This window comes from Podarcis raffonei, chromosome 2 (genome assembly GCF_027172205.1).
Source record: "Podarcis raffonei isolate rPodRaf1 chromosome 2, rPodRaf1.pri, whole genome shotgun sequence".
In the NCBI taxonomy this organism is placed as follows: domain Eukaryota; kingdom Metazoa; phylum Chordata; class Lepidosauria; order Squamata; family Lacertidae; genus Podarcis; species Podarcis raffonei.
Genome location: NC_070603.1, coordinates 59,121,324 through 59,265,502, shown reverse-complemented (window position 1 = coordinate 59,265,502; position 144,179 = coordinate 59,121,324). Strand labels below are relative to the sequence as shown.

Sequence of the window (144,179 nt, the reverse complement as noted above, 5' to 3'; positions counted from 1 at the left end):
AGCAATGAAATTAACAAGACTGAAGGTTTGGTTTGGTTGGTTTTTTTGCCTTTCTGCCTTCTGCAATGCAATACATTCTTCCCAACACCAACACACACACACACACACACTGATCCATGCCTATACTTTCAGATTTAAAACAACTGCTCTTACTAATTAATAGTAATTTGATAGAATCAGAAGATCCTTTGGCGGTAATCAGCCCAACCCACTGCTTCATGCAGGAATTGTTTGGGGCAATCATTATTGTCTCTGAGATCTTGATCATGCTGTTGTCCTTGTACCATTTCACATTATTACCCTTCTTTGTTCTGGAGCCCATCTTGGTGTGTTTGCACTATATGTGCACAAAGATAAACATTGGGGGGGGGACAATTGATTATGGGGGTAGGGAAGCCACAAAACTGTTCTCAAAGTTTGTCCAGATATTTTGGGGAAAATTAGGTTCATTGGCAAAATACTTATCAGGGATAACGATGGGGATGAGATGCAAACTGCACCCACTCTACAGTCTTCTGAAAAATAGCTGGACTGAATAATAATAATAATAATAATAATAATAATAATAATAATAATAAATTTTATTTATATCCCGCCCTCCCCAGCCGAAGGCGGGCTCAGGGCGGCTAACAACAATCAAATAATCCAACATTCTAAAAACGTTTCATTATAAAAATTAATTAAAATCAAATTGATGGCAACCATTAAGCAAAATTCTGTGCAGATTGCCAGAGGAGGGAGTCAGGCTGCGCCCTAACCAAAGGCCTGGTGGAACAGCTCTGTCTTGCAGGCCCTGCGGAAAGATGTCAGGTCCCGCAGGGCCCTAGTCTCTTGTGACAGAGCATTCCTCCAGATTGGAGCCGCAGCCGAGAAAGCCCTGGCTCTAGTTGAGGCCAGCCTAACCTCTCTGAGGCCTGGGACCTTCAGGATGTTTTTATTTGAAGACCGTAAGTTTCTCTGTGGGGCATACCAGGAGAGGCGGTCCCGTAGGTACGAGGGTCCTAGGCCGTATAGGGCTTTAAAGGTTAAAACCAGCACCTTAAACCTGATCCTGTACTCCACCGGGAGCCAGTGCAGCTGGTATAGTACCGGATGAATGTGATCTCACAGCGAAGACCCCATAAGGAGTCTCGCCGCGGCATTCAGCACCCGCTGGAGTTTCTGGGTCAGTCTCAAGGGCAGCCCCACGTAGAGCGAGTTACAATAATCCAGTCTGGAGGTGACCGTCGCGTGGATCACAGTGGCTAGGTCAGGGCGAGAGAGATAAGGAGCCAACTGCTTAGCTTGGCGGAGATGAAAAAATGCCGCCTTTGTTATAGCTGTAATCTGCACCTCCATAGAGAGGGAGGTATCAAAGATTACACCCAAACTCTTAACGGACAGTACTGGCACTAATTGCACCCCCGCAAGAGATGGGAGTTGCCCCCTCAATCCCATATCAAATCAAATTTATTAAAAAAAACGGTCACAGACCAGATTAACTCGTACAGCTAGTCAGCACAGCATAACACTGGAAAAAACAAAGGACAATTTCAATACAGATTAGGCCATAACAGCAATTTAAAATTAGACAGCGTAAATAAAATTAAGTATTTGCCTTCGCCTGCATATTGGCATTGGAAAGCTCTTGTTTCCTGCGCCTAATAGCGGCTACACAGAATTTGGCAACATTGATCGTAATTTCAGGGACCTTATCTTCTACCAAGGCTCTCATACGTTGGAGTTCTGATTCATTTTTAAGCTTTTGTAGAACTGGGGCAATAAAGGTCAGGCGTAGGTCCTCGTAGTAACTACAGTGCAGCAATACATGCAGATTTGTTTCCACTTCCGATGAGCCACATGGGCAAACACGTGACTCATATGGTTTGCCCTCATATCTGCCTAGCAGCAGGGCAGAGGGCAGAACGTTAAATCTGGCCAGGGTAAAGGAGTGTCTGTACTTAGGTATTTGTAAATCAGCCAGATAATTTGCGGGTGAGAACCCTCTCCCAAAGTCTCTAATTGTGGCATATTTATCCATTTTGCCCATATGACATTGCAGTTCTATGTCCCTAATGCGTTGAAGCACTTGACTTCTGGCTCTCTCATATCCTGCCGCTATCAAGATCTGTGGGGAGAATCCCAAGCTTCTTATCTTTTCAAACAGGGAAGCTTTCCAGGTAGAATGAAAGGTGTCTAAGAGTGTTAAAGGAGCCAAACCGGCCGGGAAAAAAATAAGTTTTAACCAGTAGTGTATCTTTAGAATCCACAACCGCGCGTTAACGGGTGGTTGTCCAACTTCTAAGCGGACAGCTATATTAGATACACAGGGGGGGATCCCCAATAAACACCGATAGAATTTTGTTTGAAATGCCTCCATAGGCGCAAAATTTTTAAAACTGCAAACCTGGGATCCATAAGTGAGTTGTGGGAGTATTTTTGCAGCAAAAACCTGGGAGGCCGCCGGAACGTATTTACCCCCTTTCCCGTGAAAAAATCTTGTAAGGGCTTTATTGGCCCTTCCTGCATTGGCAATGGCGTTTTTCATCTGTTGGTGCCACGAGACCCTTTCCTGAAAAGTTATTCCCAGGTATTTGAAAGTTGCTACCTGGTCAATAGGTTGACCATTAATTCTCCATATGTGTTTCCTTCTTTTCTTTGAAAACACCATAATTTTAGATTTGCTGTAATTTATTGATAGTTGTTCCGCTTGACAATAGTCAGCAAGTGATCTCAAAAGCTTCCTCAAGCCAACGCAGGAAAAGGAGAGTAGGACTGCGTCGTCCGCATACAGAAGCACCGGGAGGGGCATACCTGCCAGATTGGGAGGGTGGGCATTTTCTTTTGCCATATTTACTGCTAGAGAGTTGATATAAAAATTAAATAGCGTTGGTGCGAGGACACATCCTTGTTTAACCCCATAGTGCGTTTGAATTTCTTTAGTTAGATGGCCTGACCGATCGCATCTTACCCTCACCCTGGTGTTTTCATATAGACCACGGATAAGACATAATAAGCGTTTATCTATGTTTGTAGCGCCAAGCTTTTCCCAGAGTCTGTCCCTTGGTATTAGATCAAAAGCCGATTTAAAATCCACAAAAGCTGCATATAAAGACCCCCCTTTTCTAGAGTATTTGTCTGCCAGGTGTTGAAGGATAAGGGCCTGGTCTATAGTTGAACGCTTTGCTCTAAAACCTGCTTGTGCTTCTGATAGAATATGCTCTCTTTCCATCCACTCCACTAATTTATCACATAAATGAGCAGCGTATAGTTTACTAATAATACTTAATAGACTGATTGGTCTGTAGTTAGCTGGCTCAGTTCTGCTTCCTTTCTTGAATATTGGAATGATGATGGCTAAACCCCAGTCCTCGGGGATAATAGCCGTTTGATTTATACTAGTGAACAAGGCGGCTAGCACAGGGGCCCACCATTCAACATTTGCCTTAAGAATTTCTGGTGGGATATTGTCAGCACCCGGGGCTTTCCCTGATTTAAGAGATTGAATAAGGCCAGTAATTTCTTCTGTGGTTACAGGGGGCCATTCCTTGCCAAATTCACTTGAAGCAGGAAGCAGAACTGGGACCAGCTGATTTGATGAATATAATGAGAGGAAATAGGCCTCCCATGCTCCAGCGGGTATAGAGTATTCGACTTCGATCGGGGAGTCTCTCCAGCCCTTTGCGATTGTTTTCCAAAACGTGGCAGAATCTTTCCTTCGGGAGGCCTCCACTAGGCACTGCCATTCCTCCCTTTGTGACTGGAGTTTTTTCCTGTTAATCAAAGCTTTATAACTGCGTTTTAACTCAAACCAGTCTAATGGAAGCGAAGGTAAGTTCGCTGATCTATAGTTCCTGTACTTGTCCAGCAGGAGGCGTTTCATAGCCATGCATTCTTGGTCAAACCAAGGTTTGGATTTATTAGAGTGTAGAGATTGCCATGGCGTTTTTTTGTTGGTCAGATAAGGTTGTAGAGACGAAATCAGTTCCCGGAACATGTCTAATCTAGCCTCAGGAGTTGGGGAATTAACGAGGTTCTCCTTTTTAGCAAGAAAAGTATCTGAGTGAAGTCTTTCCGATATTTCATCACTCAATTTGCTGGACCATTTAGTACGTGAATATCTTAGCTCCATGTTTTCGAAACATGGGGCTACAAGTTTATCAGAGCAGAATAGATCTTTTCTTACATCCAGTATTAAACAGAGCGGTAGATGGTCGCTGTCAACCCTCTCCACCACTTTACATTCCCGTGCTCTGCTCAAAAGGTTAGATGACACCAGGATGTAATCGATAGTGGAGGCTCCCATGTTGGATATAAATGTAAATTCCCCACTGGGTTCTCTGTCGACACGACCATTTAATACAGTCAGATCCAGATTGTTGGAAAAACGTAGGAGGCATAGGCCTGCGTAGTTGCAGCCCTTGTCTTTTGAGAGCCTTGGGGGAATAGAAAGGGCTTCTTCAGAAATGGGAGGTACGTCATGGAAATGAGCATATAACGCTTCGTCTGATTGGCCAATTCTGGCATTTAAATCTCCAGCCAGCAGCACTGCCGCTGCAGGAGTTTGATTCATTAGCTCATCGACATATGATTCTAGTCTATGCCAGATATTTTTGATAAGCTGCTTGCCTCTTTGGGGAGGGGCATATATATTAATCAATAGAAGTGTGCAATATCTGCATTTCATTAATAATGCCATGGCCACACTGCTCAGAGGCTCCAGCTCGACGAAAGATGCTCTCAGCCTTGTGGATATTAGAAAATCCCATATCGTCCCGTCCCAGCCAGAGGACCTCTGTCTTCGAAGGATTTAACTTCAACCGGCTCCCACGTAACCATCCAGCCACAGCTTCCAAACATCTGGTCAGTGTGTCTGGGGCCGAGTCAGGATGGCCATCCATCAACAGATAAAGTTGGGTGTCATCGGCATACTGATGGCAACCCAGCCCAAAACTCCGGACAAGCTGGGCGAGGGGGCGCATAAAGATGTTAAAAAGCATCGGGGAGAGTATCGCACCCTGAGACACTCCACACACCAAGGAGTGGCACGATGACAATTCCCCCCCAAGCGCCACCCTCTGTCCCCGACCAGAGAGAAACGAGCGCAGCCATTGAAGGACTGTGCCCTGGATCCCCACGTCGGCAAGGCAGTGGTCCAGGAGTTCGTGATCGACCATGTCGAAGGCTGCTGACAGGTCTAGAAGAATCAGCAGCCCCGACCCGCCTCAATCCAGCTGCCTGCGGAGATCATCTGTTAGGGCAACCAGAGCCGTCTCGGTCCCATGACCAGCCCAGAAGCTGGACTGGAATGGATCCAGAGCCAATGTTTCATCCAGAAACCTGCCAAGCTGTTCAGCAACCGCTCTCTCAATCACCTTACCCAGGAATGGAAGATTCGAAACAGGGCAGTAATTGGATAGATCTAAGGGATCTAATGATGTTTTCTTTCTTTCCACTGCCTCCTTCAGTTCCCCTGGGAATATCCCGGTGCCAAGGGACAAATTGATGATATCACCCAGGGGGGCCCGCACCTCGTCTGGACACGCTCTAATCAGCCAAGATGGGCACAGGTCGAGAGGACAGGTGGTGGGCTTTCCAGCTCGGAGGAGTCTGTCCACATCGGCTGGGGATATCCGGTCAAAGTGGTCCAATACTGGACCCGAGGACAGTCGAGGGGCCTCCAGTTCCTTTATTGTATCCAAATTGGCAGGGAGGTCATGGTGGAGCAACAGGACCTTCTCCGCAAAAAAGCTCGCAAATGCCTCACAGCTTTGCGTCAAATTGTTATTTAAATTTGGCTGTCCTTCAAGGGACGTTAAAGACCTAATTATATGAAATAATTGCGCCGGGCGAGAGCTAGCGGATGCAATGGAGGCCGAGAAGTAAGACTTCTTAGCGGCCTTCACTGCCATCTCATAGGTTTTCATAAAACCCTATAAGATGTTCTTGAGGCTCCGTCACGGGCACCCCGCCATACTCGCTCTAGCCGTCTGAGGTCCCGCTTCATTTTCCGAAGCTCCTCGCAGAGGGCGCTTAGGTGCGATCTCATCGATGGCTGCCAGGAGCTGGATATTCCAGCCTTCAACAAGCTCAGTCAATGAGTCGCCAGGGGGAGCAAGGTCCCACAAGGCTTGACGGAATCTATCAGGGTCCATCAGCCTCTGCGGGCGAGCCCAAATCGGCTCGCCACCTAAGCAGGGTGGGGGTGGAAAGTCAATCCTGGCTTTCAGAGCGTAGTGATCAGACCATGGCACCTTCATCGAAGGAGACATGATCACATCTATACCGACGCCAAAGATCAAATCCAGCGTGTGGCCTGCTTGATGTGTGGGGCCCGAAACAAACTGGGAGAGCCCTAGTGTCGCCATGGAAGACACCAGGTCCAGAGCCTGTGAGGAGGGAGTGGCATCAGCATGGATGTTGAAGTCCCCCAATACCAATAGGTGAGGGAACTCCAAGGCCCAGCCGGCCACCGCCTCCAGCAGGCCTGACAGGGTGGCTGCTGGTGCGCTAGGTGGCCGGTACACCAGCCAGACAGCCAAGCTCACCTCAGAGCCCCACACTAGGGCCAACACATTCAATGCCGGGGATCGATGGCAATGGTAGAGCCCTGAAAGAACAATCTTCCCGGATTAATAATGCCACCCCTCCCCCCTGGCCCACAGTCCGCGACTGGTGGAGGACGGAGAAACCCGGGGGCGCCATCTCTCGTAAGGTAACAGTTTCCCCTTCACGCACCCAGGTCTCCGTCACACAAGCCAGGTCGACCCCCTGCGAGGTAAAGAAATCTCGCAGGGTGGCGGTTTTGTTGCCTATAGACCTGGCATTGCACAGCACCAGTGACGGAGGTGAGTAATCCTTGCTCACCCTACCCTCGTCCCTCGGGATGGGGCGCAGATTGGAAGGGTTACGAGCATATCCATATCTCTATCCCCTTCGCCTATAACATCTGCCCCCACCGCCATACCTCCCTCGCCCAGGGAGTGTGAAGACACGCTCAAGTGTTCAATAGCACAGTGTGATACCAGCATGTTTTGCTTTATGGGACAAACAGCATCTCTAGGGAGGATTTTTGAATGAGTGAAACAATGGCAAGGGGAAACTTAAACAAGCATCCCCAGAACCATGTTCCTCATCTTAAGTAGACCACTCCCTGAAACTACCTTTGTCCTTAAAATAAGAAAAAACCTTGAAACATAACAGATCTAGACCTAGTTACACCCTGAAATGGTTTCTATTCAAATTGATTTTGCCATTATAGAAAAGCAATGTGGGACAGAGCTGAGAATGGATAATTACCGTCACTAAACTGAAAAGAGTGAAAAAGGCAGCTGCTAGGGTGCCCCAGTTACGTGTGTCTCCGTGGTCGGGGTCTCCATACAAACCTTGACCCAGAATTGCAAAGATAAACATGAGCAGGAACAACAGCACGAGAACATAGATCACATTTTTGGCAGTTTCGACCAGGGCTGCCACCAGGACCTGGGCAGAGTGGGAAGAGAGAGAAAAGAAAAGCAAGTGAATCCAAATTTACATTATGTGAAGAAAAAAGTTTATTAAAAAAAATCAGGTAGGAAGTAGGGTTGGGGATCTTCCTTTCCATTTCAATCAGAGCTTCTGTTTCATGGAGTGACGTCATCAGTGGCAGGGCATGGGTGGATACACTCAAAAAGAACCAGCAGTCCTAAAATTTATTATAGGCCTTTCGTCCCCTTTTGCATTTGATAACTGATTCCAGAGGAACAAAATAGCAGCACACATAGCATCATTTGTGAATGACTTCCACTCATCTAATGGGGTAGCTTTCGCTTGACCCATTTCCAGATATTGATCATGACTTGGATCCTAACTAGGCTTCTACAACAGAAGAGCTCCTTTCAACGGAAGAGCTCATGGATGGGACCAAGATCCAGCAAAGGATCTCACCAATGGGAAGATCCAAAGTCTCACCAGCATTGCCCTTCCCCTGCAACCCTCTGTGCTGTTTCTCCTGCTGCTCTGGAGGTGTCCCCCAGTCCCCCTGAACAGAGCTTTGGGGCCACAAGGGCTGCAGGGGAACGAGAGAAGAGCCCAGCCTTTCTTTATGTGCTAGGCAAAAGTGACAAAATTCATCCATGGGGATCATTCATAAATGACGCCATGTACCTGCGTTTTGTACTGAAGAATGGGTTCCCAGGTACAGCGTTCTGAGTCTGAGACATGGCTGCATCTGGAGTTACTGACACCAGTTACAAGTCCTTCTACTAGGCATGGGAACTGCCAAACTGACTATAGCCTTGATCTAACGGCACAAAGCAAATTCCTTTGCCACGCAGGAGAGGCAGATGAGCATCTTATCCTGGCTTTGCACAAACCCACTAACCAGGAACTGACACCTGAACAGACCAACAAATGGATTTGGGATCTGAAGTATGAGACAGTGTTGGCAGTCACAGATGTTTGTCTTAAAAGGACCAGCAGATTATATAAGAACCCCTTTGGCATTTGTATTTGGCATCGGTATGCTTTCTGTAGTGAAAGGAAGGCAGCCAGCCCATTCTTTAGTCAGTCTCTGGAGTAATATAATACTCAAGCAGTGCGGAGTCTTCTGTAGTTTTGAGTTAATAGAAATGTTTGTGATCTTGGCCAAGATCCATGACCAACAGTCTGACTCAAGCGGTATTCCCAAGTCAGTATTCCCATCCGTTCCTCAGAGAGTCTAGTGTACATTCTGATGTAATTTGTAGCACTTTATATGAGTTCATTCTGTTTAGAGTTCTTACTCAGTGACCCTGTGCTTTTCGGTGCTTCCTCTAGGGGCATATTAAGCAGGAGTTCTCGTAGTGCAAAAGACCAACAAGACCCACATCTGCTTCATAATAAACATTACTGATGCATGCAGTCAACAGTACTGTAGTGGCTTTGTTATGGAAGGAAGGTTCCTTGAGAAGTAACTACTTCCCTTTTGATTGTGACAACTCTATGTGGGATTGAGAAGTTATTACTTCCCTTCTTACTGTGACAAGTCTACACGGGGTTAGTAATTCAGGTTAGGGAAGCATCAGTTACTCCAGCTATACTGCTGGTGCTAAGCATGACATCTTTCTTTCAGAGAACCGCAAGCAGATTTCTGCTTGCATAATGGGCCTTTCCTTTCACACCTCCATTGTGTTGATTGTGCTGAAATCTACTTTTGAGGGTTAGGTGACTTTCAGGAACAGTTCATGAAGTGGTGTAGTGAGAGGGGGGGTTATCAGAAATTGCACAAACAGAAGTGTCTTCCACTCATGCCAGTGTGCCTTTTAAAATATTGGCTACCTCCACACAATGGATTATTTAGACTCTATTCACACTCCTGGTAACTGATGGCAAAGGTGCAGGGAGCTAATGTCTCCCACTTTCAAGCTGTTGTTGGTCTAGCCATTTATTACTCTAGATCAGCGTTTCCCAAACTTGGGTGGCCAGCTGTTTTTTGGTGTGTTTTTTTTTTGAACTACAACTCCCATCATCCCTAGCTAGCAAGACCAGTGGTCAGGGGTGATGAGAACTGTAGTCCAAAAGAATCCATAATGCTGGACTGGTGTAGTGACAAGGGTAGGGCGCAGGAGAAAGGTCTCCCTGCCTGGACACAGGATCAATGCAGGGAAGGATGATGCCTTTAAAAGTGATATGCAAATAAATAAATGCCCCCACAAAAAGGAGGGGGCGCTTAGCACCTTGCACGATCAGGCTCTTAATCATGGCAATAGAACTGGCCTTCAAAATGAGAAGGAACAAACCCATTTACACTCCACAGCATGGGACGTTTTTATAAAGCGATGTAATGGTGCTCCAGTCAATCAGGGATTTGGATACAATCTTTAAAAAGTCAGCCTCCCTTAAGGAGAGCTGTAAAATGCCGGTGGTAGCAACAGGCCAGCAAGCACCCCTTGAATACCGGCATCCAATAACTTTGCTACTCTCACATCCATCTTTACATTCCTCATCTACGCCTTCAAAAATTCACAGCGGTTCCTGTCGTTAAGAAGAGGCTTTGTGCCTCTCAATCTTGTAAACTGCATGGAGATTAATCCTCAGTACATCATCCTAAAAGGTCGTTTTCAGAACTGGGCATTCTAAACGTTTAATTTCAAACCAAAAGGCAGATAAACGGAGCATGCATCCTCATCAGGATTGTTTCTTAACATAACTTCTCTGTGTGGAATACCAATGAGGAAATTATATCCTCAAGGTGGAAATTTATTGCACCAAGGTGGGAGGCAGAAAATTGTAATGAGTTTGGTGGTGGTTGTTTTTTTAATTAATAAAAGGGAACCATACTAAGAAGGTGTTGCGTGCTTTTCATGCCTTAAATTCCATTTCTTTGCTAAGAAGTAATTTACACAGCAGTTAATAAACTATAATGCAACCTCTTACATCTTTCGGGGCAGGAGCAGTTATCAGTAAAACACAAACATATTGGGGGGGGGATGACTGCTTTCCTTAGCAACACAGGGAATTGTCACACTACTTTGGGCCAAAATCCCAAGTCTAATACTGTATTTTACCTGTGTTGTGGTTAAAGGAAAAGGATGCAGAAAACCTTACGAAGAACCTCAAACAATTCCTGAAAAGAGAAATCTTTAAGCACCTGGGGGGTTGCCTGGGCCTAAGGTATGAGTGGTCTGCTGTTGCATTTATAGAGTCACAGGTTACATGTCTACTCAGAGAAGTAAATCCTATTGACTTCAATGGGGCTTACGTCAAGGTAAGTGTACACAGAATTGTAGCCTTAAATGTGTCTGTTCCCCCCAAATACTTGACTTCAAGGTTATACAATTCTGTGTGCTCAGATATGCATCAATGAAGTGGCTATTTACTTCTTTATAAAAGTATTTATATTGTGCCATCTCATGTTAAATATTGAGTTGGTATACAATATATACAAATGTACAGTGTCAATTCAACATTGAAAAAAGAGGCTTCCACCAGTTAATTATACACTGCATTAAATCAGTTTTCTCTCTTTCCAATTTTATATGGGGTATCCCTTTCTTCTAGTATTATTAGCAAAGATAAATGGAAATGCCTGATTTACCTTCTATAAATTGCTGGTAGTTTTATATACCCCCGTCCCAACCTTGTCCCCCAGAAACACTGGATAATTAGCATATAAAAACCTGGTGATAACTGAAGTCCAAGATCAAAAGTAGCGGGATAAAGGCTCAAAAGTGATCATTATAAGAGCCTTGTGCCTATAAATGTCCCACTTCTGGTGAACTTCCCCAGCCAATTAATGACAAGCAGAAACTTGCGGCTGAGCAGCCACTACACACATTAACTCCCCACTGAAAACTAAACCTCCAAGGTTGCCAGAGAAAACCATGAGTCAACAGTATTTAGGCACAGTGTGTTAGAATTTATGTGCCTATATATGTGCACTCCTGCATACATTTATAATGGCTAAATATTGTAGATTTATAAGTAAACAAATTTATGGATTATTTATTTATATCAATACACAAAAAGGGACGGGCAAATTTGATTCGGTTTTTTATTCTGACCTAATTTGCTCCCCCCCAAAACTATACGCAAACCAAAATCCTTCAGTTCACCACTTCTCTGAATTTTGTGATCCAGTTATCTAACCAAGAAATGGGCACATAAATGCATATATTAGGGGAAAATAAACATGCAAATATTTCAGTGAAAATAACTTACAATAATTGCTTGGGGAAATGTGTACATTAGGCTAAATTGCATAAAAATGTATGTATTAGGAAAATGCACACTAAAACTCCCAACAAATTTTCATGATGCAGAAATGTGGTGAGCCAAACCTAATGTTGGAAAAGACGAAACAAGAAGAGAAACCAAATTTGGGGCAATCTTCACTACACATTTTTAAAAGTACATTGGTACCTCAGGTTAAGAACTTAATTCATTCTGGAGGTCCATTCTTAACCTGAAACTGTTCTTAACCTGAAGCACCACTTTAGCCACCGCACCGCTGGAGCACAATTTCTGTTCTCATCCTGAAGCAAAGTTCTTAACCCGAGGTAATATTTCCAGTGGCGTAGCGTGGGGGGTGCAGGGGGGCCGGCCGCACCGGGCGCAACATCTGGGGGTTAGGATTAGGGGGCGCAAATCCACGGGTTAGGGGGCACAAATTACTTGCCTTGCCCCGGGTGCTGACAACCCACGCTACGCCACTGAATATTTCTGGGTTAGCGGAGTCTGTAACCTGAAGTGTCTGTAACCCGAAGCGTATGTAACCCGAGGTACCACTATATCATACTTCTTTAAACAGTCATTGCTTCCACAAAATAATCCTGGGAGTTGTAATTTGTTAAGGGTAATGAGAATTGTTAAAATACCCCTCTTCCCTCATAGAGCTCAGAATTCCCTGAGAAGGGGAGCTGATTGTCAAACCATTCTGAAAAATGTAGCTCTGTGAGGAACATAGAGGCCTCCTAACAACTCTCAACACCATTAACAAACTAGTTTTGCTGATTCTTTTGTGTAAACCATGACTGATTAAAGTGGTGTGATATCACTTTAAATATATAGTGCAGATCATGGGAACTTCATAGATTCATCCAACCCTAGTTGTAATTGATTAACAGATCATTTATCAATTAATTCAGCTGGCTATTCAACTAAACTCAGATGGTTCCCATTTTTAAAAAATCAAGTATCTCCCTAAATTGGTAGCTATTCTTGTGAACACCCCAACTTTTCTAGAGAGCCCCTCTCCAAATGTCTGCTAATTACTGTATTTACATGAATCTAATGGTTGCCTTTTCTGGCCAAAATTAAGGTGCACATTAGATTCAATGGCACATTTACATTCGCCAGCAAATACTTTTTTTGGTTTCAAGGTTCTGAAAAATGAGCTGCACATTAGATTCAACAGCACATTAGACTCGAGTAAATACGGTAGTTGTGTAGAAAACTGCATGATCAGAGGGTTTAAATCCACAGGCGCAACAGTGCGGCAGAAAAAATAGGGCTCACAAAAGACGTATGACTCACTTAGCTTGTAAACATAAAAGGAGAAGTTTTGAAATCTGACTTTAAAACCCCAGACTTCATTTATTAAAAGAAACTATACACACACACAGAATTGCAGGTCTTGGGAAGTTAAAGCCTATTTCACGTTTTTAAGACCTTGGAGGTAAGTGACCTCATAAGACCTCAGCGTGTTAATCAGAAGAAATCAACAAACAGAAGGAAGTTGCCCCTAGTTGCAAACTCTAAGTGAAAATTTATCTGCCAAGCTTAATCTGAGTCCTGACTGCCTTTCACTAGCTTTGCTTCCCGCCCTTCTGTACAATGTTGATTGATCCATGTCAAGAGAGGGTGAGTTGCTGTCATCCTTTCTCTCTTCCCTGACAGCATGAGAACCCACTGGTGATGTAAAGCCATCAAGGTTGTTCAGGAGGGTAGGAGGCAAGGCTTGTGAACAATGCTGATTGATCCACATCCCCAGAGGTTCTCATGCTGTCAGGAATGAATGAATGAATCTTTATTTGCATCAGCCATAGCAATAAAACAACAATACGATATACAAAGAAAAGAAATAAAAAGTCAATTATATAAAATACATTTTAGGGTTTTGAATCAGTAGTCAAATACAGTGGTACCTCTGGATATGAACGGGATCTGTTCCGGAGCCCCGTTCGCATCCTGAAGCGAACGCAACCCACGTCTGCGAGTCGCAATTCGCCGCTTCTGCGCATGCGCGTGACGTCATTTTGAGTGTCTGCGCATGCACAAGCGGCAAAACCCAGAAGTAACGCATTCCGTTACTTCCGGGTTGCCCCAGAGCGCAACCCAAAAACGCTCAACTTGAAGCAACTTCAACCCGAGGTATGACTGTAGTGGATCTTATTCTGATTGCACCAGCTAAAAACCTTGCAACCTTTGCTGTCACCTGCTCATCTTGATCAGCCAAGAGAAAGGACACTGTGGCAGTGGTTGGGCAACCCAGAATGGACAATAAAAGAGGGGTGATAATCTCATTCCTCAAGTCTTTATAAAGAGGGCAAGCCAGAAGGGCATGCGCCACCAATTCGGTACTGCCATCTCTACAGGGGCATAAGCGTTTTTCGTGTGGAAACTGTTGGAATCGCCCCTCAAGTACAGCCGAGGGCAGTACATTCAATCTTGCAAGAGTAAAAGTTCTCATGCTGTCGGGATAGAAAGGATGGCAACAAGCCACCCCCTGGTGACATGGATCAATCAACGTTGTACATAAGGGCAAGAGGACATGCTTGCGAAGAGCCAATCAGAGCTCAGGCTGAGGTTGACAGATCTGCTTTCACTTAAGTGTTTGCAACCTCAAGGCATTTCATTTTGTTCAAGAGCTAATCAAGGGAGGGTTCTGCCAAGTAACATCTCAGTAGCATTTTAAATGCTAAAAACACAAGGCCAGACAAGCAGAATCCACAAAACAGGCTCCCTCTACATGGCAAACACAATTCAGGCAGGAGAAGGGAACACACAGTTCATACCATCTCCTAGAATCCTTCGCCAATGGATTTTAACATATTTTGTAAAATGAAAGCTGGCCATGTGCTATTAATAACAGCTATTACAGGTTCTGTGTCTTGACATCATTAAACTACAGATAAATGTTATGCTATTATTGAAAATTTGCATTACCTTTGCGAAAATAATGAAACCAAAAGAATGCAACACTTCATGATTTAATTCCTTTTCCAAATCTTCTTTGCATATTTTTAGAGTTTCAGCTGTAAAAAGGGCAATCCCTGTTCGTTGAATTTACGTGCACAGCTTAACCATGTTAATAACTAGGAATATTGCCTGATCCTGACAACAGATGTCAGCAGTGAGTACAGCACACAGTCCAGAACAATTTGAGCTCCATGGGGCTTACTTCCAAGTTGAGATGTATACGACTGTGCTGTTACTCTGAAACAGAGACTATTTGTTTCCTTCCCTGCTGATGAAACTTGGGGCCAGTTTAAATGTATGGGAATTAACATAAGCTTCCCCGCATTTAAAATAAGTGAATAAATCCCTGTAATGGAAAACTGGCATTTAATAGGGCAAATAAAATAAAATTCATGGTAATATTCTCAGTGTGTGGGGAGGTGTTCAAAAGCAAAAACACTGGGCAGCATTCAGAAATGCAGCCTGAGATGGTCCAATTCAGGAAGAACTCCTTCCTGTGTGCTTTTCACACATTTGAATCACCCTCTGAGCAAAAGAGAATGGAATTAATCCTCAGCGGGGGAAGGAGATGGCAGTTTGGAAGAGGAAAAGTCAAGCTGTATTTACAGCTGACATCTTTTTCACCGCTCATAAAACCACATCCATTTACCATCATCCCTGGGCTGTAGAAGAGGAGTTTGAGAACCCGGAGTGACTGGAATCCTTTGAGCATCATTGCAGTATGGTGCATTTGCGGGTTGCTTCTATTAATGGTGTATGGGAGGTAAGCAATGAAAAGGACAGTCGCATCAAATCGCTTATAACCATCCTTCCAGTAATTAATGGGATCCAGGTAAAGGTTCATCAGAAACTCTGCTGTATACATGGCCACAATAATCAGATCTGCTACCTGAAAAGGGAACAAAGGTGCATTGTTAGGAGGAGTTATTCTGGTGATTGAACCACAAGGGAAGTTACTGCTGAAATGGCTTTTGCTAGGTAGACCACAGGCTCATTCTTACAGAAATAAAAAACTTCAGATACATGGCCAACATCAGGCTTAATCTTATGTAGGGCCATGCTGAATATTTCCCAACAAGCATTTTCAGTATGAAATATTATTTTGAGGGGAAATGAATTGCTGCCTCTCCCCCAAAGGCACAGTACAGAGGCCTAGGATGTCAGAAAGATAAGGGACAGGGAAATCACATTTGCCCTAAAAGATTACCCGTGGGGTGTGGTCTATTTCCCGCATGGGAAAAGTACATGTTTGAAATTTATTTTGGGATGATGCATAAGTAATAGTAGTAGTAGTAGTAATAGTAATAATAATTTATTTATACTCCACCCATCTAGCTGGGCTTCCCCAGCCAACAGGCAAAAGGATCAGCCGAAAGGGGAACATAATAGCAAAGACACATTAACATTGGTTTTAAGGCTGCTGTTTCATATATGGCGTAAACAATGTCTTTCTTTTGGGAATGTAGCACAAGTAGGATAATTAAAGTGCAAAATGCATGCCCATCTCCCACAATGCCCAAGGTGCAGGTAGGGCATGCAAACTTATTGACTTCCATTCTCAAAACCTTGACATTAGAAGAGGAAAAAATGTTTTCAAGTGCTGAATGGACTTCTTGACAGTAGCCAGACTTCTCTTTCTGCTACCACATCACAGGGATATATAATTAAAGAATTTGTGTACAGTAGCTGACTTGACTTCATGTAAGTTAAGACATCCAAGGTGTGTGAAAAATAAGTGTTTCTCAAGAGGACATCTAAATCATGAGAGAGCAATTATTAACCGTGTGCTCACTTCAAGTTCAAAATGTTATTCAGGCTCGATTGTAAAAGAAGGCAATCAAAACATCAGCAGGTGAGCAGATCACTAACAATACTGAAAACCAGTGTGGGCAAAAATAGTTGTCAGATAAAAGGTGTTTCCATCCTACTAAATGTGCAGTATATTCTACCAGCAGCTTTAGGGCTATCTGAGATTTGTGGTGTCAATGAAGAGGAAAGAGGGTATGACAGAGAGACATACAGCACATGGTTAAGTTATGGAATTTTCCACCAGAATATATAGTGATAACTACCAACATGGACAGTTTTAAAGGGGATTAGAGAGATTAATGGAGGATAAGGCTATCAATGGTACTAGTCATGATGGTGTGGGTGTGTGTGGGTGTGTGGGTGTGGGTGTAGCTTCTAGTGTTAGCTAGATGCAGTATGGCTCTGATTACCAGTTGCTGGGATCATGAGTGTTAGTGTGGTTATGTCCTGTTTGTGGGTTTCCCATAGTCACCTGGTTGGCCACTGTGAGAACAGAATGGTGGACTAGATAGGTCTTTGTTTTGATCCAGATGTTCTTATGACACAATGAACATGTGAGGATTGGATAGTATCAGGTGACTTGGCAAGACAGTATCATTGGCAAGAACCCAGCTATTCCAATTGTACACCCAGTCCTGTCGTTGAACTATGATGCCCTTTGATGGTCTATCTAGAAATCTCAGGTCTTGCAAAGGTATACATACTGCATGTGCATGGTTGCATTTATAGCTAATCGTAGATTTCCTCTGTCAGTGCTGATAGTAAATTCAAATATTTGGTAAAGACAATAAGTTACACATAAATTTGGCAATCAGATGCATTTCATAAGATCATATAAACCTTCTGACAAATGTCCCTAGCTATTTTACAGACAGGAGATAGCTTGAACCACATGTGCAAAATGTTTAAACTTTCAATGTAATAGAATGGGTGCAGGATAGTTTTATCAATAGTTATAGTATAGGCTCAGACTTGCTCCATTACATCACCATTAAGTTTTGAAACCATGTTGATAGGGCATTTGTAACTATTCTAAGCCAGATTCTTCTCCCAACGTAAACAAGATTTTTCAGTAATGTAAAATATTAAAGCAGCCAAAGCCAGCACAGGAATATTTTGGAATTCACAAACAAGGACAGCAATAATAATAATAATAATAATAATAATAATAATAATAATAATATATTATTTCTATGCCACCTATCTGGCTGGGTTGCCCCAGCCACTCTGGACGGCTTTCAACAAAACATTAAAAACAGAATAAAACTTCAAACATTAAAAACTTCCCTAAACAGGGCTGCCTTCAGACATCTTCTAAAAGTCGGATAGTTGTTTATTTCCTTGACATCTGATGGGAGGGCGTTCCAAAGGGCGGGTGCCACTACCAAGAAGGCCCTCTGCAGCGTGAAAGGCCAGGCTGGAAATATTATAGTGTAATAAACTCATTGTTATTTTTTAATATTTTGCACTCTTTTGCTAATCATTTGTTATTCCTTATTCTCTGTTTTGTCCTCTCCCTTCAACCTCTTCTCGAATTACCAGTAAGCTCTCTGAGCAGTGAATGTGTCACTTCTGTGTTCAATGCTAGGGTCAAATAGTTGCAGCAGAAATGATGGTAATGAGAGTAAAAAAGCTGACATAATATAGTGGTTAAGTGCATGAATGGAAAATCTATGACTCAGATCGATCTGAGGAGCATTAGAGAAACTATTATCTGACAACTATTATCTGAAACTATATTATCTGAGAACCATCAGTGTTTAGGGATAATAATATTGGCCTACCATATAGGGTATTGTAAATATTGTTGAGATTACGTATGTGAAATGTTTTGAGTACTGAGACCCTGATTCAGCTGGTCATGACTAACTGTGAAATTCTGTAGGGTTCAATGGGACCTACTCATAGGTATAGAGTTGTTTCAACATTTGAAACTGTTAGTCACAGTTCACTTGAGGCTTTCATTTGAGATCTAACACAACAAACATAAGCTAAATTTTGGCCTTAGTATTTATACTACACTTTCTCCAATTCATACTTTATGGAGCAATATTAATAGTGGACCTATTCCTAAATTCAAGCTGGTGTCAGGTATAGTGAATTAGGTATTCCATCCATTTAATGCTTTTGCTTGACAAGAGTATAATATAAGGCATTACTCATATTTTGACTTGAAGTCAAGAAGGAATGAAAGAGCCAGGTAAACTCTGTACTTGACTCTCCCCCTGCCCCCGCCCCAGTTTATTCCCTTCTTCTTCTGAAAGAGAGAAAGTGGCTTTAGAACAATAGAGAAAAATGAAAAGTTCAGGCAATCAAGAGTCTTGTTACCTCCAGGAAAAAATGTGACTCATAGCGAACTTTGTAATCTGTTTCTATAGCCAAAAATATTGCATTGATTGTGATGGTGCTGATCATAACTGATTTGAACAGAGGATGGTAGAATAATGTTTCAACGAACTCATATAGCTCAGTGTCTTTTCTCCTGGAAAGAGAAAAATAATGACAAATTTGTAAAACAGAGCATTCTAAGTTATCCAAACTAAAGACGAGCCTGCTGGATCAGGCCAGTGGCCCATCTACTCCAGCATCATGTTCTCACAATGGTCCCCCGGATGCTTCTGATAAAATCTCAAGCAGGACCCAAATAGAAGAGCACTCTCCCCTCCTGCGGTTTTCCAGCAATTGGTATTCAGAAGCATTACTGGCTGTCACAGCATAGCAACCATAGCTAGTAGCCACTGACAGCTTTATCCTCCATAACTTTTTCTATTTGTCTTTCAAAGCCATCCATGTTGATGGCCATCCTTGCCTCCTGAGAGGAGTCCCTTAGTTTAACTAGGCACTAAATGAATAAATACTTTCATCTGTCCTGAATCTTCCTACATTCAGCTTCATTAGATACCTACAAGTTCTGGTGTTATGAGGGAGAAAAACTTTTCTCGATCTGCTTTCTCCATGCCATGAATAATTTTATAAGCTTTTATCATGTCGCCTCTTATTCACTTTTTCTTTAAACTGAAAAGTCCCAAACGCTACGCTACTCTAGCCCCATGATCATTTTGGTTGTCCTTTTCCAATCCTTTCCCAACTCTTCAATATCCTTTCTGAGGGGAGGTGACCAGAACTGCACACAGTATCCCAAATGCAGTTGCACCATTGATTAGCGTAACAGCATTATGACATCAAGAGTTTTGATTTTCTATTCATTTCCAAATAGCACTGAATTTGCCTTTTCTTTTTACAGCTGCACACTAGGTTGACATCTTCATTGAGCCATCCGCTATGACCCCAAGGTGTGAGCAGTCCAAGAGATGTCAAAACCACTTGCTCATTTCAACAAGTAATATCTAAACCAGTTGTTCATACCATGCACCAGTAGTACCTATGAGAAATCCGTTGGATTTAGACAGGATTGCTGGAACCATTAAACAGGGGTTTGGTCATTGGATAGGGAGAGCTATCAAAGGAAAGCTATGCCCTGAGCAGGGCAAGATTTGTTGGATTGTTGTTTCACTGGGTTGACCCAACAAGTTTGGAAATAGTATTTCATGTTTGCATTGCTCAGATGAGCATCTGTAACAATAGTTTTATAGATCATCTCTGTCCCTTCTTTCCAAAGTAAAGCCACTTCAGAGAACTCAGAAGTGGCAAAGGGGATTTGAATCCCATGTAGCAGAGAAGGGGTGAGGAGTGTTAAGCACCCCCATACACTTCTCCGCCCTTTTTTTTCTCTAAAAAGGGGGGTGATCACTGCATACATTTAACAAGTAATTTCGCCTTTAAGAGCTCATGCAGATAAAATGCATGTTTCCTCGTAGCAGCCCCACCCCACACTTGGCAACAGACCCCCACCCCCCATCACTGGCCTTAACCTCTCAACACAGCTTACACCTCCAGTGTTCATCCATGAACACTGGCCTGGCTGACAGCAGCTGGTGGGAACTGTATTCCACCACAGGTTTCTCCACCCTTGAATTAAATCCTCCTGCGAGCCCAAAGTACCCCCACACAGAAGAGGCTGCCTTTCGTGTCCCAGTATGATTTACTGTTCTGGCCTTGTCTCCTTTCAGTAAGTCTTCTTCGAGGCATGTGATTCAATGTCTCTTTCTACTGGGTGCGATTGGGTCATTCAATGTTCCAAATTGCAAGTACAACAGAACAACCTGGCCCCAGAAGAGCTGTCCTGCTATGCTTGGGGGAGAAGCCACGCAGCTCAGTGGTTGAGAACATGCCTCCAAGTTCAATCCCTGCCATCTCCGCTTCAAAGGATCCCGTAAGTAAGAGATGGTGCCCAAGACTCTGGAAAGCCACTGCCAGCCAGAGGAGGCAGTATTTGGCCAGATTACATGCTTCAACATTTGTGGAACCGCTTCTGAAGAAAAAGCAGCATGTGAACCTTGGGTTACTGACGCTTCAGGTTACAGACTCCGCTAACCGAGAAATAGTACCTCGGGTTAAGAACTTTGCTTCAGGATGAGAACAGAAATAGTGCAGCAGCGGTGCAGCAGCAGCAGGAATCCCCATTAGCTAAAGTGGTGCTTCAGGTTAAGAACAGTTTCATGTTAAGAACGGACCTCTGGAACGAATTAAGTACTTAACCCGAGGTACCACTGTATAGCTAAAAGGAACCAACTGAAATCTTACCTGAATCCCCACACATAGTGTTTCACATCAACGTCAGATTTGGACTTAAAATACTCGTAAGATAGCTGGTCAATAAGCTGATGTTCTTCAGGCAACTCTACAGCCATCTTTTCAGCCATCTTTGTAGGTGCTGTTAATCCCCCTGCCCCTTAAGGAGCACTGGAGATTTGAACAAGAAAGTCTAGTGGAAAAAGAATGAAATGTTCTGTGTGGACTCACTCCCTTTATGAGATCACATACAGTATACAGTTCTAGAATGGCATGTGCAAGATCTGGAATATGCGGTCCCATTTGAAACAGACGTAGGGAACAAATTTATGAACTAGGAGAAAACTACCACTTGAAAGAGGTGAGGAACAATAAGATGAATCCAAACATTTTGGATCCAAACAATTCAGAAATCCTAAGCACTGTTACCTAAAAGTCCCAGCTTGCTCAGAGTCAGGGCAAATACTTCCCTGCATTTCAGGGAATGATTGGAGGAAATTTAGCTCAAGTGTACTAGAACTGTTTCCTACTGAGAGCCTGGCTCTATTCTGCTAGAGGACAGGAAGTTGTCCACCTAGTTGAACTGCGCCAGAAATTGGCATATTTACTGAAATACATAGGAGCATAGTGTCACATTAGATCATTTTAAGGTAGTGGAGTGCCCTAATAAGGTACTCAGGGGGCAACAGAGACTGGCAAGAGGGTTGCCCTGCTCACCAGGTGTACCCTCTTGAAAGTTTGACTCCCTGCCAGTGGAGAGGTGTTGTTGTTGTTTAGTCGTTTAGTCGTGTCTGACTCTTCGTGACCCCATGGACCCCCTTCCTCCATACAGAGAAGTAAGTTATCGTGAAATGGGCCAACATTTGCTTTTCTTCCCAATCTCTCACCTTCTACCGAACACCAGTGTGGTTTGCAACAATGTCCTCATAACATATGCAACAATGACACCTGAGATGCAACTATTTACTTCGCACCCAATTCTTGTGACTGTAATTGGTTCTAAACTGATTTTAATATTGTATTTTATTGTGAAGGGGCAGGTAAACAACTGAAATGATGATGATGATACCCACTGAGCACAATTGGGCTTCCACAGTGACTTAATAGTTTTGAAGATCAGAGACAAAGCCTTAATTCAGGTGCATTAGGTGTTTGCATACTTTCATCTCCTATTAGTTTTCATAGTAAGTAAATGGCCTACTTTATCATGGGAGGCAATAACATCTCAGTTATGTATTCTTTCTGGGCAATCTAGTTTGTCTTCCTATATCTTCAAAAACTAAGGAGTGGCAATCCCGAATGTGCATATTCACTTTGTACTCCCCACATACCCGCCTATTATATATTAAGCCATATTATCAATGTAGTTATTGCTGCTTATTTCTCACTGGATGAAACATAAAACAGTCTCATGCTAAAAGCAAATAGCCCCAAGGCTGTAAAATATGGGACATCTGGCAACAATACCATAGGAATTTGTTTTAGGCGGACATATATAAAGATGAACATTATATATCCAAGAATTTCCAATAAGAATATACGGTTTATGCTAAAGCACTTTGTCACTATCACAATGATACAGAATAAAAATTACACAGAAACAAATTACAGAAGAACTCCATTTACTCATTCCAAATGTTCACATGATTTTTGCCTCTCATAACACAAGTTTTTTTTTCCCCCACTGAAAAATATTTTACTACAATGCCCTGCTTAAAAATCACACAAATGCCTTAAATACCTAACAGGTCTTTTAAGAAAGTCATCTCAGACTGCAGTCCCATCCAGGGAGTAAACCCCAATGAACAAGGTGGGACACACTTCCAAACTCTGCCAGCATAGCATGAGACTCTTAATCTCAGGGTGGTGGGTTCAAGTCCCACATTGGGCAAAAAGATGCAATCAACGTGACTTAAAGGAACTTAACCCTAAGTGGATTGTGGCCACAATTCTTTAAGTCATTATGATTTTCAAGAATGCAACGTGACCTTTAAGCACAGAATTAGGTCATGTGTAATGGCTGGTATCCAACAGTCCCATGCATGAGGATGGTGAGTCTTCTTTTTGGTGGGGTGAGGGGAGTGTCATGAGGACCTACAGTGTGAAATGGGAGAGCCTGAAAAGCATCAGGATGTCCATAGAAATTGCAAAGGGCCTTTTAATCTCTCAGCCTTTGATGCGCAAGTTACTACAGGTCAGTTATCAAGCAAAAGCTGCGGTTACAAATAATGCTTATCACCATTCAATGCAGTATCAGAAATTTGGGCTGCAATTCTTAGGTTGATCTGTGTCTTCTCCATTACAGGATATGAGGATATGCCTAAGGAATCTCTCTTTCCTTACTCTTCAGCCCCGGAAGCAATGGAGAAATTTGAAATCAATTTTCAAAAAGAGAGAGAGAGAGAGAGAGGACTGAACAAGCGTCTCATAACAATGCAAAGAAAAATATTTTGAAGGAAATGCTATTTTGTGATGATTTCGGCATTCATTTGTTAGACAGATGCAGCAGCTTTGTCAATAAACTGAGCCAGCTTGACATCTCGCTTCGTCAGTCCACCGCAGTCATGGGAAATGAGAGTTATCTGGACCTGTTTTAACAAGAGAAGAGGAAAATATATATAATTCGCCAGCCCATGTGGTCTAATGCAGACTGACCAGATCCGGATTCAGCCTGAAACTCTTTTGCACACATCTTGATTTGTATATTTACAAACAGTTGGTTTAAATAAATAAAAAAAGACCTGTCTGATTGTAAATTGGAATGGCACGGCTTTTTCAAATAAAAAGGCATCACATAACACAGCTGTCAGGTGAGCAGCCTTGAGAGAACTTGGAGACTAACCAAAGAGAGCTCCAGCGCAGAGCACAGAGAACACTTTAGGGTTAGGATTCTTGGGCTTCTTCCAGAAAGAGGTGTCCAATTAAGTTACTCAGTTTGGGGGGGGGGGGGGAGTTGCACAGATTGATTTCAGAAGTCATTGACTCAACTGCAAATGCTAAGTTGTGCGACTCAAACCAGAATCCTAACGGTGAAGTGCTGGCAATACTTTGCAGATCAGCCCTGAAAGGGAAAACAAACAAGATCGCTCCTTTAATGGTAAAATACAGCTGCCTGCAAGGAATTATTGACACCTCCAGAATGGAATGCTACATGCTACTTTGCTAAATTTCTGTTAGCCAAAAAAAAAAAAAAGGTGGAGGGAGGTAAGTGATAGAGCCTTTAAGTCTATATGTTTTTGTCTAACTCCCAGATATGAAAATTGTGCCGGAAACATGTTTAACTCAGACTTCTTGCTTTCCAGTACTACTGATTATCAATTTTCAATACAGATATAGGAGTCTGTTATTATCAGAAATGATGCTGTGCATACTGCACTCATACAAGTCACCCTTAGATTTGGTTTAAAATGGGTTATATTTATCTGCAAGCAAACCTTTCTCACAGTGCAATGTGAACACTTAGCAAACAGCTTTTATAATGCCCAAATCATAAGCACATAAGTTTAAGATCCTTCTCTGAGACTTTCATTTCAAGTTGCTTTCTCACAGATTCCTGCCCCCTTCACAAGTTTCCTATCCCTCATTTCAGAGCTAAGAGGCATGTTTTGGTTGTAAGTTGCTTTGGGTTGCCCTGGGCAAATTTAATAAATAATACTAATTGTGATTCTACATTTCCTAAGAGTCTGAATTTCTGATTTCTTAATTTGTCATTAGATTTGGAAAATTTTAAAGCAAAGAGGTCTTAATTTTCTTTTACTTTTAAGAGGTCTAAAGAGAAACCAATTTTAGAGATCTACTTTGGAAGATAGATTGCAGCTCATGGTGTGTTGTAGGGTCATCCTAAACTCATGTATGGCAAAACAGGTTTTGAGTTGCTTTCTTCAGTTTTTAAGAAAGCTGCACAACCTGTCTGACCCAAAGTAACAGTGAGACAAAGGAAATAGGTCTGTACAACTTGGGTGAGGAATCTCTGGCACTCTAGATGTGGTTGGTCTTCAGTTCTTAGCAGCCCCAGCAACACAGCCAATGGTCAGGGACAATGGGAAGCACCATCCAACATCAGGAAACTCACAGGCTCCTCACTCCTGATGTATGTTATGGGGGAAAAGGCGTCTCTCAAACGTCCAGCTCTTAAAACCACCATCTGTTTCCAACATTAGATACTTAATGTTGTTGTTTAGTCGTATAGTCGTGTCCGACTCTTCGTGACCCCATGGACCAGAGCACACCAGGCACTTCTGTCTTCAGATACTTAATACATTTACACAAATGTCTTCCTCAGTGTGCCATACATGATTTTTATAAACATGGAGTTAATATCTCTCAAGCAGCCCTAGAAGTACTGGCACCTTAAAATCAGCAAAATATAGTCTTGCTGCTGGGAGGTTAACAGAAGCAAGCAAGACTCTGAAATACTCTGTTGTGAATGGAGGAAGGACCTTTCAGGAAGGTGAGAGCAAGCGTAGGATAGCAGAAACAACAAATAAGGCCAAGATTCTGTACTCACATTTCCAGGCTGTTTTTCAAGGATGACTAGCCAATGAAAATAAGTACATCAAGGTGCAGTTCATTACCTTATTGTATACATTAAACCACTCAGGGTGGTGATTCATCTTCTCGGCCTGAAGAGCAACACGAGTCATAAAGCCAAAAGCCTGTGTTAAGAAGAAGAAAAATATTTAAAGGTATTATATGCTTTGTTGATGTTTCCCTCCTTATGGGAAAACTTAAAAACAAAAAAAACCCTGCATTAAAAAAACAGTTGTAAAAATAGCCTTGCTGGATCAGGCCAGTGGTCCATCTTGTCCAGGATCCTGTTCTCACAGTGGCCAACCAGATGCCAGTGGGAAACCCAAAGTTATGACCTGAGTGCAACAACATTCTTCTGTCCTGCGGCTTCCAGCATACTGCCTCCGACTGTGGAGCCACTGTGGATGATAGGCACGGATAGCCTTATTCTCCATAAGTGTGTCTAATCTTCTTTTCAAGCCGTCCAAGTTGGTGACCATCACTGTCTCCTGCGGCAATGGGCCTGCATAGTTTAAATGTGCACTGAATGAAGAAATCTTTTATTTTACCTGTCCTGAATCTTCACTGGATCTCCACAAGTTCTAGTCTTACAAGAGAGGGAGAAAATATTTTCACAATCTACTTTTCCCCATGCCGTGCATAATTTTATACACTCCTATCATGTCTCCTCCTTTTTTTTTTTACATACATATGCCACTTTTAATTTGTGCAAGAATAGTGGAAGGGAAGGGCAACTACAAAACAAGGAAGATGCTGAGAAAAGGCCTGCAATAGTTCCAATGCAAACAAAGCCCAGCATAACTTCACTTGAGGAATAGAAGCGTTAGCTGAGAATTCTCAACAGCCATTCAATATTTGACGGTGAGGTGGAAAAACATAGAAGAAGAAGAAGAAGAAGAAGAAGAAGAAGAAGAAGAAGAAGAAGAGGAGGAGGAGGAGTTTGGATTTGATATCCCGCCTTTCACTCCCTTTAAGGAGTCTCAAAGCGGCTAACATTCTCCTTTCCCTTCCTCCCCCACAACAAACACTCTGTGAGGTGAGTGGGGCTGAGAGACTTCAAAGAAGTGTGACTGGCCCAAGGTCACCCAGCAGCTGCAGGTGGAGGAGCAGAGATGCGAACCTGGTTCCCCAGATTACGAGACCACCGCTCTTAACCACTACACCACACTGGCTCTCCCATTCGTATAATAATCAAATTTCTCAAGTTACATCCAACATGAGTTATACTTAGAGTAAACCCATTGAAACGAATGGACATGATTAGCTTAAGACCATTAATTTCAGTGAGTTTACACTGAGTATGACTAACACTAACACTGAACATAGGAAATATACTTTAGGCATTCAAAGTGCTTCAAATGGATTGTGTTGTAGATAATGAAATTCTTTTGCACATAGAACAACTTCTGCAAAAGCAATGGAACTTCGCCATCCAATCTGCTCTGGGGGATCCGCCCAACCCTCTGGAGAATATTTGAGAATGGTTGGAGGGGGGCATGCAGGGGGAGGGAGGGGAAATTTCGTTTTATGTGTGCAATGATTTGGTTTGATACATTACCTCAGCGATTCTTACAAAAGCTCTATATTACTACGACGACGACGACGACGACGACTACTGTTGTTGGTGGTGGCAGGGAAACTAAGACAATATTATTTGGCTTACTGACCACCTAGTGAGTTTGTGGCTGTTGTGAGATTTGAGTCAGATGCTTCCGCACACAAACTCTTATCTGCTAGGCTACACCAGCTTGGCTTTGTGTGAATCTAACTCTGTAACTTGACTTCCAATACTGAAGTCAAAAGTACTACTAATAACCTAGTGTAAAGATTATTTTAAAATAAATTTATCTATGATGTATTAAATATGTTCTTTAAAAATATATCTTTATAAATTTACTATCTAACCATAAATCTAACTGAAATCTCATTACAAAAGGGCCTGCATAGAAATATGTTCAATCCTACAGCAGCAATTTTGAATGCGCATATAATCAAGAAACAGCATAATGGTCGGTAATAGTTCCAGTATTTTTTTTCCTCCGCCACTGGTGACTGAATGAAGTATGGCTTTGCAAACCATTTTGTCAGCAAGATGAATGCAGTCATTACAATCAGGGCAAATTATTCCAATGAAGTTTTTCATTTACAAATCACCAAACTGTCAGCAATTGAAACGGTCAGGAGCGTTCCAATACGGGTTTCCTTGACAGTCTTGTTTCGTCGCAGCCTCAACCTATCCATGTTTACCCGAATTTAAGCGCCACTCAGTTCTACAGGACGTGTTTTCCAGTAAACGTGAACAGAAGTGCAGCCTTTATTTCACTTGAACTAAATGGTAATGTTTTCAAAACTTTGTAAAAAGCAGTTTAGAAACCTTTGTGAATAATGTAAGCGCTCAGCAGTAATTTATGCAAAAGGCTTCCATAACTATGTTTAAATACCAACTGTACAAGTATTTTAATTTAATATTTGCTTTCTTCAACATATGGCTGGCTGTTGTATATGGTCAACTTCCTATGTTTTTATAAGCAGGCCAGGGCAAGCAAATCAGAGGGTAAATGTTAGTTGGTAGCCATCCCGTAGGGAATAATTCAACCATTAGAATGCAGGCTAAACTTCACCGGACATAATCTAAGGAAAGTTAAGCACAGGCAAGTCTCATTCAAATAAAAATAATAATATTAATCAACTTGAAGTGCATTTGTAAGACCTCTTGGGCTTCAAAGGTTACATGGCACATTTTAAGTAAATAAATGATTTGTTCCTCTTGTAAGGACTGTTGATTTGCACATATGTAGTGTGGAATATTGGAGTCTTCTGATCAGGTTTACATGGACGTGCAAGAGGCACAAATCTTGGTTACAGTCCATTTTAAACACGTACAGCCATCCCCCTATTGCATACATTTTGTACCATGAAAATGAGAAGCAGGTCTGTTGAAGTAATTTCAGCAGAGCAATCTCCATTAAGCCCCCTAAATACTTCCCTTGCTAATTAAATGAAATTAGAACTTTATTGTTTATGGATCACCTTTTGTATCTGTAGGCCTGTAACCTTCCTTTTATAAAATACAATTGGCAGTGGAGGGAGAAGCTATTTAGGATTGATTATATATGAAAACATTATTACATAATCAGTTTGGACATTTCTTCACGTCTTGAAACATAATCAGTAATTGGGTGTAATTGGTGATCAAGGAAACTATCTGGTGATCAATTAAAGTAATTACCAGATTCCGGCATCACGGCCAATCTTAATTTGAGCTGGAGTCTGCACTTCTTCAACTTTAATTTAAAAGAATGAATATTATTAAGCAGTCTGCGAGCCAAGATCATGGTCAAGCATACGTGATATGGCAGTAGTGTCAGATTCGTTTTGGTGAGTTTTGTTTGCCAGCAAGCCGCTTCATGTTGGAAAGTGTTTTGTTTATTCTGAAAAATACCACCATGGCCTTGACCTTCATTTCAGCACCATAAGTATTCTAGTTTACCACAATGGGAGTATTTTCATATCCGGATTTTTAAATCATTCATCAGTTTGAAAAAGCAACTCAGTGGAAAACAAAAATTAGCACTGTGATTCTTTTAATAATGAGAGCCCTTTTAAGACCAAGGTGTCTCCTTATCCCACTGATCGAAAGTGAAAAATAAACCCTGAAAAGGTTTGTTAGGGATGAAAGGCAATATAAAAATAGTTTAAAAAAAAATAAGGAAGGAAGGAAGGAACCAAGCTAAAACTTCCTTAAAAATAGGTAAAATGAAGCCAAGGTAGAAACATTTGAGCAAACTACTCATACACATCCCAAGCCTTGGGCCAGGAAGACTAGAAGTGTGCAGAATCATGCAGACTCATGTCATCCATGAGGTAAGTGGAAAAGCCATGAAAGGTCATTGGCTTCTACTGTGATCTGGCACTTGCTAGGACGAAGAAGAGGTTGTGTGTGTGTGTGTGTGTGTGTGTGTGTGTGTGTGTGTTTAATTTATGAATTGTTTCCCAAAGCAATATACAATAGTCCAGGATTTCAACTCCACACCTTATCAACAAAACTGACCCAAAGGATAAAGACGAGAGGGAGAAAGGTTCTGTCTCTCTGAGTAAATGCACTCAATGTCTTTCTAAGGAAGCCAATACGAGATATGTTCAGATAAAAATGTCTGATATGTCTGATTTTTCACAGAGAATTTCTCATCATCCTCAACATGCTCCAACTAGGTTTTTTTAGTTGCAACACCAGGAAACTATGACACAAAACCATATTTTTTTATATAGCCTATGCAGTGCACAAGCCCTAAACATCAGTAGACCTGATACCTGAATGGGGTTAGCATATTCATTCATTCATTCATTTATATTTAGGAAATTGATGTGCACTGCTTACTACTGTAATTAAGTGGTGTACCAAACATTGCAGCCTACATTACAATTCCCCCCTCCTTCCCATATCACAATTGGGTGCCACTTCTTGATTCCTGAAGAGGGTTAGATACTTGTTTATCAGAAAGCAGCTTTGAGAAGGCTTTGTGCCTTGAAAAGTCAGATAAATAAATAGCCAGTTCCAAAGGTTTCATCACACTCCAACATCATACTTCTGGTCATGATAACGACAGCGATTTGGCTAGAATTATTCTAAAGTGTTTTGTTTTTAAAGCACAAGCACAAAAATACAGACATTAAAATGCTCTATCACATCTTTAAGAAGCAAAAAAAAAAAAAAATTTAAGTAACCAGTTAGAAATGCATCCTTAAAAACAATAAGCAATGGTCTGCATTTACATAAAGGTGGCCTTGATAATCTAGTATTCCCAATAAAACTGAGCTGAAACTTCTCTGAAATGACAGCAAATTCCTCTGTTATGGGCAAATACGGGTAGTTCCATAAATGTGGGATCCTAAACATGTTGTGTTGAACTCCACAGGACTTGCTTTCTCATAATGAACATACTCTAAGAAAAACAATCAGGGGATGCCAGAAAACTGTTTTTATATGGGCCAGATATATGAAACATACAACATCCATATGCTGTGGCAATGTTTTTATGCAATCTGCATTTGATGACATCATTGTGATAAATCTGTCCAAACAGAAAGAAATGAATGGACATTTTGTGCTACCTTCTTTGCACTCAAAATCACCATCAGAGGAGGACACTGTGTCTGGGGTAATTTGTTATTACTCACACTTAGATCAGGAAATAAAATTATTTCAATACTTAAAAAAACTCAATGGCTCCAAAGATGCTAGCAGAAAAACCTCTTCCAACGTAACAGAAGACAAGTCATTCTGGACAAAATTGTCACAAGGTTTTTCTCAAGGCCTTCTATAGCTCACTATATTTTATATACTACAGCCTACACCTCCCCTATTCACCATGTTTCTCACACTGTAATGCAATTCACCAGGACATTGTGGTAGTATCTACAAGTCATACTCCTCTAGCTTGCAGAACAACTCTTATGCATTTTCTCCATTCACCTGGTTCTTGGGATCCAAGCCAATGATTTTGGAAAATGTTTATAAAACTTATTAAGCAATTTATCCAAGCAATGTAAAGTGCTATGGGTTGTTTGGATTAGTTTTACATGCAAACTCAGTTTGTTTCACTCCAAACAATGAGATAAAGCCAAGGTTTGTTATTGGCTTAACACTCATGGTTTATTGGGAGAAGGCAAATCATGAGCCCTGAATTACCATTACTTTGCTCCAGGTAAGAGAAATGAAGTGGATGTGATTTTCTATCTATGCACCAGCACACTTCCTCATTCATCTTTAGCCCGAGTTTGGGTGCAAGCAAGGGCAATATTGACACATAAGTCCACCACAGCTTTTCGTATTGCTCAGATACATTACCAAGCTTGATAAGCATTTCTTAACATGTAGGTAGACTACCCTTACAACTCTACAACTCTACGATTCTATGTTTGCTTTTATGTTGTAAAACGATTTCTGCAGCACACATCCTATAACATTACTGCAGCAAACCATTATTCTGGTCCCATTTTGCAACACATATGCATACTATTCACTTCTAAGGATTCATACAATTTCTTTGGGAAATGGAACAAAATTACTGAAGGCCATGCTATGTTTAGAAAGCTACACACTTCCTAATTATCTTTTACTTAGCTTTGACTAGCTTCATAATATTCTCTTCTTGCGCCAGTGACAATTACTATGTCCAACACACACAGCCAAAATCAATACGACAGTTTTCTAAGTAACCGGGTATAAAATGGACCGGGAATAGATGTGTTATATAGGTCTCCATTCTACTTTCTACAAATAATTTACCAGCAAATCCAAGTTACGTGCTTCAATACCACTCATCAACATTGTACACCACTTCCCACATATAGGAACTTCTTGCTGGATCAGAACAAATGACCAGCTAAACCAGCATTTTGTTCTGAACAGTGGTCAACCAAATATTTATCACAATCAGGGCATGAAGGCAACAGGCACCCCTAGAGTTGTCTATCCACAAACAGAGGATGTGAGCGGATTTCATGCAAACTGTACACTGTTTAATCCTTGGGTTTCCTTTTTCTGATATCAGATCCATCATACCAAGAAAGTTCCATCACAATGAAGATGGATCCGAAATTTGTTTAAATGAATCGTGATATACTGACACTTCCTAAAAATTACACTCAGTTATGATTAATTCCTCTTTTCTCCGCAAATGAACCTACTGGGTTACCTTGGTTTACATTTATATACACAGAGTTGATTCTGTATATAACATCATATTTGGAGAGACATGCTGCCTGCTTGCCCTAGTAACACTGAAGAAAGAGGGAAACTGCAAGAGTCTGGACAACCAGCCTCCTCTAGGAGCCTACCATATCCTAGAAGGGGATGGGGGGGTCAGGGCATTCATGAAGATAAAAATCAGAATGTTTGCACTTCTGAAAAATACAAAAGTACAGTTATAGCTGTATGGCATCAACATGCAACTTTCACTTCATTTGCACACTAATTCATGTTGGGCTCCAAATTTAGATTCTTCCAGTAGGGCAAAAAACAAGGCATGCCACATTGGAACCTACATAACTTCTGGTATCTGCCTCATCACAACTTATTCATATAAAACAGAGACTTTGTTCTTTTTATGCTCAAGGGCAGGTTAGAGACCAGTGTTCAGAGACTGAGCTCTACACCTCAACTCTGTATTTTTCTAAGAAAATTAGAAGAACGTTAAAGAAAATATATGGGGCTTTGCCCTTTTTACTAGGATTGTAGACTGCTCCATAGCTTCCACACTTGTTTACAATTATGCTGGTGAAGAAACTAGCTAGCCAGCTCTATATCAAACATTTTGACAGCAAAAGCACAAACACTGATCTATTTTAAGTAGTTTGCCACTCTGTGTAATCTTGTAAAAGCCATTCTTGCCTTTGATATTTAGACTGTTTACACTAAGTATGTTATTCAAACAATGTTTTACATATTAACAAATAATATGAACAAAACTTCACGTTATAGCAAATTCTTTAACAACTGTCCTGCCAAAATGCTGTGATTTTCCTATAAAATTATTCCTATTTGTTGATCTTACATTGGATGAAACATACTGTAACAATCTTCATAATTTATGTCCTGTTGGGACACCATGATTTAAAGTAACATAATACAGACCAGCACCACTGCTAATCTAAACCACCTGACCAGATAAACAACAGCTTCCCCCGCTCTCTTCACTGAGGGCATTTCTGTTTATTGTCATATGATTTGCTAATTTTCAGGACATGAAGAATAAATGCAGCCAAATCGAACTGTGGGTAAAAGTAATGGCCAGTTACACAGTATTTTCACATGCAGGTATTAGCACAACGTCAAGAGCTGCAAGAGTGGGTAGGAGATATATAGAGAAAAGATTAGTTTAAATCAGTACGCTTTAATTCTTAAGTAGTTTTAGAAGCTATCTGTTTCCCAAATAAATAGAGGTAAAGACTAGGTCTAGCAGCAAGCAAAGGAGTGGGAGAAAATGGTTGGAAAACAGGTGGAAATGTATTATTTACACACCATTGATATTAAGTAGGTGTGCAAATGAGCGGCCCTTATACTCCGTTACAGTAGTGAGGAACTAAGAGTTAAACAATATTTTACCATTATGTTTTTTATTACTGTGTCCTATCTTGGAGGTCTTTTCATGTCAAAAGGGAGGTTTTTGATTCTCTTATTGATAAAGAAATAACCAGCAACAATTAAGCCCACACTCTCCTTTAGTGACCTATTTTTGCGTGGTCAAATTCCACAAGTGAACCTTGATTTCCACTGACTCAAGATGCATCCACTTCTTACATAACTATGCAAATGCCCAGCTTTGAGGTGTTTTACACAATCAAGCGGTGTATTAAATTTTGTGAAATAAATGAAGTAAGTAACAATAAATAAAATAAGTAACAATAAATTTACATTCAAAAGCAACTTGCAATTATAAAGCATGAACAAAATTCAGCTAAGAGGCAAACTTGGATTCTATAGCCAGGATCCAATGAACCATGCAACAGAGCCCAGAGGGTCTCAAATTTGTTTCTCTCAAACAACATTCCTTCCCCACACCCTGTCCAATGCCAAATGACAAACTGCCTTTGATCTGAAGGGAATTTTTAAAAAACCATTTTGATATAGCATGAAGGTCAGCTGTTTGGGAGGGTGGGATTGAAAGTTCCATGCACAAGCTTTTAAGTGAGCAGAAAGTAGCTATTTGGACCCTCGCCCACATTTCTGGCAAAGAGACTCAGAAATCATGCTAAACAGGTAGGAGCCTTGATCGTTAAACATACTGCACAGATGCTGCTTTATAAAGCCATACTTTGGGGGGGGGTTATATTTCTTCATAACATAACACAAGTTTTTACAGCATTCTCCAGCTTCACAAAAAGGTTTGAAAGTGATGTTTTTCTTTTTATTGCTTTTTATTTGTAGTATTGTCAAAAAAAAAAGTGTGTTGAAGGAAACAGCAAAGAAGAAAGGTTGTAAGATGTTCCATGTGTTACCACAGGGTAAATATCACTTACCAGCTGACATCCCACTACCATCTCCTTTCCCCAGGTTAGTTATCATGCTTTGTGCTCAACAAGCAGCGGGGTGGGAGAAAAGATGTCACTTGTATTAGGAAATATGCCTGTGTGGTCATGGAGTGTTTTGTTCTTTGTTTTAAGTAAATGGACTTCCAGCACTCAGCCAAAATATTCTGTTATTCTATAAGCTCTAGCAGCAAAACACCTGCTAAAGCAATCATTGGCTTTAAATAATAAAGTCTCTGTGTACAATTCAAAAGGACAGAAAGTTCATTTGTTCAAACACACTCAAAGTACTACCTTATTGCACCTCTCAAAGAAAACCAGACATTTCGGGCCCTTCTTAAAGTCGTTCTGATTAGAATATGTACTTTTAAACTGTCAGCTCACATGATTTTTATTCACCTGCAATTTCTGAATATTACACAGCAAACTTCACAGCTGTGTCAAGCAGAGCATGTCTGAAATTGTAAACTCAAGGAAAAGTGCAGTAAGATTATAAACCCAAGCATCTTGCTCACAGAAATGCCCCTTCCCCACAAAGGAGGGCATGAAAGCACAATGGTGTATGGCAACGAAGATCCTAAAACAAGAAAGAAGTATCCACACAGAAATCCATGCATTTACGAGCAAAGAAATCCAAAGAGGGTGGGAGAAGTACAGGATGTGTATGTTCCCCTTTTCCTTTTCTCTGCCAGAATTAGGGCAGTAACACAGGAACCTTACACCGAGCCAACCAATTGGTCCATCTAGCTCAATATTGTCTACAGCGACTGGCAGTGGCTGCAGGGTTTCAACAGGGGACATTCACAGTCCTACCTGGAGACTTTCTCCATGCAAAATAGATTATTTGCCTCTGAGTTACGGCCCTTCCCCAGAAGAGTGGGAGATGTGTAGGGTACAATTCTCCTCTTTCTTTTTTGTCCTGTTCAAGCTTAAAAGAAAAATGGGAGGGGGATTTTCCTAACCTTTATTGTAAAGTGAGGGCTGGCGCAGCTCCTACTCTATTCAGGGGTCAACCAGTTTCTCCCAACACACTGGCAGGCCTCCTTTTGGCCCACACTGATGGAGGAGCACCAACTGCAGAACTTTCTCCATCCTCACAGAGCAGGCACAGGGAGTCAGATCCTCCTCTACAAGGCCTCTGTCCCTGCCCTTGGAGAAGAGAGATCCAAAAAACCCCTCCGAGGTTAAACATATTTCCTTACATAGAAGCCTCCTGTCCCGCTGCCACTGCTGCCAGACAATTTTGGGAGAGTAGAAGGGAGTGTTAGGGCAGGGCTCTGGAGCCCACAGTGGGAGGTTCCAAGCAGCTCACAGGTGGCCTCACTGAGCTCCTAATGGCAATTCTGGGTCTCTGAAAGAAACAAAGCAAGGCCAATTTCAAATCGAAAGGAGTTCTCCCATTACTAAATAAATGGTTTTTTGAAAAATTAGTAGCACTGACAGCATATGCAAAACATGCCTTCTTGAAGGTAAGAGCCCAATGGCTGGTCTCCCACTGGTTTACAGCTCACAAATATCACAAAGTAATATTTTCTTTTTACTTAAAATCAAGGACAAACAAAAAAAGGAATATGCATGGCTAAAAATTGCCTTGGAAACCATTACTCTAAACACTAATAAATAACTGACCATTATCCGACCAATTTATTCATCTGCTTTCCAACATAAATCAACTTCAATGAAACAGCATTATCATTTATACTTTAAAACTAATTTGAAATTGACAGTAATATTATATAAAGCAACAGTTAGTGTCAGACTTGAAGCCTACCTCAACTTTCGATCTGGTTCAGAGGCAGCCTGAGGAGTACAAGACTACAAGGGAGAACTGTAGGACACCTGCCGGTATGGACCCCCCTCACACATAAGCCCACTCTGGCCCAGATCCTCCAGACAATCCATTCAGAATTACATAGAAGAACCAGCCTAGATGGCAGCAACCCCTGTTGAGAAGTATGGAGGTGTGTCACTCCTGTACCAGAGACAGCATAAATCTGACACACTGGCCCTTGGGAGCTGCATGTAGGTGTTCATGGCAATTAGCACTAGATTCATTTGAGAGTGTAGAATCCTCCAGACTCTCTGTGCCAAATGCAAATCCCAGAGACTGGTTTGTGAACAATGTCTGTGCACAAATGACAATTTTCATATTTTATGTCTTAATATAAAGGAGACTTTGGATCCAAGCTAAAATAAGGAAGAAGGAAATGTGAAAATGATACCTAGCCAGCTTTCATTATGCAGTTTCCTTTTTACGAGAGAAAGGTTTAAATTGTTTAATGGAAATTTTTTATACACTGAACATACCGAGGCCTATCTTCTGCTTTTAGCACTTAAAACAATATGTTATGTGTGTGTGTAAGAAAAGGCATGCTGGATTATAAAACTGTTATTAAGGGTTAGGTAAAATGTCTGAATTATACCGGAAGAACGGCAATGAAGAAGCCTGCTTTGATTTTATTGGTTGCAAATTTCAACGGGTTTGATTAGTCAACTAAATCATTAGACTATAATCCTATACTCACTTATCTTGAAGTAAGCTCAATGGGATTTACTTCTGTGTAGACATGGCTAGAATTGCACTGCTAATCAAGTTCCCGGCCCCTGAATTGTGACCCTTAAAAAGTACCATGTATTCCACCATGTTGCAGCATTTCTTCTTCTTTGTCCTTTCTGATGAAAAGGAAAGTAAAGATGACAGTCTCTATCTAAGCCACCAGTTAGTTCGAACTTGCTTGTAAACACTTAAGAGAAACTGCTTTTTTTTCTTTTTAGGAATCTCAAAAAGACATCTTCATTGAGATTCTGCAACATACATGCTTACTGAAATGCAATAAATTGATAGATAAATCCTTTATACACACACACAAAATGGTGTATGCAATATAAATCCAGAAGATGGTCCTTTGCATGAAGAATCTACTCTAATTCACATCTAGTTCTTCTACTGCCAACTTCATCAAGAAAATAAAACCAAATCACAAGAAAATAATCCCTACCTTCCCTTTTACAATTCAAAATACTGTATTACAAGAAACTTTCGTCAATCAACAATGTCAGAGTTTGCTAAACACAAAAATGAAGTTAATGTAGGTTCACCAACACCTTATAAGATGCAACAATGAAACTCTGAATTGAAATTCTCAGTTTCTAAAGGGGGGGGATCACCTGTACATCTAGAATTTTCGACACATTCATGCTACTTTAATGCACTGACCAGTTAACTTTCTTGGCCCAGCCAGAACAAAAATTCCAAAACAGCGCAAGCAGAGGAAAAAACTAAAAATAGAGCCCCAGCAAGTAAGGCTGATTTACAGCTTTATGAAAAGACAAAATGAAAAACTGTACTTGATCCCAACTGATAAACTGTGGAGCTGCCAGTGGTTTTTCAGAGCAGATGTAACATTTTAGCAAATGTGATTGTTTGTGAAAGAAATAATTCTGATCAAAAACGAAATTGCAGCCAGCACAAGCTCTGCACTTTGTCATTGTAATCCACTCTGACAGGAAGCAGTAAGTGGAGATTCCTACTGTGAAAGGAGCAGATGTGAAAGGTCAGCCTTGGCCTGGAACTTCAAAACCGTTAACGTGTAAAACAGTGTGCATTAAAGCCTGAAACAGCTAACCACTGGATTAACGGATGTCCGCTAAGTGGGTTTGATGTTCTTTTGGCAAGTAATGGTTAATTTTTAAAATAGGTATAATTGTAGTTTTTCTCTCCCACCCCCTTTATACCTTTTTACCAGCCAGAGTCGATTTTAATTACAGAGTATAATTTTTTTTAATGCTTTTAGAAAGAACGAAAAGAACACACAATTTTTATGAACTTGTTCACGGCCGCAATTTCAAAGTAGGTGAAGGCTGTTAAAGAGATTTGGATAGATGTAACCTCTGCACTAAATATTACATCCAAGACACCAAATATTTATCCAAAAGTGTTCATGAAATCTACAAGACAAAATGTTTATTAACATTTTAAAAATGAATGTCCAGCTGAGATCTTGTTGGAAGACGGAGGCGAGGCAGAGCTAAAGATTTGCACAACTGAAACAAAGCAGCTGAGAACAATACATGGTACAGATTGAATGAATAGTGATGGGTTTTTCAGACATGGCAGAACTCCAAATTTTAGTTAATCAAGCCATCTTACAAGTATTCAGCAGCTCAAATTAAGAATAAATAGCTGCCTTCCTTCTGCAGTTGACCCAACCATATGTTCCTCTCCTTTTGAACGTAATGAGGAATCACGAATTCACAAAGCTAGTAACTATGTGAAACTTCTGGATTTGGTTCAGCTAAACTTGTGGCCCTGTTATACACTGAAAGATGGGCTATAAAATAAATGTCTATGTTAAAACCAGAACATTTAATTCATTATCTATAAATACATCTCTTTTCATCCTTTCAAATTAGCTGACAAAGACAATTGCCACCATGCCTTGAGATATCTAGTGGTGTTTTTATCCTCTTTCCTTCAAACAACCATAAAGTTTCAAAATCAGCAGGAGACACGAGGTGAGGGCTGCTATTCAGTTAATTTTTGTTTTTTACATTTACAACAGATCTTTTATCCAAGAAGGTAAATGCAATATATAGAGTTGTCCTCTCCATTTTATCCTCACACCAAACCTATCAGGCTATGAGAGAATTACCGGCACAAATTAACCCAATAAGCTTCATGGTAGAGTCAGGATTTAAAACTGGGACTCCCCAATCCTAGTGCAACACTGCAACAAAACTACACCGCTTCTTAAAAGTGCCAGAATTTTTTTTAAAAAAGTTTTAAAAAGTGTAAAGTCTCTCTGAGAAGCTAAGACACAGTTGTTTGGATTACGGCCAGTGTTTTCACACATACTTAAGATTCACTGTAGAATAATTATTATAGCATATAATAGTTAATAAATCTATACTACTTTCAAAAGATTTGTTTTCATAAGAGCCAAACTGTATGGAACTTCCTGGCTCTATTTATTTTGGATAGGCCAGGATTAACATACCTAAACCTGTATTGCAATAATCACAGTAAATTCTAGAAGAGCATCTCCATTCAAGAGAAAGAGAGAGAATACACACACACACACACACACACACACACACACACACGTGTGGTGCAAACTGTTGGGCTTGGACATGAAAACCACAGGTTCAAATCCCTACGCAGGCTTGAAGCTTTGGGGCAAGTCACTATCTCTCAACGTAATCTAACATACAGGTCTTTTATGAGTGAAAGCATCACTCTGAGGTTCTTGGAGGAAGTGATGGGTAAATTATTTCACAGAAGAATAACAGAATCATAGTGTTGATTATTCACTTGTAACAAGTTAAATAACCTCACAACACCACTTAAAGAAAAGCCGCAGCTAAATCTTACCGATAATAATATGCACCACACCAGAACTGCGGGGAAGGGCAACCGCATCTACCTTAGTGGCAGAAAGTTCCAGGTTCAGTTCCTGACATCTCCAGGTAGGACTGGGAATACCTCCTACCTGACGTTCTGGGAAAGTCACTGCCAGACAGTGTAGGCAATATTGAACTAGATTGGCCAGTGGTTTGACTTAGCATAAGGCAGCTTCCTATATTCCTATGTGCAGCTAGAATCCCATTTTTATCAGCACAGCACACTAGCTCTTTTGGGCAGTTCATAGAAGGCAGACTATAATAGCCCCAGCCACCGTTTCTCAATTTCTATCCTTCATAGTTCAACATGGCATTTTCTGTGCCCAATCAAACTGCCATTCTCATTCTAAAAACACAGTCAAATGGTCCCCAAACACATCTGCAATGGTTTAATTATTAGCAATAGCTGTGCCTCCTGATACTGACAATTTATTATTTGGGCATTAAAGCTCACAGTAGCTAAACATGAACAAAATAATACTTGGCATTTGTGCAGAATTCCGCCCCGCAACCAAGCACTCATAGGACTAACAACTGCTCCCTACCAAAACAGAGGTGAGCTCTGATTCCTGTGTGAGCCATCACTGCTTTTATGACACAATGGAATACAAAGGCAACAACCTAATTGGATGCCTTCTGATAAATTGTACCCCAAAAAATTGGTTTACCAAAGGACCAACCCCATAGTAAGAAGGCAGAATGAATGAAGATAGTTAAGAGAGCCCAACTTCCTAAAGTTGATAAACGTGGTGAAAAATAATATATGGCAACAGTGCTAATTTCTCTTCCATAAGCATGTTGCCGTTTACAATGGCACTGTATTTTGAAATGAAATCTTGAGAAAGTATGCAACTTTGGAATCTGTCACTGGTGGAACAACTACAGACAGAAAGAACGGGACTCACACGGGGTAGTTTCACACCTGCCCTCTCACTCAGAAGTGGTTTGCTGCAATAGCTGCATTAGTGCTAAAGCTCTTCTCTTCTGTACTAGCTGCACTGCCAACATCAACTCAGTTCATTCCACTGCATTCAGACCAACTGAGAGGAAGTAGGTTTCTGCTGGTGCAAGCACACCCTTTTGAAAATGTAGCGTGAAAGTTCTATTGTTTAAATTGGGGGGGGGGGGAGCTGATATTGTTTTTAAACTAACTGCACATAGGGATGAATGTTGCCTTGACCTTAGGTCTTTTAACAGACTCAAGCATTTTTAGTGATGCTTTTGACTACCACTGACACTCTGAACGCTGTGAAGTTAAGCATTTGAATGCAGACAACTGCAACAACCTGCGGAACTTCATAAATTATCCTATTACAAGGAAAAACAATGTCAAATTTCATAATAAAATTATTATTTTTTAAAAACAACCATGTTGATCAGGTTTACCAGTTTCCTAGTCTTTCTCTCAAGACAGAAGAAATGATAAATGGTTAATTTTAAAGTTCACTTAATCATCACCCAGAAAATTAGCTTTTGGCACTAGCAGCATGTTAAAATTACGAATGGATGGAAAGCTTCCAGGTCTCACAGCTAAACCTTTGCCCTGCAATCTTTTGAGTCCAATACAAGAGTGTTATTTACTCACCCAATGCAAAGTTATAAACCAAAAGAGAATCTGGTCACGTCAGAACTACTTGTTTTTCATATATATATATATATATATATATATATATATATATATGCTTAGAATTGTATTACCAGTCTACTCTTGCACCAAGGTTTTGATACTTTTGCACCTGTGAATTGATATCTTTGAGTCCTGGAAATTTTACCACCAGCTTTTCATAAAAGAAATAACCTCAAACAGGTACAGAAACCAGAAGTTCAATATTCAACCACCATTTTCAAATACAGAGGTTTTTCTCCGCTTTCAAACACTGCTCGTAAATAACCTTGATTTATAGCAAATCGGCTATTTTATCCCTGTATACAGGGAGGCTACCCATCAACCTAACTACCCAAAGAATTACTGTTATAAACTTTGCAGGTGTGCAAATCACAGCATATGGCAGAGGACTCAGGATAATGGGAAATGAGGCGGCTCAGGAAAAAACATATGAAAAACACAGGCCCAACATAGGTGGATATAAAACTCATTCAAAAGGTAATCAAGTGCAACAGTATAAAATGGGAGCAACTAAGACAATGAATCTACTGAAAGCCATGAAAATGAACTTGGCTTTTGAATGGTCAACCTATCAGATCTTCAGTGCTCTTCTTTAGAAAAGAAGCACATCCGACACAAGCTACACCCAAAAGGAATCACTGGTGTGACTCCAAGAAGATTCACGCAAAAGGGCTAAATTTGTCACAAATGCTTTTGTTTCCGATCCTAATACAGCCAAGTTGCATTACTCTGACCTCCATTTAACAAATCAACTTAATGGGTGCTGGGAGTGCCGTAAAAACCTTAACAGTGGAGTGATTTTTAAAACTTTAAAAAATATAGTTATGAAGCAAAATGTTAGGAGAACCCTTTCAATACTGGAAATCAAATTAAATCTAGACATTTCTAACAGTCTTGACAGATATAATCCTGGTTACCATGTAAATTTATGGTAAGCTGCTGTGATATTAGCCACAGGTGCTACTTTTAATATATGGGCCGCATCTGGCTGGGAATAAAGTTTCTCAGAGGACTAGAAATGACCTCACTATCAGACAATGGAGGGGAGGGAAACACAAGGCCACTGTGGCATATAAAAAGCAAGAGATGTGGCCCACAACTGAATATTTGACATAAAATTCATTTTAAGTTTGCAGGTTGTAGGCTAAAAGATATTATGTTTTCAGTACATAAAAAGGCGTAGACATTTTTCAGTCAAAGAGCCAAAGGATTAAGTATTGCAAGACAGCTATGAAATATTCGGACTATGCCTATAAAAACAACTTGACTCGACTTTGATCAACAGAGAAGACAAAGGGATGTGATGAGAAAGTTACAGAGTGGCGGGGTAGGGGAAGAATGTATCCAAAATCAAGTAAGTTCCCAAGGACTTAATTGTTTTATACAGCAAGCTGACCTACATTTAAGGAATAGCTGACTCCAGGAAGCTGCCAATTAATTAAAAACCTATGCCAAAGAATTCTAGTACCACAGACTAAGAGAAGTATTCCCTTCATGGTACTTAATTAAGTAGAGATAAAAATAAATAAAACCAACCCAGCACCTTATGCCAAGAAGCCATCACCACACATGAAGAATACTATGAGTAGAGACCAGTCCATCTAGGTCACCCCTAATGCTCCGCTTATAAACAGAGCTGGTTGTCCCTCAGCCGAAAAGTTCTAAGTTCCACGTGGGGAGAATTAAATTCTTCAACTTGCGCTCTGTGCTCCGAAGTATTCACATTCTATAAAGCGTGCATAACTGCAATAGCTGTGGTTTTGCAGAATTCAAAGGCCAAGATCAAAAGAGCCCCAAGAACATAAAGAGAGGTTGCCAACTTGTGGCTGTGTTGACACTGAATGTCGTCATGGTGGGGAGCTGTCTCCTGACTTTCAGAAGCAGATTTGGCAAGAGAGGTTCCAAGGGTGGGGATAAGGGGGCCTAAAAAGCTCTGGTGCACACACAGAATGCCATGCGCAGTCTGCCAAAGCAATTCTATTTTGGTGGTAGTTAGCAAGGGAACAGGTGCTAGCAGCTATTAACAAGGCAATGTTACAAAGAAGTAAGTCCCACTGTGTTCAATGGAGCTTATTTCCAGCTAAGTACGAATGGCATTGTAGACTATGTGTAGCAATGAGGCTATCTATTATTACTAATATGTAATGACCTACCCTTCACCAGCACAACTCACAGGCTGCCACAAAGAATGCCTTCCCCTGAGTCAACACCACTCAAAACTTAAAAGCGTGTTGGAACTATTAAGAGGGTCCCCTCTGCTGATCCTAACACCCAAGAGGGTCTGTAGGACAGGAGATGGTCTCTAACATTTGGGCCCTAAGTAATTTAGAGCTTTAAACACTAGTGTGAGCACCATAAATTGGAACCAGAAATGAACTGGCAGCCACTGTAGAACAAGGCTTTTATGGGTTCTAAAGGCAACCCCTGCCAATAATCTGGATACTGCATTTCAAAACGGCTGAAGTTTCTGAGTTGTCTTCGAAGGCAGCCTAATGTGGAGCACATTGCAATAATCCAGTTCAGAAGTTACCAGAGCATGGGGCAATGTGGCCAAGTCATCTCTATCCAAAAGGAGCCAGGTCTGGTGAACTAACCGTTACTGCAAATAGGTACTCCTAGCTACCAAGGCCACCTGGATCTCAAGTGACAATATGGGATCCAGGAGTATGGACCTGATCCTTCCAGGAGAATGCAACTCTGCCTGAAACAAGCAGTCTACCCACTTCCTTGAGAACTTGGAACACACAATACCTGTGTCTTTTCAGGGATCAGCTTCAATTTATTGGCCCATATCAAGTCCATTACTGTCTCCAAATACCTGTCTAGCACCTCAGCCACCTGACCACTGGTTTTCAATTAGTGGGCTGGGAGGGACCCATTATTGGGTTGTGGTATAATCCAAGAGGGGTCTGCAACAGCAGCACTACCACCATACAACTGTTTTAAGAAAATTTAAGAAATAGGCCCCCAAGTGCATGTTGGAGTTAAACATGAGCCCCAGGTCTGAACAGATTGGAGACAACTAATCTAGAGCCCTGAATCTCCCCCCCCCAAAAAAAAAAAAAACCTCAGCCGAAAGCCCTGTTGGGTTTTTGAGCCACCAGCAGCATAAGTACCCCCCAAAACACAGAGCTACTATCAGGACTCAACTCTTGCAAATATTGCTAGATGGGATGGGGATGGGTAGAAAAAGATCCAAACCACGAACTCTGCCTTAGTGTCAATTAACAAACAAATCAACACATATCAGCCATCTTATACAGCTTATTAAATTCTACTTTTTGAGTGTGAGACTGTGGCTTTCCCCTTTGCATTCTTTGGTTCAGTGGTGCAAACCAAGATAAATCCCTATCCAACATCCTTCAGGTCCCAAACTGAGAGACATGCTGGGAGCTTGACAACCACAACAAGTGTCTATACAATCTGCTGCTGTGTCCCAAGGCAACTGCCTTCTGCATGGAATCTCTCCTAACAACATTCAGTTGCTAGCCTGGAAAGGGTCCTCATGCTTTCCTTTTTCCTTACTCCACCCACTCAACAGCTAATGGAAGCTACTGTGTGGGGTGAAGCTTTTCAGTGATACATTATTGAGAGGATTTGGAGGCAATTCCCTCTCCTTCAATTGTTGCACTGCACACAAATAGCAGGACTCTTCCCCGCACCCCATGTGTGATGTGTCTCTACAGCAAATCCATGCATGGAAACCTATTTCTACGTGCAGATTGCTGTTGCTGTACTGAAACATTCACCTGCATTATCTCAAACATTTCTCCAAAACTATAAGAATTAGATACTATCAATCCATGCTAAATAAGAAAATATTAATTATAAATCTCAGTTAGAGAAGAGTATCATTTAATGGGCCCAAGGACACTTACAAATGTGCAAAAAAATACCCTAATAGGATACAGGCAACTGAGAGAAACCTGTATGCTTTCAGAAATTACTAAACTTACTGGAGTTAAGGAACTGACAGTTAATAAAACTTCAGTACCAAAACTACTATTTAGTTTGCTCTGCATACTGTGCAAGCCTTTATACAAATATATGACAAGAAACGTTATAAAGGGATATCCGCTATGAGTCTTACGGTTCAGGATTGTGAAATACAGTCACTGCAGATGAAGTCAAGAACCCTGAAAAATCTTCTCCATGAAACCCAATTCAGCTCAGCGAGATTCCTGAAACATATTTCTTTGTACAACTGAATTGGCGTCCTGCCTGCAGCCTACTTCCATTAGATTATTCATGTATCTAACAAGACTGAAATAGAACCTAGTCATGCATCTTAAAAATCAGACTAGAAGTCTTCAAACAGGAATACCACCCTGTTAAAACATATTAACTACAGTCCTGACACTCACAGGGTTTACTTTCTCACATCAGTTATAGGACGCAAAAAAGTGGTACCAAAAGCTAAATGAAGTCTTTAACTTGAAGCCTTTATTTAATAAACATAGTAGTTTTTTGTAAACTGCCTTCAAGTATCCCAGCCAGTCCTGCGTATCTTCAACATGTGCCCCTTTTTCTAAATATCCTTCTCTCTTCTATTGCCGTTTGGCCAAAATAAACAGGAAACTTGGCTGACAATACGGGAGAAAGGAAGAAACTCCGTAACTACTTCCAAACTCAAGGAACGCCGTTTCCTCTACCCTTTCAACTGTAATCATATCCTATGCTACCTACAAAACACACACCCACACCCACACACCCAGAGAAGAATCTTTCCAGTCAAACACATGATTTTGAAGGGTATTCCTTTTGTGATGAAATCCAGCCTTGTGATGATGGCCCTTTTCAAGAGACAGACTGGGATGCAATCAGAAACAAACAAGAGGTGATGCAAAGCAGAGATGTCTCATCTCCAAACATCTGGTAAACTGACCTTCTCTGCTCTAGATGTTTGCAAGACCTTTGTTATGCACGCTGAGAGGAAATAGGGTTAATGAATGCTGCACTGCAGAATTCTGATACATAATGAATTAGGTTTTAATTGATAACTGCATGTGTTTTGTACTTTTAAAAAAATCCACAAGAGATGACAAATTCAAGTTATAGCTGTAATTTTCAGCGAAGCTTACTGAACTGCCTACATATTAAACAGGAAAGTAACAGATAGCCGTTTCTCCCAAATCCCCAATTTTTCTGTTCCTTTTTTAAAAAAAGAAAAAATATAGACCAAAAAAGGAAGTGTAAAGATCTTCTTTCTGTTTGGATGTATATAATCAGCTCTTCAACAGCCATATTTCCTGGCTCAAATAAAGAGCTAGCTTTCCTCTAGAGCAGGGTTCACAACCTTTTTTTTTTTTTTTTGCCATCCCCACCTAAGCATCTCTAAAATCCTGATGCCACCCCCTTATTATTCAAAAAGTGAACTCCTATTCACATGGAAGAAGCCTAAAAGGCCATTAACTGTTAATAACTCATTCTCGAATTGCCCCCTTTAAAAATCAAATTGCCCCCCTGTGGGGGGGGGTGCCCCACGTTGGGAACCACAGCTCTAGAGACTGGTTTTTCACTGTGGGCTGTGCATAAATACAGAACTCTTTTGGGTAGTAGTTGGAGACCAAGTTATGAATCAAGAACCTGGTTTGAATCTTATGTCACCCATGAACTTAAGCAAGCTACTCTCTCACAGCCTCAGTCCTGGGTTGTATGGATTAAAAATGGACAACTAAGAGTGCTATATAAATATTAAGAAACATATATTATTATGGTAAGATTTTACTATCAGATTTATATGCACCTGCAAGAATCGTTGATCATTCCTCTCCCCACAGATGAAAAGGATATGGTCACATGAGCAAGTTTAAGATAAAAGACCATGTCTGCATTGTTCAGACACAACATCAAAGGCAATATAATGGTAAGTATAATCTAAAAGCAATGAAAGGAAAGGGAAAAATGGAGTTCCTATTCCACCTTTTTATTCTTCACCTATGGTCCGAGCATAAGCCAATAGGTCTTACGTATTTAAAAGCATTTTTATGTCTTCTTCCTTCAGCCCAAAAGGCTCCCTGAATAGCTTTCGTAAGATAAAGAAAAAACAGATAGTCCCTGCCTATAGGCTGACTTTCTAAAAGACATGACACAAAGGAAAAAAGGAGGGGGAGGGAAGATGTTATACCATATTTACAACTTGGTAGAAGATATAGAGATTGTCAGAATTCTAAAGCATGGTATTTTAGAACAATTCCGTAAATCCATAACTTGACAGCTTGTCGGTGAAAACTTTTACCAAGTAAACTACCTCTGACCCATATTTACCCTGATTTGCAAAGAATCTGTCCATTCTTCCTCTGCTGGATGTAATACACAAAATAATAGATATTCCTATGGGCTTACAAAACTTTGGCAATAAGGTATGTTAACATCTGTTGATATACGGTCTTCAAAACCTGGAATGAATAAAGAGTTTTCTAAGCATCATATGTCATTTGTGTTATCTGTGAAAGCAATAAAAATTCAATGAACAGATCAATCAACTCAATATCATGTGCAACAAATAAATCTGAAATGCCTTTTATGTCATTTCAACTTGTCAGCTTTTTACACACCTGATTTTATGCCATCTGCAAAGGGCAAAGTGAAGCTCACTGAGGAAATTATACTTCTTGGCTGTCTGACTTTTGTTAAATAGTTGTATTATGTTCTGTAAACTGAAGATTTACTGACTTGAGGAAGAATATGGTAGTTTACATCCTGACCTTAAACTATACTGACTGATACATAGCTGAGTTTTAGGCATAGGTTGTGTTAGATCTATTAGATCTGCTCTCTCTGTGTGTGTGCACAAACCCAAGCTTTGGGAAGTTTCTATAAATTAAAAGCATTGGGGTACTAGTAAATATTATCAACAGCATGGAACTGAAATTGTAAAGATTTATATCTATCTCCAAAAGCAAAAAAAAAAAAAATTGATCATTTTAACCCACATTAAGTCAAAAGAATTATATGTCACAAGTTGCTTCCTAGTACCATTTCAGTGCCTAACTAAACATGATGGTGTGCTAGAATATGGGTCATACTAAATGGGTACACAGCAGTGAGAGTAATTTAAATCAGAGAACTGGTGGGCAGAATGGGGTTACTTAATCTTCCCTTGTTCAAACTAATCCTTCTGAAACCTCCTCACCAAGCATGCTTTTCTGCTGGCGAAACTTACTTTCCAGAATCCTACTAGCACAGGAAAAAAGCAGCAGGAAGTATGCAAATTCTTTCTGAAAATCAGACAACATGAATTGAAGTAAAGCTAAGTTTAATTAGCTTCAAATCAGGTGTGGCATCAATAAATATCCAGCGCTACAAATGGCCTGCCCCAGTCATTCAAGTATAGACTGGCTCATCATTGTAACAGGGATTTAACACTAAAGAACTGAAATTATATATATGGAACCCAGATCAGGATTTCGCCAATACTTTTAAAGTGATAATATTTGTGTGAATATGTTGGCCTTTGAAGAACAGGTAGCTAAGAAGTAAAAATATAAGCTAAATGCATTTCCTTAAAATAGCAATAATGAAGTATTTACCTGGTTGAAAGTTTTGAAGATGAATTCTTTGTATATGGCATCCCTTTCAGTCAGCTCGGACCATCCTGAAGCTTTGAGCTCGTGTAAAACTTGGTTCCTTTCTTCCGTAGTCAACCAGTGAAGCTGTGAAGACTATCAAGGTAGACAAAGGGGGGGGGGGGAATGGATTTCAAAACCATGGTTTCCAAGTTCTGCTCTTCAAAAGCTGTAATGTGTTTTTTGTCATACTGGTTTGCGTAGTCACAGTGAAAATACTGCAGGACATTAACAGAAAATGTATTATATGAGGTCATTATTTTTGTATCAGGCAAACCACTTCCATCCACTTACATACAGCACCTAGGTCAGTGATGGCCAAACTTGGCCCTCCAGCTGTTTTGAGACTACAACTCCCATCATCCATAGCTAACGGGACCAGTGGTGAGGGATGATGGGAACTGTAGTCCCAAAACAGCTGGAGGGCCAAGTTTGGCCATCACTGACCTAGGCCAAGGCCACGATGGCTCTGTGCTACCTCCAAGTTTGGATGCAGTATGCCTTTGACTACCAGCTGTTGAGGAACAAGTGAGGAAAGTGCTTTTGCACTCATGTGCTGCTAACAGGCTTCCCACGAGCACCTAGTTGGCCACTGTAAGAACGGGATGTTGGACTATGGCAGCTCCTTTGTCTGCCCATGTGTTGCTTTTAAATTAACATGTATCTTAGGTGGAATCCTAACCACTCTCAACTAGGTAGTAAGTGCCATTAAATATAGCTTCCAAATAAACATATGCTATTAGTGTTCTAAAGCTGTGTGCATGATCCTGCCAAAGTTAAACACTTTTTAAATCCCACTTGTTTGAATGGAATATATAAGCATATGCTTAACTCTCTCACTCTAAAAACAATACAACTCAACAGAGGTGTTTTAAATTATACAGAATTAAGTATGTAGTCAAAAGTGTTTTTGTCTTACAGTATTATTATAATTGTCTCTGAGTGATCTGAAAACTATCCAACATCAAAAGTCCTGAAGTAACAGAAGAATCCTGTGAGTTCAACTATTTTCATTCATTCTGAAATAGCCATCTTTGAAAAGTTAGTAACCATGTACTTCAATGACATATGGCAAAGATGGTTACACATATTGACTTATAGCAGGCATAGGCAAACTCGGCCCTCCAGATGTTTTGGGACTACAACTCCCATCATCCCTAGCTAACGGGACCAGTGGTCAGGGATGATGGGAGTTGTAGTCCCAAAACATCTGGAGGGCAGAGTTTGCCTATGCCTAACTTATAGTCAACTAAATTCTGCTCAGAGTACACCCACTGAAATTAATACATTTTAGTCATACCCATTCAAGTCAGTGGGTGTATTCTGAGAATGACCGGCACTGAATACAAACCAATGAGCTATTTTTAAATGTTCCGAGAGATGCAAGTGACAGCTGCCCATAGAACTTAATAGATATATGCTAGATTTTAATATATCTGGTGCTGGGCATTGGTGTGTTCACTCCACACAAACATCAAAACCACCCAATGAGCATGTTCTGTGCCCACAGAAGGCTGAGTGAATGGAAAACTGAGTGGAAATGGAATGGAACAGTGAAGATCTTGAACAGAAGCATCCCACACTGTTAAACTGGGGCTGAAAAATGTTCTGATATCCAAATTCAGAATTTTCTCAGAATATGCATTACTTCTGAGTAGACACAGTTGGGGTTGCACTGTAAGCCTCCAGTTTTATACCCATGTACCTGTAAGTCCCGATGAAGTAAATGAGACTTACGTCTGAGAAGACATGTATGAGATCACACTGTAAACTTCAAAATTCAACCTCATACTCATATATATTTCAACCATGGACAATTTTTAAAAATGAATCCTTTATCTGAGCAGCTACATTTGCTGCGTGAAAATTTAAGCTTACCCACTAGATGGCACTGTATTATTTCAAGTCTCAATAGTGATGCACGATAATATAAAACAAAACAGGCTGTTAAAATTTTCCTTTATTACAAAACATTTTGTAGACACCAAAATAAATGTAAACAAATAAGTACGAAACAAATAAGTATGAAACATTACTTAACATGAAAGAGGAAAAAAAATCCTCACAAAACAAATAACCTATAGTATTGTATTTCTCATGTCCTTAAAATATTCAGAGTCCAATATGCATGCATGTATGTGTTTGTTTATTTATTGCAGTTAGGATTACTTTTGAAGTTTTAGAAATCTCTTACTAAACCTTTAAAAATTAATCAAATTAACTGCATATTTTAATCAAATTAACTACATATTTTAATCAAATTAACTGCATATTAAATGGTTGGTAGTAATTACAAATTTTGGAAGCCTAATGACCAGTGACAAATTTTATATCTAGCCTGTTAATAATTACTATTCAAATTTAAGGTGAAAGGATTTGTTGATGAGATAGTTATTCTCAAAATATAAATTATCTTTAGGGGGAAGAATGCTTCTTTTTTATTTTGGAATCTTAATTGATATTTAATATAGTTAGGCTACAATCCACTTACATTAAAGTAAGCCCCATTTAACTTAATGGGGCTTACATCTATGTAGACATGCATAAGATTGCAGTGATAGTATATTTCTCAAGCTTGCGTTTTGTCTGTGTGTGTATATTTTTGGTATAAAAATAATAAAAAAATTCTCACTTCCAATTACACAGGTTTTTTTAAAAAAAACACCTGAACAATACTTTAATATAACAAGGACATGTGAAGAATATGAGGATAAACAGGGCAAGGGGATCATGATTTTAAGCCTCAGACAGAGGTTTCAAATGCTTTCATGGAATCTGAACCAAAGGGCACTGTTATCAAATAACTGGTCATCCTTCCTTCTTTTCTGACATCACTCTGATACCTGAATTACTGATATAGGAGGTCTGGTGGATGTCATTAGCTTTCCCAGATTATTTAAAATTGATCACTTTTATTTGCTGACCATCTTTAAAGCAGTTATGAGGTAGGATGCAATGACAAGATCACGGGGTCAAGTATGGCTGTTTCAGTTGCTTGTCCAATATTGACAATTCAATGTCCACATACTGTTTGCTTTTGATGTTGCAAAATTCCATGTCCTTCTTCAGCAGTTTTGCACAGGAAAACCATATCTGGGTAGTTTGTCTATTTGAAAGTGTGTCCTATGTATTTGTGGAAGCCAGCAGTTAATTTAGATCTCTAACTCGTCTGTGACATAGGAAGGCAGTATTTTTTTCTTTGTACAAAGAAGGAACCTGAGGTACCAGTCTGTCACATGACTCACTAAAGCACACAGGGCACATTTCTGGCAGTCGAGGCTAAATCCCAGGTCTTCAATTTGTACACCTATGAGTATTTTACTACAAAGTGTAACCCAAACCAACACTGGGTAGTAGCTGAATACGCTCTACTCAGAGGAGACCCAATGAAATTAATGAATCTAACCTTTTCATGCTCATTATTTTCAAGGGGTTGAATCTAAGTAGGACTATCATTGTAAAGTTAAAAAAGACCACAAGGATACAACCTATTGCAATTTTTACTCAGACCCAACTTTCTTCTAACCAATTCCAAATCTGAGTTTACTAATTAAAACATTCAAATGACTCCTACAATAAAATGATTTTTTAAGAAAATTAAAAGTGGTCATTTTTGACAGTGGCGCCCTTCCTGTGGAACTCCTTCCCATCAGATCTCAAGGAGATAAAGAACTACACAACTTTTAGAAGACATCTGAAGGCAGTCTTGCATCAGGAAGTTTTATTATGTTTTTATTATTTCATTATATTAACATTTTATTATGTTTTTATATGTGCTTGAAGCTGCCCAAAGTGGCAGGGGAAACCCAGCCAGATGCACAGAATGTTGTGAGCCACTTTGGGTACAATTTTGTGGATTGTGGTATGGAAAGAAATTGATGATGATCACAAGTACTTGCTAACAGAAATCTACTTTGATCATAAAGAAAGCTGAGGAGGGATTAAAACCACTGGAATGCTCAGGCTTCTTAGGGCTGCATGGCTCCCTCATATAAACCCAGAGGTCCATTGCCTACCCCCCAAACTGGCAATATTTAATTGTAGTGGATTTACTCATTCTGAATTTACATTCTCAAAATTAGCTTCCAAGACTCTGTGGAAGATCTACATAGACAAAAATCAGCTGAAACTGGAGAGGCTGATCCCAAACCCACATCTCTCAGGTCCTGTTTGTAGGCTGCATATATCCTGAACTACATATTTTTATTAGCTAATAAAATTCTCTGTCTTGTTGTTACATTATGTACTCAGTATATATTTAAGGCATGTTACGCAAAATAACAATACACAAATTTGTGTTTACCAACAATTGCCCCCACATTTTCAAGTGCCACTTGCCAAAAATTATGGCCAGAAACATATTTGGTGTCCCCTCACTGCCATTTAAACAAATGCTGAAGTTTTCAGACTGCTGAATTTTGCACCATATATAATTGTACTGAACTAACATCCCCATAAATTACTCCGTCAAGGAGGGAAATTTGTACCAAAGAGAACTGGCAGAAAAAATATGCAATTGATTTTTCTGCTTCTTATGCAACTACAAGTCAATATTATTCAGACACAAATCCTTAATTATATGCCTGATTTCATCTATTCTATTCTTCTGTTTCAATTACTACTGCAAATGGTAAGCTCTCTGTATTTTGAGGCACCAGGCATTTCCCTAGAGCAAAATAAATGTTAAAAAGTGCTTCTACAGTCACAGGTGTCTCTGCTCACCCATGAAGCACTCTGGGTGAATTTAAGTCAGTCACTTACTCGGCCTAAGTACATAAGGCTATAATAATAAAATGGGGAAATATTTTTTCCCCATTCTGAGCTCAGTGGAGGAAAGGCGAGATACAAACGAGTTCAATTTTGAGGAATTCTTACCTTTAAACATAATCTACCATGCATTGTGTAATAGCAATCGGTTCCTAGTGTTTCTTATTTCATTATACTGCATCTCTGCATTGCTCAAAGTGTGCCTTATCTTCATCCCTTAATATTATTCAGTACTGATGAGCCTGCAACTAACATACAGGCTCCCTGCCAATTTAAGTAAGTTTGCCATTTGTACCTCTGAATTCAAGGCTGTGAGTTTTACCTCTGAGTAAACAAACATGCACCAGGCCACTATTATGTTGCATTGGTGAAAATACCCTGCTTCTTCCTACAGAAGGGGTGACTGCAGGGCTGACTGATACATGTATGTTCACTGCTTACTGTGTTCACACTAATGTGTGGAAAGAACTCGTTACAAAAAAAATAATATTTTCAGTTATATTGGCTATTTTCTAAGCACCTGCATTTATTCTGATTTGTTTCAAGAGAGATGATATGAAGTTGAATTGAGCAACTATTATTCTATATTTTTCCAGTGTCAAATTATTCGTGGGGGGGGGGGTTGTTGAGCAGGTTCGTTGCACAAGATCAATGTTAACTGTGCAACATGAATTTACAGATGCAGTATGTGTCTGTATCCTACCCAAAAGTAGTGACAGTCTGGAAGTGTCCCATGCAGTGCAGCCTAGTTGTCATTAAGGTGGTTATGGTAAACCTGTGTCTGAGCTGCACGAATTCAGGCAGGAGGTGGACTTGAACACAGAAAAGGAAACTTCAGTGTGTCAAGACTTCTAAGCCGCCTGTTCTCCCTGACCTGCTAGCTTGCGGTGCACAGAAATGCGTCGCCATCCCCCAAAAACAGAGGCGCATTCCTTCGCGTGAATCCCCCTCCCAAATCTTAAATGGCACAATCCAGACGCTGGTCTGTGACCGTATTAATAAATTCATTCATTCAATCCAGACATTGGGTTTTGCACCTCAGTGCGCATCTGGTAGGAAACGTTACCAAACACAGGAGACCTATTTGAATGCACTTTCTCTCCAAAGGAAGGCTCGTGCTTTCCGAATCCCAAACGTGAGAAGAGCAAAAGTTGGTGTAAGCCTCCCTCGCTGGGTCAGAAAGTGGGGTGCGGGAAAGCCCAAGGAATCACTCTCGATGCTTGTCGGAGGAATCCCACTATGAATGAATGCACGGGCGGATATAAACCAAAAGGTCACCGGGACCCAGAGGCCAAGAAGTCGGGGGGGGGGGAGAAACGAAACCCAACGCCGCCCAAGTGACGCTGCTGCCGGGGTGGGGAGAGTCCCTCCGAGTTCCCCTTCCCTTCTTCGCCGCCCAGCCTCTCACCATAGCGGAGAACTCGCTTCTGCCGCTGCCTCGTCCTGCCACGGACGTCAGCCCCGCTCGCAGCCACCTCAGGCCGGCCCAGGCGCCGCCTCGCATGGCTCCGGCGTGGCTTCTCCGCCCGCCCACCTGGCGCCTCCCACGGGGAAGCGCATGCGCCGCCCACTCCCCCCCCCACTCCCCGGCTGAGGGAGAGGCGGGGTGGAACGGCAAGCCTCCTGCGCGAGAAGAAGAAGAAGAAGAAGAGTTTGGATTTGATATCCCGCCTTTCACTCCCCTTCAGGAGTCTCAAAGCGGCTAACAATCTCCTTTCCCTTCCGTCGCTGTCCCCGCCCACTTTACTTTTATTATGTCCTGCAGCCTTTCTCAACCTGTGCGTCCTCAGATGTTGTTGAACTACAACTCCCATCACCCCTAGCTAGCAAGGTCAGAGCTGAGAGATGATGGGAGTTGTAGTCCAACAACATCTGGGGACCCACAGGTTGAGAACCGCTGCAAGCGCATCTAGCCCCTTGGCCTTCTTCTGCGCTTCTGCTACCCCAGCCTGAGTCAGCCTCCATGGGGGTAGGGGGGGTCACTTGGAGACCCCCTGGCATGCGCTCTCACAGCATAACAATTTTTAGAAGAGCAAAAGTGTTGGGGGGAAATCTCCTGCCAGAGGTTTGAGCCACTGGCCGTGTCCTTTGTGAAGCACAGAAAACAGCTGCCTGAGAAAGATACCACCTTTCTCAGCACCTGGCTCTGTCCCGACTGCCTAGGGCTTCTTGAAAGAAAAACAGACTTGCCTATTGTACTTGCCCATCTGCATTACCCTCGGCAGACAACTCACAAGTTTACCTGACCACAGAGAAGTCTGCTGCCACTGCAGAAGGATTGCAGGGCAATAGCTGCGCCACAAATGCACGGCTAACTCTCCCACCTGCACATTTGAAGGATGCAAAGGATCTAGCAACTTGTACACCCAACTCCCAGCTTGATGAATGCACCTGAACTTCAGCCAATGTGGACAGAAGACAGCGACCACAGCCATCTCCAGAGCTGAATGTAACCTATAGTTGCTTCGTTAGATATTTCTTGGTTTCTGGTGCCTTGTGTGATTAAAGCATTTTAGTATTCTACACTGAAAACCATGCCAAGACCACCACTGAAGATGCCCAAAAGGATATTTGGATGTTAATGGATTTATTATGATACAGAAATCTCTAAAATGCAATAGAACTTTGGTGCTGCTGTAGTACAGAATGTGGAATGCAGCTAGCTTCATTGGATTGGATTGGCTTCCCTTAAAAAGTCATACTATTTTATATAACACATCAAAATAAGAACAGTAATATGAACAAGTAGAGATACATCCTTTCAAGGTTAACGAAGTTCACAATAGTGCTTAAATTACATTAACATTGCAAAACATGGAATATGGGGTAAAAAGTGTGTTTATTATCATGTATGTGTTTTCCTCCCATTCGTGTTTTCTGACGCTTTAGAATGCTGAAACATATATTCCCAGTTCAGCCATAAATAAATGTCAAGTTTGTGTATCAGTAGTCAGTGCAACCTTACTAAAAGCTCTGACATGTTAGCAGCAGAACTGTCATCCAAATACTGTGATCATAGCACCACATGTGTGACAGCATCAAATTGACAAGAGAGCCAATTCTTACAAATTCCCTACTTATATTTTTTTTAATGCCTGTAGGGAAAACATGGGGGTCAATTGTTGCAGCTCCAAATCTAGCATAGTTAAAATGACCATCTGGGGTGGCTCAGGAAACTTTCTAAAAGCTGCATCTACACCTATACCTGATCTTTTCCTATTAGAACTGTCTGCATCTGCAACAGTTTTCACAGATGCATAGCATCCTTGTTTTTTAAATAGAAAGCAGCAATCCATTTGCATTACTAGAGACCATCAGATGTCCCCCAAAAGAAACCACACAGTTCCTAAAACTTAAGCATATCAGATAGGTATAGATATTTTTGTCATTCCCTCATAACAACTTTATGAACAATTTCCAGCTATGCATGTTCATATTTGTATCACAAGGAATTTCTGCTGAGTGATGTATGATTAACAATACAGGGTCCTGCCTAACAAGAAATCACAAAGAGTCGATCCACCATTTAATTTAATGTTGTTTAGCTTGTTCTGAAAACAAAGTTCTCAGTTCACATATCATTCCTGATGTTCCTGATCTTGACCAGGTATTAACCACCGGATGCTCTCTGTCCGGACAGTGGCATACATGATAAAGCTGATGAGGAACAGTAAAGAAAATAAGAGAAGCCAGTCTATGCCTCTAGTCAGTGTGCTAGGCAGGGGACCGTCCTGATCTTCCTCAGTTACCACCACATCAGACTTGGGCTCTATTCCTGAAAAAAAGTATTCATTATTAGTGTGGTGCAAGATTGAACAGAATCAACATTACGTATAGATATTTGCACAAAGAACCTACAATTTTAAATTTAGGACTAAGCAATTTAAACTACCAGCTGCTAGAACATCATCAGAGCTCTGTAATTTTTGAATTATAGCCTCCTGGTGCATTAAATAAATAGGTATTTCTAACTGTAACGTAAAATATGACTCTCTTAAATTTAAGTATTTTAGTGTTATTTGGAAACAGCTCTAATTCCACCTCTCCCTGAAAATGTACCAGTACGAAAGCTTACGACTCCTATTTTAATAACAGCTTCTTAATTAGCCAACTACAATTTCAGTTGTATGTTCTTCAGCTTCCCAGGGGAAAAGCAACAGAAACTCAACTGACAAGTTCCCTTTTATGCCCGGATAAAGATCTGTAAACACACCGGTAGAGGGAAAGGTTTGTTGCTTTCTCTCAAGAGTCAGTGGTGACCAGAGCTTGCTTATGTAAGTCTATTTCTATCTTCATTTTCTTTATTATTTGCTGCAGCATGTAAGGAAGAAATCAAAGTGGATCCCAACTTACTATCCCATCTTCTGTAGAACACATAAGACATTGGGTTTCCTCCACTGCTAACATAGGTAGGAAGAGATATGTTGAAACAGTTACCCTTCTCCTCTTGCATTCTCCCCATGTATCACCTACATTCTCCAGGCGATACCTATTACATTCCCAACTCTTGCTACCACACAAGAGCTGAAGGATTCTTAACCCACCTTACCAAATAGGACAGGATTTGGCTGTAATAGCATACTCAGGTGTTGAGTTGATGGCTACTCAGAGCTACTGAGAAAGAAAAGGGAGAGATTGGAATGCTTGGGGGTGCTCCAATAATTGGAAAAAAGAGTGGAAAATGGGAGAGGGCTGGAGAGAGAGAACAGAACAGAATGTCCCCTGAAACAAGGTATGGCTGGCTTGCTGTAACACCAAACAGAAGCACTCCAGATCACATTTTATTGCAGGTCCCACATGCACATTTTTACTCATAAGCATCCCTACTGTGCTCAATAGTCCTTAGTCCCAAATCAATGTACCTGGGACATGGAGCCTTATTCTGTATTGCCCCAAAATCTCACATCTTGATTAAGGCTCAAATGTTTCCCAAAACTTTAACTCAATGTTCCTGGAGATCATACAATAAACATCTTAAAACTAGCTGTAGGTGGGAGTTGGAATCACAAACAGGGAGAGTACTGTTGGACTTGGGTCCTCCCTGCAGGCTTCCAATAGGCATCTGGTTGACCACTGTAAAACAAGGATGCTGGACTAGATGGGCCTTTGGACTTATCCAGCAAGGCATGTGGCTATCAGACTATGAAATCTGTTAAATGTCTTGGTTACATCCTATTTGGACTACTGTAACAACCGCCATATGGGTCTGCCTTTGAAAAGTGTTCAGAAGCTTCATCTGGCCCAGAATGCTGCAACCAGACTGCTGACTGGTGCTGGTTCCAGGGAGCATGTTACCCCACTGTTAAAACAACTTTACTAGCTACTAGTTTGTTCCCAGTCACAATTCAAAGTGATGGCTATAAAGCCCTATATGGCTTGGGCTCAGGCTACCCGAAATATGCCTGTATGAACCTGCCCGGGTTCTAAGACCCTTGGGTCAGTACCTCCTCTTGGTCCCATCAACATCAAAAGCATGACTGGTGGTAAAATGAAAAAGTGTTTCTGCAACTCCTCCCAAATTGTGGAATCCACTCCTAAGAGAGATTAGATTGGCTTCCTGTTCAGATCTTCCTGATCAGACAAACCTTTGGAAACTAAGGTACAGATGATGCTGATCACTGGGCTGCTGTCAGGACAAATTGTATTTTAATTGTTGGTTTTAAATACGCTGAAGTGCATTTTAATTATTGTTGTCAACGAGTTTCTTTTTATTATTCTGTATTATATAACTGATGTTTTAAAATGTTGTAAGCTGCCTTGAATCCCAACTTGGGAGGAAGGTGGAATATAAATATATTAAATAAATGAGTAAATAAATCCTACCTGTCTGATTAAAAATGAAAGATTTCAGTGTTTCCAGGGTTCTATCTGTATGGTTAAATCTTGCCATTGGCTTAGCTCCTTGAAAAAGAAGGATGTTGGGAACAGCTACAGTTCCAAACCTGGTTGATAAACTGTGAAGACATAAGATAACAAAGAGTTAGCTTTGCTAAATATGTCTTGCATTTAACCCCATGATAAAATAACTGAGTGTTTTTCAGTACAAAATTGGAACCATAGCTAATTTCAGCAAAAGAAATATATTCATTTGGTCACAACACACTTTAGACTCAAACAGGTGCTCTAGAAAATCAATACTATTGTTAATCAATTGCCTTCCACATATGGCCAAAGGCAATGTACAAAGTATAATAAAAACAGCTAAAAATAGTTGAAAACAGAAGTTGAGTTTAAAAACAAGACAAAGCAGACAGCCTTAGCAGAGACATATTCATCCAGCTGGGAAACTTTGTGGGAACAAAAATGTCTTCAGTTGTTTCTGCTAAGTGCTGATAATGGGTACGTGGATTAGTGTGAACTGGGCAAAATGTATGCAATTAAAACAGCCTAAATTTTGGAAAATAAATTTATGGACAAATTATTATTCAATTAAAATGCACATTTGCTTAACCCTGATTTAAAATACATGAAGATGTTACAGTAGTCCTGAAAGGAGAGGGATATAAAGGTTACCTGCTGTGCTGAGAGGCATCCAATGCCAAGAAATGAAGAGTTGGGAATGCTCGGGGCAAAGAATTAAAATGAGGAGCCAGATTGGCAGAGAAACGGCACCAAGGAGTATAAAACAGGACTAAGGTACAGTCACTGCCATTTGGATTTAAGAACTCCATTAAATCCTGCAAAAGAAGGAGAAAAGTGACTTTTTAAAGGCATAATGGGAAATTATTTAACTTAGTATTGCTCATGTTAATTATCCTGATCTCAACAAGGCAGTAAAGTACTTCTACATGCAAGGTGAACTTGGTCAATTCAGGTTAAAAAAACTTATTACCTGCACAACAGTTTTTAAATGTCTTAGGGAGCTTTTAACTTTCATTGCAACCATGAAGTTCAGGAGATATTTTGACATTCACCTACTTACCACCATCAGCAGAGACATGACCCACAACCTCATCCCAGGCATAGAAGAAGAAGAAGAAGAGTTTGGATTTGATATCCCGCCTTTCACTCCCTTTAAGGAGTCTCAAAGCGGCTAACATTCTCCTTTCCCTTCCTCCCCCACAACAAACACTCTGTGAGATGAGTGGGGCTGAGAGACTTCAAAGAAGTGTGACTAGCCCAAGGTCACCCAGCAGCTGCATGTGGAGGAGCGGAGACGCAAACCCGGTTCCCCAGATTACGAGACTACCGCTCTTAACCACTACACCACACTGGCTCTCACTTGGCCGGCAAGGTTATTTTGGAGGACCCACACCTGCTCACCCATACACCCACCCTACACCCAATGTCATACTGGTAAGAGTGGGGCTTTCAGAGGAGCAGCCAACAGCTTTAAGCAACCTCCTGGTTATTTCTTTACTGGAGCAAGGCATGTTTCTTTGCTGGAGTAAGACATCAGCTGATAAGCAGTAGGAACGTACCTTGCTCAAGGAGGCAGAAGCAGTTTCCGTGAAATAGAAATTGCCTCTCCCTCCTAGGACTGCTCTTTGAAGCAGCCCCCATAGTCCCTTTCAACTTCCAAAATCAGAAGTTGAAAGGAGCGGTGTGTGGCAGTTTGCAGAGAGTTCAGTTTGGCTATGCACAACTGTTCCCACACCCACCTGCCAAATTTGGCCCACCAGAGGGTAGGGAGATAACTATCTGTCCTGCCAGCCAGAAAAAGTGAGGTGGTCTAAAGTGAGATGTAAGGGAAGTAGTATCAGATGCAGCCTTCAGGCTTGAGGAAAACAAATACAGAATATACACAGAATTCATCCTTTTTCTTCCTGAATAATTTTATTCCAGCAAGTTATGCCTTCTACATTTATACAAAGAATTCTGATAATAAGACAAATGAAAAAAACCCTCTTAAAATAATTTAAATATATATAAAAATCAGTTAGAGTGCTTTCTACTTACTTGTGAAATATTCAAGATTTGTAATGTGAAGTTTGTTATCCCTGTAATGTTTCTTTCCTCACAATTCACTTTTGGGGTTTTCATACCATCTGTGCTATTAGAGTCCTCTCCTGATGAAGGATGCACTGCTTCCAGAACTACAGGTGAATCTATTACTTGTTCTTGTATAGGAGACCCAGGTTGAGATAAAAATGAAACAATACCCTGCGTACTGCATTCACCATCAACGGCTGCATCACAGGTGCCGGTGTCATGCTCCAAGACCTGTCTCTCCTTGGACTCACCTGGAACAACTGACAGAACTACAGGCTCAGCTGCAGGTATGCTGCTACCCATCATAGCATCAGCTATTTCTGCAGTCCTGTACTGTACCGATTCTTTAGGCCCATCGCTGTTTGCAGGTACAGAACTGCTTTTCACAGCGAATGGTACAGCAGTTTCACTTAACTTTTCAGATGGCGAGTCAGTGGTTTCTTCCATTTCAGCTACTGCTACAAAAAAATGCAAGAACATATAACATCTTTAGTGCCGAACAATAGGAGTACATCTATCTTTATTCAACGCACCAAAGCAGCAGTGGGTGGAATTTACAATCCAATGTGTGAATTGAGGGGGCCCAAAGAAAGCAAACCATTCAGTGAGGCTCACACACTGCAGCAAGCACTGTCACCCTCACCTCACCATAAATACCAGCATGGCATGAAATATTCAGTATTACTGACCAAAGCTCAGTGTCATTTTTTTATGAAGTCTTTCTTTGTACTGTAGAAAATAGACCCCATCCAAGATATGTACAGAAAAGAAACATACCACAAAAAAATAGAATCTTGCCACCCAAGAATGCAAGTTCAACTTTGGCTACCACTCTACATATTCTACTACAGCAGGGGTGGGCAATTTCTGAATTGTGTGGTCTGCTTCCCCCCACCCCCAAATCCCCTAGGACCCGCAAGCACACTTCAAGCTTATAAAACAAGAGTACACAACACTAGATCTTTCACTTAGGCATCTGTTCTGGAGCATGCATGCAGCCTCGCTAAAGCAGCGCTTGGTTTGCTGGATCAAACAAAGCCGCACGTAGGCCTGCAAGTCTCCCAAGCGCAAGACTACATTTTACCTTCTGCCCTATCTTGTTTGTTCTCCAGAGAAAGAAACAGGAGAAAGAGGAGTTGCTTCCTACTTCTCCAAAGCATTTAAAAAAAGAAGCAGCAGCAGCAAGGGGTGGCGACGCGAGCCTAGCCGGCTCGCACCCCATTCCCCACAGGTGCACGAAGGAGGCGCGCCGCCTGTCCTCAGCATCTCCGCTCAGCTGCCCCTTCCCCCGGCGGTGCTACCATAGCAACCGAGCCCGCCTTACCTGAAAGGAGACTTGCGAGCACCCAGGCCAGCCAGAGGCCCCGCCCCCGCCCGCGCGAGGACAAGACCATCATCCTCGCAAGGGAGGGGGGAGCTGGGAGAGGGGGGCACGAAAAAAAACCCGGCGGATCAACCGGAAAACAAGGTCAAGTCCAACAACAGCCGCTTCCGCTCTCCACTCTCTTCCGTTTCCGGGGCACCACGAAAACAAACAAACTCTATGGAGCTTGAACAATCCTTTTGTCCGCTGGCGGACCGGGTGTCCTGACTGTTTCTCTCGAGGACCCGACTGTGCCTCGTTCGGCGGCAGGCGGCAGTGCAGAAACCCGAGACCTTGCCCTTGTCATGATTTGCCAGCACTGTATCTGTGTACCCCGTCTTCTAACTGTTGCGCAAGAAGAAATAAAGTGCCTGTTATTATTATCGCCGTATTGCAGATTGGGATGGCTGAGGAAACCCAGCCGGATGGGCGGAGTAAAATTATTATTGTTATTGTTGTTGTTGTTGTTGTTGTTGTTGTTAGTTCAGTTTATCTGCCACCAACTTACGAGGGTGGGAAGAGAGCTCGACTGAGGCAGAGTGCTCTGTGACAATCCTGGCCTTGGTACTTTTGTCTCCCCGGCACAGATCTAAACTAAGAAGAGCTCAGATAAAAGTCGGGATTTTCCTTCCCTGTGGCAATCCCCATAGAGATCCCCGATGCGGCTGCCATCTTTACCGTGGGAGGAGCCTTTGTCATTATCGATTTGCCTGTGGCTGCCACCTTGGGTCTGTCCGGAAACGGAATCCAAACCAGACGAGGGGCCGTCTAAAAGGGACGGCTCGAAACCGGGCGTCTCCCCGATACATGAGGCAGCCTGAAAGGAAAAGGAGGCGTAGAACTGCGCAGCTTTGGGTGCATGGGAAATGCAGCCTGTAGCGGTCGCTATAGGGCTGCTAAATGCATAGGAAGGAAAAAGAACAATACCCACTGCCGACGCCAAGCAATAACAATGAATTTACGATAGTTGGCGCAAATTGAAAGTATTTAAAGCATTAAACCAAAATCGATTCCGCAGCACTCTGCATCCCGAGGCGGCAACATTGTTTACAACCCGCAGAATACTTTGCCCAGCCTCCAGGCGAGTATTCTGCTGCAGAGGCAATTATTTATTTACGGTAATATAGTCCTGCCTTCGACTGATTCGACGGAAGCTGATGTTAGTTTGATCTAGCTCGAACGCCTCCCCCTAATTAAGACACAGCAATAACAGCTTCATACAGTTTGGGGCTCTGTAAATGGGTTGCAGTAGCAGTGTCGTAGAAGAGTAGAAGTTCCTAAAGTTGGGTTCATTACAGCAGCAGCAGCAAAACAAACAAAACACCTATTGTAAGGAGATTCAATTTCTGCACCCAGACAACAGCAGTAAACATTTCGGATATTGAGTGTGCTGACTGGCAAAGCTAACGTGGTCTACTTCTAAAACATACCACTGCAATAATGAAGATGTTTCGGAAAGTGATAAAGCAGAAGAAATTATGACCAGTGGTTACCTAACACAGCTTATGCCTTTAGGTAGGCAAGTAGAGCTCTTTAGTAGAGATGTTAAAAATGAACTTTTTACACGCAAAATATGTTCCCTTTCAGTGAACTAGGAGCTTTGTCTCTTAGAAGGGACACTAAGCATACACACCTTACATTTAAATCACATTTAGCACACACTGCCTCCCCCCAAAAAAATCCCTGGGAACTATAGTTTACCCCTCAAAGAGCTAGCATTCCCAGCACTCTTAACAAACTAAAGTTCCCAGAATTCTTTGAGTGAAATAATCTGCTTTAAATGTATGGCTATTTTGGTGCTTTGACATTATTTCCTGTCCTCAGTATTATTATGAAAGAAAAATAACTTCTAAGAAATACTGTTGTGATAATATTAAGGAACCCAATTTATTTGGTTATTTCTACCACACATTATACTGGCTAGGATCTGACCAACAGTGGCCACACTTAACCTGTAAAATGCTCAGTTATTCCAACATGGAGCTAGCAGAACCAATTTGATTCTAATATTTGAAGCTGCTGTAGTCCTCACGTGTAAGCAATGTTCTAGAGTGACATGACTAAAGGACTCCTAGATTATCCCAAAGATTCACCCACTGTGTTGTGCTGATATCTATGCTAATTAGCCTTTATTCTAATTATATTACTGTATTGGCCCAAATATAAGCTGCATCTTTAAAATTCAAGGGGGGGGGGAGAGAAAAAAAGACAATACCTGAATATAAGCCGCTTCCTTAAAATTCTGCTGGCACTCACACCCGTTCCATTTTACCATATATGTTTCAGCAGTGATATTGTAAAAGCCAGTTTTTGTAAGGTCACGAATTTAAGCCACACTTTAACTTTTCACGGTCGGAATTTGGGAAAGAAGTGAGGCTTATATTCAGGCCAATACGGTACATAGAAATAACTTCCAATGGAAGCCAGTGAGGCACAATATAGGAACTTATTTTACAGACATTTGAAGATCATAACTTTGTGGTACAGGCTTACAGCATCTACATTACATGCAGAAGATCCCAGGTTCAGTCCTCAGCATCTCTGGGTAGAGTTGGGGAAGAACCCTGCCTGAAATCCAATTAGTGTAAACAATACTGAGCTACATAGACCCATGGTCTGACTCAGCATAAGATAGTTTTCCATATGCCTATGATAATTCCAAAGCCTGCATACAAAAATGATTATCATAGAATCATAGAGTTGGAAGTGACCCTGAGGGTCATGCAGGAATCCTGCCCCCAGCTGTCCTTGTGTAGGCTCAAACCACCAACCTTCTGTTTAACAGCCAGACACACTAAAGGTAAACCATTTGTGCCACCTCAAGTGGTTTGTCTGGTCTATGTGCTCATGTGTGGGCATGCTGCTGCATATTGCTCTGCAGTTGGAATAGGGAAACTTTGGCTCTCCAGTTGTTACTGAACTAGCATGCATGGCCAATTATCATGTTTGCATGTGCTATCTTCCTGAGTCTTGCATGTGTGCTTGCTCATGTTTGCATGTGATGCTCTCATGATTATTGGGTGGGTAGGTAGGAGACAGACAGACAGACAGACAGATAGAATGAAGGGCTGCCATGACCATGCATTGCAGGGGGTTAAACCAGATGATCCTTTGGGTTCCTTCCAACTCTACAGTTCTCCGATTCTATTATTTGATTTCATGTCACTGGTTTGGCTCACTTCAAGTATGTTGTTCTATATCTCATCTCTTTTGATATCTCTGTGTTAACTTAATTTTCAGTCTCAGATAATAAGGGACTGAATTCCAAGGCTATTGTCTCAGCTTTACTTCCTCCTCTCCAGACAGCTAATCAAATGGGACTACAGGACAAACTAAGATCATACCAAAAAAATCAACAATATGAAGATATTGCAGGGGCAATATCTAATTACTGAGATACTTTCAATATTTTATATCACTGCAGAGTTATGTATTATAGACAAGTCATCACAATCATTGGCCTTAGGTTAATTCAATTCCATTTTCAAAAAAATCCATTAAAAACAAAAAGCTGTTTTAGGATCAAAATGCTTTTCTAAGTAAGTACAACGTAAGAGCCTATAGAATGCATTTTTCTGCAAGCATGATTCGTTAGTTAGGGTAGAGTGGCTTAACTTGCAATTGCCTTGCTTTTTGGCACTTGAATTAAATTCCTAAGCATGTAAAATTTTCTCTTAAACCAAAGTTTGTTTGATTGTTTTATCCAAGAACAAATATAATGGGAGAGATGCAGCAAAGGAACATGAATAGTCCATAGATTATTGTTTATGCTTATCTAGGGAAGCATATGAAACAACCTACTTTGGCACTGTTGGATAACCAGACTCTCATACATCATCTCTTTCTTTTCATCGCTACCCAGCAGACTTGAAATGGCCCAAATTCAGTGCACTTTAATGTAAAATTTATGAGAATTCCGAAACAGAATAGAGTTGCCTGCACACTGTTTGCAATTGTATGTTCCAAATAAACTAGGTTTTGTATTTATTTCTACCATGACAAAAAGTATTAACTTGTTCATTAGATGGATATTATGCCAAGGAAGCCAGAAAGTGGTACAGAAAAATACCCATCTGCCTTTAGACCCTGTTAACAATCTAAAGTGCTCTCACTTGCAAGTTATATTTTGCTTTTAATCTTTGGAAGATTTTACAATGACGTAACTTACAACAAACTTAGAAAATAGGTTACTGTAGATTTTTTTAAAAAACCTTGCTGAGTCTAAAGAATATCCTTTTGGTATTACTTAAACAAAGAACAACCCTGGAAAAATGCAAAACAAAACATGCTTTTTGGACACGAAGCACGCATAATTATCTTTTATCTGCTGTGTGTCTCTGTGCCACCATGAAATGCAGTGCTTGGGCCCAAAAAAGATGTTCAGTTTTCATCTACACTCTTACATGTCCATGCATAAATGATATACTTTGTGAATGCCTTCCCATATTACATTGGAGATGGGACCCATATGGGATTGGATCTTCTGTTGAAGTAAGTTCATTTGGATTCAATTCATGGTGTTTATGGAATATTAAGTAACTTATCCTGAAACAGTTATCTAACAGCTGTGATATGCATAAAAAAGGTGGGGTCTGCTTTCTGCTATTTAAAAAAAATATCATAGAATGGTTTCTGCCCCCACCCTATGTACCTGAATGATAACTTAAGGTGCAGTTTTTGACATTTTTTCTGTCTTGTTATCAGTAAATACTCAGCGGTGTGTAGACCACCAAGGTGGTCAATTGTTTAAATATAGCTGTTTGGATAAAAGCCTCTTACTGAACCATAATTACCATAGCCAACAGGAACAATGCTAAATTTTGATAGTTCAGATTTCCCCCTAATTATTATTGATATTGGAACTTTGCCACATCACAGCGATACATAGAAATGTCGAGATCTTTAAAGAGGACTACTCATAACAACATATCTAGCAATACATCAGATATAACCCTACATATTCTAAATTTTAAGCAAAATTGTATCAAGTGCCTTACATAACTGGCATGAGCAGCACTATAGTATAGCACCATTGTTAGCTGGATGTCTCTTAAATTTTGAATGCAAGAGGAGTAAGAATCTAGAATAAGAAGAGGATTAAGAATCTGGTATTAACTCACAAGTATCTACACCGGGTGACATGCAACATAATAAAATATTCTAAATTGCTTTGGGATTCATAGATGAAATAAATAATAGCCGCTGTAGGTCCTCCTCCCTTCTGCAGCCCCCCCCCCCAAATTTCCTCTGTAGGGTGGGGTGGGGAAGAAGTCCATTCACATGGCATTATATATCACCTATTGACTAACAGCAGCTCTCCAGGATTGCAGACACAAGTCTTTCCCAATCCAACTTGGAGATGCTAAGGTAGAAACTTGGACATTCTGCATGCAAAGCACCGAACTACATCCCCTTTCTCTTTATCAGGATGGGAAACATCCAACACACAAGGCAAATTAGGCCCACCAGGGTCCCCTATTTTAACCTATAAGGCTGTATTCTCCAAGCCACACCCACCTGCCTCACACCTGACAGCTTATGGTAACAGGTGTGGGGCAGGTAAAGTCACAACTGCAAAGAAACCACCAGGAGTCTTAAAGTGTGCTCTGAATTGTTCCTTGGCAAGCAAGACTTGCATTTAGTGCTTTTAAAAGCAAAGACCACTGGGGTCAGCTCCACTCAGGAGCTCCCAATCAGAGCACCCAAGTGGAGCTGATCCCTGCCAAAACAGGGTGTACAATTAGCACTGCTTTCTGCAAGAGTCTTTGCGGCAGCAGTAGCAGCTTCAATTCAAGCCAAGGCTCCAAAGGAAGAAGGGAAGTCTCAGGAACGCACTTAAGAGTGTGCTGCTGATTCTTCCTTTTGGAGTTTGAATAAATGGCTGTCACATGACACCTGCCAGTCAAAAGTGGTCAGCAGAGAGTGGCTCAGATCTGGATCCAGCCGGCTGATCTGATCCAGTTCCCCACCCCTCCTCTATATGCAATACCACTGTAAAAATGTTTTCCTTGTCGAATTACAGAGCAAGTCTATTGATGTAAGTTGAAAACATACATATAATAAATTCAGATAAATAAAAAACCTGAAGTCACTCAAACCAAGGTTTGAACTGTCACTAAAATTAATGCAAGGTGGTCTTATAACATTTCTGAAAGTCTTTCAAGAAATAGTGGGGCTGCAATATTGCTGTTTATGGCCACTAAGACTATCTGCATTGCCCAGCATCCTAATTATGATGGGTAAGCTAGCCTGAAGATAACAACAAGCAGGAAGGGAGTAAGCAATCCCTATATGGTGGGCCCAATCCCTAATACTTTCAGAAAATAAAGTGGGGGAGAGAAGGGAGTTGGGAATTATTTTTGTTTGGAAAATATAGCCATCTAATAGAGAACAAGCGAGGGAAAGTATATAAAAAAGTAGTTCAAAACCTTCCATTTCTTTTTATGGGTAACAATTGAAGAGTTGCTTCATTCATCTGCAAAGCTGGTTAATTTAACAGGTGTTTGCTGGGTTTCAACTTATACTGTATGGGGGTGGGGGTGGCAAGAATAGAAAACATACAGTAATAAAGTTATTTGGTGTTTAAAGCAATTACTTTATTAATAAATATACATCCATATGATGACGTAAATACAGATCATGAACACTACTCCATTCCCATACAGACAATTGCACACGAGTAGCTGAAGTTCATGGACATAAGAACATACACAGTATCTAATCAGACTTTTTACAGCAGAAGACAGGGTGATAATTAATGAGCAACTGTTTCCACCAAAATAACCCATCCCATCAGAAAAGCAAACAGTGAAAGATGAGAATCTTAAAATGGCCCATTTAAGCAGATTTCTGAAAAATTTCATAAAATTACTATAACTTTCAAGATGAAATAGATTACACATCGCAGAACCTAGATTTATGTATCTGGAAAAAAATCAGAAAGAAAGGCCGCTCTAGTATTTTCTTACATGTATAATAATGTTTGAACTATGTTAAATGTATGTATAATAATAAAACATAATGTGAATATAAGTGGAATCCAAGAACCTTGATTACAATAAACTGTTTTGTATTTAATAAATTGATTGATGCTGCTCTATACATACAGTAATAAAAACCAGAATGACAACTTAGGAAAAAGCTGTAAAGTTATCTCTACTACTCTGTCTTTCAAAAGAAGGCAAAAGTTAATGCTCTGATATTAACTGCCTTCTGCATTGTAGATCAGGGAATATCTCATCCCATATGCATTATCCTGACTTGCTGGGTTTGTCCCAAGACCAAAAGCAACTTCAAAACATAATTGAAATGGACCACTGCAAAACAGAAATGCCAGATGAGTCCTGACCAGGAAGTTCTATTCTCAAAACTTGCAAAACATGAATGCATTTAAGAAAATTACCTGTCTTTTTTAAAAATGCCACCTTCACAATAGTTAGCCCCTAATTAAACTTACAGCAGTGTGTGTGTATGTGTGTGTGTGTAAAGATTTTGAAAATATCCAGTGCAAGACTTCAAAAATAGAAGTAAAATTATTTGGTTCTACGGTTTAAGTAAATTTCACCAGAAAGTGAACAGCAATTTCTGTAAGTGTTTAAAATAGCGGCTGTAGTATAGATCTCTCTTAATGCTTAATTATGCTAATTGCTTTATCAAAAGGTGAAAAAGGTTATTTTTAAATCAAAAGAAAAGTGAACACAAGTTTGACATGTAGATTTTCTGAACAGTGCCAATACACATCAACAATCCTAGCTTATGAAGAGCAGAATTAAGGTATATAATATAAAATTATCAATTTGCTTTACAAATCATGTATTAATACTACAAGGAGAAAGGGACATTCCTCCTCCCCCTCTCCAATAATATCAAAGTATAGGAATTAACATGCTGTTTCAGTGTTTGTCATGACAAGAGACAGTGTTACAAAAAAAGAAAAGAAAAAGAAAAACACAATGTATTCTGGAGATTATATACAGGAGTAGCAAAAATATTTGAATATACCATTCAAACATCTCAAGTTCTTGACTTCTGTTTTCCCCCACAGCATGGCACTTGTAAACCGCAGTAGAGGATAAAATGAACTGGAATCAAGAAATGCCCAACAGTGTTTTTCTGGCCTCATTAACAAATCCAGGCGTTAAACTGCCCTTTAGAGAAATGAAAGAGGATTTTTCTGGGCCCCCCTCCCAACTTACAATATTAAGTTATTTTAATGGGTAAGTTTTCCATATGATATAATTAATAAGCACTATAAATGAACATAAATTGCTTAGATGAGTTCATTATTTTCTCAGCATATGTGAATACAAAATTCATTATACTAGAGCAATAATGCATCTGCGTCGTCTCCCAACACACTGCACGACACCATTGAGGAGATGCACACGTGAGAAATAAAAGGGTAGCTTTAAAAAACAGGAGGAGGTAAGTAGAGTTACTCAAAGGTACATTGGTGACATGCAACTTGCTCCTTGCCAGTAAGGTGTGCCGTTCTTGTAGTTTTTACATTCAGCTGCTTTCCTAGAGAGAGTTCAGAAAGGGTCTGAAGCAGCCTCTGGGTTGGAAAAAAAAGAACCATCTAACAAAACAGCCAATATGTCCTGAGGGTGAACTAGCTCACATTAGCACTGTGTGTGTCAGAAGTTGCACCACTGTGGGGGAAATTAATAAGAGTTTCATATTCCGAAGTTTCTTGAGGAAATATATAATGGACTTCATAGCTTCAGCAGAAAATTATTTTACCAGCATTTAGCTGCCATTAGTTTACATGACTAAAGAGCCTTCCAGTACTGTTGAGGTTCAAGGTTGCCAGTGCATACAAAGTCCCCCCAAAACAATTCAACACACCTATTATAAAATACAGGATAAAGTCCAGCTCATTATGAGTTAGGCATCACTGGAACACCTGAAGGCTTGCTGCTTTTTTCCTGATAAAAAAGGCATGAAATGACATCCATTTCTTAAGTTGTCATTACTAAAATCAGAGTTGTCATCAAAATGTCAGCAGGCCACAATATTTATCTTACAAAGGAAAAGAATCAATACTGTTCATTTTCATCTCTCTAATTAACCTGAAAGAAGTCTGTCCCCATGAATTTGCAAATATTTATCTATAACCTCTCTCTTGCGTATTTGAAGATACAAATTTAAATTTTTAATCTATAACTATATGTAAACTTATTTTCAGAATAGCTTTAGTTCTAAAGAAATATTTGGAATATATTCAATATTGAGAGTTTATTCAGTTACAACGTAATGTGTGTATTATACATTGTCTCTCTCTCACACATACACATTTTAAAAAATAACAACGCATACCCAATTCAATGCAGAACATTTATTTTAGGTGCACAAAATGTCAAAATGTATGTATAGTTCTGCACCTCCATGCATAGATGTATTCCAATAGTTTGTTATATATCTGGGGTCTATAAACACATCAAATTGCAACTTGCTTGTGCATCAACTGTATCATTTCCAATTATGATCCATGAAATGTCATCCTTTGGTAGATATACGCTCTCTTAGCTACAGTATGTGTGATAAATAAGACTTCCACTGGCAAAATTATTAAACATGACAAGATTATCTATCTGAAAGGTATAATTTTCAACCACACCAAATATTTGAAATCCTAAAAAACTGCTGCCATCTATGCAGATATTGCAGTCACTTAAAATGTGTATATTTATTGACAGATCTGAGAACAAAGGGCAAATCTCACATATATCTGTGTATGCCAAATGTCACTGAAATGGACTGGATTTAGGAGCACACAAATGTGCAGAATCTCAGCCACAACTTTTACTACACCTGTACATTATTTGCATATTTGATAGCACTTTTTAGAAGTTAAGTTATAAAATATTTCAAATATTTAATTCTTTTTGATTTGGTATGTGTAGTCTTAGGCTTTTATAAATTGTAAGTCAGTGTCCAACAGTTAGCATATGCAGGAGAGCTACCATACTTTAATGGAAAAATAGCACTTTGGATATATATCAGGTGCTACATAGGATTTTTTTAAAATGTTTGGATTACTTGAAACTGATAGCACTTTAATGCAATGACTGCCTGGAATGACCACTTTTTTAAAAATATAGTTTTGAAATTTTGAAGTATCTACAAATATTGAGGTCCGTGTTAAGTTCCAGCCATTGTGGAAAATTTAGTTCTTTTTCTACTTCCTCCTATTAACAAAAAGAAAAAGAAAAAAGAGACACGTACACTGCAAATTTTACAGAACTATTCCTGGTAAAGCTGTCCTGAATAATTGGTTTCTATTAGTTTCTTCTGGTTACTTGTTGAACAAGTCTTTATTTTGACTATAAATAACCTAGGATGCAGAATTCTGCTAGTTGAATTGCTAACCACATAACTAAAATGGCCAGACAATAACTTTGACACTTAGAATATTAGTAATTATTTTCTGGAAATAGACAAGGGCACCACTGAGGAGTCCGCTTGTGAACGTAAGAAACATTAAGTGATTATGATATGACATCTTAAAAAAAATAAAATGTAGGAAAGTAAGTTATGGAAATGTTACAAAAGAAGTGAAAAAAACATGCCACAACTCAGATAATTTAAAAATAATTACTGAGGAAATGTTACTTAATTCCTCGTTTTTCACTCAGCGGGTTGCTTGATTTTGCTACTTGTTTCACCAGCAGCATGCACTCCTCTGTTATGTACCACAGCATAGGGAAATGCTGCGCTGCTACAAGTATAACTTAGATTTGCAAGCCGTGATAGAGCTTTAATGCTACCTGGAGGTCTCCCTGGGCTGACTTTGTATCCTGCAGCTTTAGTTGTACCCAAGGGTCTACCTGGACTTGTCTTAAATCCAGCTGCTTTGGTGGTCCCCAGCGGTCTACCTGTGCTCGTTCTGTAGCCCGCTGATTTTGTGGTCCCCGAAGGTCTTCCACGTTTACCAGATCTGTTGAGGTTTTTCTTTTTCTTTATATCATCTTTCGTCTCTATACTCCTGCCACTTGTGGTCTGCAAATGTGGTTCATTTAACGCATCTTGTCTCTGGCATGGTATTGGCTTGTGGCTGACTGTGTGGCTATACTTGGTTTGTTGTGTGGAATACAAATCAAACTGATCAGTGGGGGTCACGTTGTCATCATTAAGGCAAGAACTCTTCCCAGGCCCACAGAAAGGGGAGTTACCGCTGGCAACAGGATGCATCATTTTCTACCAAAAGAGAGAGAGAAAGAGGGAGAGATGTAAAAAAAAAAAATAAGGTAGCATTCAGCAGGGAAATATTTGCAATGCCCTCCAAAATTAGACAAATCAGCACAGGGCACAAACCAACACCTAAACAAGACATCTTGAATATCAACAGACTCATTAATCAAATACTACTCCAAAACACTATCAATATATTACAGCATAGGTTTCTGCTAATTTTACATTTTTGCATTAATCTTTGATTTAGCACAAATAAATCTTACACAGAGTTTCAGCATTGCAATGATAGGTGCTTTAAAAAAAAATCACAGTGAACCAAAAGTTTCTTTTTAAATTAATTTTTATTGGTTTCATAATCATAAAACTTACAGGAACATAAAAAATAATGTTTCAGGGGCTATTATGTATAGATAGGATTCTACTGACTGTATTTTTTCATATTTTTCTTCTTAGTTCTTTTCAGGTATATCTGACATGACCAAGAATTGAAAAAGCCATTCCAGTAAGTGTATACTGACATTTCATTTTATTTCTATTTCTTAAATTTTTATACTGCCCTTCATCTGAAGATCATGAGCAGTTCACAACATAAAGATACAAAATGAGAACACAAAATACATAATAAAAACAAGAACAAGAACAAACCAATAACCTCCTGTCAGGGAACTGCCATCTGAGACTGAGGAGGTGAAAGGGCTCATGGAGGGTGAGAGAGACCATTCAGCGGAGGAGGGGACCAGCAGGGGGAGAAGTGGAGTTCCAAGGGAAAGTGAGTCGGAGGGAGGGCTCAGAGACACTTCAAGCGGGAGCAGCGGGGAGATTTCAGGACCTCCTGTAGGGACACCCACTCCTCGGCGGAAACTGTCACGCCGAGAGTCCAGAAGACGCGTTTCCGTTAAGGAGCTTTTATGCTGGAAGAAGTTCCGTAAACGCCCACTGTCCGATTCAACGAGCGATTGATGGAGTCATGTTTAAGGAGCTCCATCACAGACAGAGGTTTGGGGACTTAGCCAAACTCTGAGGGATTAGGATTTTACGCACAAGCAGCTCATCATCCCATCACACCTCCCTTCCAACAAACACATTTAAAAGGACATAGATATTTTATGGTGGTACTCCACTGTTTATATTGTGTATGTGAATAGAAATAATAAAATCAAACCATTCCAAAAATAATTTGGCCCCCCCATGCTCAGCTTATGTTAGCTTCTCTGACATAATACTTCACATTTTGCATACTCTCTTTTGGCTCTTTTTATAGTCTTTTTTTCAAAACCAGACTGTCAATAGTAGATACAAAATCAGAGCTTTACTTTTAATATCTGTCATTTTAGAAGCACTATTCAGAAGTGCTAACTGGGAGTCAATGTTTATTTGTTGCTTTGTGATTAGTTCCTGGAAAAATAAAGACCAGAAAGTGTTTGCACAAATGGCAGCACATTACTTTGGCCACACAGCCCTGCCATAAATTGAGGGTAATGGTTTTAATACAGTTTATATTGTGCATCTGGAAACTGGTTTTAAGAGTGGATAGTCTACAGTGAATTCTGGACTGCTGCGATTTCTCTGCCACAATCAGTTTCCATGTTTTCCTATATACTAAAGACCAGTCCTCTCTCAACTGTATTCATATTCTCTATTCTAAGATAGTTAAGGATGCAGGGTCAGCTCTCATATTTTAACTTTCATTAAGAAAGTGTTTCTGCATCCATAGGAAATTAAACTATCTTCCCCATTCCAAGGCATATATCATTATAGAATAATAAATAATAATAATAATAATAATAATAATAATAATAATAATAATAATAAATTTATTATTTATACCCTGCCCATCTGGCTGAGTTTCCCCAGCCACTCTGGGCAGCTTCCAATCAAGTGTTAAAAACAATACAGCATTAAATATTAAAAACTTCCTTAAACAGGGCTGCCTTCAGATGTCTTTTAAAAAGAGGATAGCTGCTTATTTCCTTCACATCTGGTGGGAGGGCATTCCACAGGGCGGGCGCCACTACTGAGAAGGCCCTCTGTCTGGTTCCCTGTAACCTCACTTCTCGCAATGAGGGAACCGCCAGAAGGCCCTCAGTGCTGGATCTCAGTGTCTTCTAATATTGTTTTCTCTTTAATGCCCCAAATTTACAGTGCCTGCCTATATTCGCAAACTCAGGATGGGAGGCCAGTAGAATCAATTATGAAGTACCAGACATTGTTTTTTCTTTCCTGCTTTTCAGCATAGGTATGATGAATTTGTTATGAAGCAGCTCTCCTGTTCATTCATAGATAGAGAGATATGACATCTCCCATGTAAATCCTTCTGGTTTTGATGAGGATTCAATCAAACCAAAGGTTTGATGTGACCCATTGTTTATCAGTCTCTTAAAAGCCTCTTAACTGGTTGGTCTCATAATATGGCCTCAGTAGTGGTGTAATTCTTTCTCTCTTTACTGATTGTTTGTATAGCTGCTTCTTGTTTCTTTCCTTCTTGTCTCTTTCCTTCAAAGATGATGCTCTAGTCTACATTTCCAAAATACTAACTGTGGTCTTGGTACCCAGGTTGAAAACAAAATGGAAGTTTCTAAATGAATGTAAGCTTCGAAATATTTATCTATTTTAGAGAATATTTGAATATATACCAAAAGTAAATCAGTATGATGTCATCTCCGATCTTAAGAAAAGCTAATTCATTAAACAGGTGCATTATTATGAAAGGACTATTCTTTTCCCAGATTGTTTCAAAAGCAATGGCATCAATGGAATTTTTATGGAAATGTTGTTATTAAACTTGGCCTAGAAAGAATTAGGTAATATGACACACAAATCTACTTATGTTGTAATTGTTCGGCAATCTGTGAAAACCAAATTGTTGCTTAGAAAGATGACACTGAACTATTTAATTCAATAATTTCTCCATCAAAGGGGCTTAACTTTTCCCCCAAAAAACTCACATTAATTTTCAACACCTGACCTGTCTGCTGAAGAAGATTTTAGAAAGGTGGATAAACTAGAGGTGTTAATGGTATACCAGTCAACATGTAATCTGGCCTTCGAAGTGGTGTTGAAATACAGTGTCTTAACATTAGGAAACAATGATCAACCATTTGAAGCACAAGCCCTTTTATTATCAATGACCTTGTCAATGTGACAATTTAGGATCATCTATCCTCAAAGTAGGGACGCGGGTGGCGCTGTGGGTAAAAGCCTCAGTGCCTAGGACTTGCCGATCGAAAGGTCGGCGGTTCGAATCCCCGCGGCGGGGTGCGCTCCCGTTGCTCGGTCCCAGCGCCTGCCAACCTAGCAGTTCGAAAGCACCCCCAGGTGCAAGTAGATAAATAGGGACCGCTTACTGGCGGGAAGGTAAACGGCATTTCCGTGTGCTGCGCTGGCTCGCCAGATGCAGCTTTGTCACGCTGGCCACGTGACCCGGAAGTGTCTCTGGACAGCGCTGGCCCCTGGCCTCTTAAGTGAGATGGGCGCACAACCCTAGAGTCGGACACGACTGGCCCGTACGGGCAGGGGTACCTTTACCTTTACCTTTTATCCTCAAAGTGTCATGGTGCTCACTGGAGACCCCACTGTCTGTGGAGGATTTCTCCACTAACCTCAGCAGGAGCTATGCCAGTGGCTTTGTTGTCATGTAGATTGATCAAGGCTACGTATACACTGGCTTCCAGATAGCTTTTCATGCAGTGCTGCTTCATGTACAACAAGCTTCCTATGCTGAAGTGAATTCAAAGTAAGGAGTTGCATGAATCCCACATGCACCTGGTCATTCAGCATACCTGAAGTAGTGTCTCTACCCCCATAGTTCAGCCCGGACACTGAGGTCCAGCGCCAAGGGCCTTCTGACAGTTCTCTCCCTACAAGAAGTGAGGTTACAGGGAATGAGGCAGAGGGCCTTCTCGGTAGTGGCACCCGCCCTGTGGAACGCCCTCCCATCAGATGTCAAGGAAATAAACAACTATCTGACTTTTAGAAGACATCTGAAGGCAGCCCTGTTTAGGGAAGTTTTTAATGTTTGAAGTTTTATTTTGTTTTTAGTGTTTTGTTGGGAGCCGCCCAGAAACCCAGCCAGATGGGCGAGGTATGTATAAATAAATAAATCAAAACATGTTGTGTAATGCACACCGTAGGAAGCTGGCATCTATCAATGCTTCCCGCCAAGTATATACATGACAATGCAGAATGTGTGTATTATAAATACATATTATATATAACTTCCAAGTAGGGCATTTGTCTTGCATGCAGTCATGGTGTGCAGCGGGCACACTTCCAATGTTTTACTTTTAGCCAGAAGCATGTGAGGACACCATGTATATTCCATCATCATCATCATTTACTTTAGTAATTTAATTCCACTTAAAAACATTGAATTATGGGCGGTTCACAAAAATGATAAAATAAAATGTAACAAAAATATATAACAACTTGCTATTAAATATCCAAATATATAACAACTTGCTATTAAATAAAAAATATATAACAACTTGCTATTAAATATCTAAAAATAATGAAACCAAGTTACAGTGGTAACATGGGTTAAGTATTTAATTCGTTCCGGAGGTCCGTTCCTAACCTGAAACTGTTCTTAACGTGAAGCACCATTTTGGCTAATGGGGCCTCCTGCTGCTGCTGCGCCGCCGGAGCAAGATTTCTGTTCTTATCCTGAAGCAAAGTTTTTAACGTGAAGCACTATTTCTAGGTTAGCAGAGTCTGTAACCTGAAGCGTATGTAACCTGAAGCGTATGTAACCCGAGGTACCACTGTACTGAAAAAATTCACAACACTCAAGGGTGGTTTAGTATAAAACACTTAATTTCACACAGGTTTGTTGTTGTTGTTGCTAAGGGCAACACGTGGTCCTAGAATGGCCATAAAGAAGGTGCCAGTTGATCCTCTCTTGGAAGGGCATTGAACAGTTGAGGAGCTAGCACAAAAAAGACCTGGTAGCCACTGTCTTACTTCACTTGGCAAGGGCAACTGAAGCAGGCCTCTGAAGGGGATCTCAATGTTCAGTTAGGTGTATGTGAGAAAATGTGATCTTTCAGTTATCCTGCTTCAAGCAATTAAAGATTAAAATCAGCACTTTGAACTAGGTCCTCACATAGGACATGAGGCTGATGCAATATTATTCTACTATTCTATGTGGATAAACAATTAATTGTTGCAGGGACAAATGGGGGAAAGAGATGGATACAGGAGAAAGTTATACAGGCTATTAATAGAAGGAAAGCTGTATATGCAACTTCCTCTATTTAAAAATATCCCAAACAATGGAAATGTTAGATTAGCTTTATGCTACTATTTGCTTCATGCTACTGATAAGAAGCAGCAGTGAATCAGGTTCAGTATCTTGAATTGAACATTAATTTAACAAAATGGCAGGCCATACATGATTAAATAAAGATGCTACAATGTTTAATCAGTTTTAACAACTTTTACAGTGCAATCTTATATGTGCCTAAGTCTTATGAATATATCATTTCCCCCACTTAATTCATTTATTTGGAAGGAAACTGCAAATAAGTCAATGAGACTTACTTCCAAGTAGGTAAATATAGAATTGAACTGTTAATTGGCCGAAAAAGTTACCTGGATTAATCAGACAGCATATTTTTAAGCAAAATGTTTTATAAAAGTCATAAAACTGCAAATAGCAAGTATTTTAAAAGGTGTTCCCCCTTTCATGTAACATAGGAATGTCTCTTATAAAGTACACATACAACATATGTGAGTATGCATTAACAACACAGAAATTGCTCATCTTGTTTCCATTCTATTGTTTTTACCATATGGAAGTGTACTCTGTTAACTGACAAAGACTCGTACAATTAATCAATTGATATCTCTTTAATCCGGTAACAACTCTATTATCAACTCTTCCACCTTGTCCCAGTAAGTTTGTATGCTGCTCTTTGCAGTTCCTGTAGCAAAGAGCAGAACAAGCATTATTATAAAACAATTATAACATTTGGTATCCTGCCTTTCTTCCATTACTCAGAGAGGAGGATACAGGTGATTTTCCATCTGGGTACTGACCGGAGCCAGAGGGTGCTACTTCATGTGGCCACAAAACATGCCTTAGGTCAGGAATGGAAAGTCTTTGGCCCTTCAAGAGCATGGACTGCAATTCCCATCATTCCTGTTCATTCAGGAGGGAGATCGATGGAAATGGTTCCCACCAAAGTAGTCTGGTGAATAAGCACTCCAGCCTGCTGTGTCAAAATGCAGGCTGGAATGCTTTCTCACAGGAACTCCTCTAATAGAGAGGGCATTTGTGCAAGCAGAAATCTTCTGGCCTAATCAACTTCACTCCTAAGGGACGTGGGGGGGCAGTTGGCGTGCTGCTTTTCTGGCTTTTACCATTAAACAAAAAACATTGCAACTGGAATTCTCATATTGTAATGGGTATTGGAGATAAAATCAGTCTGATGTACATTCTTAGGCAAATTTAATAGCTTCCACTGGGATCTTGACATATGCTCAAATGTCTAATTCTATCCTCCAAATAAAAATCTGAGGATGCAAATAAAGACACTATCAATAGCAGAAGAACATGCTAGAGAATGTACTTTACCATGCTCTTCACTAGTTTTGCAAAGACTGCTGAAACCTAAGATGTTCAACAAACATTTTCTTATATCTGCATGAGCAGAAAGATTTCTCCTAAACATCTACCATAAAATTAACATCTAAGCTTAAAATATGTACAAACTAAATGCATGACAACAATAATAGTGCAATCAAAAGTGAACCACACAAGAATTTGGGACCTGCTTCCAGATAAGTGTGTATAGGATTGCAGCCTAAGGCAGCAATCCTACCTCTGGATGGGAAACAGCAGGGCAAAATGGAGTGATAGAACCACTGGTGTCTCCAAAGCCCTCATACTTGCATCGGCTAGATTGGAAGATGGGGAGATTGAAATCACAATTTTTGCTGCAGACTGGTGCAGCAGAGGCACCCAATTTGGACCCCTCTCTGGGAAGTGGACCAGCTTAGGATACAGAGGATCCTTGTTACTCCAGTTCTACCCTAAACACCTTGGTATGGGAGTCCCCCAGCAGATCCATCACCAATAATACATTTGCATCTGCCATCCCTCCTGTGCTGCAGTGAGATACTCTGTAGCACCAGAAGTACCAGATACCCTGCAAGTGTAGAGAACAGTGTACGGGAATATGAGTTGGCTCCTACTCGTCTCCAGAAACACGGATTGGGGGTTAGGATTGCATTTTAAATGTTTACAAGCATAAACTTAGATCCCATAAAACAATTCTAAAGCACACATTAATACTATACATGTAATGGTCTAATGAGATGCACTTAAGCAGCAGGTCTTAATAAATGTGGGTAGCACTAATCAATATAATATTTAAGTTAACTAGCAATGCAAATATTTGTCAGTCCCATATATTAAAGGTATGCTTACACATAAGTGCAAAATACAGGGACAGGTGTTGTTTTTCATTAAACATGTAGTTGGTTAGATATAAACAAGAAATCACACACAAAGAGAACAGCTCAAAGTGCCTTTGTTAACTAATAGGACACTTAACAAGACAAATTCTAGAGAGATACTGTTATAAAAACCACAAAATGTATATCTTTCCCTGCTACTGAGTGACCATAGCAGTTCAGGAACAGAAGGCAGACTGACAGCAGCTTATTCCTGCTTTCCCCTCCAACCCCATACTGGAGCATAATTGTCCTTCCTGGGACATTCATAGGGAAGACACAGTCGTTCTGCGTCTATATTAGATTGGTGCCTCATTATCAGCACTGGGGGAAATTAAATTTGTCTTGGGGCATGGGAATGATAACCTTTTCCATCATTCCACTTGGGCCAAAAAGCTGTTAAGACTCTGCATCTGCCTTACTCTGGCTAGTTAAATAAGTTACCCTTTAATACGCTCTCTCACCTACATAGCCCTTTTGTTCACACTTGGATGATAGGCAGAAGTCGGGGAGAGGAGAGGCTTCCCTCCGTTTTCCCTCCTAGGTTTTTTAGCATTCGGTTTTTTTTGTTTCAATTTAGTTATATTTATGTGACGCGGCACAACTAAGGGTGGCTGCGGCGATGTTGCAAATTTAGACTGCTTCAACCACCACAAAAAGTCGTAGTTTTAATTTTGTGAGGGCCTTTGAAGAGAACAAATGAAATAAGGTGGAGGAAGCGCCGTGTGTGTGTGTGTGTGTGTTGCAGACCAAGCCACCCACCCCGTCTCGCCTACACGGAGGGGAGGAAAAAGAGAAAAAAAGGCTGTCCAAATCTAGTTCAACCTATTGCTGCCCTGTCTGGGTGTCTATTCTCCGGGCACCCAGTGAAAGAAGGGTCCGTCAATTCCACCCACCTAATTGTACAATTTGATATACAGAAAACGGGGGGGGGGGTAAGAGGAAGCGGCGGAAATGGTGCCACCCCGCTATACCCCACGGGCACCCCGGGGTGCAAGAAGGAGGGAGGCGCAGGGGGTGCTGCCTTCCGCCGACTGCGCCCGAAAGGCGCCAGGAGAGAGAAAGGCGCTCTCCTTCCTTCCTGCCTTCCTTTCTTTGGAGCCAGCTGGGTGAGGCTCCATCTTGCGCGGCGGAGAACAGGAGAGAAGCGGGCGGCACTCGCAGGCCCGGGGCGGCTCCTACCTGAGGGATTCTTGGCAGGGCGGAGGGGGAGGGGAGGGGACAAGGCGGCGGCGGTTGGTGGCTCGGTCCGCGAGGCGCGAGCTCGACGAGGGTTGTCGTCGTCGTCGTCGTCGGGACGCGTCGCGGGGCGCTGGGGCCCCTCCCCGGCGCCGCCGCCGGATTCCTTCGTCGCAGGCGGCCGGGCGAGAGAGAGCGAGACCGGCGGGGGAGAAGTGGAGACAGCGGAGCGGGCCGCGAGAGCCGGGCCGGAGCAGCTGCAGGGAGCCGTGGCGGCGACGTGCGCGCTCCTGGTCTGGGCCAACGCGCCGCGGGAGCGAGCAGGAGAGGCAGAGGCCGACGGGAGGGGAGGGGGAGGGGAGGCGGCTGGTCTGTGAGGAGGAGGAGGAGGAGGAGGAGGAAGGGAGCGGCAGGCAGACGCCTGAGAGGAAGGGGCCGCTCGCCGGGGGAGCCGCTCAGGGCCTGGCTCGGCCGCGGCGGAGGTGCCGCCTGCTCTGAGGCGGAAGAGGAGGAATGAGGGAGAGACGTGGGCCCACAAAGAGCCCCGCAGCGCTGCGAAGGCGAGCCGGTGCGGTATTGTTGTGGCATAAGCTCATCACCCCGCCCCCCATGAAATGTTAGCCCCCATTTGGCAGACGTATAAAACGCACACACACACACGGGTGTGGATAGGGAAAATGTAAACAGTGGAGTCGAATTGCAATGAAAGAAGGAAAAGTGCAGCCCGCGAGCATTCAGCTGAAAGCTTAAATGACTGCAAAATATAAGCAAGAGGAGCGCCGGTAAGAGGGCTCTCCTAAACCCAATTGCCAGGGAGAAGGAACACATCAAACTTGATGGGACTTGCTCCTGCCTAGCCGTGCATGCATACAGGAATATCGCCTCAACTTTCTCTTAAGAAAGTGCTTAGTGCTCTTTACTGTAAGAATAGTAGTTCTAGTAGCCTTTCCATATTAAGCAGCTGCCTTAATGTTGAGTGATATTAGAATTCATGATTAATGTAGGTTTGGGTAGAACGCATGCCAAGTTTGGAAACATTTTGGTCACTTGGACTGGACTTTTTTCATTTTAAAAAACGGAATGTGCTGGAGGAATAATTTAAGGCAGCTATGCTATTATCCTCAGGCGGTGAAAGCTCGCCGCAAGAGCGCGTGTTAGAGAGGAGGGGTGGGAAGAGGATGCTCACAGATGTGAGAGGTGGATTGGGGAGAAAGAGAAGTGTGAGACCGAAGGTAGAGAAGATGTGGTGGGGGGAGACACATGGCCAAGAGGGAAGAGATGAGGGACTGAAGAGAGAACAAGAGGCTAGAATTTACCAGCCAAAGCATCTTAATCAGTTTTGGCAACAATGAGTCATGAGCTGTGGAACTTTAAATGCATTTTTTTTAATTGCAGCTGGATCCTCTCAACTTGGGTTTAAGCTGTCATAATGGCAAAAGTTGCATGAGCATCCATTGCAAGGCAAGCAAAATGGAGTTATAGCTCTCTGCCCCACATTTCTCAAGCCTCTTCCGATGCTCTTGACATAGTTATGTGCAAGCTCCGACACTGGCTCACTGTTGTCAACAATGACAGGCAGTAGTTAAGGATTTTAGACAGGGATGTGGACCAGCCTTACCTGGTGATCGGACCTGGGATCTTGTGCATGTAAAGCAGATGCTCTACCACTGAGTTACAGCCCTTCCTTGTAGCTTTTATGTCATAACAGAAGGATCATGGAAAGTTTTTTATCTATCTATCCTTGTAGAAAGATCTAGGATGAGTGTTACCATGATCCTTCTGTTATGACATCAAAGCTGCAATCCTAAACACACTTACCTAGGAGTAAATGCCTTTCAATGCAGTGACTTTTATTTCTCAATAAATACTGATAGGATTGTACTGTAAGTGATACAGGAGATCTTAGCTTCATTCTGTGGGTGATTTCTATACCTACACATGCTACACAATATTAGAAATATTAAATTGAATTAATATTTGCATATTCTTAGTTTTATAAAATGCTATTCTACTTGGCCTTTATAGTATTCCATAGCAATTTCAAGACTGTTGTGTCATCTGTGTTTTAAACAGATTATCAGATCAAATGTATTGTGACAAAAGCTTTCATAAGTTACATCTGATAAAGTGGGCTCTCGCCCAAAGCAGCTTATGCCACAATACATTTGCTAATCTTTAGGGTGTCACCACCAGGACTCTGATGTTTTTAAATTATCTTCTGATGTGGGCATGTGAAGGGTTAGTATCAATAGCATATCTGCCTCAAAACTAAATTTATTTTACAGCATTCCCTTCAAAAGGGCCACCTTACTTCCTTTACACACACACACACACACACACACACACACACACACACACAGTATAAATAAGCATTAGATTTAAAGACTATTTTTAAGGAAGACATTGTGTGGATTAAAAAAACCAAAACCTTGTGTTATTTTGAACAGGGAAGACAGCTGCTATCCTGCTGCCACACATTATCCATAAGTAGCTGGGTACATGCAGCATGAGGCAGCAGAGTCTTTGCAGCAGCAAATAAACAATTAAATATTAATCTACTGCACTCTTCATAACGCTTGCAAGCGGAATGGAGCCAGAGTGCAGTTCCCTTGCTGGCTCTTTCCTTAGAAAGGCTTGCTATAAAATGGACTCCTTTTGGAATATGAGCTGAAGCGCAGAATCCGTGAATGCTGGACCCCTCATCCCAATATCAAAACCAAGGATTAGGGAAACATAAACCTTCATAATTTATCTGCACATATTCATGGTGGCACAAACATCAGTTATTCTTGTTGACAACATATTCATTCTTCCTTCAGTTAAAACAGGTCCTACTTTTGTGTGACAATAGTGTAAACTCCTCTGCCACCACATTGATGTACAAATGTATCCACATAAATGCATGTTTACATTAATGGAATTTCATTCTGATTTATAAACTCATAGGATGGCCATAGTTGGTTGCAGGCAAACCCCACTGAAAACTATTAGCTTGTATAGTAACTAGATTCTGTGAGCACATAATTTTGTCTAGTCTAAGGACCAAACAATTGTAAAAGACAAAACTGATGCCCCACCCCCATGAGAGTGCTATTTCCTTGTAACATCTAAAAAAACATGTGAACCCTTAAACAACCTGGGATCAGACTACCTAAGGGAGTGCTTTGTTATGTGTTGGCCTGAGCTGTCATTAAGGTCTGCTGACGAGACCTTCCTGGTTGTGCAGCAGCCTAGAGAGATGACAAGCAGAGTGAGAGCCTTTTCTGTTGTGGCACCATCTCTGTAGAATCGTCTCCTCTCAGAATTAAGGCAAGCACCAACCCTGCCACTTCATATTTTCTCCCTCTTAACCACGTCTAGTTCCTTGCCCCTCTCAGCAGCAGAATTGTTACACCACGTCTGCTACCTTCCTCCTAGGACTAAGGGACTCTGCTTCACATTTCACATAACAGCCCACAGCATTACTACACTGGGGAATACTAGGGTTGAATTACCACTCATTGTTCAGTGCTAGTTAGAACATATTCTTAGGAATGAGTTGCCTGTATTTCTATTTAAACTGGATTATATTTTCACCTGGAATTACTGGGATTGGCAAGAAGGCATCTATCATGTCAGATTATTACTTAATGAATTTCCAAAGAGGTAATAAACTGTTGCCATGCGTTTCCAAAGAGGTAATAAACTGTTGCAGCAAAAACAGCAGTGTTGCTGCAACTTTAAAGACTAAGCAATTAATTATAGTCGCTTTCATGGACTAGAGCCCACTTCAGCAGATGAATGGAAAATTATCCCAAGTTGGCAGGTTTAAAAATATATACATTATAAATATATATACAATGTTAGCTGTGTGGTCAGATCACCATCTTCTGTACTGCTGCCACAGTGGTAGACCAACTAGGTTGGGTGTCCTTCTGAATTTTGGGAAACGAATGAATTCCAGTATACTTAAGAACTGTTCCATTGATGGGCTGGTGGATCTCAAACATTGACATAGTGGAAAGCAAACATGATGTCCTCCTGCTGCTCTGGCTCAGGTTTCTGATACAAGGGGAAGCTAAGGATATTGAATGATAAACAAACTACTGTGGAAAGTTCATGTAATATCAGGTTGATATGCTTAAAAAAACCAAGTACCACAGCACTCTATCAACACATGAAAATGCACATTCTGTACTTTAAATCACTTCCTTACATCTCCATAATGTATTCATTACAGTAGTTGGTGAAAGCCAAAGTAGCTGGGTGACATCAAATTGTGGCAGCCTACTAGCACATATATTCTGCTATCAGGAGCACCATTCTTCATATAGCACAACAGCCAAATTCAGAGAGGGGGCTTAGGCCTGTAGGAGAGTTGTGCTTAGTTTTTTAGGTGCTGTTACATTGCATCTGCTTGCAGACTACCACTAACTCTCCCACTCCTTGCATGAACATGTTGGAAAATAAAATACCCTGTAAAGAGCAAGGTTGGTAAATGTGCTAGAATAATATGCCAGGGCAAACAGAATGAGGTAGCCTGAGAAACAAGGTGCCCTTTAAATCTTGGGTTCAGCAGATGCTGCCTACACGCACGTGTAATATTTTCACCACAAGAGGTCTGTATTATTATAGACACACCACAGAATTTCCTCAGGAAACCCATATTTTCTACCAGACTAAATAGGCTGTTTGGCTGTGCTTTTCAACAAGAATGTGGCTTAAAAAAAATGGACATGACCTTCCCCTCTTGGGTTATGCGATGGCTTTTGTTCTCTAGCTCAGATAGGATTGTTAAAAATATTTCAGACCTTTGGAATAAAAGCAGCTGCAGAAATGAGTAATTTATCTTACCTCAAACCAAAGCCTTGATCTCGGGAAGAATTAGAAAGGGCTGAAGTAACAGTAGTATGAGTTTTTGCATGTTTACGGAACACTAAGTAGCAGGAAGAAGTAGCACAGAAACCTTTTCAGTCAAACCAGCTTTTGTGCTCCATAATGATTTTGTTAATTATGTATGAGACTTATTTCTGCCTCACTGATTTTAATCTTATCTGTGGCCTCCCTAGAAGTCTGCAGCAAAAAAGCAGACATCGCATCAAGTCATATTTGTAAGACATAGAAGACATCCCTTAAAGAATGGCTTTTTCTCCATATACAGCTTTACATAGCTTGAATAGTTTTTCTGACTGAACCTCTTCTTCCTTTTACTTCTCCACCAATGTAGAGGTGGAGGGGGTTAATCTTTTTTCAGTCAGTGGTAGGAAAAGTAGATATTTTATTTATATATCACTGAATTACAGTCCTCTCTAACCTGTGTAAAGAAACTCAACATAACAAAAAATGAGTAGTGTGTGCATATGCAGAAGACACCATCAATCCTTAGCCTTGCAAATTGCTAACTATTTTTTCTGATTCCCAGGGCAGTCAGTCATGTCCTTTCCCTGCACCCCTATAATTTCCTCTATATTGATCAATAGCTACCTTCACAGTAGTAATTTATTTTAAAGCATGCTTTCTAAACAAAGAAGTTACTAAACCCTAAAATTAAGGCTGCAATCCTGCACTCACTTCCCCGGGAATAAGTCCCATTGGGACTTACTTCTGATTAGATAAATACAGGACTGCACAGTAAGTTATCTTTAAACAGTTTAAAAAATAATAATTTTAAGGTTGATCTATGGATTTTACATTTTTCAGTCAAGAGTGCTGAGCAAAAATGCATTTTTCCTGTCCTAAACCAGGGTTAAGTAGAAGGCAGAATTTCTTCTATTCTAGCCTTTAAGAACACAAACTTGTTTAAGCAGATACCATATTTGGAAGAGATCTTGGTCAAGAAAAATAATCATAGGAGCAGCACATTCCTTTTCAGTCATGTGACTGGAAAAGCAAGCAAATAAACGTGCCCTAAAAGGCGGGGTAGAAATATATTAAATAAACGTGCATGCACATGCAGGAACACTCTCCCCATTATGTTAACATAAAATGTTACCAACAGATGATAGCAAGTTGCAAGTGGTATAAGATTTGCAAAGCATCTTTCAAGACTAAATACATTACATAAGAAGACAAAAGGTTTTGCCACCAGAGCTTAAATCATAGCCAAGACACAGCAGGGGAGGGAAGTGAAAGGAAAAGGGTAGATGTTTGAGAACAGTTAGAAGATGCTAGTATAAAGAGGCACATTTTTAAAATCAGGAACTGTTATTTTTAAATGCTTGTACCCCACCCTTCTCATACATCTGTATCAGTTAAGCTTACAATAAAAAACACTGATATATAAAAATAAAAAAGCTTAAAACCGGAAACAGGCTCAGCAGATAAAAATATTATAAACAAATAAAAGGAAGGAGCTAGCCAGATGTCAGGTGGTAAAGAATTCCAATGACAGGGAGCAGCAAGCAAGAAGAGGCAAGCTCAGGATATGGAGGATATAATCCTGTGGACGTTACAGGAGCGAAGAGTGTGTGGAGTAGCAGATAAATAAGTGGAGCTGTAAGAATGAAGGCATTTAAAAGTTAACAGAATAAATGTAAGTAGAATATGAAAAGAATTAGCCAATATAAAAAGCAGAAACAAGCAGGAAACATAGCTATAGGGACAAGTTGAACAGATTATGAAGAATCCAAGGAAGAAGAAAGAGAGAACATATGGGGAGCAAAGCAAAAGCAAGTTTACAAGTTGATGGCTCATCAATACCTAAAACTCAAGTTGTCAAAAAGTATTTCATTTTTATGCATAGCTTCATTATTATTAATTTCAATTCTATAACACTACACATTTTAAAGAATAAAATATCAAAGCAGTTAACAGCCTACAAACTTTGTACAAATTATACACGTAAAAGGAAGTGTTACATAAAGTAGTTTAGTAAGCAGATGATATGGTATTATTCAGGATGCTAAAAGTCAAAGCAGACTTCAAAGATTTCCAGTGGGAAACAGGATGGACTTTTTGTCTGATCCAGCGTATCACTTTCTATGTCAATTTCCACAGAGGTAGCAAATGTTTTTAGTGTATGTACTGACAAAAACACCTCCTATATTTGACATAGCACCCACTATGTCTACAAATATGCACATACTTTTCTTTTAGCAGAAGCTGGCTGAGTCAAGAAAACATCCACGTCTCAAACCAAAATAAGCTCAGATCCAGATGAGGAAAAAATCAACCTTGGTTTTAAAGCATTTCAATGTTTCTAGATTTGAAACTGTATTTCTTGTGACCTGTTGCTTATCACAGAGAGCTCCTGGCATTTAACCTTCCTTTTAAAAATGTAGCTGAACTGCTGGAGTGAAATACCAAGTCTGAGCCAAGTAAGGAAAAAACCTTAGCTATTCAGTATTTTCAGAAAAGGAATACACAATGGCGTTTTATTTTATTTTATGAGGAAGTTAGAAAACACACATATAATGAAATTGTTCTTTACAAAGACCTTGTATTCATTCTAAAACTGAAAATTACAGGTAAAGAAAGAATTAAGTATCTTCTCAAATGAAATGTTTCCAATATCATGGCTTCTCAAAGTAGTTCCCATCGCAAAGTATTTAACAGCACAATCATGCTCCTGCTAATCTCCTCACCTTCCCATGAATTCTTACAGCCCAGTGAAAGTGTTTTAGATTTTCTTTTAAAAACAAAACAGCTACAGTCCTACCACATGGCAAGTCAAAGCTGTTGAAAAGTGAAACATAAAATCAGCACAACACATGTCATTAATCTGGCAAAATATTTTGGGAAGTCCAACACAGTTAAAGGCAATTCATGCTTTGAAAAACACATGAGCTTGTTTTGGTGTTCCAGTTTATTAAATTTAGAGCCTGATTTATTTAGATCAATGTACATTTTACATATTAAAATTAGATTTTGCCCCATAGCATCACACCCTTCTACAAGACAGACATTTCAAAACTGGACAAATTTAGCTCCAATTATTACTGCCATTGTTTACACAGATACCACCAGTGATGCAATAATAAAGGCAAAATTACAAGAATTTGAGAAAAGTTCTCTCATAAATGTTAATGTGATAAGAAGTGGAAAACAGAACAGCTTTGGAACCAGGGAGGGTTAGACTAAGTTCTCAGTTAAGTGTCTACAGGTCAGAGACTGTCTCAAGTAGGCTACCATATTCTGATACAATAGCCACCAACATTGGAGGTGACTGACAAACTATTTTCTCATATGCCGACACAGAAAAATGGGGGGAAATAATTAAAGAATATATATACACACACATTCACAATAAGCTTGACTAATTCTGTACTTCCCTTATGGAAAAAGATTTCTCATGTAATGGAAGTACAATTTCTCTCATTAAATAATAAGTTCAATTTAAAAAAAACAAAACTTTTTTTGCTAATTCCTAAAACCAGACATGTATAGAAAACTTATTTAAATCTTCCAAATTTCTCATTTTGCAGGAAAATATACAGACACTACTTTTGTTATCTTTATGCATCAAAGTCCATTAGGAGTTTAAGTACTCATGATTTCCAGGCCATTTATATGGTTCTAGAAGTTCATATGCCTCTCACTGATCTAACTCGGAATGGGAGGAAGATGGGCAAGGGAGGCTTTTTCTATGCAAAGTGGGAAACTTCAACCTTTGTTGAAGTACAACTACCACCCCCTGTTTAAGATTTTTCAAGCTGAGCTTATACTAGTTGTTCAGAAAAGTTGTAACTGATTTTATTCCGTATACTTAGAAGCACACAATTTTTTTAAAAAAAACCTTTAATTATGCTCTCCTGAAACTGTTGTAATCTGCGCAGAAAAGGACCCCCTGACAAAAGTAATTTTGATCTTTAAAAAAATCCAGCATGACTACATTAAAAAATGTAATTTACAATAAGCAGTGTAAATAGCAAAGATAAACAGAAATGACAAGTTTCACAAATGAAAACTGGCAGACATATTTACTCCAAATATTTATAAAACTTTGTATCTTCCTTTGTTGGTTGGTTGGTATGAATTTTGCTGTAAGAGAAGAAATCAGGATATGATTAATCAGACATATAGTTAGCATACTTTCTAAGCCAACTCAACTATAAAAACAGTAACAAAAGTGTAGCAAAACAAGAGTGTCTAAGGGCAAGGAAACATATAATGGAAAGCTCAATAAAGCATTTGATTGTGAGCTTAAGTGTCTGACGTCAGCTCACCATGGAATAAACAAAGAATCCCAAATCCAAATCCAAAAGAAACACGATACAGAGCAGAAAATTATTAACATTGGTTTTGAAAAAAAGAAAGCTTCAATTTACAAAAGGAAATAAATCAGTTGTCTTCTATGGAAAGGTAAGAGATGTTTCCAAAGAAGCACATATGCAACCCTCTTAATTTTTTTAATGTACAAGGATATGTTTATTAACCCCTTGGAGAGATGTCTCTAATAGCAAAATCCTCACAGTATTCTGTCTCTTTCTGTTGCTACTGGTCCAGTATTTCTGGATTTGAGGTATTAAGTATAAATAGCTCAGGGGAGCAATCCTTTGCTTCTGTGGAGGGCGCCTGGGAGGCTGCTGAATAACTTGAACCTTCCTCTCCATGACCAGAAAGGGAGGACCATGATCAGAGGCCTCACTGGTTCGGCAGCACAAAGCCCTGCTGCCACAGCTTATTTGTCCTCTGCTCAGAAAGCAGTAAAACAAAGCAAGTCATTACAGGAGCATGTCAGGGCAGATTGGGGGAGGCACTGGCTTTCCTGGATCCAAAGCTCCTCCATTTCCCAGAAATGCCTCGAGAACGCAAGAGTAACTATTCCAGTTCTGGAGCTGGTCTAGGTTATTTCTCCTCCCACTGGAAACAATGGGAGGGTTTTTCAAACAAAGGAATTGGTGAGGAAAAAAGAGGGAGGAGCAGGTAAGAAACCACCCACACAACTATATTTTGCCCTGTCTGGCATAAACCTGGTAGGGCTTTGGAAATGGAGGCTACTTCACCCCTGAGTCTCCCCCGTCCTCCATGAACTTCGTAGGATTAATCTGTCCAGATAGTATTGCGGAATTATAGCACAAGTGGCAAACTGCATCTGGCTAATCCAGAATTCCTTCATGCTCCTTGAGCAGTTTCTACACATGGGTGGGGCTGCCCACCTGTCATATGACATGAGGTGACTTTCCTTTGAATCTCTAAGCGTGCTCCTGATTTTTCCTTTGCAACTCTAGCTTAATACCCTTCTAAGATCAAAAGGAAAACCCCAGAATTCAAGTTGTTGCTGCAAAAGAAGAAATGCATTCTTCCTTTAATCTGGTCCTTTTTTTAATTTGGCAGGGCAACAGAAAAAGATATCAAAGTGCCAAATTCTATCAGTGGCTGGAAAGGATGAATTGGCTGCTCTCCTATTTATTCCTTTACATTTTAGCCACGTGGATTTACCTGCCCCTCACCTGCTGTCGCACGGTGTCAGGTGTTGGACAGGTGGGCGTGGTTTAGACCAAACTCATGCCACATGTCAAAAGGAGAAGCCTGAAAGGCCTAATTAAGCCCGTGGGTGAGCTGCTCCCAACCGCTGATAACTGCTATGAAATACCTGGAATTTCAGACAAAAATTATGACTATTTCACCTACCAGTCTGATAAGCTCTTCTTTGATAAGCCTGGTGATTTCTGCCTTTGCTTTCTGCACAGCCAATTCATTGGCACCTGAAAGCAGAAAGTAAACAAAAATTAAATCATCAAGGACGAAGCAAGCAAACAAAAGAATCACATTGTGTTGGTAGCCATGAAGGTGCTTCAGTAATCCAATAATTCGTACATTATGACATTAAACCTACACTGTTTCATAATGTTATACACATACATATTCACATTACCAAGAAATTCAGCAAAAACAGAAAGAAGAAATTAGTGAACAATGGAACAAGCACCCTCATGTCGCCTTAAATCCATGGGGTTTGCATGGAGTTCCCACCAAAATTAATAACAAGGATATACGTATGGGAACGTGCTTGCCAGGGTTACATATTTAGTGAGTTTTGTATGTCTGAATAGCTATGCAGGAGTGATACACTCCTCTCTTTCTATAACATTACACCAAATTTTAAAGCCATTAAAATAGTTTAGGTCTAAAACTGGCTTCCCATATGAAACTGCCTGCACACTTTGATTAAATAAAGGAAACCCTGCTCCAGTCTCTGCTCCCAGCAGAGACACTGTGGGTGGTGATCTGAAAGGAGGCCTACTCGATGATGGGCTGCAAATGCGCCCAAAGAAAAGAGTGAGATGTGCCTGTAACTAAGAATTCAACATCCTGAAGTTACACTGGCAGCGTTTTATGGCTATGGCTGATGGTGGTTAGATAAGAGGTAGGAAAAGAGGCTTGTAGAATCTTTTTTACTATCCTCCTAAAAAAACCAAAAAGGTAAAGGACCCCTGACAGTTAAGTCCAGGTGCGAACGACTCTGGGGTTGCAGCACTCATCTCGCTTTACTGGCTGAGGGAGCCTACGTTTGTCCACAGACAGTTTTTCCGGGTCATGTGGCCAGCATGACTAAGCCACTTCTGGCGAAACCAGAGCAGTGCACGGAAATGCCGTTTACCTTCCCACCGGAGCGGTACCTATTTATCTACTTGCACTTTGACGTGCTTTTGAACTGCTAGGTTGGCAGGAGCTGGGGCCGAGCAACGGGAGCTCACTCCATTGCGGGGATTCAAACTGCCAACCTTCTGATCGGCAAGCCCAAGGCTCAGTGGTTTAAACCACAGCGCCACCTGCGTCCCTTACCATCCTCCTAGCTGGAGCCAAAAGTAAAATGGCAGCTGATGTGCAGAGGCAATTACCTGCTGCATCCCAAGAGCCGCATTTGCTGAGATGACCTGTACATGCAAGATGTGATACAAATTTGTATATGCCTTAGAGCTTGTAAGTTCTTGGAGCTGGCCCTAATGTGGCTCCCCTCCCCATCACATGGAAACATCTAACAATATGGAAGATTCCTGCTCCAATAACTGAGGCTGCCAGGAGTGTCTGGTGTTGGTCTTTGAACTAGAACAATGCAGTGGAGTGTGCTCACCCCCTTCAGTTGAGAGAAAGACAAGGAACAGGCCCTGTCTACTACTGACATATCATCCTGCTACTGTATGGGCATTTCCGGTTGGAGAGGACAAACCTGAATCTACTCTGGTGTGTTACCCTGGTCAAGACTGGGTACTTGTTATTCTGGCCTCAACTAGAGCCAGGGCTTTCTCACCTGTGGCTCCAATCTGGTGGAACACTCTGTCACAAGAGACTAGGGCCCTGCGGGACCTGACATCTTTCCGCAGGGCCTGCAAGACAGAGCTGTTCCACCAGGCCTTTGGTCAGGGCGCAGCCTGACTCCCTCCTCTGGCAATCTGCACAGAATTTTGCTTAACAGTTGCCATCAATTTGATTTTAATTAATTTTTATAATGAAATGTTTTTAGAATGTTGGATTATTTGATTGTTGTTAGCCGCCCTGAGCCCGGCTTCGGCTGGGGAGGGCGGGATATAAATAAATTTTGTTGTTGTTGTTGTTGTTGTTGTTGTTGTTGTTGTTGTTGTTGTTGTTGTTGTTTTGCTCCAGCTTAAAAATGCCACCACCAGAAGCCCTGCACTTCTCCTTGCTTTTGACAAATCATTGCAAATATCTTTAGAAGGTCAACTTGCTGGCTGGTTGATGGGAAAGGTGTCTTGTAATGAGCTGACAGCTTGTTTGAACTCCATGCACTTTCACAGTAAGCACTGTAACCAGAACACACATCCATTGTCCTTCATCTCCAGGTGAACCAATGGGAAGTCCAGATGGCAGTATTTAAAAATGTAAAAGCTACTATTGTTCAACTTGCTCCTTTAATTTCTTCTTGTCAGCAATTTTGGACACTCTAGTCAACAGTGATCCCTCTGCTGGTGTGGGCACACAGGGAAATGTCAGACCATGTTGACTCCTGAAACTGCTCAGTATTGCAGGTTTTCCACACCTCATTGCAGATGTACCCTCCTGAATACTGGCTTGTGTCAAATCGACTATGTGGTTAATCACTACAGCCAATATTTGTGTCAAGCACTTCTCCCACCTCACTGAGAACAGCAGCACATATCAGCTGCTGTGCCAACTTTTCTAGAACAAGGCAGAATTCCTTTTTTTGCCCTTTAAGAAAGCAACAATAGATGTGTCTGGGTATCTTTTCACAGGAACACAAGTCACTTAACTTTCAATAATAATAATAATAATAATAATAATAATAATAATAATAATAATAATAATATATTTATACCCCGCCCATCTGGCTGGGTTTCCCCAACCACTCTGGGCGGCTTCCAACAAAATATTAAATACAGTAGTCTATGAAACATTAAAAGCTTCCCTAAACAGGGCTGCCTTTAGATGTCTTCTAAAAGTCTGGTAGTCGTTTTTCTCTTTGACATCTGGTGGGAGGGCGTTCCACAGGGTGGGTGCCACTACTGAGAAGGCCCTCTGCCTGGTTCCCTGTAACTTGGCTTCTCACAGTGAGGGAACCGCCAGAAGGCCCTTGGTGCTGGACCTCAGTGTCCGGGTAGAACGATGAGGGTGGAGACGCTCCTTCAGATATACTGGACCGAGGCCATTTACGGCTTTAAAGGTCAGCACCAACACTTTGAATTGTGCTGGAAGCCAATGTAGGTCTTTCAAGACCGGCGTTATGTGGTCTCGGTGGCCGCTTCCAGTCTTGCTGCCGCATTCTGGATTAGTTGTAGTTTCCGGGTCACCTTCAAAGGTAGCCCCACATAGAGCGCATTGCAGTAGTCCAAGCGAGAGATAACTAGAGCATGCACCATTCTGGCGAGACAGTCTGCGGGCAGATAGTGTCTCAGCCTGTGTACCAGATGGAGCTGGTAAACAGCTGCCCTGGACACAGAACTGTTAGACTAGTTAGCTGCAATGCTTGCTAAAACCACGTCCTATGTGGCATTCAGTTTACATTCACCAGGCGGCTGTAATAGGAGTTTTCCCATAACAATTGTTAGACTGTACTAAATATATTGTTCTAGTGGAAATGATTAGCAATACTCACTCTCAATGGCCAAGTAAATTTTTCGTTCTCCCTCCTTGGGCTCTTTGCCTGGAGGAAAGTATGTTCCTCTGATTGTAATGGCAGCTTCAGAATATTCACTTATTCTGTGCAGGGCTTCCTTTGATGTTACTTTCCACCTGGCAGTCTGTAAAACAAAAGAAGCAAAGAAAAGGAAAGATGCTAAGTATTAAATCTAAAAAGGCTAAGTGGAATTCTAAACAAAGGGACTTCACAGTAAATAGCATAACAGAATGACCGGAAACCAGAAATGGGGAGACAGCGTAAGTGATTAATGCTTTGATATTTAGAATTGTTAAAAAATTATAAGTAACATTTTATAAAAAGTATAATAAGCGCCATTTAATAGTTCTTTTCTTTCATTACTATGTAGGACAATTTTAAAAAGCTAAACACTTCTTAATGTATCAGAAATAGTCTATATAAAACATTATCAGAAGACAGATATATATATATGCGCAAACTGTCCTCAGATAATCATTATATATTATTATAAAACGGCCCTGGTGGAAGTGTAGTTTTGTTTTCTCTGCAGTGAGTTTCTGAAGTGCCTGTATGAGTTGGAAAGAAAAAATATTTGGCAGAATGTCAATGGATTATTAAGTGTGAATATAGTTTATATATTTTTAAAGTAGTTTTCAAGACAACAAAAAATATATTAGTCAGAAAACAAAAAGTAAGGAAATCTTATTCAGTGGAAGAATATCTTTTTCAGTGTGAAAGTTTCAATCCTTCACTAAACCACAAATGCTGCTGACTAGTGAGAAAGTCCATAGTTGCACAGCAGCAGTTAAACAGTTGATAATATTAAGGATGGATATGGCAATTAAGAACCTATGCTAGCAAGAAACTGTCTACTAGATTCCCAGCTAGAGCCCTGAGCTATCCAACCACCATTGCAATATGAAGAATCCACCACCACAAAATCTTGCCTGTGGGAAATCATTGATCTCCAGTTCTTCCTCATATCTTTTAAAAGATTCATTTTGTCCGCCTTCCTGTTTTTCCTCCTCTTGTTTCTCTATGGGCACGTAATTCAGCTTGGCATTGATCTTCTCAGCCAGTTGTTCTGCAATGGTCTTTGCAGATACGGTTGGAGCCTGAATGGTGCCACCCCTCAGGATAGCATTTGTAGCTTGCTGCATCACATCCTGTAATAAGGTATTTTTTTAATAAAACAAAACAAAACAAATTTCAGAAACATACCACACCACAAGGTAGTACAAGAATTTTATCAGCATATGAATGTTGTTTCATAACCATCTGTGCATATATATTCTAAACCTGCACAAATGAGACGTCCCTATCACTGACTAATCCCAAACGCCCTTGGATGTACAAACAAAACAAATGTTGAATTGAAACAAAGACAATATTATCCCAGGATAACTAATCTCATAAATTCCCAGATGGGTAGCCATGCGAGCCTGTTGCAGCAAAAGCAGTTAAAAAGACTGGAAACAAAAATGCTTGTGGTACCTTAAAGGCTAACCAGTTTATTATTGAATAAGCTTTCATGGATGATGAACCATAAAAGTTTATGCCATAATAAATTTCTTAATTTTTAAAGTGCCATAAACTGCTATTTTTAATCATAAAAACGGGCCTTCAGAAAGTCTTTGCATTCTAGTAGCAACTATATATATAAGCACAGCACACCTCACATAAAAAATTGATACAATTATGAGCAGAACCATGCAGTCTTGGTGTTCAAAGTTAAGCCTGAAATCAAACACAGTGTAGTCAGAAATGCACTAGCTATAATCCAGGTTACAGATGTGACATGCCCAGGTTTTGGAAGGAACTGCCAGAATAAATAATGCAGGCTAGGGCCACTGCTGTGACAATCTACAGATCTGCAATACTGGATATATCTTTTATTTAGATAATAAACAACACAGTGTATTTTCCAAGAGTGATCTTGTTCATATATCGTTAGACCCTGAAATTTTAACAGTGGAGCTGCTCTCATTATAGACTTAAACTCATCAATACATTATCAACTGGGCAGGTCAGCTATGGGCCAAATTATAAGTGACTGGAGCAGCTACATGCATTCAAGTATGAAGCAGAACATCTGTCCTTTTTGAATTTTTATTTTATTTTTTGCACCTAGGAGTATATGCCAGTGAGGAGAGCTATTCTTTCCTTTGCCCGACACGGCTGGCTTCCTCTGCTGCAATTATTTTTCTCCCCACTTCAGATATTAGAGTTGGCTGGGAGTGTTCTGAAGCAATGGAGCACAAGGCAAAGTAAGGGATGGCCTAGCTTCCCTCATCCATGTACTATTTTTTATGTCTGCCCAATTAAGGCATGAAAGTGAGACATATTCCTAAATAAACATGGCTGCCCCATCACATCAAGTTTGGCCTAACAAAACTAAAACAGCATTTTGCTACCAATTATGCTTTTAAATGAAAATGCTGAAAAGCGTTAGCAGGCTCTTGTCCAATTTTGCACGGGTTTACATACAGGTATGTCTATAAACATGGCCTAAACTGTATTGTGTTGGCTTGTTTGCAGAATGAGCTTGGACTAACAGCTTTATAATAAGAGGAAAAGAATCTGGAACAGGATTAAGCACTTTCTCAAAACAGCTGCCCCCAAGTTATGACTCCCTTTCCTAGGTTGCAACTCTGTATATGCAACCAAGTGGTGGAGATCCAAAAAGCCCAAGGGTTTCAGGATGCTTTTGTTATACAAAAGAAAACAATGCTAGGCAAAAAACTGTATTTGTAACTCCTCTGTTCCAAACACTGCTGTTCCAGAAATCCACACCTGCATTTTCTGCATGCAATTAGTTGCATGCATCTTTGGATTCTGGCCTAAGTTTGGAATGGGGTTTTACCCTAGTAAAGTGGTACCTTTGGTTAAGAACTTAATTCGTTCTGGAGGTCCATTCTTAACCTGAAACTGTTCTTAACCTGAAGTACAACTTTAGCTAATGGGGCCTCCTGCTGCTGCCGCCGCACAATTTCTGTTCTCATCCTGAAGCAAAGTTTTTAACCCAAGGTACTATTTCTGGGTTAGTGGAGTCTGTAACCTGAAGCGTCTGTAACCCGAGGTACCACTGTACCATGAAATACCTTCTATGAGAAAAACCCTCCGCTTCTTAGCAAAATGAACTCACCCCAAACATAAAATCCTAGGACCAATAGAATTGAAGAGATTACACCCAAAAGTAATATAAAATTAGTATGGTGATGTCTTTTACCAGCTAGTGATTATCTGACTGGCATGCTATTTATTCTCTGAATGATCCCAACCAGTCACTGATCATTCAACTAGCTGTTATAACTGGTTGCTCTTTTTTTTTTGCTGTGACAGGAGGCTTTTCATATGGTTTTATTGCTCTGCTGCATTTATTTATTTATGATTGTAACTAAATTTTTACTGTTTAGTTTTATGTTATGACTGTTAGTTGCTCTGAGAGTCTGTGCTGAAAGAGCAGCAAATAAATTCTGTAGCATTTTAATGCCTCTGGTTACCAAGACAACTGAGGCAACACACTCTCTTTCAGAGCAGTGAAATTACCTCAGCATGCCAAGATAGGAAAAAGTGACTGAGGTGCTTCAGCAATGGGAATGCTCCCGATTTTACTGCACTGTGGCAGTTTCACTGCCACACAGCAAGGCAGGGAGCGTCCACACAGCTGCCTCAGCAACCAGGGCATGTGTCGTACTCCCCTCCCTGATAGTACTGTGGCAGCATGGCCAACACTGGCCATTATAGTATGATTCCCTCTATGTTCCTAGACCGGTTAGAGTAAGTCAGAGAAGATAGCTCAGACCAAAAAAATAAGTGCCAAAATATTGTTGCAGAGAAAAGAGATCCTGTTTAAGGTTTTCCGGAAACTTTGCATTAACTCATGATTCTGGCATGTTCTCCACATTGCACACAAATAGTGGGCAAAATACTGCTCACCTAGGAAGTGGCTCATGCAGAGCAAAAAGTATATGAACAGTAACCCATTTTCAGATTAAAAAATTCCTTCCAGTAGCACCTTAAGAGACCAACTAAGTTTGTTATTGGTATGAGCTTTCGTGTGCATGCACACTTCTTCAGATACACTGAAGCAAAAGTCACCAGACCCTTATATTTTCAGATATTAACTTTATGGCTGAAATAAGTTGGGCCTGTTTAGCATTAGTACATACATATTTATAGTACTGGTGCCCTTTTTTCTTATCTTTTCTTTTCCCTTGTTTTTTGGTCAACAAACATATTACTTAATTTTATTTAATGTCCTCTGGGACTAAATCGGCACCTATTTTTTTGCTATCTATCCCAAACTGGGACTGAAGCGTTCATAAAAAAAATGAGAATTAATGACAAAAATGAGAAAATTCTTATTCGGTAATCACTGTTACTGAGCATGCTAACAGCCAACCACAAAAAAACTGTTCATGCAGAAATACCATTCTACAAAGAACTTTTGTTTAAAAAGGCATTTTTGCATATCAAATATGGTTAATGACTTTTTTTAGGGACCTTGAAAAATTATTAAGGTATTTATAACTTTCATAGTTGGCCCAGTTATTGGCATTAATACTTTGAATTTCTGCATCAACAGTCACATCAAAAACACTTCAAATATTGCCAACATATATGCAGTGGAACTTTTGGTTATCTGGACCTCCCATATATGAATTCCTTTTCATGCCCTGTGCCCCTCTGTTCTGCTAACCAAGTCATCAAATTCCTAGACTGCCCAGCAACATCTGGTTCTTCATCCCTGCTGTAGTGGCTATTCAAAATAAATACTTCACTCCTCACTTCTGGGATAGTTACATATATAGAACCACAGAAAGGCATTAAAAGGGAATGTGAATTTTTTTACTCCTTACTTAACTTAGACTGTATGGTTTTGTTTCTGCACAAATGTAAATCAAAACTGAGCATTTATTAACACAGAACTCTGTAAACAATGTCTACACAATTTTTTACCCCAGTGTAAATGTGTGTGTCTCTTAAGGTTGTCCAGATAATGAGAATTCTGCTGTATGCAGTCGGCAACATATAACATATTCAATAAAAGTTTAGAAATGTTTGCTTTGTAAAGGAGGGTGACCTTAAATTGAAAAGAGACCAATACTTGTGCCTCGGCTCCAAGATTCTTCTGTGCATTGATTCTCAATGCCAATCTCTTAGCAATTTCTAACTTTTCTGCATTTCCTGCTGTTGGGGCAGGAACGTTAGATGTCCCGCCAGATGATGCCATGTCCTTTACTCTTTTCTTTGAATTGAACATACTTTCAATCTGCTCGTCAATCTATTGAAAAAGAAAAAACAATGTAATTTCAAGTTTTTGGAAATCATGGTCAATTCCGTCAGTGGAAGCCCAGTGCAAGGACTTTTCCTTTTGTAATGGGGCTTCTCCCATCTCCTCTCCCTGTGTGACCCCCACAATTGACTCTGGGGGAGGTCAGAACCCCCCAGAAAAGCACACAGTCGAGGCAGGATTGTTCCATCTGATGTGTGCAACTCTGAATTCCACCTATTATATGAATAAAAGCAAAAATCAGTCTCTGAAATAATTCGGCCTGGGGTGTTGACCGTCTCATTTTGAGTGAAAGGCAATAGAAAAATCATCAAAACTTGAAAACCCTGCCTGACCTTCATTATAAACAGTTTCAAGAAAGGCAGATAAATTAGTTCATTGCAGAAAAAAACAATGAGGAGCCTTGTGACTCCTTGAAGTGTAACAAACTTCTTATGACATACAGCTGTCATGGACCAAAATCTACTCCATCAAATGCATCTGATGAAGTGGACTGGACTTTAGTCCCAAAAGTTTATGTATAATAAATCTGTTTGTCTTCAAGGTCTCACAAGGTTCTTTGTTATAAACAGCAGGTAACATCCAGTGATGTCTGCCCAACTGTGCAAGGGACTTCACTTGTGTAACATGACTTCCCTTCCTTTCCTCAACCCTGAAGCACCCCACATGTCCCCAAATCTGATCCTGCGGATCTGTCAATCTTCTGGAGTGAAGCCTGAGAGCTCCCAGGGGCCTACAAAAGGTGAAGACAGGAAAATCCTGCTGCATGAAGGGATGTCCACTTGTGCAAGGTTGGATGCCATCCAGTATTCAGTTTCCATACTTCCATAAATATGAAGCATCTGAATGCCAAAAATCCTTTTAATTGTATGTAAAAAGGAAATTCAGCTAACAAGCAACCATGTTTTTGTGAAATCAATCAGAACAGAAGCAGAAAAAGTGAGTCACAATTCTGTAGTTACTATGTATATATATGAAGTGAATGCTATACTAAAAAGTAAATTTAAATACTTACTGAAACTGCCGTATCTTCATCATCTGAATCTTGCAAGCCAAGTGCAGCTTTCTGTAATTTCTTCCGCTCATTAGCCAAAGCCTCCTCAGTTTCATCAAACTTGAATCCTTTCCCAGAAAACCCGCTGCTCTTCTTAATTGTTTTCCCCTCCTAAAAGGCAAATCTCCTTGTTCAGAAGTCACTCCCACAATATAAAAATTCCAACTTAGCTTTTAATATGTCTATTGCAAATATTTCAGTACTTGTTTATGTTAATGAATGGGGGAGCTGATCCTGCTAAAGTGCTGCTAAGCACTCACAACACATAATGCAGGCAGAAAAATTTCATATGCAGACTTCAACTCCAAATGTAGAAACAAAAAAGCAGATTTAACAGGTATCACACATAAAGTAGAAATATATTTCACCTTTAAAAATAACTACATGGCACCTGTGGAACAAAAAGAACAAATCCACTGAACCCTTATTCTTTTTTAGATATTTCCATGCACACCCAAGCAGCATTTTAACGAAAAACTAAAAAATGAAACTGCAATGCTTTTCAGCTTATAAATCGAGTTATGATGTACATATGCAGCAAAATGGAAGGGACAATAGATAACACCACTTCAAGCTGCAGGTGCTATTTTTTATTGCTCCTTATGTATAAAACTTCCTAGATGTAAAAACAAAAACACAAGGCAGAAAGGTCAAACAAAGGCCACTCCCTTTTCTAGGTTTCTACTAGTGGGAAGTTGTTGCACACAATAGCACTCAAAAATGCCATCACCAAACCAACAGTCTGAAGTAAACTACATTCTTTTACCTCCTTCTCATTATATTATTACCAGGGCTAACGCTACAGCATGGCCTCCAAACTTTAAAAGTACAGCTTGGGTTCAAGAAGCAAAAGGAACAAAGCTCCTGCAAACAAGTACACACAGTGCTCAAATAGGCAGGCTCTATGGCAGACCTCAAGCTACTGTTTGCTTTCTCAGAAAAACATATTTGGATTAGTTTCACTTTTCTCTCCCAACACTCAAAGTGGGAGGTGTTCTTGAGCAGAAGACACTTTGGCTCCAACCCCATAAAAGCTACGTTAAAACTGTGTCCCAACAAGTGCCCATCTGAAGCCTATTTAACAACTGTTTTGTCTTTGCACAAACATTATCAGACAACGGAAAGGTGGATTACTTACAGCCTTCTGCTGATCTTTGAAGTCAGTCCAAAGCTTCTCCAGCTCAGGAGGAACTGGATTACTTGACAACTCCAAAGCTTTAATTATATCACCAGCATACCGTGCTTGATCTTCAGTAATGAAGGTATATGCATAACCCTGTTAATAAAATATTATGTATAAACTTTGGGGGCAGTTATATTTTAGGACACAGCAATCCACCAAGCTAATGTGAAGAACTTAATTCACTGTTTGGGGGCAACCAAATATATAACAAACAGGGTGACAGGTAAGAAGAGCAATCACAAGACACCAGTCTGTTTTAATCTTGTGGTGACTTCTTGACCCACAGGTGAACCAATGGGAATGTAGTCACTGACTTCCGTGGTATCACAGTTCTTTTGCTAAGGTTTCCACAGGACCTGATAGCATTCCAGGATTGACTTTAGCTTTTTTTAAAAGTAAGAGACAGGGGGCAGCATCCAACAAGTCAACTACACTGATGCAAGAAACCTTTGTGTGTGCAACAGCCCACTCATCAAGTCCAGACAGTTGGGGGACTCTGGAGAAGATTTTTTTTTGGGGGGGGAAGGGAACAGAAGATCTGTTGCACCAGCAGAATCCCACTGGCATAGCACTGGAAGCAACCCAGAATTTACATTTTTAAGACTTAATTTTATCTTTCTACATTTCTTTTATAAAAAGGTCTTCTTTAAAAAATAACCTCATTTAAAAAGAAACTGGAACAATGCAAACATATGCTGTACATAGACATTATCCATAGTTCAGTGCAACATGAATTAGCATGCTAATTTGTTCCAGGACTGCAGTGATCTTACTGTACCTGCATATGAATATGGTTGCCTTGAAGCCAACATAATTCTACAGTACAAAACTGGTGTGGGATGCATGGCCAATAGAATCTGAATTATGCCTTGAGGTTACACAATGGCTTTATATAGTTACAAACCAATATAAGATTATTATCATTATCATCTTCTGATCTAACTGAGTGATCAGTTAGAACACATGCTTGTTCAGAAAACATGTATGTCAAAATGAACTTCCTGCTGATTTAAATTATGACTTAGATCAGATTTAATATAGGTAAAGGGACCCCGACCGTTAGGTCCAATCGTGACCGACTCTGGGATTGCGGCGCTCATCTCGCTTTACTGGCCGAGGGATCCGGCATACAGCTTCCGGGTCATGTGGCCGCATGACTAAGCCACTTCTGGTGAACCAGAGCAGCGCACGGAAACACCATTTACCTTCCTGCCGGAGCGGTACCTATTTATCTACTTGCACTTGCAAGTATTTATCTACTTGCAGGAGCAGGGACCAAGCAACGGGAGCTCACCCCGTCGCGGGGATTCAAACCGCTGACCTTCTGATTGGCAAGTCCCAGGCTCTGTGGTTTAACCCACAGCGCCACCCGCGTCCCTAGATTTAAAATAGCCTTTATTTAAAACTGATCCACCTGCAGTGTTCTACAAATTCTCTACCTCCAGCAAACAAAATCATCTTTATGAGAGTACTGTTTTTAGCAGTTTATTCATAAAACATATTGCATACATACTTTGTTGCCTGCTCGTCCGGTTCTGCCTGCTCTGTGCACATAATCCTCATAATGATTGGGGCAGCTGTAGTTGACTACAAGCATAAGATGTTTTACATCAAGACCTCGGGCTGCCACAGATGTGGCCACAAGAAGCTTGCACACTCCACTCTTAAAATCATTGATTATGCTATCTCTGTCATATTGGTCAATACCTGTGGAGGACACATAATACAGATGTTGAGAAATGACATTATTCAGGTTTCCTTACTCTAGTTATATAGATGTAATGACTGAATAATATCCATTACCTCCATGAAGAGAGAGGCAGGGATAAGAGGCTCTCATTAAGTCTTTCAGCAATCCATCAGCATGTTCTTGTTTATCTACAAATATAATGACAGCTCCTTGTTCCTGATAATGTCCCAATAATTCAAGTAACTTCAAAAACTTGTTCTCCTCCTCTATGACAATCTGAAAGAACAACATAGTTTAAGGAGACAGCATCTCGTGGGTAATTGCTTAAATTGGCTTCCAGTGATACTGGAAGTAAAAATCAAGTATGTCAATATACAGTTCTCTTCCATCTCAACTCTATGATTCTTGCTTTAATTTTGATAGTGCAAATTGCTAAATTTTGCAAGAAAAACTACAGCTGCATCTAAGGAAGTGGGTCAAGGCTCTGCTCTTCTTCTCTTGCTTTTGGGAGTTGGGGAGTCACCCTGCTATGAAAGAAGTACAAGAAAGAGCTGTGCTGCTAGGAAGCTCCCATTATATATAAGCTTCCTGGCACAACAGTTCATAGACTGTGGATACAAATAGTAACACTGGTCGAAGGAAAAATAAATAATATCCTTGGTATAAGGAAAAATAAATCTCACTACTGTAAGATATTTTTGTCACTAGCCAAAGCCATGTAAGACAAGGATAAACATAATCACTATTCCCTACTTTGTAAAGTGAATGTATTTTAGAGGTCTATTTTTTCAAAACAATCCAGAGCTGAAGCCTTCTTGGATGTATAGTTTTGTATGTACAACTGAGTTTTGAGCAGTTTGTTGCAAATGCAGCAGATGTATTCCTGAAACTTACCACTTTTTGTTCCACATCAGAGCAGACGACACTTCTACCACCAACTTGGACTTCTATTGGCTTGCTTAATATTCGACGAGCTAAAGCCTCCATGGCTCTAGGGAAGGTAGCAGAGAACATAACAGTCTGGCGATCAGGTCTCACATTGTCTACAATGCGCATAACCTAAAGCAAGTTCAAAGGGAAGGTTAACACCACAATTCTCCAAATCAAATTACTTGCACCTTAGCTCATGCAATACAATGCAAAACCTTACATAGACAGTTCTGGGAAACATTTTAGTAACCAAACATTTTTGCAAAAGCCTATGGAAGATAGCAGGCATAGGCAAACTCAGCCCTCCAGATGTTTTGGAACTACAACTCCCATGATCACTAGCTAACAAGATCAGTGGTCAGGGATGATGGGAATTGTAGTCCCAAAACATCTGGAGGGCTGAGATTACCTATGCCTGGTTTACCCCAACACTTTACATTGGTTGTACAAATACTCAAATAGCAATATGCTCTCAGTGCTTTTTCATTTACTGAAAGAAAATTGTAATTGGAAAGCAAGTGAATATTGGGGACATTGTTTACTGTTGGGCATGGGACAATCTCCTATAAGGATTATTTTTGCAGGTCTAGTTCTGTACAAATTCTGCAACAAAAAGTGCAGAACAACCCTCCTGCATTCTACAGGAAAGAAACTTCAGTGTCTACATTAGTGGTGGCTAATCTTTCTGATAAGTTTGCCACAAGCATAAGCCTTCTAGAGTTTCTTAAATACATCCCTTTTGTTGTTGCCTGATGCTATTTTGTATATAGTCTACTGAACTGGGGAGCAGGCAGCACTATAGGGCTAAGTATGTGCCAGCCAAGCCTGTGAACTTTCCAGGCACCCATTTCAGATTAATCAAGTATGTTCTAAACAATGGATGGAAGAACTATTTTTGTCTTGGGAGCTGAAATCACTTTTAGGCATCTTTCAGAGGCCACATGGGCAAGGGCAGAGGTAACGATGGGCAGAACAAATATTAATTTTGCTTTGTACAGCAAACTAGTTTCTACACCTGTTTACACATCCTTCTCTATCTTCCATCCAGCCAAGCAAGTAGCATTATTAGTGTTCAAGGACAAACTGACACTAGGCAAAACACTCAAGGATGGTGCAAAGCAGGGCCAGGATGTGGTTTAGGGAGAGTCCCAAGGACCAGATAGAAAGACCTGGAGGGTTGCAATATGGCCCAAGGTCTGAACTAAAACGACACACATAACTTCTTCCAACTCTACAATACAATTATTCTAAGTCTAGTAGTTTCCCATTCTCACCTGAGGCTCAAAGCCCATATCAAACATTCTATCAGCTTCATCAAGGACAACATATGTCACTCTCCGAAGATTTGTCACTCGACCTATGAAAAGGCGAGAGAAAAATAAAGAGAAACAAGAATAAATCTAAAGGCCATTTTTCTTCAACAGCAAATGTAAATAAAATGGTACATATTCTGACTACTGGCTAAACAAACATTAAATGTTATATTTATTTTAGAAAAGCAATTTGCTAAATGCCTTATCTCTTGCTCCATTGACATTTTGGCAATTGTGTACTGATGCACAAGGCCCATTATTTTGTCAAACTCCTCTCTTGCATACCAGTACAGGGCCAGAAGAACCTGTAAAATTCAGAAAACAGCCCTCACCAAAACACATCATAAAACTAAGACTGAGGTGAAGCAACGAGCCACATCAGCCACTATCTGTGAGCGCCACCTAGAAAAAAACATATTAGAGATTACAGCGCATGTGTGGAAGGCAAAGTTCAAGAGCTAACTGAAGAAGCCCCACAAAAGCCTCTACATAGATTATTATTTGAAATATTTATGATGGGTGAAAGCAACCACAAAGAAGACAAGAGTTTTGTCACTGTTTTCGTCAGAAGCAGCACCTCTCACACTGATTTGAAGATAAGGAGAATCATCTAGACAGCAGCTAACAACAGGAATTGTATAAGCCACATTTCCCATACCTTCAGACACACCTTAACACTTATACTTCAGTCTTTAAAAGGCTACCCCAATTGTAGTGGCAAATGGGCCTATGCATAGTATGTCTTTTGTCTTATTTTAAGGTCTAAACTCAAAGAATTTGTTTTTAAAAATAAATCACAACCGATTCTTTCAGAAGTGCCAATACAAAATGCACTTGAAGCTAAACTTAAATGTTGTACACAGTAGCAATTCTACATTATATGATTGAACTGAAGAACCCCCATATGTAAGTAGAACACACTTCCCTACACACATTGCATATGCAATTTGTGGGTCCCCCCGCCATTAGCAGCAACATCTAAAGCCCTCCCCCCACCACACTAGGGGGTCATGAATCAGTGTGAAGCACAGGGTGTGGATGAAAAAATAAGGGGTGGGGTCAGAAGAACACATACACACCCTGCATTTGTGGTAGTGCTGTCCACTTGGGATTTTAGGATCCAATCTCATGTGATTCGGAATTACATGAGAGCAGATTGAGTTTTAACAACAAAACCCTTAGACACTTAAAACTAGGGAAGAATTGAAATGTCTAAAACCCGCAGGTATTGCTGCTTCTATATGCTGTAAAGGGAATGGGTAAGGCAGGAAAAACCCTACCCAACCTCCTCTGAACATGGGAAGAGCAGAACCCTGACATGAAGTTTGGGGTACATTACAATCTAAGAAAGCATGGAACTTTCTCCACAGCTTAGGGGTTATGCACTCCACCACAAGCTCCCTTCCAGGTGATTCTTTAATTCTGCAGATCCCTAGGTTACTTCCACCCCAATCATCAATTATGATCTGAATTTCTCAACTACTTATTTGGATGCCGGACTGAGTTACACACAAGGGGACACACAATTTAGCTATTCTGAAGCAAGGATATTGCTTTAAAGAAAAGGAAGAGGAAAAGCTGTTTTAATGTGGCTTTTAGGGTAGCTAATTTAAAGCGGATAAAAGGTAAATCTCCTTCTTCAGGACTAAATACATATGTTATTATCCCATTTTAATTGGCAGAATTTTCATTATTTATTCAGCTCCTAAAAGTATACATTGCTTGGGAACTGCAATGATGTACCTACCTTTGATGGCTTAAGTCTTGGAAGCCCAGTTCTATAATTCTTGAAGGAACTTTTCCCACAGAAGTCAAATGTCAACAGTTTAGTAGAGGTTTTGAAGTACAATATTTAAGCAAATCAAACATTATTTGACAAGCATGCAATACGGAAATAAAAAGCATTTTAAAGCTGCAATATCTCTGTTTAGTATATTGTTTGGTACTAAGAAGGAAAACTTACGATATATGAGAGAAATTTCATGTTTTAGTTGAAAAAGAATTGTGGATTTACTTCAATTTAGAAATGTGCAGCTATATTTCCTTCAACTAAAGTTAATGTTGCATTAATGTCAACAACCATCAGACAGGCAGCATAACTTCAAACTAAGAAACAGTAATCCTAAGTAAGCCAATTTTGAAGTTGAGATATAAATCTAAAATGCATGTACTTGTTCTAAGAAATTCTTAAGAGTTACTGTCCTTCACTTATAAGACCTACATCTAAAAGTTATTGGAAAGAACCATTTTTATGACTATATTCACGATATCTGATATCACAGCTTCAAGAAATACATAACTTCCAGAATTCCATTTATGAATATGAATAAAATGTTCCATTTATTTATCATTAAAGAAAATCATTAAATGAAAGTTTCTTCTTACCATTGTTAGCTGCTAACATGTCAATCATGCGGCCAGGTGTGCAAACGATTATTTCAGCACCCCTTTTCAGTTCAGCAATCTGGTTATAAAATAAGTTGAGGAAAATTAAAATATTTAACACTTATGGTATTATCAGCAACCCTTAAGCAATTTATTCTACTCATCAGTGATTTACTACCAATTCCCTCAGCTGTAAACATTAAAGGTTGGGGGTACTATTCCCCTGCAACATCTGATTGGCTCATTTTTTGTCAGTTAAAACAATCAAAACATAGTAAGATGCTTGCAAACACCTTACTATGGTGTCCTACAAAGATTAATCTGCAGTTGGCTAGCTCAGGGCGGCCTTTTGTTTGTAGAAGGCAAAGTCTGCATTCAACCTATTGTAATTTAAATTGCCTTGGGTGGTATCCAGCTTTTACTGCAGACCCAGTGAAATTAATGGAGCTAACGTAGCCATGTTGATTAATTTCAATGGGTCTATTCCAAATAAAACTTAGTTGAATACTGCGCTCTTGTTTTGTGGCAGAGTTTAGACTCAATACATTCCATTTCTTGTGAATTATTAAGTGTGGAATGTCCCAAATATACAACTGGGAAACTCCCAAATACTATCTAAATTGTGAAAGCAACTCTGCAGTCAAAACAACAGCTGTGGGTTCAACAACAAAACTGAAAGTTCATAAAAATTTTACCAGAATAGGAACACATTCATTTTCATAGATCTGTAGAGTTGGCAGAGACCACAAAGGTAATCTAGTCCAACCCCCTGCAAGCAATGTAAGAATCTTTTGCCCAATCTTTTGCTTGAACCCATGACCCAGAGATTAAGAGTCTCATGTTCTACCTACTGAGCTACTAAGATGGTGATTTTGCTGAATCCTTCAGCAAAAAGCCCCCTTTGCTAATGTATGCATCAGAGAAGAAATAGGAACTCCCCCCCCCCCCCCGATGGGTGTCCTGTCCCTCTTGGGGTGGGTGTAGTGTGGAATAGCCATGGAAGGCTGCTGCAAGAGCAGAGCCCAGCTCATGCCTCTCTGGATCCAAAATAGTAACCTTTGCATTCTCTCTAAATTAAACAACTGTTACAGAGAAGCTACTTGAAACCTAAAAAAAAAAAAAGATTCCAAACATATTCTGCACCGATAGCAACACAAATCAAGACACTATGAATAGAGAGACAAGATTTATATGTACCTGTTCACTTATTCCTGTTCCTCCATATACACATACAACTCTAACCCCAAGTGTCTTTGAGAACTTCTTACACTCCTTTGTAATCTGTAAAGCCAGCTCTCGAGTAGGAGTCATAATAACAGCTGAAAAGAACAAAGCAGTGTCATTACAAAAATCCTGACTCTTTACTCATAAACAAATCTCACCATTTTCAGAACCTTACTTCCAACACATGCTTAGAAGGTAGCGAGATTTCCTTCCACAAAAGAAATCCAATTTCTAGAATGACACTATTTTCTTTTGTGAGAGAAATCTAATATGTCACAGTAATAGGTATTTTATAGATGTATAGGATTTTATGTACAATGTAAAAGTGTGTAAAGAAACAAGGAAAATATGAATTTCATTCAATTTCTTCCCATTAAGCCATGAACTTGCTTTTTTTAGATAACAAATTGGCAAAGCTCTAGCTTGGTGGCTTACAGGCACATTCAGACAACCATCCTTCGCATTTTGTTTCAGTTTTGTTCCTGATTTTGCTGCACATTTCCTGCTGTGCTCCATTCTCCTTTGAACTGCAACCTGGTGCTTTTCCTTAGTAAATCCTGAAGTTGCTTAGTAGCACCCAGTACCTCAATATATATGAGGCAGTGTTTGGGAAGAAAGATTGGGGAGGGAAGGAAACTTGAGGATGGCTCCATAAACTAATCCACACATATTCTGCTAGAAGAAATTAACATTTTAGATACACCTGCAACACAGAAGCAAAGCATATCCTGTATTGTCTTCCCCTTCGCCTGGCAAGGAGAACAGTTACCAAATTTAATAGTGAAATTATAACTATATAGCACAAGCAGGCATTTCCTTTCATAGTTCACTTCCAAGTTCATGGTTGATCCATTAAATTAATTATTAACCTGCACACAAACAGCATGGCATTAAAAAAAATGTCGCTATCATGTACCTATTGGACCCTCTCCTTCTTCTAGTGGTCTCTGATCCATGATGTGCCTGAACATGGGCAACAGAAAAGCAATAGTCTTTCCACTTCCTGTTTTAGCAATGCCAATCAAATCGCGTCCACCCATAATTGCAGGTATAGCCTGGGCTTGGATAGGGGTGGGCTTCTCATAGCCATGCCTTAAAGGAAATCAGAGATTGTATGTTAAGAACCTGCACATTCTATTATGCACATCAAAAAAAAAAATTACAGTCAAATTATTAATTGAAATTAAAATACATCACAACATATATATGATTAGTGAACAAGTGACACTAACTAATTAAGTTACCTGTAGCTACCCTGAAATCTTGAATTTGCATGGCTTTGTTAGATAATTTCTTTTACACAGACCCACATGGTAACTGTGTGCTGCAAACAAATATCTACCAAACTTTTAGAAGACATTTGAAGGCAGCCCTGTTTAGGGAAGCTTTTAATGTTTAATAGGTTATTGTATTTTAGTGTTTTGTTGGAAGCTGCCCAGAGTGGCTGGGAAAATCCAACCAAATGGGCGGGGTATAAATAAATAAATTATTTATTAATTATTATTATTATTATTATTATTAATATTATTATTATTATTAGCACAAGTCAGAAAGCAAAGACACAAGGAGAATTCATATACACTTCAAGACATGCATGCTTCATTTTGCTGTTGTTCACTTACTTTTTCATGGAATTCAGGATTTTCATAGAAATACCACACTGTACCCAGGTTTTAATTGGCTTAGGACATCCTTTACCCTTGACTATAATTCCTTCCATTTCCAGCCTATATGCATTCACCTCTGAAACACAATCCAGATTAGCATACTGATTAACTTATCCACATAAATCAATGCCCTCTTGTAAGATATTCTCTGTACATGTGATATTATTGACCTCTGCATCAATGTTTTTGATAAAGCATATTGAGATTTCCAATAAGCTTTCTATGTTGTAAGCGTGACTACAAAAGACAGTGTTATGCATTAATATAGGCATTAATATATGTTGATGACTCTCTTTTCCTAACACAGTAAGCCCACAACTTATGCGTAATTAACTTGTGTACATTCAGCTTTAAGCACTTGGAGAAAAATAAAAGGGGGGGGGGAGGGTGTGGGTGTTCAGGAGAAAATAATTTGGCAATCCCACCAACATTGTACCCAATGCTTTAGACTATATACGAAATTGGCTTTAGTGCAATCCCGAGAATGTAGCCCCCACATAAGCTTGAAGGCTTACTGTATGCCAGGTGTCTCCCAACGTATTTTTATCCATGGTCATCTGAAATGCAACAGCTCTGAAACTAGAGTTACTACTACTTTGACGGTTGTTATTACCTTCCTGAGTCATCTTAGCCAGCTCTGGGACTTCAACATAGAAGTTTTTCCTGTAGGGCTCATATTCAATTTTCCCATGATCCACTGGTTCCAGCAATTTCCTATGTTTGGTCTGGTACCCTGTCAGTGCAGTCTGGAGATCTACTTCCTCCTCTTCAGAAGAATACTGTTGAGTTATAAAATAAAAAAGCCAAACATTCAGGCAAAGTAATATTCAGGCAAAATCTGCTTTCTGCAGAGCATGTGTACCTTACCTTGCTAACTGAAAGTTATACTAAGAGCAGACTAGGGCTGGGCATGAACTGGTTTCCAATATAGCAATACATCACCAGCTAAACATCATGGTACAGTGGTACCTCTGGTTAAGTACTTAATTCGTTCTGGAGGTCCGTTCTTAACCTGAAACTGTTCTTAACCTGAAGCAACACTTTAGCTAATGGGGCCTCCCGCTGCTGACATGCCACCGCCACACGATTTCTGTTCTCATCCTGAAGCAAAGCTCTTAACCAGAGGTACTATTTCTGGGTTAGTGGAGTCTGTAACCTGAAGCGTCTGTAACCTGAAGTGTATGTAACCCGAGGTACCACTGTATATCACAATATCTGATATGTGAAATAAGGAAGGAAATATGCAGAGGCGAAGAGGACAATGTCCTAGCAACTGCTACTACTTACAGGTCTAAAACTGATAAATCGTGTTATTATCGATCACCTCATGGCCACTTTCAGCAGCAGGATAGCCAAAATTCATCCAAATGAGACTTTTGGTCTGGGACTTGGCAAATGGTGGTACTCAGGACAATCCAAAGTATGGTGATGAGTCATAGTGAGTAGAAATAATCTGGGACTGCTAGACTGCCAGCAGGCCTGCTAGATGGCAGAGGCAGCAGCAGCCTTGCAGTGGCAAAATCAACAACGGGGGGGGGGGCAGTAGCCACGGCAGCCTGGCAGCAGTGGCACAATAATCAGCAGCCTGAGAAGCCTTGTCATGGCAATGGGCAGCAGCAGCGACAGCATCCTGAGAGGCCTTGTCGTGGTGGCGTCAGTAGTAGTGGCCTTCAAGGCCTTGCCACAGTGGCAAAAGTGGCAACGGCCTGCAAGCCTTTCTCAAGGCGGTGGCGGCAGCACCGGCCTGTGAGTCCTTGTAGTGGTGGCAGGAGACGCTAGAAGAAGCAGAGGTGGCCTGCAAGGCCTTGCTGAGGCAGGCTGCCACAGCTTCTACCACCACCTCCCACTACCGCCAGGAGGATTTGCAGGCCGCCACCACTTCTTTCCACCATGGCAAGGCCTCGTAAGCCCCCACTACTATTGCCGCCCTCTTCTGTTGCCACCATAAGGCCTCGCAAGATGCTTATCCTAATCCTTCTTACTTCTAATTATTATCAGTGACTCTGCAGTTCTGAAAGTATAAATCTCAAAAGGAAGGTATTAAGACTTAAGTATAGGCAAATGCCATTATATTTCACAATGCCTATGGCAACTCTTCATTTTTCCTGTGGGAAATATACAGTTTTGCATATAGATTGGTGAACACCACAAAACTGGGTTACATACATGGTTAAAACAAACTGTTTTCTAAAATCTATAAACTTGATAGGGGATTTCATATGGCAAAATAAACAATTTGGCATGTTGTAATTACCTCCATTGCATCTTGGTCATTCACCATAAGTTCTCCTTTCTTCTTTTCTGTTTCTGGAGATGCTTTTTTGGTTTTCACCACTGTTACTACTTTAGTAACTGTTGGCCCAGATTTCTTTAAAAAGAAAAGGTCATAAACATTAGAAATTTTACAAGCCATCCTACTAGCAAACCCTATAGGGTACTAGTTTTGATCTCATATATTTCAGATTTAATGCACATATACTATTTTAAGACCTGAACATGATTTTTTTAAATTTACCTTTTCACTTCCACCTCCACCTCCACCTTTTACACTTCTCATATTGAACTTCTTAACCTCTTCTTTCACTTCTTCCATATATGCATCTAATGGATCAAGTTCTTCATCTTCAATCTCATTACCTTCCTTTTCCCCTTCTGCAGTTTCTTCATCATCATCTAATGCAAAAAGAGATTTTAGCAGTATTTAATACCATTCTGAGATACAAGAAGTTTGCACAATTACAATTCATGCTTTCATAAACAAATGAATCAAATTGTTTCTTCTTGCCAAACAACTTGGAAAACTCTTAACACTTGCATGCATCCATTTATCATCATCATTATAATATTTGTATACTGTATTCATCCAAAGATCACAGAGTGGTTCACAACATAAAAATAGAAAATGAGAACACAAATACATAAATATAATAAAAACAAATCCCCTCCCACAAACACGTTTAAGAGGCCATAGAATATTTAATCAGGCAAAGGCCTACTTATAGAGAAACATTTACACCTGGTACCTAAAGATATGTAATGAAGGCACCAAGCAAGCTGCCCTTGGGACAGCATTCCACAAACAGGGATACACCACAAAATAGGCCCATTCTTATGTTGCCACTCTCTGGACCTCCCATGGAGGGGGCACACAAAGGACCTCAGATGATGATCTCTGGGTCAGTTCATATAGGCTCAGAAGCTTAACATGGGCCCAACCCAATGGCCTGGGTTTGCACATCACTGTAAACCAATGAATGATTTATCATGACAATGCAAAAATGCTGGTTCCCAACAAGGAGCGTGCACCTATTTTGCTCCTCCCCAGCATGGGATGGCAGCTAAGCCAAGGTTTGGCTTAGTGTGTCGTCTGAATATGGGATTGTGGCTAATGTCTCCCCTACCTAACTAGGACCCGTAACTTCAAACCTTGGCTACATATCATAGTTCAGGAGAGACCTCAACCATGATCCTGGGTTCAGACAACACACTGAACCAAACCTCGGCTTAGCTGCTACACAGCAGCAAACTAAGAAGTCTGGGAAGGAGTAAAGCGGGTGTTATTTCCTCCTTGGGAGTTTAAATATTTGCATACTATCGGCTATGGTTTGGGCTTAGCATGACATGCAAATGCAGCCCATATCTTCCCCTCTCCCTTAACCACTTTGAATGCAAAAAAGTAAAGTACATATGACATTGTACAGCACATGATCTTCCACATCTGCACATGTTCAACAGCAACAAAAAGGCTTCCCTTCCCACAGTTAGTTACATAAGAAGTTAATACCATCATCATCTTCTAAGCTCCATTTTTTCCCCTGCTTCATTTCTTCAATTTCTTTCTTTAGTTCTCCTATATTTTCCATAGCTTTTTTGCGCTGTTCTTCTCTCCATTTCTCTACTCTTTCTTTTCGCTTCCTCATTTCCTCTTCTAGTTTGTTCTGATCGAAATTCTGAGGGAGAAAAAGCAACCATATGCAGTTACTGATCACTGACATGAACTCTGTTTTTCTAAAAGGAGATGCAAGACATAGCCAGTCACATCCAACATAAAATCTTGGGAAACTCATGTGTAACAATACAAGTCTACTCTCTTGGAGAATTAAGTACTGTCATTCCGTGCCTTGGACAGCTACTGTGTTTCATTCACTAATGAAGCAAAACATAAGCAGCAGAACATAGGAAAAAGCAAGCAGGTTCCAGCTGCACAGCTGTAATTACAAGAAACTGTTGTTACAGCAGCAGTAAGTAAATGCGCACAGTCACAACACAAATGTAGCTTATGTTCTACTTGTTAGAAGTCCTCTATTGAGCCACTACATTCTGTCCAGAAGGATGATTTAGAACAGATGTTTGTGCTACATGCAGAGAAACAAGACTTTATACAGCATTAGAAACACTATGAAGTTGATAAACTACAGTATTGTGCCCATTATTGAACAATGAAACTTTTCAATAGTTACTATACATACATTTACATCTTGACCCTTTTCTTCTTCTTTGTCCTCTTTCTCTTTTTTCTTTTCTTTGTTAACTTCCACACCTTCTACCTTTTCTTTTGATCGTGATCTGAAAGACAGTATCAAGAGTTGCATATGACTGATGGTGAATGTCAGCTTCCCTTAAGAAGCTTTAGGTGTAGTGACGGAAACAAAAATGGTGTTGCACATAAGTAATAATAAACTATGGAAAATTATTATTTAACACTGGAATCCCCAACATGGCACCCACACACACAGTCCTTGCACCTGTCAAGGCCCCCTGCCTCTCTCAATTTTTGCTGGGTGTGAGCTGCCTGCTTCTTTCCTGTGCATTCTGTTTGTTTTGGCATATGTGCAGGTGCTTTGCCCACAATGAGAGGGGGGTTCTGAGCACTGCCGGTTTTTCTTACATAAAGTGGTATACTGAATTTTGTGCTGAAAGTAATAGTTTTAGTTTCCTAAATGTGCTCTGAAACGCAAAAGGTTTGGGAATAATGTTATTGCACTCGCAGAATGACTTCCATTCACGCAACAGAAATTCCCATCCCTCTCTTTTCCCAGATTAGGAGATTTGCACTGTAGAATCCTAAGAGGTGATTTGGAGGGGCACACAGGGGGAAAAGAGGGAGAAGTTCCATTGAACAAGTAGAATTTGTTCAATAAGCATGCTGAATTTGATGGATACAAACCTGTTTATTAAAAAATAAGACTATCATGTTCAACAGGATTCACACCCAAGTAAATGTGCAAAACATTACAGCCATAAAATATAATCTAAAGCACCATCCCCCAACCTTGAGTCCCCAAAAATTGATGGACTAGAACCCCATCATCCCTAACTACTGTCATGCTGGCTGGAGAGGATTTATTACTTATTTGGTGCATTTATTACCTGCCCTACACCACAAGGTCACAGAACAGGCTACACAGCAAAAAGACAGTACAATATAAAATAATGACAGCTAAACTCAGTTCAACATAACCAGTATACAATCACAAACAACCAAACCCTCCCAAAAGCTGGAGTAAAAAGCTGTACCTTAGCATGCCTTCAAAATATATGTAGAGCTGCCATCGGACACACATCTAAAAATAGGTGTTTCCAAAATGTAGGAGCTTCCACTGAAAAGGCCCTACTGCATACCACTGCCCCACACACTAGTGCTTTTTAACTTGTTCATAAGCAATCTAGAGTACAAGTATAAAGTGATGCATTTCACATATATGCTCCTGGGGTCTGAACTAGCAGTGACTGACCAGGAATGAGACCTTGGGGTTATAGTGGATAGTTCAATTAAGGTGTTGATCCACTGTGTGGCAGCTGTAAGGATCATTAGGAAAGAAGCTGGAAATAAAACTACTGATATCATAACAGCATTACACAAAGCTATTGGTATGAAGACATTAGGAACACTGTGTACAGTTCTAGTGACCACACATCAAAAAGAATAATTTAGAGTTGGATAGGGTTCAGAAAACGGCAACCAAAATGATCAAGAGGATGGAAAAACTCCCCTATAAGGAAAAGTTGAAGTATTTGGATTTTTTTTTTAATTCAGAGAAATAGCAAGTAAGAGGAGACACAACAGAAGTTTATAAAAGTATGCATATCATGAAGAAAGTGGATAGACAAGTTTTTCTTTCTGTCTCATAACACCCAATGAAGCTGAATTTTGGAATATTCAAGATACAATAAAGTGTCTTCCTTACACAGTTCAACTATGGAATTTGCTTTCACAGGAAGGTGTAACGGCCACTAACTTGGATGATTCTGAAAGAAGCTTAGACAAATTCATGGAAGTAAAAAATAAAAACAACCATTGGCTACTAACCATGATGGCTATGCTTTGCCTTCACAATTAGATGCAGTATGCTTTGGAATATCAGTTACAAGAAACCGTAGGAGGGAAGAGTGCTCTTGCACATGCCCTGCTTGTGGGCTTCCCATAGGCATATGGTGCTATGGTGAGAGCAGGACACTGAACAAGATGGCCTGATCCACCAGGCCCTTCTTATGCCCATGTGACTCAAGGGGCTTCAAAAGGAAAAGAAAACTGTCTGCAGCGCTCTGTATTTGCCTCTTTAGATCCTGGCCTTAATCTCATCATGCACATACAGTGGTGCCTCGCAAGACGAACGCCTCGCAAAACGAAAAACTCGCAAGACGAAAGAGTTTTCCGTTTTTGAGTCGTTCCGCAAGACGAATTTCCCTATGGGCTTGCTTCGCAAGAAGAAAACCCATAGGTAAATCTCCGGGGACCTCTTTTAAATGCTGGCGGTGGGGAGCAAAGCCTTTCGCCCCCCTCCGGCCTTCAGAAGAGGTCCAGGAAGGCCAGCGGGGGCCGAAAGGCTTTCCTCCCCACCGCCAGCATTTTAAAAGCGGTCCGGGATAGCAGGGAAGCACGCTGCGCTTTCCCGCTATCCCGGACCGCTTTTAAAATGCTGGCCGTCGGGAGCAAAGACTTTCGCCCACTGCCGGCCTTCAGAAGAGGTCCTGGACCTCTTCTGAAGGCCGGCGGGGGGCAAAAGTCTTTGCTCCCCCCCGCCTGCCTTCCCGGGATAGCGGAGAAGCGCAGCGCGTTTCTCCGCTATCCCGGACGGCTTTTGAAGGCAGGCGGGGTGGGGAGCAAAGACTTTCGCCCACCGCCTGCCTTCAGAAGACCTCCGCTGTCCCGGGGGCTTTTAAAATGCTGGCGGTCGGCAGCAAAGCCCTCCTGTCCCCGGAGCTTGCGGGGCGGGAGGTGGGGAGAAGGGCTTTTCTTCCCACCGCTAGCCTTCAGAACAGCCTTCTGAAGGCTGGCGGTGGGAAGAAAAGCCCTTGTCCCCGGACCTGGTCTGAAGGCGGTTTCCATAGGAACGCATTGATTGATTTTCAATGCATTCCTATGGGAAACCGTGCTTCGCAAGACGAAAAACTCGCAAGAAGAAAAAACTTGTGGAACGAATTAATTTCGTCTTGCGAGGCACCACTGTAATTTTAGACATTTACAATTTATAGGCATATACCAAGTGTTAGGCTCCATTTTGATCTTTTCCTTTTTTTCTTTTTCTCTCTTTCTTTCTTTTTGAAAGCACTTATTGAAAATTTAATTTCCAGAATACCTACGCGTAACTAATAGTCCCAGTGTTTATTTTACACCTCCTTGAAGGAAACAGCTTGTGCAAATCAACTAAAAATGAATGCTTGTTTCACTAAGTGATTTAGCACTTGCTTTGGAAGTGTTAGTGTCCTCCAAGGAGTCACTGCTGGCTAAAATGAATGTTTTAAAACACACACCTTCCCTCAGAATCTGACAGACTTGGCTTCAATATGAAAGCCATTTATCATGTTTATTATGAATTTTTATTATTCCCACCTCTTCTCCCACAAAAAGGACAAATCCAATTCAAACATGTGCTAACCCTTGGCTATAAATGTAGAAATCATTTTGGTTGGTAAAATCTTATAAAGTTCTCTTTAGAGCCCACTGAAAGGTTTTAACAAAAACCATATGCTTATCTTAAACAACAGTTTATGTCACTGAACTTTCAAGACATTATCTTTGTGACTTTAGAATAAGGTTGATAAAGCTAGATGGATATATTTCTGAAATGGCTTACATATTTTTATTGTATACCTTAACCATATGCTTGCTCAATATTTTTCATTTAACACACCTGTTTTTAATTTTGAGAAAGCAAATCTGTAGAACAAAGAGGACTCCTTCAGGTTTTCTAAACGTAGTGATAGCAGCACAGAGGCCCCAAAGGAACAAGTTATAAAGAATGATTTGATTTTCTGAGAGGCCAGAGAATCACCAATGCCATTTTCTTGCAGCCCAACGTACCGAAACAGCAGATAAACACAGTGCCCAGCAACGAGAGCACCAAGATCAATTACTAGGTGGAGCATGCACACAACTCTCTCTATAAAGAGCAGCTACTCAACAAACAAGTAACAGAACTAAATCTTTTCTTACATAGTATTATTTACAGAAAAATAAAAATAAAGGGCTCCCTATCATAATGGTTGGGGACGAGGGTGGCACTGTGGGTTAAATAACAGAGCCTAGGACTTGCCAATCATAAGGTCGGCGGTTCGAATCCCCGCGACAGGGTGAGCTCCCGTTGCTCGGTCCCTGCTCTTGCCAACCTAGTAGTTCGAAAGCACGTCAAAGTGCAAGTAGATAAATAGGTACCGCTCTGGCAGGAAGGTAAACGGCGTTTCCCTGCACTGCTCTGGTTCGCCAGAAGCGGCTTAGTCATGTTGGCCACATGACCCGGAAGCTGTACGCCGGCTCCCTCGGCCAATAAAATGAGATGAGCGCTGCAACCTCAGAGTCGGCCACGACTGAACCTAATGGTCAGGGGTCCCTTTACCTTTATCATAATGGTACAGGTAACAACACCGGAGTACATAGATTAGAGTGTATGCAACACCAACCCCCTGTCAAGAAGGATGATGGGAGGTTTTTGGATACAAGTTAAGAACCTCAACAAGAAGAAATGGTTCCCTGATTATGAAGCCAGATACAAAAAGTACTCTGCATTACATGTCCCTCACAATACTCAACATTTCCTGTTTTGTGTCTTTGCTGACTCTCTGCAATGCTGTGTACATGAACACTGCCCATACATGCTCTTCCATTTTTATTGGGATTGCTTTAAAAATGTGTGGATACAGCTTAGGATTTGGGGGGGGGGGAGGGAGAGAGGGAGAGAATACAGAACTGAAGTGCCTGAGGTAAATAAAAGTTCTAAAAGGAGAAAGTCCACCAAAGTGGAACAGCAGGTAAAACCTAAGAAGAAGGCAAATGCAAAACATCTGTCCTGGATCTCAGCAAAATTTTAAGGTTGTTATTATCATGATAGTTTCTGCTGCAATCATGCCAAGTTCAGATGAGGCAAACGTATGTTAAAAAATGTGGGGCTCTTCCTTTTTGGCACTGTGGTGGTGGTGAAGCAGATTTCAAAGCAGTCAGATGAAATATTGCAATAAAACTTGATAAAGGAAAGAACTCTATAATATAGTATTTCCCAACAATTAATCTTCTAATGTCAGACTCTGAATTTTCAGAACCTCAGCATTTCATCTCTAGCACTAATGGTTACAGCAAAAGCATTAGAAATTTACTTGCAGTTCACACCAGGACAGAGGGAAGGGTGAAAAGAACTTATTAACTGGATACCATACAGAAGCAACTAGGCATATTTCCCCAATGCTCTTCCCTAATCACTTCATTAACTCACTTGTTTCTTCATATTCAATCTCTTGTCCCTATTCACAAACTCAATACAATCCTCATTTTTCATTCTACCATGCTTATCTCCATGCCTTCCTATATGTTGCTCTCTACCCAGGGACATTCTTCTTCTCTCATTGGTATTTATCAAAAAGGTTTTTTTCCGTTCCCAAAGTCACAGAACAGGTAGCTGTAACTCTTTCATCACATTATCAGAGATGCTCCAATGTCACCATCACCACTTCACAGCACACACAATGAAACACGCCCCCCCCCCCGGATTTTTTCCCTAATCTTCAAATGAGCTGTACTGATGGCAGGATCCCTCTTTGTGTATATGCTTAATTCATGGTTATCCAGAGTAAGTTCAAACTTTCTTATGACTTGTCTGTAGAAAGTTGACCATAATTACAGCTATTCTATTAAAGCATTCAAATATTTCACAAAATGGCATGCATTAGTATGTCAATTACCTGTTTTCCACTTTCTTGTTCTTGCCAGGGCTAGAAGATCGGGACCGCCGCCCTCTACTTCGGCTTCTGGATCTTCTTCTTTCTCGACTGCGTGATCGTCTCCTTTCTCTGCTCCGTTCCCGCTCTCTGCTTCGTGAACGCCTACGCACAAGCAGATTTTGGGTAATACTGTGTAAACAAAATATTATTTCTAGTTTAATCATTAAAAAGAGAGATAGTAGAAAATATTCATTAGTAATCTAAAAAGATTTCATTAGTAATCTAAAAAGAAAACAGGACAAGCATTAATACCAATGATTACAGCTTTTCAAGGAAAATGACCAACTGAGAACACTTCCTACTGAACACATCTTCTAGTTAGAAGCAACCTCTTTCACCAGAAAACACCCAATATCTCCCAGGGAAGGAATGTTTTAATAAGTTATTCAATTTTCCTTTGCTTACCTCACACGCTTTCGATCACGTGACCGAGATCTCCTCTTGTCCCTGCTCCGTGATCTTTCACGCCTACGTTCTCTTTCCCTGCTTCTAGAACGTCTATCATCTCCACGTTTGGCTCTTTTGTCAGATGGAGAGCGACTCTTAGAACGGCTACCAGAACGCCCTCGTGATGAGGAGCGCTTCCGATAATGCCTGTGGTAGCAACAGAATGGTCAAGATATACAACACCAAAATTGGAGTTTAGCATACACAATCACAGATGTTTTCAAAGAATACAATCTTTAAAGCTTTTAAAAAGGTTAAAAATTAGCTCTTGAGTTATCTTCACATGCTGGACAAGGATTGAGGAGGCACAGCTACAAATCCCCCATGCATAGGAGTCGTCTTATACACGGGGGCGTGTTATACACGGGAAAATATGGTAAATAAGATAAAATTCAGAACTCATAAGAGGGGCTGACAATGTCATTTTGGTTCTTTGAGTTCTATTATTTTGTATTTAAAGTATTTCCTTTTCAAATGGAAGCATGGCTCAAGGCAAAGAAGCACAACAATAATAGAAGGAAAGCAGTTTAGGAATTAATAAAACAGCGAGTAAAAGCAAAAATAAATGATAAACTAACATCCTGTGAACCATTTCCAGGCAACTAACCATTAACACTGTTAATTTCTAGGGCTGTAATGTCATGTAGATTATAAATTAGAAGATAACATTATCTAGTTGTTGGCAGCTTGATCAAGCAATCCAATCTCTGGATAATTGTATGCTCAGCCCCTAAATTACAATGGGACAGCCATTCATTTCTGCATTGCCTATTGTTTAATTTTGAGATGGGGTAGAGAAATAATGCAGTAGAAACAGTAGTATTTTTATGCCCAAAATGTTAAGAATTGTACTTTCCTTCTACCATATATCATAAATTAGAAGTATTGTGTTAATATCCAAAATACATGCCAAACATTCTCAAGAGAGCCACTAGCACCCTATAACACAGCTAAGGTTGCTAAGCAAACCACACCAAGAAAATCAAACATAGGGTGAAAAGAGTAAAGTATTACTTAAAACACTACAACCTAAATAAATATCTTGCTAAAACCTTTTGTGGAACTGAAAATTAAATAACTGTATCTTGTAGTACTATGAAAAACCGGCAGGTCCTAGCACTGTTTTCTTCCTTTGCAACAAATGCACTTCATCTTGAGCAGGAAGAACCCACAGACGTTAGAAAAGAATAGGGGCCCTGTGAATATCCAAATTGGGCCCCATACAGATATACTGAAAAAGGATGAGAACTTTACTAACATAATCATTAACATAGTACATCTGAGCTTAGAAAGTGTGAGATCAAAAACTATTATTTTAAATAGGGTAACTCACTGTTTTTGTTTGGACACCTGTTGCTTTGTTGATCTAAGGAAATGAGAGAGATTAAGATAAGCAAGATGAAACCTTCTACTAAACCAGCATGAAACCTTTCACACTATGTGACATAAATGGTCCAGACTCATGCCATGCAATACTGGGATTTTCCCTAATGCCATGAAACCATGTGTTACTGTGAAAGTCATTACAAGCTTATTACATAAGTCTTCAAACCATGTTCCATGCCAGTCAAAAGTTTTCTTCCATTTGGTCCAAGAAGCATTATATTGGCTTTTAAGAAATGGCTAATATGGGAATCCATTTGCCTTGAGGCCAGGCTTCACCTGTACAAGACAACCAACCTGTAGAAGTTGTTCCAACAGTATTAATAATTTCCAGGGCAAACCATAGGGATGTTGGAAAAGACAGAGGTCCAAATATTATAAGAATTGTCAGTAATCAGCTATGAATTCCCAAGCACAAAATACACACGCTGTCCATTAAAACATATACACATACATATATGCATACACACACTATTTCAATTCAACATACATGCAGGTAGAGACACAATCACCTATTGTATGTTTCTTTAGTATGGAACACAGTTAAAAACACACACATGCACAATTCATACTTGTTGGATAATGTGCATTTTAAACTCATGGAGTGGGATTCACCTAATGAGGCTTTCCCCCTGGACCCACCCCCCAATTAGCTTTAGGGGAATCAGGAGAACCTCCAGAACAGTGTCCAGGTGAAAGAGGGGATATCATTCTGTCTGGTGATGGTTGTGCAGATGGAACGTTTGTCATAGTACAACACTGAATTCTACTTAGGTATTCATGTCCACATACTACAACAAAAATCGTAAGAAGCAGCCTTGTGTTATTGTTACTGGTTCAGTGAACAGTCCGAAGGCCTCAAAGGATGTAATGATGTTAAGCAGGGATGGGTTAGATCAGTGCCTGACAGACTACTGTGGGCCCCACAAAAGTTGCCCTGAGCTTCCTAAAATAAGAATGAGATATAACCGAGAAAAATAAAAATACGCAATCTGCCAAGTCACTATTAAGGCTCTCTCTACAAATTATTTTGGATCAGGTATGCTACAACCATTCATTGCTAGCCTCGGTTCAGCCTAGCCACCATAAACCTGTGCTGCAAATCTGTTTCATCCCAATATTGATTAACAGCAGTAACACAGTGGCAGCTAATGACATATTGAACTTTTAAAAATGAACAAAGTTGACCTTGCCAGAGGGTCTTCTCAGTGGTGGCGCCCACCCTGTGGAACACCCTCCCATCAGATGTCAAAGAAATAAGCAACTATATGACATTTAGAAGACATCTGAAGGCAGCCCTGTTTAGGAAAGTTTTTAATGACTGATGTTTTAATGTATTTTTAATTTTTTGTTGGATGCTGCCCAAAGTGGCTGGGGAAAACCTGGCCAAAGTGGCTGGGGAAACCCTGCCATCATCATCATCATCATTATTATGCTGTACTCTTTAAAGTCTACGTTCTTGGTCTGTTAGAACCTCTCTCATAACAGGCACGCTGAGTTTGCTGTTCATAACCACAGGTCATCCCAATTTACAGAGGATTATGACCAGTCTTGGTTCCAGCACCTGCCAACCTAGCAGTTTGAAAGCACCCCCGGGTGCAAGTAGATAAATAGGGACCGCTTACTAGTGGGAAGGTAAACGGCGTTCCGTGTGCTGCGCTGGCTCGCCAGATGCAGCTTGTCACGCTGGCCACGTGACCCGGAAGTGTCTGCGGACAGCGCTGGCTCCCGGCCTCTAGAGTGAGATGAGCGCACAACCCTAGAGTCTGGCAAGACTGGCCCGTACCGGCAGGGGTACCTTTACCTTTACCTATGACCAGTCTGGATAACTAATGGCCTGGTACAGGTGAGAAGCAGCAACAAATTAGAAATAAATAAGCAGAGAGGAGGTATCATTTTGCATATTTTATTACAATTGAGTAAAATTGATCTCATGGACATCAAAATTAATCCAACCTTGCATGGGAAATATGTGGCATTGCCCTTTCTGGATGAAATTCATATTTAGAACACCACCATTCTGTTGGGTCGTTGAAGCTACTGCTATCGACCCCTGGCCTGGGGATGAGGTGGGCTCAAAAACAGGGACAGAAACATTCCTGTCCGGGGGTGGGGTGGGAGAGAAGGATGGCCATCAGCCGCCTCAAACACATAACAGAGAAGCAGAGCGAAAAACTGCCCTGATGATGCCCCGTCTAAAATTGTAAATCACTATAATATAGAAATATCATGACGGACTCTATGAAAGTGTCTGAAATAAAGTCCCGGCCCGTTTGGCAGTTGCGACACTCCCGACGGCGAGAAGCTCGTGGAGAACCTCGCGACCCCCGAACGGCCTTCCTCCCGCGGCCCCGCGAAGGGCCTCCCCGAGAGGCCGGCCACTTTTGTCCCGTGCGGAAAGGCCAACGCGGGCAGGGCCGGCCCGCTCCCGCAAAGGCCTCCCGGCTCACCTGGACTCGCGACCCATAGCGGCCTCTTCCTCCTCTTTCCTGACTTGATCCCTCAAGGCTTAGCGGCGGCGGCAGCAGCGGCAGCCATTTCCGAAGGAATAAACGAAGCGGAAATGAACCGCGCTACGCAGAAAGCGGAAGGAAGGGGCCCTCACCTGCGTTTCCGCCAGCCGGGCACAGCGACCCCTAGCGTCCGGAGGGCCGAGCTTTCACAGGCTCTAGCCGGGACCTTGCTCTCTCCTGCGTGTTTGTGTGGAAGAGGCGGCAGGTGATGAGATCGCACGAAGAGCCCCTTCTGGATGGGTCCCAAAGCCCATCTAGTCCAACATCTCGTTCTTATAGTGACCAGACGGATGTCCATGGCAAGCTGATGTTCAGCCTATGGATTGCAATTGCAATTGCGCAAATTTAATCTCTTCTGTAATGGACGGTGCTGAGCTAGGAGACACGTTCCATTTATCAGCTGCTTCTTAATGTTTGCATTTAATACTGACTTGTCTGTGATTCCGTTCTGATTGCTAAGCCACCTTGATATAAAATAAAATTCACCAATTCTCTTTTTAGCTACAATACGGTTTGATGCCAGAGACAGAAAATGCGGGCGTTACCTCCAGGAGAACAGAAAAGTAATACACCCAATAAATTTATAATGTATTGGTCTTCAACTGGTGGGGAGGGACACACTATCATGGCCTGATCTAAGTTGGGTTGCAAAAGCAGCACTACCACCCCAGAAATTAAGAAATTGTTCCCCAAAACGTATGCCTGGGTGCTGGGTTGGAAAAAGCTGAAGGCAATTGCTTCAATGCCCTGTGTACAACCATCTAGTATTAATATTAACATACACAAATACCCAAAACTAGCTAATATGATGCGATAGCAAATACTTCCTACTTACAACTTGGATTCATGTCTAACACAGACCAGGTATGCAACTATTTATCTTAATGGAGATGGTAGAGTATTGCTATAGGATTGGGTGGCTGGTTTGGCTAATGCCTGTGGATCCCAACCAGTCTGTGATATTTTTTTAATCTATAAAACTGTAGTCTGTGGTAGAAGGAACTGCTGAACTGGCCAAACCAGTTTTTTTTTTTTTTTTAAGTTAACAGCCCTAGCTGCGCTGCTAAGCACCTTTTTTGTTACAAGAATAGAGAGTTGGCCATGTTGCAATAGGAACAAGAAGCTAATGGTGCTTCCAGGAAGAGATGACATATTGTAGGTAGACTAGCCAAGAGCTAGTCACAATTTTTAGTCTGGGCTGAAGCTGCAAAAAGACAGGAGGCCTGACTTTCTCTGTGTGCTTAATCCATAGCTTTGGGTTTGGAGATCTCCCTATAAACTTAATGGGGAAGCAAGATCTATTCAAGTGCTAATGTCATTTAGTGAAGTTTTTAAGGTTTGATGTTTTATTGTGCTTTTGATTCTCTTTTTTAAAAAATAATTGTTATTCATTTTCCAAACAAATTTTATACAATCAACAAATTATTTTGCACTCATTCTTCAATTTTTGACTTCCCTCAGTTTCTCTGTCAATCTTTCGTAAAATTTCTATTTACTGACGCATTTCTAAACATGATATTGCCTTTCCCAACTCCTTTTCCTCTTACTCTCTTTTTTGCAATATTTCTTACAGAGTCTCTTCAAAACCAACAAGCGTTGTCTGTACATCACATATATTTTTCAGATATTCTGTAAATTTCCCCCAGTCCTCGATAAACTTTTGGTCTTTCTGATATCGAATCTTCCCAGTCAATTTGTCCAATTCTGCATATTCAGTCAATTTCCTTCTCCATTCTTCCACTGTTGGAATTTCTTCCTGTTTCCATCTTTGGGCCAGAAGTATCCTTATGGCAGTCACTACATATTGAAACAGTTTACAGTCTCTCTTATTAATTTCGTTTCCTACCATTCCTAATAGAAAGGCCTCTGGTTTTTTAACGAACGTATATTTCAACATCTTTTTCAATTCATTGTATATCATTTCCCAGAAGTCTTTCACCCTTTTACACTCCCATCACATATGATAGAAAGTACCTTCTTTTTCTTTACATTTCCAACACTTATTGCATGTTTTATACATTTTGGCCAGTTTAACTGGCGTTATATACCATCTGTAGAACATTTTCATTACATTTTCTTTCAACGCAGTACATGCCGTGAATTTTAACCTTTCATTCCATAATTTCATCCAATCATCATACTGTATATTATAACCAAAGTCTCTTGCCCAGTGTATCATTACTGCTTTTACCTCTTCATCTTTTGTATGCCACTCCAGCAACATTTTATACATTTTATACAGATTTTTATACTCATTATTCAATACCTCCACTTGGAATTTTGATTCTTTACCTTCATGCCCACACATTTTACAATCTTTTTTAAACATTTCATTAATCTGAAAGTAATGTAACCAGTCATAAACAGATTCTTTCACCTCTTCATAAGTTTTCATTTTCCATTTCCCCCCCTCTCTTGTAACCAATTCTCCATATGTTATCCACCTCCCCCTCATATTAATTTTTTTCACACTCATCACTTCTAATGGTGAAATCCAATGGGGGAGTCTAGGTTCCAACAAGTTTTTATACCTCTCCCACACCTCTATCAATGATCTTCGGAAGATGTGGTTTTCGAAACCTTTGTGAATTTTTTTCTTCTCATACCATAGATAAGCATGCCAACCAAATCTGTTATCAAATCCTTCTAAATCTAACAGCTCTCCATTCTGTAATTTAATCCATTCCTTTATCCAACAGAGGCATGATGCTTCATAATATAATTTCAAATCTGGCAGGGCGAAGCCACCTCTTTCTTTTGCATCTGTTAATAACTTAAACTGAATCCTTGGCTTTTGATTCTCTTAGGAGCCGCCCAGAGTGGCTGGGGAAACCCAGCCAGGTCGGAGGGATATACAGTATATAATAATAATTTGTTGTTGTTGTTATTTTGTTATACTAAATCATAAAATCACCAGAGTCTCCAGTGACCTTCACTGCAAGGAAACTGAATTGAGGTGTGTGCAACAGTATTACAGTGAGCAGAATCATGGGATAAGGAGACCTGGGATAGCAAGTTCTTTAATTGTATGGAATTATTGCTACTTTGGGGACGCGGGTGGCACTGTGGGTAAAACCTCAATGCCTAGGACTTACTTGCCAATCGTATGGTCGGCGGTTCGAATCCCCGCGGCTGGGTGAGCTCCCGTCTTTCAGTCCCAGCTCCTGCCCACCTAGCAGTTCGAAAGCACTCTTAAGTGCAAGTAGATAAATAGGTACCGCTTTATAGTGGGAAGGTAAACGGCGTTTCCGTGTGCTGCGGTGGTGCTGGCTCGCCAGAGCAGCTTCGTCACGCTGGCCACGTGACCCGGAAGTGTCTTCGGACAGCGCTGGCCCCCGGCCTCTTAAGTGAGATGGGTGCACAACCCTAGAGTCGGACACGACTGGGTACCTTTACCTTTACTATTGCTACTTCATGCTGCTTTCAATGACTTTAAATGTGGATACATGCTACACTATCAATCTGCTTTAATTCGTGTGTATATATACTTTTTTAACATAGTCACTGTCTAAGCATCTTACAAATATGCTAACATGCTCCAGTACACCATGTGACTAACGGATGTAGATATAAATAAATAAAACTAACCACCAAATCTGGAGAGAGACTGGACAACTGTTGACCTAGTAGTAGTGCATTGGTATAGCCTACAGTAAAAAGCTACTTCGTGGTCGTGATGGAACTGGGTGGGTGAGACGTGAGCAGGATCGGCAGAGAAGCATGCTCAGTTTGTTAGTATAACAAAGGGTGAAATAATCTTCCTTTTTTACAGATGTCCAAACACAGTGTTCCGTAGTTCTCCAGATGTTCTTTCAGGATGGAATTGCATAGTACAGTACCACAGTTTACATTTTTCACAATTGTAAATAGAAATATGACATTTCTTTAATTCTCTCATTAGTTTCTGTGTTAATTTTTCTAGAAGGGTGACATGCAATGTTGTTCAGCATAACTCCCATTCTGGTCTTTTAATACATTATTGTCCTTGTTCAACTGGCAGATGGCAGGTTGCTATTGTGGTGTGTAAACAGATTCAACAGAGCTAACTGCAGTGTTTAATTCTTTACTTTCTAAATCATGCTTGTCCATAAGTTACATGAACATATATTTTATAGTTGGAAATGAAAATAACATTGGAAATATATTAGTAAAACGCTTGACAACCCAAGTAGTCTTTAAAAATGAATTACAAAGGCATGCCAACAAATAAATGGTTAACAGACTTCATAGAAGCAGTCTAGAAATAATTACACCGGAGGACATACATGACCACATGAGGTTTATTAGATTTTGCAAAATGAGGTTTTTGCAAAAGGAACCACATACAAAACACCTTTTTACTATTCATCTGCTATCCCACCCTATACATCACTTTTCATAGCAGAAGTGGGCAATATGGGAAAATTCTATGTTCTACCCATTAAATTTTAGACTTGATACTGATTTATCACTGTTGAAAAGTCCAGCTTGCCAAATATGAATTAAAGAAATTCAGAAACACCAGCTGAAAGGTGCTTTAATGGTTAAGTCTATCAGCTTTCTGAAACTATTAGTTGGGAATGATGAAAACTTCAAAGCATTTTGAAGGTGTGACGCAGATACAGTATTTCTGCAACAGTCACTCCTTACAGATAGAATTATTAATGCCAGCTCAATTTCAGCCCTCACTTGCAAAGCAGTTGTTCTGAATCTTTTGTATTACATCCATTAGCTTCAAATAGAACCTTTCAACATGTCGACAGAGATATAGTCAGACCTTAACATATACAATTAGATGCTGAGAGTTTATCATAGTGCAAAGTCTACTGAACACAATAGAATATATCATGGCCCGATTCTAGAGAGGAAAGAAATACATGCCCAGGAAAGAACTCGGATACAAACAGGGCTTTGCTTGCTGTTTTTGCCACAACAGTTCCTACTGCTAAAGAGTAAAGTTGGTTTTTTAAACTGAGCAGAATCATGTCTTCAGCGCGGGGAACTGCCATGGCAAACATCTCAATCCAAGTGCACAGATGTCTCCAGTGCATCCATATTTACTCTAAAAACTCTTTTCTTCATGTAACAGATACAATTTGAACAATGAATGCAGTATTAAAACAGTAACGGAGGAAAGGAGCAAAATAAGGAAAACAGCTTATTTTGATTATCCAAAACAAAAACAAAAAAGTGACCACCTTTAAAAAGAGAAGCTACATTAGCCTCTATAATCACAGAATGATTTCAGTAACTCAGGGGATCACAACTACATGGGTAACACCTATCATTTACGATGGCCACTGTACCTCCAGAACATTTATTCACATTAATTATTAAGGTCCCAGGCAAATATCCACTCATCCTTCAGCATAAAGGGAACTATTACATAATAGCCTGATTTCTCCCAGCCTAATTTCTCACTTAATACCTAAGCCTGGTGCCAATTACTTGTCAGGGTGGCAGGTTCAGAAGTGAACCAGGGATCGCAAACATTGCACACAGCACTGAAGCAGAGCAGAGAAAGATGGGGAGGGAGAAAGGAAGGTTGGATGTGCATGCTCTCTTAATCTGGGCTTCCTCTGAACCAGCCTTTAAATATTATAGGGTTCTTAATTTATTTTTATTTATTTTTAGTAATAAAATCTGTTTTTAATGGTAAACAACAACTGTGATTTACTGAAGGAACTTAACTCTAAATAAATATGAAGGACCACCAGCTAAAACCAAGTAAAGACTTGTTTTATGGTACTGACCAATAGAACGGAATCTTTCAGAAATGAACCAATCAAGAGCATTTACCTCGAATTGCCCTAATGGTTTTGATGGAAGACGCTTCAAGTATCTGTTTCAGATGGGTTATAAAAACTTACTTGTGAGTCAGCATTCCCATGTGAAATGAACATGTAAGCAACTGTACAAACTAATAATTTGATTAAAATTATGGTTAAAACCTGGTCTGTACTCTTACAAGTCACATTTCCCCCCTGCTACTGATAAATGTAATGATCCCTTGAATGTCCAGACAGAAGAGGCTGGACTCCACATGCAATATTCTTGCAACGGAAGATATAGGAAATAGGAAGCAGAAACCTGTGTTAGTTTACACTACAATGAACAAAAAAAAAAGCACTTGTCAAGTCAGAGGAATGAGCAAAACTTGTGACATTTTTAGGTACGAAAGTATAGTTACCCAAGAGAGCAGCTTTTAAATCTGCACTAATGCTGTATATTGCATTAGATCATGTAAACACAAGTAATTAAGTTTCCTAGTTAGGTAAAAAAAAGATAACAGGCAATATCCAATGGAAGTCAAACTCAAGAGTAGGCTAGCTGAAATGAAGGACTAAAATCCACTGATTTTAGTGAGTCTACTTTGAGTATGATTAATGTTTGATATCACCCAATGAATGCTTAATGGGAACACATAAAGAAGTTGAATTTCACTGCTTCGTCTTAGCTCTTGCATTCACATCCTAAAATCAAACCTCCCTAACTACAAGAAAACAAAGAGAATACTACCCCATTTAAGGAAGACATAAAATGATGACTTATATCCAGCCTAATTCTATTGTAGAATCAATCTTAGTGCTGGCAGTATTTTGGTAAGACTATCCTGACTGCTAAAATGCATGAATTGAGGGATATAAGCTAATAAAATCAACTCCTAGGATATTCCTATGATAAGCTTGTATTCAGAGCATTCCTTCCATGAACAGAAAGATCCATTTGGAGGAAAAACAGAGACTCATCAGAGACTCCTGCTGGGAGAAGGGTAACAATTATTCCGACCTCCATTTTCTCCTGTGCCACCCCTGCAAGTTCTGGAGAATCCCCAGCCCTCTGGTATAGGAGGAACACAAAAATCACCTCCCTGACCTTTCCTCCAGCAGGAGCGTCTGATGAGTTGCGTTTTGCTCATGGAATCCTTGGATTCACCCATAAAGACTAACATAATTCTATTCAAGTAGGAGACCTCAGCTGCACTGTGCTCTCAATCATAGAGCCAAAGGGAAAGGTTACAGTTTCAGGATGATTCCTTTTAACTGGGGTGATGGACAGAAAGGACACATTTCAGTTTTAAAGAAAAGTGTGTCATTGGACCATTGACCAATAACTGCATTTGACTGTCCATATCTGAGATCACTCTGCACTGTACTCAAAATCTACCAATTCAGCTTCAAAGCCGGGACTTCAAAGCTCTTCCCTATCAAAGTATGTTTAAGCTGCACTGAACCAAGTATTGGATATAGGGTTAACACTGTTTATATATCCAGAGGCATGTATGAAATCAAGAGTGACGCAGTCCAGCTGAAGTATTACACCAGGTTCCACAGCTATCATGGCACTTCAGGAACCAAAAAACACAAGCAGTTCATGGCAGAAGATGAAAGTAAAGAAATAGACACAAAGGTCTGTAAAAACATCCCCCATTTTGCTGTAAGTGTCCATGGAACGACTAATCACTTCTGCAGGGATCCCAGACAGTAAAAGAGCAGCAGTCAATACCGTGGTCTTCGTTTTCTTTTCACTCTGTATAAGAAATAAAAAATACTTCGTTTTTCACAGCTTTCATCTTTAAGCACCTTATCAGAGCTTTAATACATTAATTTTTATTTTTATTAGGCTTTTTGTGGTTTTATATCTTGATTTTTTCTGTGAACTTCCCTGAGACCCCCGGGTATAGGGAGGTATATAAATTCAATTAATAATAATAATACATTTCATAAGGTTACCTAATATTTTACCATACACTTCTCAAAGTGCATTTAAAAATGCCTCTCAAAGGTATTTTCCTGTAATCTTGGTTGCTTGTTTCTATTATGATGAGCTCTTTCTGTTCACAAATAGCAGCTGGTGCTATTCTCTTACATTCATCAGGCAAGGGCAGAGGCTACAGTGATGAAGTAATGACTTTGGGACTTGGAAACGGTGTTATCACACTGGAAATGGTTCCTTTCTTCAAAGTTCCATTACATTCACTTGCCAGTTGCCTATACTAAAAGGGATTTTTGTCCACTAATTGTTACTTAATAAGTCCTTTGTCGCCCACATTTGGTAATTCTCATGTTTCATGCAATACAACTCTCACAAAAACAATGATGACAGCAAAGGAAAGTTAGCTGAAAATGTCACCAGTTTGAAAGAAAAGTAAGATATTTGAGGGATGCGGGTGGCGCTGTGGGTTAAAGCCTCAGCGCCTAGGGCTTGCCGATCGAAAGGTCGGTGGTTCGAATCCCCGCGGCGGGGTGCGCTCCCGTTGCTCGGTCCCAGCGCCTACCAACCTAGCAGTTTGAAAGCACCCCCAGGTGCAAGTAGATAAATAGGGACCGCTTACTGGCGGGAAGGTAAACGGCGTTTCCGTGTGCTGCGCTGGCTCGCCAGATGCAGCTTTGTCACGCTGGCCACGTGACCCGGAAGTGTCTCCGGACAGCGCTGGCCCCTGGCCTCTTAAGTGAGATGGGCGCACAACCCCAGAGTCTGTCAAGACTGGCCCGTACGGGCAGGGGTACCTTTACCTTTAAGATATTTGATCAATACACTAAAAGGTGAGAAGAAGACATGAGGCTGTGCATCAATCCCTGGGCAAAAATGTAAAGCAAAGGGGACAGAAACCTCATGCCCAGGGTCTCAAATGCAGCCTCCTGCAAGGCCTTTAAATTCAGCCCTCATGAGTCCTGATCTCTCAAGAGCTTCTGCCTAGCTAGAATGTGTCCTTGGACTGCAATGATGCACCTTGCTTGCCTGGATGGAAGATGGAGAGAGGTGTGTGTAATTAGAAACATCTGGCTGTTGTGTGTGGCTGGAATGTCACCTTCCGTACAAAGGTACATGCCACGTCTGTTTCTCTGCCCACTTTTGGCATCTGGAAGGCTGCCAACACAGGAATGCGGCGCTCAGGCTGAAAAGGGTCCCCTGCCCCTGATATACATCAAGAAGGCCAACATCTCCCACAAAAGTTATTCAAAAGTAATCTGCAGAAAAGTGATTAGTTCACTGGATTCACAGTCGCAAAACATGGTGGGGGAGAGGCAACGCTCAAGTAAACATTGTGCTTTTCTTTTACAAACCATCTGCAATCCTACATACACCAACAGGAATGCGACCTATTCAATCAAGGGGAATTTTCTTCCAAGTTAGAATTCAGATGATCAGTCTGTCACATAAATATTATTGCCAATGCCATAAGAAAATCTCAAGATGAAAATACATGGCCTATGCTACAAAAAGCCTCTGAGAAATCTGCCATAATATGTGGCCTGGTCAGTGTTAGAAACTGGGATGTGAAAGCTAGGAGCTAAATGGCACCTTAAATCTAGGTTATGGGCACAACAACGGAATGTCTAGGCATGCTTTTTTATAACAACAATACAAATATTATGTTCATTTTTCACATGGTCTAGTCCATCCCCTGCCCATCCCCCTAATAGTCTTAAGAGGGTCTCTTCTCTAGTCTTCAGAGAGTAGCTGGAAGGGGGGAGGCAGAAAAAGGTCCTCCTTTCCTTCAACTCTGCAGTTTTAATATGAAATTTTAGGAGCAGTATTGCGCCCAGAGCTCAGAAAACTGCTCAAGCTAATGAAATTCCCTGTCGCAATATGCACCTAGAAGAATGGGAGTTTGGTACCCTGGACCTGAAGTCTGACAAAGTCTATTTTACAATAACGATGCCACCAAGCTTATAGATGGTGACTTCCAGGTAAGGGCAAGACCAACAGGTTAGCCCATTTTACAGAGCATTCCTGTATTTTTCTATTCAGAAATAAGCTGCATGGAGTTCAGAGAGTGGCTCCCAGGTAAGCGTGCCTAGAATCACAACCTTAGAGTGCAGTCCAAAACACTTTTACTCAGAAGTAAGGTATTCTAAATTTGAATGTAACTTACACCCATGAAGATCCTCAGTACTGCCTCTTGCCTCTGTAGCTGACTACTCTCAAGTATTCAAAATGTACATACACAAAATGCAAACAATTGCTGATTAACCTAAATTAGCATTGTATTATCTGCTATGCTGCATAAAAGCTAAGAAAATTCTAACACGGTGCTTTCTCTGTCAAATCTTTTTTAAAGTTTAGACATTTTGATAATCCGTTTATCCTAAAAAAAAGGTCTTACCTTTGGGAAATACTTAGACAACCCCATGTATGCAAGCTGTAAGGTAAGAAATGGAGCAAATATTGACTGTGGGGGGAAAAAACAAAAAAGTTAAATGAAACAGAAAGTAGTAACAATAAATTCACATTGCTACATTATTTCAAGGAAATAGTCTATGAAGTGTTTCAGCCAATTGATTAGAAAATATAGAGAAGAGAACCAAATTTCAAAGCACCACTGTCAAAACAGACTGAATTTATATTTAAGGAAAATCCAGAGAAGTCATTAACATATATCTAACGTAATGGTACAGACCTATAGGGTTAGAGTGCTATAGTAATGTCTAGGAACGTGTCCATTCAAAAAGTCCCCAAGGAAAACTTTCATATGAATCATTCAGTAAATAATCATCCTTGCACATAATTAAACAATAACATTCAAATTTACTTTTGAATAATTTAAAGCCACTTGATAGTAGCAATGATTAGGCATTGCACTTTATATAGTTAGGAAATGCTTTTCTGCTGATTATCCAGTTCCCATAAAAACGAGCCTGGGAATCTCAAAATGGTTTGGATAGTTTTGTATGATTTTTGACAGATGATTAAGTAATTTAAGATAGCAGTCTTCTTCATTTTTGATGTCTAGAAATTTGTGTCCATATCTTGCCAACTTGACCTCAGTCCTAAAATTAGATGGCTACATCTTCCTTAAGGGTTCTGATGGCAAGAAAACTTTAGCCCAATTGCTTTGGAGAGGCTGCTTCATGTGATTAGCTCACAACAGGATTAAGACAAGGCAAAACCTTGTAGTTAAGCTTCATGCATAAGGCTACGTTTGTTCCACTATTAAATGTTATCACTGGCCAGTAAATTGTCAGCTGTGTTTTAGCACCATTTGCATAGACTGGAACAGTACTTGGCACAGCCTGAAAAGCAAACAACACTGCTGCCAGTCCTGGGCTTCCAGGGCTACCCATAGCTTAATTATTGTCAATACAGAAGAGCACCAAAGTACAGTAATTTCTTGATGCTATTGCTAGGCCAGGGCTTACAATTTCTTGTGGTTCTGATCCTCTTGCCAAACACCATGTGTCTTAAAATAATCATTGCTCAATCATCACTACTTAGGACAAGCCACTGTTGAAGAGTGGACAGAATTATGGATTTGGGCCTAAATCCAAATCTCTACTTAGCTATGAGCTTGATGGGTGGGCTTAGGGAAAGTTATTACTTTTCTCAGCATAAATTCCTTATCTGCCAAATGCAAATTCCACTGTCAAACTTTCTGGGCTAATCAGTAAGGCAACCAGGTCAAATAAACAAGAAGTACTAAGTTACTAAGACATTTCTTTACTCACCAAGTATTTGCACACAAAAGCTCTAACTCCAATGGCAAGTAGCGCACACCCCACTAATCTAAAAATGCGGAAGGAATCAAATTCCTCCACTACATTTCCATTTTCCTGGCTTGGCTTCTCACTGATAAGTTGGTTTCTTAACTTCATCGCTTCATCAAACCTCGAGAGATACTGGTCTAACCCGTGGCGAGGTGCTCTCTGCGGAACCTCCATCAGATCCCCTCTGCTGCGCTGTCGGAGCTCGCCAGTGCCATCATTTCCAACCTCGGGAGTTATGCTAAACAAGTCCTTTTTCTCTCCCTTGTGCTCTATTGCACTGCTTGCGTGGTCGGCTGTTCCTGCCAAACTGCAAACAGTGTCACCTAGCACAACCCGTTTGGAAACAGGAGTGGGAAGAGTGCTTGGTTTATCTTGTTCCAGCTGAAGTTTTGATTCTGAATGGCTGTCATCATCTAAAGAGGAGGCAAAAAAGAAAGGAGTCACTATGCTAAATATTGTAGGTTACTCTACAAAACCTAGGCTAGTAGTCTTCCATGTTTTCAAACCTGGGACCCACTTTAAACCAAAACATGCACCTGTGGAACATTTTCTTCTTATTTTTTTTTAACCATACATTTGTACAGCGGTAGGGCTGCTGTTGTGACCATCTGAGATCAGGTCATAAACTGGTAGTGGATCCCTACAGACTAAGGTCCTAGGCCATGCAGCTGTGGAACTAAGAGAACTGTAAGGAAAACAGGGGTCAAACAAGAATGGCATATACTTTTCACATTGAGCCTAATAACATTCCCCCTTCCTGCCCCAGCTAAATACCTGCTGTTTCTTTCAGGTCTTTGTGCATTAAGGAACTGGCCTGTGCAGTGATATACTGACAGATAGCCAAGGCTTTAGTTATTTATACTGATTGTTTTATGAGTTTGAACTACTGGTTGCTTTATGTGTTTTATTGCCGTAACCTGTCCTGGAGAGTCATATGGCAAAGGGGTAGGGCATAATTTTATTAAATAAATAAAAATAAAGCAAAATGCCATTTCAAAAAGATACTAAGAGTTGGTGCCTTTTCCCTTGCAGACCTCAGTCTACAAAACAGGACACAGGACAAGTTACTTGCTGGCTTTTGAAAGAAACACAAGGACTAGTCGTTCAGTGGTAATTTTTAAAAAAGATTATGCTGCTTGTGTTTTATTGCTGGTTTAATTTTCATACTATGTGGACAGCAGGAGAATTTTTTAAAAAGTCAGATAGAAGCAACTTTCACAATCAGAGCTCATGTCTCCACCTAATTTGGGGGATCTCCTCTCCCACCTTCATCCCCCTGCACTACAGCCCACTCCAACCAAAAGTATTCCCTAATCCTCAAGAGCAGATTTTCGTGAAGCTAGAGTGGTTACTTCTACCAACTCCATTCCATGTGCTTTCCTCTGGTTCCATTCCAATTACAGTAGTTCATCGAGGCCAAATAACCAAATAATAAATTTTCCACACATATTTTTTTCCTGAGTCAAATAAATTGATTGCAGAGAGACTTTTTGCCAAAGCTCTTTAAATAACTCATTTTGCACATAACAGTGGTTTGGAGAGAAACAAGTCATACCAAGAAGGATTTGTGACTACAAACTGTAGAAGGAAGAACAAAAGTACAAGCCAGAAATGCAATCTTTAATCTTTTAAAAGTGTAAACATTTCATGCCTATTTTTTCCAATAACTGTGACAGAATAATTAAGAACACCATTCTATAGGCTTTCCAAAACTGCTTTATAGCACACATATGAAAAGTCACAAAGCTTGCCAAGGAGAAAGCTGACCATAATGGGTTAGTTTGGACAGAACACTAACCCACAGTTTAGCGTTGCGAAAGCAAGCTATCTTTCTCCCAGGCTCACATGCTTTCACCCAACCTCTCCCAGAGCTTTCCATTTTTTATTAGTCACAGCTTCTCATGTCATCCAAGCTCAGTCAAACTGTGTTAAGATAGTTAACGATAGTTAAGATCAGCCATAGTTCAGGGTTTGGACAGCAAACTAAACCGTGGTTAATCTAAAATGAAGCATCTGTTCCCCTTAGAGTTGGCCAGGAAGAAGAGAAGGAAGGAGGGCATGTTTGTGGGGAGGAAGCAGTGCTAAACCCTCATTTAGCAAAGGGGTGACTGCCCCCCAGGCCAGCTTTGGCTTCCCCTAAAAAAAGTTCAACTCAAAAAAAGTGGGTGTTCCTGCAACTCTTTTTCTAGAAAAAAAGCATTGGTAATGGTGCTACAACGATAGAAAGCTCTAAACCTGATGGGAATGAAAATCACCCTCTCCCTGGACTTCAGACCAATACTTTGATGGCCAATACTTTTATGATCCTCAGCTAATCTGCACAAACCAGCTGAGGGCAAAGTACACAGGAAAGTGTCCATGAGTGAGGGTATGGGGTGGCCACATCCAGTGCTGACCTGTAACCTCTAGAGGTTTGGCCAATACTGAATGTGACCCATGGGACAAAAAAGCGTTAGCAACACCTGGTTCAGGGACTCTTAAGTGCTTCAAGTTGTTATCTTTCTTCAGAGGATTACTAGCACCCTTAAACTAGAAAGAAACGATTTCAATCTCCAATATTTCAAACACACTAGAAGGAAGAGCATGGCACCAATACATACTGTGGAATCTCAGCTCTGAATATATTAAAGAGTACTGGAAGGACACAGAAAGAATCAAAGCATGTAAACACCTGCAAGCTCTAATGATTTCCACAACTCTCTTCCTCTTCTTCTTGACCAAAAAGTACTAAAAGCAGGAGCTACTGTACAGCTTCCCCACCTAAGTGTTAAGTTACATTCTCTGCTTTTAAATGCAGCCAGAAGCACAGCACATTAATAAAACTATCTACATATTCAATAGGAAATCAAGGAACATGACAAAGAAAATGACAAGCAGTAGGCAAATCATCTTGGTCTCAGTTCCACATTTAAAAATGGCAACACAAGGCAAACGAGTGTTACAAGTTATATTGTGAACTGGAAACATTATCTAAATGATAAATAACAGAAGAGAGACAAGTCAGCGTGATATACTGGTTAGGGTTAAAGGAGCAGAAAGATTCAAATTCCTGTACTCTCAAAGTTCTCTCACATAAAGCTCTTGCGCAGTCAGACCTTGCAAGCTTATTGCAAGGATACACCCACCCAGGGCTTCTTGGTGGTAATAGCTGTTTTAAACCCATATGTCATCCCAAAAAACTAATAAATTGAGTGAATAAATAAGCAACAGGTGGGATAAAAATGATTCAGAGAATAGAATTATGAAAAAAATATTGATTTCATTCAGTAATAAGTATTGAAATGATTCAGCATGGTTTGTTGGCACTTTCGCGTCAAATATAAGAGCGTTCAGCTTTCTCCATTGCAAATGGGAACACAAATCCTGAACGAAACACACTTTAGTTTATAAATTGTGCATGATCTGTTCTTCCCAAAGGACGTAGAGGCAGGTGTGACCATTTTCAATGCTGAAACAGACATCCTTGGATCGCATGAAAGAACTTGATTTATCTTCAAACAAAGCACCTTTACTGAAGAGGAGAGTTGGGGGGGGGGAAGCACCTCAAATAAGACGAATGCGTTATATCGCTCGAGGAGGAGGGGCAGCGTCATTTTGAGCGATCAGATTAGCTTGTTAATATACGGACCATGTTATCCCATTGTTCGGGAAGGAGAGGAGGACATGAGAGGGAAAGAGGGGCGCGCGTTGAGCTCCCACCCCCCGGCAAGGAAGGAAGGAGGTCGTTCATAAGCGCCCTGGCAAGGAGGGGATGCCCAGCGCCGTCAGAAACCGCCCCCCTAAAGCCACGCCCCGTCCTCACCCGCCTTTGGCCGGTGGAAGCCCATGATCCGGTTGATCCGATCCTCCGAGTTCATCAGCAGTTTCCTCCGGCGAATCTCAGCCCGGCGCTGAGAGGCCGTGAGTGCGGGGGCCGTGGCCGAAGTCGTCTTAGGCCCCTCATGGCCGCCGCCGTCTCCTTCCAGAGGCTCCGTCTCCATCCCTAGCAGCACCGAGGCGGCGGCGGCGGCAGCAGCAGCAGCAGCAGCGAAAAGCCCTCGAGCTTCCTCTCCGCAGCAGGCACACAATGGGGAACGGCCAGGCCCCAACTGACAACCCTTCGCTAACGCGCATGCGCCGCCGGCGCCGCCATTTTAGGTACCGCCTCCAGCCGGTGGCACGAGCGGCGCCATCTTGGATGCGGGTTGTGAGGACAGGCTTTTACTTGTAACCGCGAGAGCTTACGGCAAACCCCCTCGACGGGCTCGTAACCTGAGGCTGTTTTCGCTGGAGGATGGCGCCCTTTGCAAAGAT

At 40.6% G+C, this 144,179-nt stretch overlaps 6 protein-coding genes and 1 long non-coding RNA gene across 18 annotated transcripts in view; all 7 read right to left on the bottom strand.

Moving 5' to 3' along the window:
- CATSPER3 (cation channel sperm associated 3) overlaps positions 1 to 21,826 on the bottom strand; it is a 31,271-nt gene extending 9,445 nt beyond the window's left edge. The window contains exons 1-4 of one of the 2 annotated variants that reach the window (XM_053376841.1): positions 21,091 to 21,825; positions 18,775 to 18,928; positions 15,287 to 15,526; positions 7,279 to 7,461 (exon numbers count right to left, since the gene is read on the bottom strand). In XM_053376841.1, coding sequence (XP_053232816.1) covers positions 7,279 to 7,461; positions 15,287 to 15,526; positions 18,775 to 18,928; positions 21,091 to 21,209 — 696 coding nt within the window. In that variant the 5' untranslated portion in view covers positions 21,210 to 21,825. Of the gene's footprint in view, positions 1 to 7,278; positions 7,462 to 15,286; positions 15,527 to 18,774; positions 18,929 to 21,090 lie in introns of both variants that reach the window. The other variant, XM_053376842.1, reaches the window with a different exon arrangement.
- Positions 21,827 to 22,746: 920 nt separating this feature from the next.
- PCBD2 (pterin-4 alpha-carbinolamine dehydratase 2) lies at positions 22,747 to 55,554 on the bottom strand. Of its 3 annotated transcripts, none has more exons than XM_053376845.1 (4): positions 55,409 to 55,554; positions 49,198 to 49,329; positions 25,653 to 25,733; positions 22,747 to 23,666 (listed from the first exon to the last, which is right to left on the bottom strand). In XM_053376845.1, the coding sequence occupies exons 1-4, from the start codon at positions 55,502 to 55,504 to the stop codon at positions 23,571 to 23,573; spliced, it is 405 nt and encodes a 134-aa protein (XP_053232820.1). In that variant the 5' UTR covers positions 55,505 to 55,554; the 3' UTR covers positions 22,747 to 23,570. The 3 variants fall into 3 exon arrangements, with proteins under 3 accessions (XP_053232820.1, XP_053232821.1, XP_053232822.1); XM_053376846.1 differs by lacking the exon at positions 55,409 to 55,554 and adding an exon at positions 47,933 to 48,063 and having other exon boundaries at positions 49,198 to 49,291; XM_053376847.1 differs by lacking the exons at positions 49,198 to 49,329; positions 55,409 to 55,554 and adding an exon at positions 26,157 to 26,194.
- Positions 55,555 to 57,514: 1,960 nt separating this feature from the next.
- Positions 57,515 to 63,454, bottom strand: TXNDC15 (thioredoxin domain containing 15). Of its 4 annotated transcripts, none has more exons than XM_053376840.1 (5): positions 63,257 to 63,454; positions 61,900 to 62,387; positions 60,514 to 60,677; positions 59,824 to 59,954; positions 57,515 to 57,775 (listed from the first exon to the last, which is right to left on the bottom strand). In XM_053376840.1, the coding sequence occupies exons 1-5, from the start codon at positions 63,327 to 63,329 to the stop codon at positions 57,579 to 57,581; spliced, it is 1,053 nt and encodes a 350-aa protein (XP_053232815.1). In that variant the 5' UTR covers positions 63,330 to 63,454; the 3' UTR covers positions 57,515 to 57,578. The 4 variants fall into 4 exon arrangements, with proteins under 4 accessions (XP_053232815.1, XP_053232813.1, XP_053232812.1 ...); XM_053376838.1 differs by having other exon boundaries at positions 61,900 to 62,390; positions 63,257 to 63,448; XM_053376837.1 differs by lacking the exon at positions 63,257 to 63,454 and adding an exon at positions 63,017 to 63,120 and having other exon boundaries at positions 61,900 to 62,390.
- A 9,063-nt stretch (positions 63,455 to 72,517) lies between these two features.
- C2H5orf24 (chromosome 2 C5orf24 homolog) lies at positions 72,518 to 83,470 on the bottom strand. 2 transcript variants are annotated; one of them, XM_053376835.1, is made up of 2 exons: positions 83,129 to 83,470; positions 72,518 to 74,494 (listed from the first exon to the last, which is right to left on the bottom strand). In XM_053376835.1, exon 2 carries the CDS (start codon positions 74,489 to 74,491, stop codon positions 73,925 to 73,927), a length of 567 nt encoding a protein of 188 aa, XP_053232810.1. In that variant the 5' UTR covers positions 74,492 to 74,494; positions 83,129 to 83,470; the 3' UTR covers positions 72,518 to 73,924. The 2 variants fall into 2 exon arrangements, with proteins under 2 accessions (XP_053232810.1, XP_053232811.1); XM_053376836.1 differs by lacking the exon at positions 83,129 to 83,470 and adding an exon at positions 82,411 to 82,435.
- A 6,993-nt stretch (positions 83,471 to 90,463) lies between these two features.
- DDX46 (DEAD-box helicase 46) lies at positions 90,464 to 128,483 on the bottom strand. 4 transcript variants are annotated; one of them, XM_053376830.1, is made up of 24 exons: positions 128,356 to 128,483; positions 125,856 to 125,888; positions 124,481 to 124,669; positions 124,037 to 124,204; positions 118,333 to 118,429; positions 117,648 to 117,813; positions 116,379 to 116,536; positions 116,118 to 116,231; positions 114,477 to 114,642; positions 113,819 to 113,939; positions 113,113 to 113,288; positions 112,170 to 112,291; positions 110,973 to 111,051; positions 108,549 to 108,631; positions 107,239 to 107,403; positions 106,458 to 106,620; positions 106,168 to 106,361; positions 104,610 to 104,747; positions 103,433 to 103,582; positions 102,208 to 102,408; positions 98,069 to 98,287; positions 97,119 to 97,263; positions 93,677 to 93,750; positions 90,464 to 92,083 (listed from the first exon to the last, which is right to left on the bottom strand). In XM_053376830.1, exons 1-24 carry the CDS (start codon positions 128,370 to 128,372, stop codon positions 92,036 to 92,038), a joined length of 3,186 nt encoding a protein of 1,061 aa, XP_053232805.1. In that variant the 5' UTR covers positions 128,373 to 128,483; the 3' UTR covers positions 90,464 to 92,035. The 4 variants fall into 4 exon arrangements, with proteins under 4 accessions (XP_053232805.1, XP_053232806.1, XP_053232807.1 ...); XM_053376831.1 differs by having other exon boundaries at positions 102,232 to 102,408; XM_053376832.1 differs by having other exon boundaries at positions 124,037 to 124,177.
- Positions 128,484 to 132,684: 4,201 nt separating this feature from the next.
- LOC128407882 (uncharacterized) lies at positions 132,685 to 135,164 on the bottom strand. The gene is made up of 2 exons (XR_008328926.1): positions 134,883 to 135,164; positions 132,685 to 134,843 (listed from the first exon to the last, which is right to left on the bottom strand). It is a non-coding gene; the product is annotated as an uncharacterized LOC128407882 (long non-coding RNA).
- A 480-nt stretch (positions 135,165 to 135,644) lies between these two features.
- On the bottom strand, positions 135,645 to 143,890 carry CAMLG (calcium modulating ligand). Of its 2 annotated transcripts, none has more exons than XM_053376828.1 (4): positions 143,689 to 143,890; positions 139,848 to 140,299; positions 138,509 to 138,574; positions 135,645 to 135,927 (listed from the first exon to the last, which is right to left on the bottom strand). In XM_053376828.1, the coding sequence occupies exons 1-4, from the start codon at positions 143,864 to 143,866 to the stop codon at positions 135,745 to 135,747; spliced, it is 879 nt and encodes a 292-aa protein (XP_053232803.1). In that variant the 5' UTR covers positions 143,867 to 143,890; the 3' UTR covers positions 135,645 to 135,744. The 2 variants fall into 2 exon arrangements, with proteins under 2 accessions (XP_053232803.1, XP_053232804.1); XM_053376829.1 differs by having other exon boundaries at positions 138,509 to 138,544.
- Between the last annotated feature and the right edge of the window lie 289 nt (positions 143,891 to 144,179).

Coding starts and splice junctions, on each gene's coding strand:
- PCBD2 (XM_053376845.1), bottom strand. CDS start 55,504: ATGCGAGGCGGCGCCTGGGCCGGCCTGAGGTGGCTGCGAGCGGGGCTG. Junction 49,330..55,408: donor GAAGCGAGTTCTCCGCTATG/GTGAGAGGCTGG, acceptor CTACCTTGATAG/TCTTCACAGCTTCACTGGTT. Junction 23,667..25,652: donor GGTTTAATGTATACAATAAG/GTAATGAACTGC, acceptor TTGTTAAAACAG/GTCCAGATAACTCTCATTTC.
- TXNDC15 (XM_053376837.1), bottom strand. CDS start 63,092: ATGCTTTGGAGAAGTAGGAAGCAACTCCTCTTTCTCCTGTTTCTTTCT. Junction 62,391..63,016: donor CAAACAAGATAGGGCAGAAG/GTAAAATGTAGT, acceptor ATTTTTTTGTAG/CAGTAGCTGAAATGGAAGAA. Junction 57,776..59,823: donor TTTCATTTTTAATCAGACAG/GTAGGATTTATT, acceptor ACTTTTTTTCAG/GAATAGAGCCCAAGTCTGAT.
- C2H5orf24 (XM_053376835.1), bottom strand. CDS start 74,491: ATGATGCATCCTGTTGCCAGCGGTAACTCCCCTTTCTGTGGGCCTGGG.
- DDX46 (XM_053376830.1), bottom strand. Junction 117,814..118,332: donor AAAAGGGTCAAGATGTAAAT/GTATGTATAGTA, acceptor TTTCTCCCTCAG/AATTTCGATCAGAACAAACT. Junction 107,404..108,548: donor ATATGGGCTTTGAGCCTCAG/GTGAGAATGGGA, acceptor AACTTGCTTTAG/GTTATGCGCATTGTAGACAA.
- CAMLG (XM_053376828.1), bottom strand. CDS start 143,866: ATGGAGACGGAGCCTCTGGAAGGAGACGGCGGCGGCCATGAGGGGCCT. Junction 140,300..143,688: donor CTTCCACCGGCCAAAGGCGG/GTGAGGACGGGG, acceptor CCTCCTCTTTAG/ATGATGACAGCCATTCAGAA. Junction 138,575..139,847: donor CTTTTGTGTGCAAATACTTG/GTGAGTAAAGAA, acceptor TTCCCCCCACAG/TCAATATTTGCTCCATTTCT.